The sequence below is a fragment of the Pristiophorus japonicus genome, chromosome 15, assembly GCF_044704955.1.
Source record: "Pristiophorus japonicus isolate sPriJap1 chromosome 15, sPriJap1.hap1, whole genome shotgun sequence".
NCBI classification, from domain to species: Eukaryota; Metazoa; Chordata; class Chondrichthyes; family Pristiophoridae; genus Pristiophorus; species Pristiophorus japonicus.
Genome location: NC_091991.1, coordinates 176,419,756 through 176,563,934, shown reverse-complemented (window position 1 = coordinate 176,563,934; position 144,179 = coordinate 176,419,756). Strand labels below are relative to the sequence as shown.

The following is a 144,179-nucleotide window of genomic DNA, read 5'->3' as shown; positions in this document are numbered from 1 at the left end:
TTGTACAAAGGCTCTAATACTGTGCTCAATTTGGGTCAGAAGTTATCGAAATAGTTGAGAAGACGCAGGAACGAACGCAGCTCCGTCACATTCTGGGGCCTGGCGCATTTTTGATGGCCTCTGCTTTTGCGTCTGTAGGCCTGATTCCATCTGCAGCAATATTTTGTCCAAGGAATTCGACCTCTGGTGCCATGAAAACACACTTCGAACGTTTCAGCCTGAATCCCACTTTGTCCAGACAACGCAGAACCTCTTCCAGATTGTGCAGGTGCTCGGCGGTGTCACGACCTGTGACTAGGATGTCGTCTTGAAATACCACGGTCCTGGGGACGGATTTCAATAGGCTCTCCATGTTTCTCTGAAATATGGCTGCCGCCGAACGAATGCCATAAGGGCAACTGTTGTAAATAAACAGTCCTTTGTGCATGTTGATGCACGTAAGTTTCTTTGATGATTCAACCAGTTCCTGAGTCGTGTAGGCCGACGTTAGATCCAATTTGGTGAACGATTTCCACCCCCCCCCTCCGGCTAGCGTTGCAAACAGGTCATCAGCTTTCGGTAGCGGGTACTGATCTTGTTTCGAAACTCGGTTGATCGTGACCTTGTAGTCTCCACAAATCCTGACTGTGCCATAACTCTTTAACACCGGAACAATGGGGCTGGCCCATTCATTAAAGTCGACTGGTGAGATGACCCCCTTGCGTAGTAGCCTATTCAATTCGAGCTCGACCTTTTCTCACATCATGTGCGGGACCGCCCTGGCTTTGTGATGGATGGGCCTTTTGTCTGGGCCTAGGTGAATCTGCACCTTGGCTCCCTTGAAGCTGCCAATTCCTGGTTCAAACAGTGAGGGAAATTTGCTCGGCACTTGAGCACACAAATCATCATCCACTGATGACAAAGCTTTGATATCGTACCATTTACATTTTATTTTCTCGAGCCAATTCCTGCCGAATAACGATGGGCCGTTGCCCGGGATAATCCATAATAGTAGATCATGAACCGCTCCCTCGTATGACACTCTTACTGCTGCACTACCGATCACTGGTATGAGCTCTTTGGTGTAGGTACGCAACTTCGCATTTATCAGACTCAGCTTGGGTCTCTCTTCTCTCTGCCTTGGTCTCCCACAGCTTTTCAAAAGTCCTCTGGCTCATTATCGATTGACTCGCATCCATGTCTAATTCCATGGACACCAGCACTCTGTTTAATTTTACCTCCATCATTATCGGTTGGCTCTTTGTTAGTAATTTTACCTCCATCATTATCGGTTGGCTCTTTGTTAGTAATTTTACCTCCATCATTATCGGTTGGCTCTTTGTTAGTAATTTTACCTCCATCATTATCGGTTGGCGCTTTGTTAGGAACGCACGTACGCTATACACTTCCTCCTCGGAGCTCTCAAATGCCTCGGGCTGCATCGCCTGATCCACACTGGATTGATCATCATCCATGTGGTGTGTCGCAGCTCGCTCGCTCTGCTGTGGACACGTCCGCTGAAGATGCCCCGTCTTCGCACACCCTCTGCATACATACTGCCTGAAGCGGCACTGATGGGGTCAGTGATTCCCCCCGCAACACCAACACGTTGAGCTTGGATTTGCGCCCGATGGTGAGCTTTGAGCGGCTCCCGGTCTCGCAGATGCAGTCGAGTAGGCCCTGCCATGTGCAGCTCTGCCGGCCGTTGATACAAATTTGTACACAGGACTTGCCGTGGAGTTCCTGTTTTGTCGCGATATCTGCTTCGTGCTTTTCTGCGTGGACATGCAAGCCTGGGCGATGGTGATAACCTTGCTGAGGTCCGGTGTCTCCGCAGCCAGCAGCTTACTTAGGATTGCCTTGTGGTTGACCCCGATCACGAAAAAGTCATTCAGCATGTCTTCCAACGCAGGCCCAAATTTGCAAGGCCCTGCAAGACATCTCAGCTCAGCAACAATTGCCGCTACTGTCATGTATTCAACTATCATTGTAACCCATGTATAAGCTGACCTAAGTTGTACACCTTGAGAACATTGACCACAAGGGGGTGAACTTGTGGGAGACACTCCTAACCTGGACTTTCAGGTATAAAAGGGGAAGCTCCACCCACCTTCATCACTTGAGGTCTTGGTAATAAAGGTAACTGGTCACAGAGTGACCTTCTCTCAAGTATGGGCCTCGTGTGCATTTATACTGTATAGTAAGGACATATCAGCTACGTTCTGGCCTTCTGGACGATCATGCGTATAGAAGCGATATCTGGATATGAGGATTCCTTCCATGGGTTTAAGGTGTTTCCGAACGAGAGCACACAGTTCTTTGTAATCCTTTTCTGCAGGAAGAGTGGGTGAGAGCAGATTCTTGATGAGTGCATAGATCAGGGGGCCACAGCTGGTGAGAAGAACTGCCCTGCACTTCTCTGCATCCTCGTCTTTGTTTAGGTCGTTTGCCACGAAATATTGGTCAAGACGATCCGTGAAATCTCCCCAATCCTCTCCCTCATCGAATCTCTTGAGAATTCCAACAGTATTCGATCGTGCTGTGCTCGCCATACTTTTGTGTGGGCTCCAGGTGTAAACTGCTCAGTCTTTAATGGCTTCCAGAAGTGAAGATACAACAGTGAAGTTCAGGTTATATACCGGGCCCAACACGAGTGTACCTATGACCCTAGGACCTCTAACGGTAGTGTCCCATGGTGGTGGGCAGACCTGATGTACATACGTTACAGATTAGAGGAGATTTGAGGGGAGATTTCTTCACCCAGAGGGTGGTGGGGGTCTGGAACTCACTGCCTGAAAGGGTGGTAGAGGCAGAAACCTTCACCACATTTAAAAAGTACTTGGATGTGCACCTGAAGTGCCGTAACCTACAGGGCTACGGACCTAGAGCTGGAAAGTGGAATTAGGCTGAATAGCCTCTGTTAGTCGGCGCGGACACCATGGGCGAAATGGCCTCCTTCTGATCTGTAAACTTCTGTGAATCTACGATTCTATATTGATGACCAAAGCTTGGTCAAAGAGGTAGGTTTTAAGGAACGTCTTAAACAAGGAAACAGAGGTAGAAAGGCGGAGAGGTTTAGGGAGGGAATTCCCGAGCTTAGAATCTTGGCAGCTGGAAACACGGCCACCAATGGTTGAGCGATTATAATCAGGGATGCTCAAAAGGGAAGAATTAGAGGAGCGCAGACATCTCGGAAGATTGTGGGGCTGAAGGAGATTACAGAGATAGTGAGGAATGACGCCATGGAGGGATTTGAAAACAAGGATGAGAATTTTGAAATCAAGGCATTGCTTAACCAATGTGGGTCAGTGAGGACAGGGGTCATAAGAACATAAGAACATAAGAAATAGGAGCAGGAGTAGGCCATTTGGCCCCTCGAGCCTGCTCTGCCATTTAATAAGATCATGGCTGATCTGATCATGGGCTCAGCTCCACTTCCCCACCCGCTCCCCATAACCCTATATTCCTTATCACTCAAAAATCTGTCTATCTCCACCTTAAATATATTCAATGACCCAGCCTCTACAGCTCTCTGGAGCAGAGAATTCCACAGATTTACAACCCTCAGAAGAAATTCCTCCTTATCTCAGTTTTAAATGGGAGGCCCCTTATTCTGAGACTATGTCCCCTAGTTTTAGTTTCCCCTATGAGTGGAAATATCCTCTCTGCATCCACCTTGTCGAGCCCCCTCATTATCTTATATATTTCAATAAGATCACCTCTCATTCTTCTGAACTCCAATGTGTATAGGCCCAACCGACTCAACCTATCTTCATAAGTCAACCCCCTCATCTCCGGAATCAACCTAGTGAACCTTCTCTCAACAGTCTCCAATGCAAATATATCCTTCCTTAAATACGGAGACCAAAACTGTACGCAGTAATCCAGGTGTGGCCTCACCAATAACCTGTACAGTTGTAGCTTGACTTCTCTGCTTTTATACTCTATCCCCCTTGCAATAAAGGCCAACATCCCATTTGTATTCCTGATTACTTGCTGTACCTGCATACTAACTTTTTGTGTTTAATGCACAAGGACCCCCAGATCCCTCTGTACTGCAGCACTTTGTGCAATTTTTCTCCATTTAAATTATAATTTGCTTTTCTATTTTTTCTGCCAAAGTGGATAACCTCACATTTTACCCATTATACTCCATCTGCCAAATTTTTGCCCACACACTTAGCCTGAATATATCCCTTTGCAGATTTTTTGTGTGTTCATAAGAACATAAGAAATAGGAGCAGGAGTAGGCCATATGGCCCCTCAAGCCTGCTCTGCCATTTAATACGATCATGGCTGATCCGATCATGGACTCAGGTCCACTTCCCTGCCTGCTCCCCATAACCCCTTATTCCCTTATCATTTAAGAAACTGTTTATTTCTGTCTTAAATTTATTCAATGTCCCAGCTTCCACAGCTCTCTGAGGCAGCGAATTCCACAGATTTACAACCCTCAGAGAGAAAAAATGTCTCCTCATCTCAGTTTTAAATGGGCAGCCCCTTATTCTAAGATCATGCCCTCTAGTTCTAGTCTCCCCTATCAGTGGAAACATCCTCTCTGCATCCACCTTGTCAAGCCCCCTCATAATCTTATACGTTACGATAAGATCACCTCTCATTCTTCTGAATTCCAATGAGTAGAGGCCCAACCTACTCAACCTTTCCTCATAAGTCAACCCCCTCATCTTCAGAATCAACCTAGTGAACCTTCTCTGAACTGCCTCCAAAGCAAGTATATCCTTTCATAAATATGGAAACCAAAATTGCACGCAGTATTCCAAATGTGGCCTCACCAATACCCTGTATAACTGTAGCAAGACTTCCCTGCTTTTATACTCCTCACAATTTGCTTTTCCTCTCATCTTTGTATCATCAGCAAACTTGGCTACATTACACTCAGTCTCTTCATCCATGTCATTAAAATAGATTGTAAATAGTTGAGGACCCAGCACCGATCCCTGTGGCACCCCACTAGTTACTGTTTGCCAACTGGAAAATGACCCATTTATCCTGACTCTCTGTTTTCCGATCGTTAGCCAATCCTCTATTCATGCTAATATGTTACTCCCAACCCTGTGAACTTTTATCTTGTGCAGTAACCTTTTATGTGGCATCTTATTGAATGCCTTCTGGAAATCCAAATACACCACATCCACTGGTTCCCCCTTATCCACTCTGCTCGTTACATCCTCAAAGAACTCCAGCAAATTTGTCAAACATGATTTCTTTCTCATAAAACCACGCTGACTCTGCTGGATTGAATTATGCTTTTCCAAATGTCCCGCCACTGCTTCCTTAATAATGGACTCCAGCATTTTCCCAAAGACAGATGTTAGGCTAACTGGTCTATAGTTTCCTGCTTTCTGTCTGCCTCCTTTTTTGAATAGGGGCTTTACATTTGCTGTTTTCCAATCCGCTGGGACCTCTCCAGAATCCAGGGAATTTTTGTAGATTACAACCAATGCATCCACTATCTCTGCAGCCACATCTTTTAAGACCGTAGGATTTAAGGCATTGGGTTCAGGGGACTTGTCCACCTTTAGTCCCATTATTTTACCGAGTACTACTTCATTAGTGATAGTGATTGTATTAAGTTCCTCCCCCCCTATAGCACCCTGATTATCCATTATTGGGATGTTTTTAATGTCTTCTACCGTGAAGACCGATACAAAATATTTGTTCAACGTCTCTGCCATTTCCCTGTTCTCCATTATTAATTCCCCAGTCTCATCCTCCAGGGAACCAACATTTACTTTAGTCACTCTCTTCCTTTTTATGTACCTGTAGAAACTCTTACTGGATGATGGGTGAGCAGGACTAGACTCAGACAGAGGCTAGGGAGAGGGATGGAGTTGGTGGCTAGGGAACGCAGTTTGTGTCTGGGACTAAAGATAGTGACTTTGGTCTTCCCACTATTCCGCTGGAGGAAATTTCTGCTCATCCAGTACTGGACATCGGACAAGCAGTCTGACAATTTAGAGACAGTGGGCGGACTCATAGGGCATTTGCAGAGGTCCTAACGGCATCTGGGCCACGAATGCTCAGCTTGCTGCCATGGAGGCCTGGAGTTCCAGCTTCTAGGTAAACTAGAGGTGATCCAAAACTCGGCAGCCCGTGTCCTAACTTGCACCATCCCGCTCACCCATCACCCCTGTGCTCGCTGACCCGTGTCCTGACTCACACCAAGTCCCGCTCACCCATCACCCCTGTGCTCGCTGACCCGTGTCCTGACTCACACCAAGTCCCGCTCACCCATCACCCCTGTGCTCGCTGACCCGTGTCCTGACTCACACCAAGTCCCGCTCACCCATCACCCCTGTGCTTGCTGACCCGTGTCCTGACTCACACCAAGTCCCTCCCACCCATCACCCCTGTGCTCGCTGACCCGTGTCCTGACTCACACCAAGTCCCGCTCACCCATCACCCCTGTGCTTTCTGACCTACATTGGCTCCCGGTTAAACAAAGCCTTGATTTAAAAATTCTCATCCCTGTTTACTAATCCCTCCATGGCCTCGCCCCTCCCCATCTCTGTAATCTCCTCCAGCCCCACAACCCCCCCGAGATATCTGCACTCCTCTAATTCTGCCCTCCTTAGCATCCCTGATCATAACTGCTTAACCATTGGTGGCCGTGCCTTCTGTTGTCCAAGTACTGAAACTCCCTACCTAAACCTCTCCGCCTCTCTACCTCTCTTTCCTCCTTCAAGACGCTCCTTAAAACATACCTCGTTGACCAAGCTTTTGGTCACCTGCGCTAATTTCTACTTATGTGGCTCGGTGTAAAATTTTTATCGCATAATACTCCTGTGAAGCGCCATGGGATGTTTCACTACGTTAAAGGCGCTATATAAATACAAGTTGTTGTTGTCTCTCCCAACTGCAATGGACTTGGGGATTGACTTGGGGAACCGGGGGACAAGACCTCACTGATTGGTGGCATTTGGTGGGGCTGGCAGGGAATGGCTGGATTGGGCATTGGGAATGGGTCTGGCCTTGAGGTGCAGACAGAGCCTCCCATCAGCCTGCCCCAATACACAGACAGGCCACCCACGTGCTGCAATACAGCCACCTGTTCTCGCACAACCCTGACAGACAGGGCTGCTTTGCCAAGAACTGCTTTTTGTTTGAATCAGGAATTCTATAAATGATTGAATAAAAACAGCCCTCAGCAATGCCCTGTACTGACCCTCATTCAATCACTTCATTCATTCATTCATTCATTCTGCACTTCAGCCTCAATGAAAGTTCCCCAACAGTAAAAGTGATTACTTTTCCAAAATTGTGTTTTTTGTCTCTGAAATTTGCCAGTCTATTTATTTTAGTACATCAAAGTTAGGGGAATGTTTGCGTGAATATATATATTTAATTCCTCTTTTTTTACCCTTATAATTTTATATTTTTTAATATTTCATTACATTCCAACAGTCACTACTCTTCAAAAGTACTCATTGGCTATAAAGCGCTTTGGGGCGTCCTGAGGTCGGGAAAGGTGCTAGAGAAATGCAAGGGTTAACTAGCCTCCTGATAGTTGAGTTCACAGGTGAGGGAGGGGGTGAGGGGGGTTGAGGAGGGGGTGAGGGAGGGGGTGAGGGGGGGTGAGGGAGGGGGTGAGGGGGGTGAGGGAGGGGGTGAGGAGGGGGTGAGGAGGGGGTGAGGGAGGGGATGAGGGGGGTGAGGGGGGTGAGGAGGGGGTGAGGGGGGTGGGGGGGTGAGGGGGGGGCCAGGTGAGGGAGGGGGTGAGGGTGGGGGTGAGGGGAGTGAGGGGGTGAGGAGGGGTGAGGGGGGATGAGGGTGGGGGTGAGGGAGGGGGTGCGGGAGAGGTGGAGGGGGGGTGGTGAGGGGGGGTGAGGGAGGGGGTGAGTGAGTGCCAGGTGAGGGAAGGAGTGAGGGGGGTGAGTGGGGGCCAGGTGAGTGGGGGGGTGAGGGAGGGGGGGAGGGGGGGTGAGGGAGGGGGTGAGGGAGCGCCAGGTAAGGGAGGGAGTGAGGGCAGGTGTGAGGGAGGGGGTGAGGGCGGGGTGAGGGGGAGTGAGAGGGACTGAGGGGGGGGTGAGGGGGGGTGAGGGAGGGGGTGAGGGAGCGCCAGGGGAAGGAGGGGGTGAGGGCTGGGATGAGGGAGGGGGTGAGGGGGTGAGGGAGTGAGGGGGTGAGGGGGCGTGAGGGAGGGGGTGATGGAGTGCCAGGTGAGGGAGGGGGTGAGGGAGGGGGTGAAGGGTTGAGGGAGTGAGGGAGGGGGTGAGGGAGCACCTGGTGAGGGAGGGAGTGAGGTCAGGGGTAAGGAGGGGTGAGGGGGGGGCTGAGGGGGATGAGGGAGGGGTGAGTGGGGGCTGATGGAGCTGAGGGAGGGGTTGAGAGAGGGCCAGGTGAGGGAAGGAGTGAGGGGGGTGAGTGGGGGCCAGGTGAGTGGGGGGGGTGAGGGAGGGGGGTGAGGGAGACTTGTCTGCAGGAGAGGAGGGGTGAAAGCTGCTCACCGAAAAAAAAGCTATTCACTAAGTGAAATATAAATGCCCCTCTTGCATCGTTAACCTCACGCCTCATTACATGGTGCTGAGGTCCTGAGGGTGTGAAAGGCGATATTGAAATGCAAGTGTTTCTATTATATTTGATCCACTCAGTCTGCCCCCCTCCCCCAGCCTGAGGCCTGCCACCAATGTGACTGTTATCGAACGTGTTGGGTAACTGACCAATAGGAGTGGTGCGAAGGGGTGTTCCAACTTCCAATTCCTTCATATTTTTCATCCCTGAAGGTTTTCCGGATTATTAGCACATGAGGGAGAAAGGAATAGAAGGATATGAGGGTTGATAACCAGAGGGCACAGATTTAAGGTGATTGGTGAATGAACCAGAGGTGACCTGTGGAAAACGTTTCTACGCAGCGAGTGGGTGGGATTTGGAAGACCCTGCCTGATCATCGTAGGCAGTCTCTCGAAATGAACATGACCTGCTTCCACGTCAAAAGGGGATGAGTTCACAGGTGTTTCACTAAAAGACCTAATATTCTCGGTCCTGAACTACATCCTGAAGATGCCTGTGCGTGGATTGTTTTAACATGTGGTGACCGTTGTACACCAGCCATCACACGGGCTTGACAGAGCTAGGTCTTGGTCCAGTGGCAAGGGTTAACCAGGACGACTGGAGACCAGCTCTGCTGCACGGACCTAGTGCGCTCACATATCGCAGTGTGGGCTGGCCCCTGGGCCCCTGGGCCCCTGGGCCCCTGAACTCACGCCTCTCCTGGGCCCCTGGGCCCCTGGGCCCCTGAACTCACGCCTCTCCTGGGCCCCTGGGCCCCTGGGCCCCTGAACTCACGCCTCTCCTGGGCCCCTGGGCCCCTGGGCCCCTGAACTCACGCCTCTCCTGGGCCCCTGGGCCCCTGGGCCCCTGAACTCACGCCTCTCCTGGGCCCCTGGGCCCCTGGGCCCCTGAACTCACGCCTCTCCTGGGCCCCTGGGCCCCTGGGCCCCTGAACTCACGCCTCTCCTGGGCCCCTGGGCCCCTGGGCCCCTGAACTCACGCCTCTCCTGGGCCCCTGGGCCCCTGGGCCCCTGAACTCACGCCTCTCCTGGGCCTCTGGGCCCCTGGGCCCCTGAACTCACGCCTCTCCTGGGCCCCTGGGCCCCTGGCCCCTGAACTCACGCCTCTCCTGGGCCCCGGCCACATCCTTCCACGAAACTCTCGCCGCTCCTTCGCCCCAACCTCGCCGTCCCAGCTTTCTGTCTCCACTGTCTGATAGTGCTCAATAGTAGCCTTCAAAAGGTAATTGGATAAATATTTGAAGGAGAAAAAAATTGCAGGGATCTGGGGAAAAGCGGGGGGAGGGTTGATCTTCAAAAGAGTCTGCGCAGACTCGATGGGCTGAATGGCCTCCTTCTGTGCTGTACTATTCTATGATTCTATGATTTGACGATAGGGTGAGATGAAGGAGGGGTGGGAGGAGGCTCGTGTGAAGCTTAAACACCGGCACGGACCCATTGGGCCGAATGACCTGTTTCTGTGCAGTAAATATGTATTGAAGGAGATTGGCAGAACCAACCCAAGCAAATTATTTCCCGTGGCGAGGGATTAAAACACCAACAGACACAAGTTGCTAATTGGGAAGCTGCAAGTAAGAAGGAAAGTTTGGCAGAACTTATTCACTCAATAGAGTTGTGGAATAAGTGGAGGCCACCCTTCCTAACAGGAGCATTGGACTTGAGAGGCAATTAGATGCATTTATATAGCGTCTTTCATGGCCACCAGATGTCTCAAAACGCTTTGCAGCCAATGAAGTACTTTTGGACTGTAGTCACTGTTGTAATGTGGGAAACGCAGCAGCCAATTTTCACAGCAAGCTCCCACAAACAGCAATGTGATAATGACCAGATAATCTGTTTTTTTGTTGTGTTCAATGAGGGATAAATATTGGCCCTAGGACAATGGGGATAACTCCCCTGATCTTCTTCGAAATAGAGCCATGAGATCTTTTACATCCACCTGAGAGAGCAGACGGGGCCTCGGTTTTACGTCTCATCCGAAAGACGGCACCTCCGACAGTGCAGCACTCCCACAGCACTGCACTGGGAGTGTCAGCTGAGATTTATGTGCTCAAGTCCCTGTAGTATCAGAGGCGAAAGTACTGCCCACTGAGCCACAACTGACACCAAAAGTAAAGCGATTGAGGAGTGTGACAGACGGTTGGGATGAGGTCTGTAGGACCCAGCAGAACTTTAGTCCCTTCGCCACTTTAACAGTTTCCAGTTTCCCGGCCCCACCCGTCTCCTTTTCACCATTAACGTCCAATCCCTCTACACTTCCATCCCCCACCAGGATGCCCTGAGGGCGCTCCGCTTCTTACTCGAGCAGAGACCCAACCTGTCCCCATCCCCCACCCCCCTCCTCTGCCCGGCTGAACTTGTTCTCACATTGAACAACTTCTCCTTTAACTCCACTTACTTCCTCCAAATTAAAGGTGTTGCTATGGGAACCCGCATGGGTCCGAGCTATGCCTGCCTTTTTGTGGGATATGTGGAACATTCATTTTTTCCAGCCCTACTCAGGTCCCCTCCCTCACCTCTTTTCCCGGTACATTGATGACTGTCGGTGCTATTTCCTGCTCTCACCCTGAACTAGAAAATTTCATTCACTTTGCATCCAATTTCTACCTTTTCCTCACCTTCACATGGTCCATCTCTGACTCTTCCCTTCCCTTCCTCGACTTCTCTGTCTCCATCTCTGGGGATAGGCTTTCGACTATTATCCACTATTTGCCCACTGACTCCCACAGTTACCTGGACTACATTTCCTCCCACCCCGCATCCTGTAAGGACTCCATTCCATTCTCCCAGTTTCTCCGTCTCCATCGCATCTATTCTGAAGATGCCACCTTCCACTCTAGTGCCTCTGATATGTCTTCCTTTTTCATCAACCGAGGATTCCCCTCCACCGTGGTTAACACCCTATATCCCGCACTTCTGCTCTCACCCCTTCCTCTCTCTCCGAGAACCACGACAGGGTTCCCCTCGTCCTCGCTTTTCACCACCAGCCTCCATGTTCAACAGATCCTCCTCTGCCATTTCTGCCACCTCCAGCGTGATCCCACCACCAATCACATCTTCCCCTCCCCGCCCCCATCAGCATTCCGAAGGGACCACTCCCTCCGCAGCACCCTGGTCCACTCTGCAATCACCCCCAGCACCCCCTCCCCTTCCCACGGCCCCTTCTCATGGAAGTGCAGGAGATGCAACACCTGCCCTTTTACCTCCTCCCTTCCCATTGTTCAGGGCCCCAAATACTCCTTCCAGGTGAAGCAGCGATTTACTTGTACTTCTTTCAATTTAGTAAACTGTATTCGCTGCTCACGATGTGGTTTCCTCTATATTGGGGAGACCAAGCGTAGATTGGGTGACCGCATTGCAGAGCACCTCCGTTCAGTCCGTAAGTGTGACCCTGAGCTTCCGGTCGCTTGTCACTTTAATTCTCCGCTCCACTCGCACTCTGATCTCTCCATGCTCTGTCTCCTACACTGTTCCAACAAAGCTCAACACAAGCTCCAGGAACAGCACCTCATCTTTCGTTTAGGCACTTTATAGCCTTCTGGACTCAACATCGAATTCAACAATTTCAGAGCGTGACCGCTGAGAATCGTTGGTTTCCTCCCCCCCCCTCAAGATTATGTTTTTTTTCCTCTTTGTCTCTAATGGCAGCTGGTCATTATCCCACCATTCACACCCTATCCAGATTAACCTTTTTCTAACTTATGTCATTACCATTTCAATTTGGCCCAACACCCTTTTGTCTCTCTAATCTCTCCTGCCTTCCACCCTATCACAGACCTTCCCTTCTGTTCTTTCTTCCCCCTCCCCCTTTCAGTGCTTCTTAAGAATGTGTTCTTTCCAAACACTCTGACGAAGGGTCATCAACCCAAAACATTAACTTGCTTTCTCTCTACAGATGCTGCCTGACCCGCTGAGATTTCCAGCATTTTCTGTTATTTAGTTCCTGTAACTACATATTCAACCTTCTTAAATGCCTACTATTCCCTCCTGATAAGCCTGATCAACTTGGAAGTATTTCGCCGTTCCTTCATCGTCGCTGGATCAAAATCCTTGAAACTCCCTCCCTAACAGCACTGTGGGAGTATATTAAAAACCCTGTCTATGAAGCTAAGTTTATTTTTAACACCATTGAAAATGTTTTTTTTTAATTTTGGAAAAAAATTTTTTTCTCCAAAACATTTAATTTAATGCAATTTTTATTAATTTTTAAAAGTGAAGTTTTTTAAAATGTAAGTGCGTGTTTTATTTGATTTTAGGGGTACTTTCATTGATACAAGGGGCATTCGGAGCTCAGAGCTCCCAAATACTAAGAATGCGAATACTACATTGCGATTGGCGGCCCAGGCCCACGTGATCCCAGGATACGCATACGCTCCCGGAATACGCGGGCCGGTACGTGGGACTGTGCAGCTAGGCCTCAGAGCACACATCTACGTTCCTCTGGGACCACCAGGTATTTTCGTTAAAAAAATTTTGGTTGGAGGCGTCCGCCCACAGGAAGTTTCTGACCGTGATGTTTAGGACAATGTTACGGACAGCTATATCATTGCTGGTAAAGTACCTGTTGAAATTGCACTTTGATACCACATGTGGGAATATTATAAATTTAGTCCAGTAGTTTTCCGTTTGGAACTACGGGATCTAGTGTTAGTCCAGCAGGATTGGGCTCAGTACGTTAGTACATTATACTTTTACCTCTGGGACCCCCGAACTGAATGTCCCCCTCCTTCCCCACCCAGAGAGCCTTCAGCCGTGGCTCAGTGTGTCACACCATCACCTCTCAGGCAGAAAGTTCAAGTCTCAATCCAACGACTTGAGCACGTAATCCAGGCTGACACTTCAGTGCAGTACCGAGGCACTGTCGGAGGTGCTTGACAAATCATCTGGAATTTTTTGAGGATGTAACTAGTAGAGTGGACAGGGGAGGAACAGTGGATGTGGTGTATTTAGACTTTCAAAAGGCTTTTGACAAGGCCCCACACAAGAGATTGGTGTGCAAAATCAAAGCACATGGTATTGGGGGTAATGTACTGACGTGGATAGAGAACTGGTTGGCAGACAGGAAGCAGAGAGTCGGGATAAACGGGTCCTTTTCAGAATGGCAGGCAGTGACTACTGGAGTGCCGCAGGGCTCAGTGCTGGGACCCCAGCTCTTTACAATATGTATTAATGACTTAGATGAAGGAATTGAGTGTAATATCTCTAAGTTTGCAGATGACACTAAACCGGGTGGCGGTGTGAGCTGTGAGGAGGACACTAAGAGGCTGCAGGATGATTTGGACAGGTTAGGCGAGTGGGCAAATGCATGGCAGATGCAGTATAATGTGGATAAATGTGAGGTTATCCACTTTGGGGGCAAAAACACGAAGGCAGAATATTATCTGAATGGTGGCAGATTAGGAAAAGGGGATGTGCAGCGAGACCTGGGTGTCATGGTACATCAGTCATTGAAAGTTGGCATGCAGGTACAGCAGGCGGTGAAGAAGGCAAATGGTATGTTGGCCTTCATAGCTAGGGGATTTGAGTATAGGAGCAGGGAAGTCTTACTGCAGTTGCACAGGGCCTTGGTGGAATATTGTGTTCAGTTTTGGTCTCCTAATCAGAGTAAGGACGTTCTTGCTATTGAGGGAGTGCAGCGAAGGTTCACCAGACTGATTCCTGGGATGGCAGGACTGACATATGAGGAGAGACTGGATCGACTGGGCCTGTATTCACTGGAGTTTAGAAGGATGAGAGGGGATCTCATAGAAACAAATAAAATTCTGATGGAACTGGACAGGTTAGATGCAGGAAGAATGTTCCCGATGTTGGGAAAGTCCAGAACCAGGGGACATAGTCTTAGGATAAGGGGTAGGCCATTTAGGACTGAGATGTGGAGAAACTTCTTCACTCAGAGAGTTGTTAACCTGTGGAATTCCCTACCGCAGAGAGTTGTTGATGCCAGTTCATTGGATATATTCAAGAGGGAGTTAGATATGGCCCTTGCGGCTAAAGGGATCAAGGGGTATGGAGAGAAAGCAGGAACGGGGTACTGAGGTGAATGATCAGCCATGATCTTACTGAATGGTGGTGCAGGCTCGAAGGGCCGGATGGCCTACTCCTGCACCTATTTTCTACGTTTCTATGTTTCTATGCCATCATTTGTTAAACATTGCATTGATTTCGAAGAAGAGCAGGGGAATTCAAGCCAATATTTATCTCTCAACCAACATCACAAAAAAAACCCAGATTATCCGGTCATTATCACATCACTGTTTGTGGGAGCTTGCTGTGCGCAAATTGGCTGCCGCGTTTCCTATGGTGACTACACTTCAAAAAAAATTACTTAATTGGCTGTAAAGCACTTTAGGACATCCTGACGTTGTGAGAGGCGCTATAGAAATGCAAGTCCTTTATTTTTTATATGGGAAGATAAAAAAAAGCATTGAATCTACCTTTTGCTTGTGCACTCAGAAGCTGGGGTCTGTCATAGTTGAAGATGGAGCAGCCTCTTCCCATAAGGATCATAGGAACTGCGAGTAAATGGTCCATCCAGTTCACCGTCCACCATCCTGTTGTCACCTGATACACCGCTAATGGAGTTGTTGACTGATCATTGCAATCAATCTCTATCAATTAGCCTACAACAGACCCCATCCACCACCTTAAACATTCACTCCCTCCACCACCGGCGCCCCCTGGCTGCAGTGTGTCCCATCTACAAGATGCACTGCAAACAACTCGCCAAGGCTTCTTCAGCAGCACCTCCCAAACCCGCGACCTCCACCACCTAGAAGGACAAGGGCAGCAGGCGCGTGGGAACACCACCACCTCCAAGTCACACACAATCCAAACTTGGAATTTTATCACCCTTCCTTCATCGTCGCAGGGTCGAAATCCTGGAACTCCCTCCCTAACAGCACTGTGGGAGTACCTTCACCACACGGACTGCAGCGGTTCAAGAAGGCGGCTCACCACCACCTTCTCAAGGGCAATTAGGGATGGGCAATAAATGCTGGCTTTGAAAAGAAGGAAAGAAATTGCATTTATATAGCACCTTTCACAACCTCAGAATGTCCTAAAGTGCTTTACTGCCAATGAAGTACTATTTACACTGCAGTCACTGTTGGACCGTAGGAATCGTGGCAGCCAATTTGCGCACAGCAAGCTCCCACAAACAGCAATGTGATAATGACCAGATAATCTACAGTTGGTGATGTTGGTTGAGGGATAAATATTGGTGGAGAAGTGAACCGCTCCTCTTCGAAATAGATGTCCCACCACTGAGGGCGAGTGATAGATGCTGGCCTTTCCAGCGATGCCCAACCTCCTGAGAACGAATCACAAATCAAACTCGAGGGAGCCTCCAGCCCAGATGGACCGTCGGAACATTCAAAGAACATCTCGCTCTGAAAGTTGCAGCAGGATGATGGCAGCATTAACCATTGCTAGGTGACGTTCCTATTTTTGTGTTGTGTGAGAACAAGGCACCAAGTGATGAACTGGGTGCGTGACATTGGCAGTTGGTCCCGCCGCTCTTTGATCGCTGCTCAGCGCGTTCACACCGCCAGCCCGCCCCGTGTCCCATCGCCGTGCCGTACCTGACCAGACCGGCTCAGTCTCCGAGTCTCAGCCTCGTGCAGGAAAAGCGGCTTCTCAAACAGGCGGCAACGTGACAACCCTTTCAAGGCTGGGGCTGCCAATTAGGGATATCGCCGGTCTGTCTTTGGAGGCCTCGTCTTAGACATAAGAACACAAGAAATAGGAGCAGGAGTAGGCCATACGACCCCTCGAGCCTGCTCCGCCATTCAATAAGGCCATGGCTGATCCGATCATGGACTCAGTTCCACTTCCCTGCCTGCTCCCTTATTGCTCAAAAATCTGTCGATCTCCACCTTAAATATATTCAATGACCCAGCCTCCACAGCTCTCTGGGGCAGCGAATTCCAAAGATTCACGACCCTCTGAGAGAAGAAATTCCTCATCATTTCCGTTTTCATTGGGCGGCCCCTTATTCTGAAACGATGTCCCTAGACTGGCTGCGTTCTCATCATGCGTAACCCGAGCGTTCTGTTGGAGCAGATATTGCAGCTGGAGAGATCAGACGCAGGTTTCTACGGATGAAAAGGTGGTACCTATGTCTGTCTGGCTAATCAGGGCATGACTTTGGCCACTCCAGGGGATACAGGCCGATCTCATTAGTGTATTGGTACCACTCAGCATCGCTGGCCTGCAGAATCTCTGTTCCTTTCTGGAGTCAGTTTGTAGGTGATCAGGTTCTCTCTAACCCTCTGAGAAAGATGTGCGGAAGTAATGATTGCACAGCCTCTAATCCAGCGAGTTGCTGCATGCCCAGACAAGCTTCTTCTCTCAGGTCAGATCTGTAGGAAAATCTCATCCTCGAATTCAAATCCCTCCCTGGCCTCTCCCCTCCCTATCTCTGTAACCTCCTCCAACTCTCCGAGATCTCTGCGCTCCTCCAAATCTGGCCTCTTATGCATCTCCGATTTCCGTCTCTCCACCATCGGCGGCCGTGCCTTCAGCTGCCTGGGCCCTCAGCTCTGGAATTCCCTCCCTAAACCTCACCGCCTCTCTCCTCCTTTAAGATGCTCCTTAAAACCGACCTCTTTGACCAAGCATTTGACCGGTCCTAATGTCTCCTTCTTTGGTTCGGTGTCAAATTGTGTCTGATAACGCTCCTGTGAAACGCCTTGGAATGCTGTAGTCTGCAGTGGTGCCCGTGGTTACTCAGCCTTTACAAAGCAACAGGTCTTAATGTCCTGGTCTGTGCAGAGTGAGCTGGTCTCCAATGGGGCACCAGTTAAGATGATATAATTGGTCCTGGTGACTCCAGGAAAGGGAGAGGAACAGTCAGGGTCCCTGTTCCCCATCGCAATTCCGGGATAGTGGTGCAAGAGGGAGGGATTCAAATTCCTGGGACATTGGAACCAGTTCTGGGGGAAGTGGGACCTGTACAAAAGGGGCGGTCTGCACTTGGGCAGGACTGGAACTGATGTCCTAGGAGTAACATTTGCTAATGCAGTTCGGGAGTGTTTAAACTAATATGGCAGGGGGATGGGAACCTATGCAGCGAGATAGGGCGAAGTAATATGGAGTCAGAAACAGATGGTAGAAAGGCAAAAAGCAATGGTGGAAGGCCAAGTAAACAAAGGCAAGAAACAAAAAGGGCCATACTACATCATAATTCTAAAAGGACAAAGGGTGTTAAAAAAACAAGCCTGAAGGCTTTGTGTCTTAATGCAAGGAGTATCCGTAATAAGGTGGATAACTGTGCAAATAGATGTTAACGGATATGATGTGATTGGGGTTACAGAGACGTGGCTCCAGGATGATCAGGGCTGGGAATTCAACATCCATGGGTATTCAACATTCAGGAAGGATAGAATAAAAGGAAAAGGAGGTGGGGTAGCATTGCTGGTTAAAGAGGAGATTAATGCAATAGTTAGGAAGGACATTAGCTTGGATATGTGGAATCTTTATGGGTAGAGCTGCAGAACACCAAAGGGCAAAAAACGTTAGTGGGAGTTGTGTACAGACCTCCAAACAGTAATAGTGATGTTGGGGAGGGCATCAAACAGGAAATTAGGGGTGCATGCAATAAAGGTGCAGCAGTTATCATGGGTGACTTTAATATGCAGATAAATTGGGCTAACCAAACTGGAAGCAAAACGGTGGAGGAGGATTTCCTGGAGTGCATAAGGGATGGTTTTCTAGACCAATATGTCGAGGAACCAACTAGGGGGGAGGCCATCTTAGACTGGGTGCTGTGTAATGAGAGAGGATTAATTAGTAATCTCGTTATGCGAGGCCCATTGGGGCAGGGTGACCATAATATGGTGGAATTCTACATTAGGATGGAGAATGAAACAGTTAATTCAGAGACCATGGTCTAGAACTTAAAGAAGGGTAACTTTGAAGGTATGAGGCGTGAATTGGCTAGGATAGATTGGCGAATGATACTTAAGGGGTTGACTGTGGATGGGCAGACATTTAGAGACCGCATGGATGAACTACAACAATTGTACATCCCTGTCTGGCGCAAAAATAAAAAAGGGAAGATGGCTCAACCGTGGCTATCAAGGGAAATCAGGAATAGTATTAAAGCCAAGGAAGTGGCATACAAATTGGCCAGAAATAGCAGTGAACCTGGGGACTGGGAGAAATTTAGAACTCAGCAGAGGAGGACAAAGGGTTTGATTAGGGCAGGGAAAATAGAGTACAAGAGGAAGCTTGCAGGGAACATTAAGACGGACTGCAAAAGTTTCTATAGATATGCAAAGAGAAAAAGGTTAGTAAAAACAAATGTAGGTCCCCTGCAGTCAGAATCAGGGGAAGTCATAATGGGGAACAAAGAAATGGCGGACCAATTGAACAAGTACTTTGGTTCGGTACTCACGAAGGAAGACACAAACAACCTTCCGGATATAAAAGGGGTCAGAGGGTTTAGTAAGAAGGAGGAACTGAGGGAAATCCTTATTAGTCGGGAAATTGTGTTGGGGAAATTGATGGGATTGAAGGCCGACAAATCCCCAGGGCCTGATGGACTGCATCCCAGAGTACTTAAGGAGGTGGCCTTGGAAATAGCAGATGCATTGACAGTCATTTTCCAACATTCCAAAGACTCTGGATGAGTTCCTATCGAGTGGAGGGTAGCCAATGTAACCCCACTTTTTAAAAAAGGAGGGAGAGAGAAAACAGGGAATTATAGACCGGTAAGCCTGACATCGGTAGTGGGTAAAATGATGGAATCAATTATTAAGGATGTCATAGCAGCGCATTTGGAAAGAGGTGACATGATAGGTCCAAGTCAGCATGGATTTGTGCAAGGGAAATCATGCTTGACAAATCTTCTGGAATTTTTTGAGGATGTTTCCAGTAGAGTGGATAAGGGAGAACCAGTTGATGTGGTATATTTGGACTTTCAGAAGGCTTTCGACAAGGTCCCACACAAGAGATTAATGTGCAAAGTTAAAGCACATGGGATTGGGGGTAGTGTGCTGACGTGGATTGAGAACTGGTTGGCAGACAGGAAGCAAAGAGTAGGAGTAAATGGGTACTTTTCAGAATGGCAGGCAGTGACTAGTGGGTTACCGCAAGGTTCTGTGCTAGGGCCCCAGCTGTTTACATTGTACATTAATGATTTGGACGAGGGGATTAAATGTAATGTCTCCAAATTTGCGGATGACACTAAGTTGGGTGGCAGTGTGAGCTGCGAGGAGGATGCGATGAGGCTGCAGAGTGACTTGGATAGGTTAGGTGAGTGGGCAAATGCATGGCAGATGAAGTATAATGTGGATAAATGTGAGGTTATCCACTTTGGTGGTAAAAACAGAGAGACAGACTATTATCTGAATGGTGACAGATTAGGAAAAGGGAAGGTGCAACGAGACCTGGGTGTCATGGTACATCAGTCATTGAAGGTTGGCATGCAGGTACAGCAGGCGGTTAAGAAAGCAAATGGCATGTTGGCCTTCATAGCGAGGGGATTTGAGTACAGGGGCAGGGAGGTGTTGCTACAGTTGTACAGGGTCTTGGTGAAGCCACACCTGGAGTATTGTGTACAGTTTTGGTCTCCTAACTTGAGGAAGGACATTCTTGCTATTGAGGGAGTGCAGCGAAGGTTCACCAGACTGATTCCCGGGATGGCGAGACTGACATATCAAGAAAGACTGGATCAACTGGGCTTGTATTCACTGGAGTTCAGAAGAATGAGAGGGGATCTCATAGAAACATTTAAAATTCTGACAGGTTTAGACAGGTTGGATGCAGGAAGAATGTTCCCAATGTTGGGGAAATCCAGAACCAGGGGACACAGTCTAAGGATAAGGGGTAAGCCATTTAGGACTGAGATGAAGAGAAACTTCTTCACCCAGAGAGTGGTGAACCTGTGGAATTCTCCACCACAGAAAGTTGTTGAGGCCAATTCACTAAATATATTCAAAAAGGAGTTAGATATAGTCCTTACTCCTAGGGGGATCAAGGGGTTTGGCGAGAAAGCAGGAAGGGGGTACTGAAGTTGCATGTTCAGCCATGAACTCATTGAATGGCGGTGCAGGCTCGAAGGGCCGAATGGCCTACTCCTGCACCTATTTTCTATGTTTTTATGTTTCTATAGTGCATGTGTAGGATCATTGGGAGAGCTGGGTTTCCATTCAAATTATTCCAGGGACATCACCGATTCCAGCCTTTCTCCATACTCACCTGTCAAAAATACACCTTCAAAACTCAGCTGCTAATCTTGTTCATCCTTTTGAAACGTTCTGTGTTAATCACAAAATGTCACGATAAAGAAAACGACTGAAATCCCTTGCCCGTAAAAGGGGGTAAATCAAAAACCAAATTGACCCACTTGCTCCTCTTAGAATCATAAAAATTTACAGCACGGAAGGAGGCCATTCGGCCCATTGTATCTGCTCCGGCCGACAAAAAGCTATCCAGCCTAATCCCACCTTCCAGCTCTGGGTCCGTAGCCCTGTAGGTTACAGCACTTCAGGTGCACATCCAAGTACTTTTTAAATGCGATGAGGTTTTCTGCCTCTACCATCCTTTCTGGCAGTGAGTTCCAGACCCCCACCACCCTCTGCGTGAAAAAAGGTCATCTCATCTCCCCTCTAATCTTTCTACCAACTACTTTAAATCTAAGCCTCCTGGTTATTGACCACTCTCCTCCTGTTGCTCTTCTCCCAGGCTTCACCACCAGAATGAACATTAAAGCCCCTCAGCCCCAAACCATTAACAGCACAACACCTAACCTGTTCCATCTCTGTGCTGTGTGTGTTAGCCTTAGCCACGGTTTGTGGATAGTAACAGTGGGAGCTGCTTTATATTGAGTCAGTAAGGGGCAGCATTGAGTGTAAGTGAAGATGCCAGCACGTTTTGTCACTGGAAGCTGCTCAGTTACAGATGCCGTGTAACAGAGCGCTGTCTGCTTTCTGTAAAGGATCTGCAACTGAAAGATTAACCTCCGGGGTAGATTTAACCCCTCCCGCTTGGCAGAAACCAGGCAGGTAAGCAGTTAAAATTCACCGGCCGACTTAACCTGTGATGTCGCACCCGGATCCCGCTGTCTCCAATTGCTAGCAGACCTTCTGCACAGGCAGTTAAGCTGCCCGCCTAAAGCCAGCGGGGGTCCTTCTTTAAATGTGCAAATTGGGGTTCGGTGATGTAATTGAGTCGCATCATATCATCGGGATTGGAAGATGTCATCGGGATCAGATGCTGTCACCAGGGTACGATGATGTCGTCCGTCAGATGATGTCACTCGGGTATGATGATGTCGTCTGTCCGATGATGTCACCAGGGTACAATGACGTCGCCTGTCCGATGATGTCACCAGGGTACAATGATGTCGTCTGTATGATGAGGTCATCCGGGATCTGCTCGGTCGATGATGTAATCGGGCCCTGACTGAAATTTTAATTCTGGCTTGAGCGCCGGCGGGGGTCATTTTTGCAGCTTCCCCCCGTCCCCTGCCCCCCGCCCCAAACCCCTCCCACCCCCCGCCAGGTCAGAAGAGCATCGTGGTGTGAAGAGTGAGGAAAGTGAATCGTTTGCTTTCCTTGGTGCGGCAGGAGGAGCACCTCGGGCCCCACGAGGAAGGTTTGGCCTCCCTGGCCCCTTGATCTCCTCCCCCTTCCCTCCCCGTGAGACCCCAGAGAGATTTGGGTGTCCTATTACAGCAAACACAGAAAGTTTGCATACAGTTGCGGCAAGCAATTAGGAAGGCAAATAACATGTCGGTCTTTATTACTTGGGTGTGAGAGTATAAGAGTAAGGAAGTCATGCTACAATTGTACAGGGCCTTGGTGAAACCACACCTGGAGTACAGTGCACAGTTTTGGTCTCCTTTATCCAAGGAAGGATATACTTGCCTTAGAGGCGGTTCAATGAAGGTTCACTAGACTGATCCCCCGGGATGGGAGGGAGATTAAATAGATTAGGGCTATATTCTCTAGTGTTTAGAAGAATGTAAGGTGATCTCATTAAAACATATAAGATTCTGAGGGGGATTGACAGGGTAGATGCTGTTCCCCCCGGGCTGGGGAGTCTAGAACCAGGGGGCACAGTCTCAGGATAAGGGGTCGGCCATTTAGGACTGAGATGAGGAGGAATTTCTTCACTCAGAGCGTTGTGAATCTTTGGAATTCTCTGTCCCAGAGAGCTGTGGATGCTGAATCGTTGAGTGTATTCAAGGCTGAGATAGGTTGATTTTTGGACTCTAGTGGAATCAAGGGATGGGGCGGGAAAGTGGAGTTGAGGTCGAAGATCAGCCATGATCTCATTAAATGGCGGAGCAGGCTCGAGGGGTTGAATGGCCTACTCCTGCTCCTATTTCTTATGTTCTAACGTTCTCTCCTGGAACTCCCCTTCCCCACACCTATGTCCATGTGTTGATACTTCTGGACAGGGTACAACTTTGGACCCCGCACACGGAAACGGGAAGTCCAGTGGATTCGGATTATGTGACAATCCAGTTCACTGCCCCTTTAAGAATATTTATTTTTAAATGTAGTGTTGCTGCTTCCTGGTCATATATTTTTGGCAGACACCTGGGGGGTCACTGTAAGTTGGGACCGGGACTGACCTACCTTCACTTCACAGCAACAGTTAGTGACCAAATAGCTCTCTTCAGACTGTTGGAAGATCCGATACAACAAGTATTGGATAAATAATTGAAGGGGAGAAAATTGGCAGGGCTGCGCGGGAATCACAGGGGACTGGGACTAATCGGATCGCTCTTTCAAAGAGCTGAGGCACAATGGGCCGAATGGCCTCCTTCTGTGCTGTAAGATGCCATCACCCTAACTAAAGCGGCCACCCACCAGGAAACAGCCTGCAGCAGTAGCTGGGCTGAACGTGATATCATGCTCGGTCTTTCGGGTCCTGTTTGGACAAGCTGGGTCTCGGTGGATATGTACACAGGGCTCGGAATCTGCCAATAGCTGTTGGTAGTTTCGCGACATCACTATCAAAGGCACAAAGAGCTCGTGGAGCTGAAATGTCACACTGCCATGTGTTCTGCTGAAGATAAGGCTGGAGCCAGGGATTGTTCATCCCCCCACCTCGACTCCCTTCGCTCCACCATTGGCGGCCATGCCCTTCAGCTGTCTAAGCCCCAAGCTCTGGAATTCCCGCCCGAAACCGCTCTACCTCTCTCTCTCTCTCTCTCGCTCTCTTCCTTTAAAGCTTTGCTTGACACCTCGCTCTGTGACCAAGCATTTGGTCACCTGCCCTGATGTCTCGTCCTTTGATAATGATCCTGTGAAGCATCTTGGGACATTTTACGATGTTAAAGCCGCTATATAAATGCAATTTGTTGTTGTTGCTTAATAAGGGGACGTCTGATTAGTATCTGACCCCAGGACAGTCCATCTAGGAGTGTTACATCTGCCATTAAACCCCAGTATCCCCTCCTTTGATGAATAAGAACATAAGAAATAGGAGCAGGAGTCGGCCATTTGGCCCCTCGAGCCTGCTCCGCCATTCAGTACGATCATGGCTGATCTGGTCATGGACTCAGCTCCACTTCCCCGCCCGCTCCCCATAACCCTTTATTCCCTTATCGCTCAAAAATCTGTCCATCTCCACCTTAAATATATTCAATGACCCAGCCTCCACAGCTCTCTGGGGCAGAGAATTCCACAGATTTACAACTCTCTGAGACAAGAAATTCCACCTCATCTCAGTTTTAAATGGATGGCCCCTGATTCTGAGGATGCATACATTAAGTTTTTTTAACCAGCAATTGTTATAGATTTTCTCTGCCCTCCTTAAAAAAACCAGTTCCTTCACAGAAACGACTCTGATATGCATTACTCCACGCCACATCGCTTCAATAATAGATTTCCACAGCCTTTCTCTACCTCAAGAGGACAGAATTAGTGGAGTGCAGACATCTCAGGGGGCTGTGGGGCTGGAGGAGATTACAGAGGTAGGGAGGGGCGAGGCCATGGAGTGATTTGAAAACATGAATGAGAATTTTGAAATCAAGACTTTACTTAACTGGAAGCCAATGGTAGGTCAGTGAGCACAGGGGTGATGGGTGAACAGGACTTGGTGCGAGTTAAGACACGGGGCAGCCGAGTTTTAGATCACTTCTTGTTTATGTAGGGTAGAATGTGGGAGGCCAGCCAGGAGTGCGTTGGAACAGTCAAGTCTAGAGGTAACAAAGGCATGGATGAGGGTTTCAGCAGCAGATGAGCTGAGGCAATGGCGGAGACGGGCGATCTTACGGAGGTGGAAATAGGCGGTCTTAGTTATGTTGAGGATATGTGGTCGAAAGCTCATTTCAGGGTCAAATATGACACCCAGGTTGCGAACAGTCTGGTTCAGCCTCAGACAGGAGTCGGGGAGAGGGATGGAGTCAGTGGCGAGGGAACGGAGTTTGTGGCGGGGACCAAAAACAATGGCTTCGGTCTTCCCAATATTCCATTGGAGGAAAGTTCTGCTCTTCGAGAAGGCCTCACAGTTCCCACCATCCCACTGCCCTTCATGTACACGCTTCCAGTCTCAACCCTTCTCCCCGTTGTGCCCGAGTGGGGGGGGCGGTGGGGGGGGGGGGTGCACGGTCTGATTATTGCTGTGGGTGTGAAGCTTGCCTCTCCCCCCCCCTCCCATGCAGCAGCCGGCAGAGGAGAGGCAGTCTTAGGTGGCTCTCTGAAAGTGGGGCATGAAATCAGCCTGGAAACCAGCCGACCACCTGCTGAATGCGGACTGTGACAGCGAGTTTGCATTCCCTGACAATGTCAGACAAGGAGGAACTATTTTGGTTATCCCTGCATGATCCCTGCTCCCTTGCCCCACTCTCCTGCAGGCTTACTGAGTCCGCACTTGTTGTCGCGTCACTCGCTCCGTTCCATCCTGCACAGCTGCACAGAAAGACACCATCTGGCAGCCTTGCGCCAGGAAGGGCTTTGCTGGAACAGCCACGATTAATGCTTTTTGTATGTAGCAGATGAGTTAGTAATTGCTATAATTGTCAATGACAAGTCTTGGAGAGAGCAAACCCCCCTCCACTGCAATTATTCCATCATTGTACTACGCTCCGAGGAACTGTTTACTAACCTGGCGTGTGATACGTGCACTGTGCTCCATTTGTTTTATTGTTGTTGGACGGTTGGGACTGAAGCCAGCGTCCTGCAAGGCAGTGCTAGCCTTTCCTTTCAAACCAGTGAGAGTCGTCCTTTTTACAGACTGCCTGTGAGTGTCCCTGCCTTCCTCCTCGTTGCATTCAAATCCAGACTGGCCGCATTGCCTCCCTGCCCCAACTCCTTCTTACCCCGAAGTTCAACGCGGTCCGATTGTTTGCCCTCATCGTGCGATCCACAAAACCTTAAACCCCGATCTCGGCATCACTCATGCTTGACTCCGTCCCTAAACCTCTCCGCCTCTGTAATGTATTTACCTGTGAGCACGCTCACGGGTTTGTCGAGCTGTTGAGTTGGGAGTGGCTTAGTCAGTCGCGTGATGTTCACAAGACTCAATAAAACCCCGGCCAGTTGGGTCTGGGGGATCCACGATGAGGTTGTGAGCCGGATGAACTGGTATTGTGTAGTGTGATTGTTAAATTGCTAATAAACCAACTCGTTCTTAATAGCAATGTGTTGCTATGAATTCTTAAACAAAGAACCCACAAAGCCTCGCTAGCTCTCTCACCTCCTTATAGATGCTCCTTAAAACCTACCTCTTTGACTCAGCTTTTGGTCACCTACCCTAATATGTGTTAACGTTTGCTCGGTGTCACATTTTGTGAAGCACCTTGGGATGTTTCACCACGTCAAAGGCGCTATATAAATGCACGTTGGTGTCGTTGTTCCACCTAGGATTCTCGCCAGTATAAATTCTCCCATCATTTCTTGGTTTTCCCGCTCACCCAGCACCATTCCCCATTCCTTGATTGAAAAGAAAGAAAGACAGACCTGCCTTTATATAGCACCTTTCACAATCACCGAACATCTCAAAGCGCTTTACAGCCAATGAAGTACTTTTGGAGTGTAGTCACTGTTGTAATGTAGGAAACGTGGCAGCCAATTTGTGCACAGCAAGCTCCCACAAACAGCAATGTGATAATGAATAGATAATCTGTTTTTTTATGTTAGTTGAGGGATAAATATTGGCCAGTACACCAGGGATAACTCCCCTGCTCTGCTTTGAAATAGTGCCATGGGATCTTTTACGTCCACCTGAGAGAGCAGATGGGACCTTGGTTTACCGTCTCATCCAAAAGACGGCACCTCCGACAGTGCAGCACTCCCTCAGCACTGCACTGGAGTGTCAGCCTAGATCTATGTGCTCAAGTCTCTGGAGTGGGACTTGAACCCACAACCTTCTGACTCAGAGGCGAGTGTGCTGCCCACTGAGCCACAGCTGACACTGGGTGTTCTGCACGTCACGCCCAACCACCAATCAATGGACAACCACAGCATTCCTGTCAATCACGTAAAGCCCCTCCCAGCTCTGATGGCAGATATCCAATGCTACTGGCAAAGAAAGTCTCACGACTGGTCTTGGGACTTTAAGGGGGCGAAGGGGGGTATCGGTAGAGATGAAGCTGAACTCCCTCTCTCCGCCAACACCCAATGGCCTCCTTCTGAAAGGTCTGTGTATGGATGTTGTGTGAGAAGAGGATTGAGCTGGTGTGAGGGACCTTCCCCGTCTAATGCCACCATCATCCTATCACTAGTCACCATCAGAATTCATAACAGTGGCTTGAGTGAGGTGACAGAGAGTTACGTGTGTCCATGGAAACACATCCCAGAATAACTCAGTGCATTCAAGACAGGAGCGACTGGATGACAAAACTGATAATTAAAAAATTGGGAATGCAACTAGAATTGTTCGACTTAATGAGAGCTCTGTCAAGAGATGCACGTTTAGCTCGTGGTCATCGATCTGCTTTGGGAGATGAATCCGTAACGGAAGAAGTTACACATGGTCCATCGGAAGGACTCGGTGTGTGGACGTGTCCTGGTGTTCCTAATGTGCAGCTGCTAATGATCACCTCATTGATCCGGGAGGTGTGACCATGTCAACCCAGGGTTCTCTCACCACAGGAATAAGCTCGAGGAGGAATCCAAACAGGGAATCAATGGAAAGTAAAAAGTGTAAGAAAGCAAAGGATGGACAGGACCGTGGCCTTCTAACACGGTGTGTTAGCTGGGCACTGGTGTGTGAATAGGACTAGACAGGAAGGGTGTTTCCCGCGGGCTGGGGAGTCTAGAACCAGGGGTCACAGGCTCAGAATAAGGGGTCGGCCATTTAGGACTGAGATGAGGAGAAACCTCTTCACTCAGCGCATGGTGAATCTCTGGAATTCTCTACCCCAGAGGGCTGTGGAGGCTCAGTCTTTGAGTATATTCAAGACAGAGATCGATGGATTTTTGGATATTAAAGGAATCAAGGGACATGGGGACAGTGAGGGCATTGAATGGCAGAGCAGGCTCGAGGGGCCGAATGGCCTACTCCTGCTACTATTTCTTATGTTCTTATATTATGAATGAGATTGCTTTTTCTGTGCTGTAAATTTCTATGATGCTATGAAATGATTGCAAATTATGCAAAGTTATAGCCAAAGGGGAGAGGAGGGAAAGAGAGAGAGAAAGAATTGGAGAAGAATCCAGACACCGTTGAACATTGAGGGATGAAAAGTAGAGTTGATTTCATCCCAGGACCACTTTGGGCTCAATGGGCAGCACTCTCTCTCTCGCCTTGGAGTCAGAAGGTCGTGGGTTCAAGTCCCACTCCTGGGACTTGAGCACATAAATCTAGGCTGACATTCCCAGTGCAGTGCTGAGGGAGTGCGGCACTGTCGGAGGTGCCGTCTTTCAGACGAGATGTTAAACCGAGGTCCTGTCTGCCCTCTCAGGTGGGCGTAAAAGATCCCATGGCACTATTTCGAAGAAGAGCAGGAGAGTTATCCCCGGTGTCCTGGGCCAATATTTATCCATCAATCAACTTAACAAAAACAGATGATCTGGTCATTATCACATTGCTGTTTGTGGGAGCTTGCTGTGTGCAAATTGACTGACACATTTCCTACATTACAACAGTGACTACACTCCAAAGAAAAAGTACTTCATTGGCTGTAAAGGGATTTGAGATGTCTGATGATCGTTAGTGGCTCTATATAAATGTAAGTATTTCTTTATCTGCAAACAGTGGGTTGCACAGCAGTCAGGGAGGGGCTTGGGACATGCAAAAACATCATGGGACATAAGAACATGAGAAATAGGAGCAGGAGTAGACCATATGGCCCCTCGAGCCTGTTCCGCCATTCAATAAGATCATGGCTGATCTGATCATGGACTCAGCTCCACTTCCCTTCACTCCCTTATCGCTCAAAAATCTGTCTATCTCTGTCTATATTCAATGACCCAGCCTCCACAGCTCTCTGGGACAGAGAATTCCACAGATGTACAACCCTGAGAGAAAAAATTCCTCCTCATCTCAGTTTTAAATGGGCGGCCCCTTATTCTGAGACTACGTTCCCTATTTTTAGTTTCCCCTATGAGTGGAAATATCCTCTCTGCATCCACCTTGTCGAGCCCCTCACTATCTTATATGTTTCGATATGATCACCTCTCATTCTTCTAAACTCCACTGAGTATAGGCCCAATCTACTCAACCTATCTTCATAAGTCAATCCCCTCATCTCCAGAATCAATCGAGTGAATCTTCTCTGAACAGCCTCCAATGCAAGTATATCCTTCCTTAAATACGGAGACCAAAACTGTACACAGTACTCTAGGTGTGGCCTCACCAATACCCTGTACAGTTGTAGCAGGACTTCTCTGCTTTTATACTCTATCCCCCTTGCAATAAAGGCCAACATTCAATTTTCCTTCCTGATTACTTGCTGTACCTGCATACTAACTTTTTGTGTTTCATGATCAAGGACCCCCAGATCCCTCTGTACTGCAGCACTTTGCAATTTTACTCCAATTAAATTATAATTTGTTTTTCTATTTTTTCTGCCAAAGTGGATAATCTCACATTTTCCCACATTATACTCCATCTGCCAAATCTTTGCCCACTCACTTAGCCTGTCTATATCCCTTTGCAGGTTTTTTGTGTCCTCCTCACAATTTGCTTTCCCATCCATCTTTGTATCATCAGTAAACTTGGCTACATTACACTCGGTCCCTTCATCCAAGTCATTAATATAGATTGTAAATAGTTGAGGACCCAGCACTGATCCCTGCGGCATCCCACTAGTTACTATTTGCCAACCCGAGAATGAACTATTTATCCCGACTCTCTGTTCTCTGTTAGTTAGCCAATCCTTTATCCATGCTAATATATTACACCCCACCCCGTGAACATTTATCTTGTGCAGTAACCTTTTATGTGGCACCTTATCGAATGCCTCCTGGAAATCCAAATACACCACATCCACTGGTTCCCCTTTATCCACCCTGCTCGTTACATCCTCAAAGAACTCCAGCAAATTTGTCAAACATGATTTCCCTTTCATAAAACTATGCTGACTCTGCTTGATTGAATCATGTTTTTCCAAATGTCCTGCTACTGCTTCCTTAATAATGGACTCCAGCATTTTCCTAACGACAGATGTTAGGCTACCTGGTCTATAGTTTCTTGTTTTCTGTCTGCCTCCTTTTTTAAATAGGGCTGTTACATTTGTGGTTTTCCAATCTGCTGGGACCTCTCCAGAATCCAGGGAATTTTGGTAGATTATAACCAATGCATCCACTATCTCTGCAGCCACTTCTTTTAAGACCCTAGGATTTAAGGCATCAAGTCCAGGGGATTTGTCCGCCTTTAGTCCCATTATTTTACTGAGTACTACTTCATTAGTGATAGTGATTGTATTAAGATTCTCCCTCCCTATAGCCCCTTGATTATCCACTATTGGGATGTTTTTCGTGCCTTCTGCTGTGAAGACCGATACAAAATATTTGTTCAATGTCTGCCATTTCTCTGTTCTCCATTGTTAATAACCCAGTCTCATCCTCCAGGGGACCAACATTTACTTTAGCCACTATTCTCCTTTTTATGTAACTGTAGAAACTCTTACTATCTGTTTTTATATTTTGTGCTAGTTTATTTTCATACTCTATCTTCCCTCTCTTTATCATTTTTTTAGTCTTTCTTTGCTGGCTTTTAAAAGTTACCCAATCCTCTGGCCTCCCACTAGTCTTGGCTACATCGTGTGCCCTTGTTTCCAATCCCTTATTTCCTTAGTTAGCCAGGGATGCTTATGCCTTCTTTTACAGTCCTTCCTTCTCATTGGGATATATTTTTGTTGCGAGTTATGAAATATCTTACTAAATGTCTGTCACTGCTCATCAACCATCCCATGCTTTAATCTATTTTCCCAGTCCACTTTAGCCAACTCTGCCCTCATACCTTTGTAGCCTCCTTTATTTAAGGTTGCTTTGAGATCCAACTTTCCCACTCTCCAACTGAATTTGAAATTCAACCATGTTATGGTCACTCATTCCTAGAGGATCCTTTATTAGGAGATTGTTTATTAATCCTGTCTCATTACACAGTACTAGATCTAAGATAGCCTGCTCCCTGGTTGATTCCGCAACATACTGTTCAAGGAAACTATCCCGGTTACACTCTATGAACTCTTCCTCAAGGCTACCCTGGCCAATTTGCTTTGTCCAATCAATATGAAGATTAAAATCTCCCATGATTATTGCCATTCCTTCACTACAAGCATCCATTAAATCTTGATTTATACTCTGTCCAACAGTGTAGCTACTGTTAGGGGGCCTATAGACTACGTCCACCAGCGACTTTTCCCCCTTATTATTCCTTATCTCCACCCAAACTGATTCAACATCTTGATCCTCTGAGCCAATATCGTTTCTCACTAATGCACTGATCTCATCCTTTATTAACAGTGCTACCCCGCCTCCTTTTTCTTTCTGTCTCTCCTTTCGTATTGTCAAATACCCCTGAATATTTAGTTCCCAGTCCTGGTCACGTTGCACCCACGTCTCTGTAATGGCTATCAGATCATACCCATTTGTATCTATTTGTGCCGTCAATTCATCTATTTTCTTATGAATGCTGCGTGGATTCAGATAAAGAGCTTTTAAATTTGTTTTTTCACCATTTTTTTCCTGCTTTGACCCCACTCTCTGGTTCACCTTTATGTTTATACACTCTGTCCCTTCCTGGCACGCTCTGGTTTTTATTTCCCCCAGTGCTACCCTGATCTATTGCCTTCTCCTTGTTCTTTGACTTTTTAAATTTTCACTCACCTGAATCCTCCCTCCCCCATTATTTAGTCTAAAGCCCTCTCTACAGCTCTAGTTACTGATTCCCCAGGACCCTAGTCCCAGCACGGTCTAAGTGGAGCCCGTCCTAATGGAACAGCTCCCTCTTACCCCAGTACTGGTGCCAGTGTCCCACCAACCAAAACCCATTGCTCCCACACCAGTCCTTGAGCCACGTGTTTAACTCTCTGATCTTATTTACCCTTTGCAAATTTGCTCATGGCTCAGGTAGTACTCCAGAGATTATTACCTTTGTGATTCTTCTTTTTAATTTGGCCCCTAGCTGCTCATAATCCCTCAGCAGAACCTCTTTATTTGTCCTACCTATGTCATTGGTACCCACGTGGACCACGACAACTGGATCTTCCCCCTCCCACTCCAAGTTCCTCACCAGCCCTGAGGAGATGTCCTTAACGCTGGCACCGGGCAGGCAACACAGCCTTCGGGACTCACTCTCTCGGCTGCAGAGAACAGTATCTATCCCCTGACTGATACTGTCCCCTACCACTACCATGTTTTGTTTTACTCCCCCCACTTGAATGGCCCCCTGTACCACAGTGCTGTGGTCAGTTTGCTCATCCTCCCTACAGTCTCTGCTCCCGTCCATACAGGGAGTAAGAACCTTGTACCTGTTGGACAAGAGCAAGGGCCGAGGCTCCTCCATCACTCCATCCTGAGTCCCCATACCTTCCTCATTTGTAGTCACACCCTCCTGTCCCTGACCACGGATCACATGTGAATGAATTAATCTAATTGGCACACTAGTGTCGGACGGACTGAGCATCTCCTCTGTGAGTTGATGCAGAATCTCACTTTTCTCTCTTCCGGGACCATCCTGGCCAATAGTTAGCGCTGGTTCAACTGCACCCATTCAGTATCTGATTTCAGCATTTACCTCTGAGCCGTACACTTGTCCCATTGCAGTTAGCAAAAAAAGTTACAACTACCTGGGATAAAAACGCAGACCAAGTGAAAGATCAGGTTTTTTTCTGCTTTGAATCTCCAGCTGTGGGTGTTACGTGTTCAAAATAAATACTGTGAGTGGCAAAATTATTGCCGGGCATTATACAAAGGATTCCGACGGGAACTTCTGGTTTGAAAGTCATTGAAAGCAAACATGCAGGTGCAGCAAGCAGTTAGGAAGGCAAATGGTATGTTGGCCTTCATTGCAAGAGGATTGGAGTACAGGAGCAAGGATGTCTTACTACAGTTATACATCATCATCATAGGCGGTCCCTCGTATCGAGGATGACTTGCTTCCACGCCAAAAAGGGATGAGTTCACAGGTGTTTCAATGAAGGACCTAATATTCCAGGTCTCAAGCTGCAAATTGAAGGGTGGAAGATGCCTGTGCGTGGATTTTTTTAACGTGGGGTGGCCGTTGCACACCAGCCACCACACGGGCTTGACAGAGCTAGGTCTTGGTCCAGTGGCAAGGGTTAACCAGACGACTGGAGACCAGCTCTGCTGCACAGACCTAGTGCGCACACATATCGCAGTTATACAGGGCCTTGGTGAGACCGCACCTGGAGTAGTGTGTGCAGTTTTTGTCTCCTTACCTAAGAAAGGATATACTTGCCATAGAGGGAGTGCAGTGAAGGGTCACCAGACTGATTCCTGGGATGGCAGGAGAGATTGGGTCGACTAGGCCTGTATTCACTCGAGTTTAGCAAAATTAGAGGGGATCTCATCGAAACGTATAAAATTCTGACGGGGCTGGACAGACTGGATGCGGGGAGGGTGTTTCCCCTGGGCTGGGAAGTCTAGAACAAGGGGTCACAGCCTCAGGTTATGGGGTAGGAAATCTAGGGCTGAGATGAGGGAAATGTTTTCACTCAGAGGGAGGTGAACCTGTGGAATTCTCTACCACAGAAGGCTGTGGAGGCCAAGTCACTGAATATATTTAAGAGGGAGATAGATAGATTTCTAGACACAAAAGGCATCAAGGGGTATGGGGAAAAAGCGGGAATATGGTGTTGAGATAGAGGATCAGCCATGATCATATTGAATGGCAGTGCAGACTCGAAGGGCCGAATGGCCGACTCCTGCTCCTATTTTCTATGTTTCTATGTTTAGAACTCCAAGAGGGAAGTGGAGCACTAAATCTGTTGCTCCCACATCCCTTAGAGCGCTCACCTGCACTGCGAATTCTGAGGACCATGCAGAGAGGACCTGGGGAAGAGAGAGAGGGGGTCAGTAAGAATGTGTGTGTGTGTGTGTGCTAGGCCCATGCAGCAGAACTTGGTCTCCAATCGTCTTGGATCCCCTTGCCACTGGACCAAGACCTTTCTCTGTCGAGCCCGTGTGGTAGTTGATGTGCGACGGCCACCACACGTTAAAAGAATTCACGCACCGGCATCTTCCACCCTTTAAAATGAAGTTTGGGACGTGGCCCGCATTGGTCTCATCAGTCACCTTCAAACTCATTTAGTGTGGAAGCAAGTCATCCTCGACTCCGGGGGACTGCCTGAGAAGAAGGGAGCGAGAGGGGCAGTATCGGCCAAGTGTTGCACAGGGTTCCATGCAGCACTGCTGGTTTTACAGGCCCCTTCCCTCCCACAAAGGGAAGGGCCAATGCTGCGGTCAGTGAAAGCTGGGAATGGTCACCTGCGGCACACGCGATACGCACAGAGCAGCCCCGAACACTCGAGGATGGTGCAGGGCTGATCAATCGCCGGCTGCAAAAAAAATGTTAAAAAACCACACTGGGGAGAGAATAACATTTTGGCTGAGCTGACCACCACTGCCTTTAATTAGCGCCCCCCCCCCCCCCCGAGGCAATTTCTCCCCCTTAGTGTCTGTAATAGTGATCATGAAATTGTTGTAAAAACCCACTGACGTCTTTTAGGGAAGGAAATCTGCCATTTAACCTATATGTGGTTGACCCTTAACTGCCCTCTGAAATGGCCCAGCATGCCACTCAGTTGTATGAAACCGCTACGATAAACAATAATAAGAATAAAACTGGGCGATCCAGCCGGATTCGGACATGACAAAGGCACATCCTGCAAATTCCTCCTCACTAACATCGGGGGACTTGTGGCAAAATTGGGCGAGCTGTCCCACACACTAGTCAAGCAAGAGCCAGACATAGTCATACTCATAGGATCATACCATTCCACCAGCACCCCAGACTCCTCCATCACCATCCCTGGGTATGTCCCGTCCCACCGGCAGGACAGACCCATCAGGAGTGGTGGCACGGTGGTGTACAGTCGGGAGGGAGTGGCCCTGGGAGTCCTCAACATTGACTCCAGATTCCCAGGATTTCCCTAGAATATAAAACATCTATCTGTCTCAGCCTTGAATATAGTCAATGCCTCAGCATCCACAGCCCTTTGGGGTAGAGAATTCCAAAGATTCCCAACAATCTGAGTCAAAAAATTCTTCCTCATCTCAGTCTTAAATGGCCGACCCCTTATCCTGAGACTATGCCCCCCAGTTCTGGACTCTCCAGCCAGGGGAAACAGCCTCACAGCATCTACCCTGTTAATCCCCCTCAGAATCTTGTATGTTTCAATGAGACCACCTCTCATTCTTCTAAACTCCAGAGAGTATAGGCCCATTCTACACAATCTCACATCACAGGACATCCCTCTCAACCCAGGAATGAATCTAGTGAACCTTTGTTGCATTGCCTCGAAGGCAAGTATGTCCTTTCTCAGATAACGAAAACTGTGGACAGTACTCCAGGTGTGGTCTCACCAAGGCCCTGTACTATTGCAGTAAGACTTCCTTGCAATAAAGGACAATATGCCATTTGCCTTCCTAACTGCTTACTGTACCTACATGCTAGCTTTCTGTACGAGGACACCTAAATCTCTCGGAACACCAACATTTAATAGTTTCTCACCATTTAAAAAATCTAAATGTTTCCTATTCTTCTTACCAAAGTGAATAACCTCACATTTCACCCCATCTCCATGAATATCCCCGTCCTCAATGATGGCGGGGCCCAGCACGTGAGCGCAAAAGACAAGGCTGAAGCGTTTGCAACCATCTTCAGCCAGAAGTGCCGCGCTCCGCAGGTAACGCCCCGGGCTGCTGTGCATCTGGTGATGATGTCACCGCGGTGTGCCGACCCCTTTCCGCCCTGTCAGACTGGCGCGAGCGGGTGTCAATGCCAGCTTCGCGGGTCCCGCAGCCGGCCAACTTGCGGGGCGGAGGTTAAATGGGAGGTCACCCGCGCAGCCATCTTTGATTTTTTTTTGCCGCCTCTCGGGTCGGCTCACTAACCTGTTTCTTTCGGTGTTCTGGGCCACCATCATGCAGCCCAGCACTCTGTTTGGGTGTCGTGCTGCTGGGCCAGTCCCACGCTGCCCTGGTGTTCCAGTGGAGGCCATCGGAAGCTCTACAGAGTGCGCAGTGGCCCTCCACGTTAAGCGAAGGGGAGGAGTGTTGACCCGCGTCAGCGCTATGTTACGCTGCACCCCTCACCCCAGCATCGGCCCGGGACCCGTCCCTAAAGGAAGTGGAGCGAGCCACATTGCGATCCATTTCCTTAGAGGGGCGGTAAGTCCAATTCAGCGGCGGGGGCGGGACCTCTGCTCCGTACGCAGGAAGTCCCGCCCCCAGCACGGTACCACCCCCAATCAGGGCTCAGGGCAATTTCACCCCCATAATCCCTACCACCTGGAAGGACAAGGGCAGCAGGCGCATGGGAACACCACCACCTCCACGTTCCCCTCCCAGTCACACACCATCCTGACTTGGAAATATATCGGCCATTCCTTCATCGTCGCTGGGTCACAATCCTGGAACTCCCTCCCTAACAGCACTGTGGGAGCACCTTCACCACACGGACTGCAGCGGTTCAAGAAGGCGGCTCACCACCACCTTCTTAAGGGGCAATTAGGGATGGGCAATAAATGCCGGCCTTGCCAACGACGCCCACATCCCGTGAATGAATAACAACAATTCTGTGTTGTTTCTGAGCTGAAATGGATTCAGTGTTATGTGATTTTAATTAATCTGAGTGTTCGTTATCTATGCAGTATTTAAAAGTTTAAACAAATGATTTGTTAAGTCTATGAATAATAAATGTGATGTTTTTATGAACCACACGATTGGTTGGTTTGTTCAGTGTGGGAGAGAAGGGAGCTGAGGAAAGGGTTGCATCTCGGAAGTCTTGAATGTTGGTATGTCTGTGTATGGGGACATCAAGGTGGTGGGTGAGGGAGATGAGAACGAGATAGTCCACCAGTGTGATGGACCCTTAGATCAGGCAGCTTGAAACTATCACTGTCTAGATTCAGAGCTGAAGAATGCTATGAGGCTGCAGAGTGACTTGGATAGGTTAGGTGAGTGGGCAAATGCATGGCAGATGCAGTATAATGTGGATAAATGTGAGGTTATCCACTTTGGTGGTAAAAACAGAGAAACAGACTATTATCTGAATGGTGACAGATTAGGAAAAGGGGAGGTGCAACGAGACCTGGGTGTCATGGTACATCAGTCATTGAAGGTTGGCATGCAGGTACAGCAGGCGGTTAAGAAAGCAAATGGCATGTTGGCCTTCATAGCGAGGGGATTTGAGTACAGGGGCAGGGAGGTGTTACTACAGTTATACAGGGCCTTGGTGAGGCCACACCTGGAGTATTGTGTACAGTTTTGGTCTCCTAACTTGAGGAAGGACATTCTTGCTATTGAGGGAGTGCAGCGAAGGTTCACCAGACTGATTCCTGGGATGGTGGGACTGACATATCAAGAAAGACTGGATCAACTGGGCTTGTATTCACTGGAGTTCAGAAGAATGAGAGGGGACCTCATAGAAACGTTTAAAATTCTGACGGGTTTAGACAGGTTAGATGCAGGAAGAATGTTCCCAATGTTGGGGAAGTCCAGATCCAGGGGACACAGTCTAAGGATAAGGGGTAAGCCATTTAGGACCGAGATGAGGAGAAACTTCTTCACCCAGAGAGTGGTGAACCTGTGGAATTCTCTACCACAGAAAGTTGTTGAGGCCAATTCACTAAATATATTCAAAATGGAGTTAGATATAGTCCTTACTCCTAGGGGGATCAAGGGGTTTGGCGAGAAAGCAGGAAGGGGGTACTGAAGTTGCATGTTCAGCCATGAACTCATTGAATGGCGGTGCAGGCTCGAAGGGCCGAATGGCCTACTCCTGCACCTATTTTCTATGTTTCTATGTTTCTATGATCACTTGGGGCAGCCATCAAAGCTCACAGCAATGAGAGCCATTCTTCATTGGCTGGAAAACGTTCTGGGACATCCTGAGGTCATGAAAGGGCTATAGAAATGCACGCGTCTTTTCATTTTTCGTTCCTTTGTTCCTTCTTTCCTTCCTTTCTATATCATTTTTCTTTTTCTTTCCATCTTTCTTTCTTTCTCTCCCCTTTATTTTCTTTCTCTTTTCTCTTTCTTTCTTTCTTTTTATATCTCTATCTTTCTTTCTACCTTTCTATTCTTTCCTTTCTTTCGTCCCATTGGCTGTGAAGACTTTACTCTCTCCGGGAGAACCCGTGACTTGGACCAATGAGACAGAAAGAGAGTGCGACAGAAGAAACCATTCAGCTCATTTCTTTCACCAGTCCAGTTTTATCCAATGTTCGGGGGGGGTCCAGTTGCCAGACATTCATTGGAAATCAAACAAACTGCTTTGTAAAATCCGCGGTTAAAGCCTGATACAAACAGGCGAAAAAATCCAGAAACATCATTGCAAATATAGAAATTTATCTGTACAGAACTGCGGGGGGAAGGGGAGGGGAGGGGTTTACTGATAAATATTACTGTACAATGCAAGGTGTGAGCGGTGTGTGAGCTACAGTTACACGGTACAGTCCAGTCACGGTGTACATTGTACAACGAACAATGTCCCATGTACAATACAGTGAGTCACAGTCACAGGACAGAGTCATGCGATAAATAAGATCCAAGTTTCCAAGGCGAATGGGGTTCCTTTATATATATATATATATATATATATATGTGTGTGTGTATCTATATATATTTATATATATATATAAAGAAATCCTTTATGCAGGTCTTAGGGTTCAGTTTCAAGGATGCTTGGTGCGTTCAATTCTTTCCTTTTAAGATTTGATTGGGTAAAAACAGAGTTCTAGTTTTTGTTCCAATTTAGTCTTGATAAATCAGGATTTGTGCTGGCTGGAAACACCCTTCCAGTAATCTAGAATATCATGCAAGTCCTCATCTGTTGCGAACTGGACTTTCTTCCTGAGAGCATACCCTGCAGCGAGGTACTCGTCCTTTCTGTGCCATTTCTCGTGGGGCTTGTAGCGTTCCCACACCCCCTTGGAGGGCTTGCTGGAGTACTCGGGGCTGGAGGCATAGCTAACGCTGTGGTACTGCGGGGAGAACTGAGAGTAGGCCAGGTTCCTGCGGGAGCGGGACCGCGGCAGGGGCTCGAAGACACACGGGCTGGGGCTCCTGGGCGCTTTGCGCTCTGCGCCGTGGTGCAGGCCGGCGTAGAGGTGCGAGTGGTCGCCGTAGGGTGGCATGTGGCCGGTCTCGGACCTCACCATCCGGCACGGGGTGGCAGCCAGCCTGCCGCTGGGGGTGGGCGAGCTCCTCTCGATGTACTTGGCCTCGGATTTGTAGCGGGGAGCGGCGTAGATGTCGGAGCGCACCGACCTGGGGCTGCGCACCGAGCAGTTGGACGAGATGCTGGGGCACTTGGGCGCCGTGTCCATGCTGCTGTGCCGCTTGAGCGGGTGGTAGCTGTCCCGGTACATGGGGGTCAGGAAGCCCTGTGACTCCACCGAGGCCATGGCCCCGGCGCCCGGGCCCTGGAACGAGCTGCTCTCCGTCTGCAGGGCATCGATGCAGTTGTTGATGATAAGGTTGACCTGGTCCACCTCTTTGGCAATGGTGGAGATCTCGGCAGCCGAGTCCTGGCTCTCCCCGAACATGCTCTCCAGGATGTCCCGGTGGTACGGGTGCTCTGCCGTCCTCACGTCGATGTAGTTGCCCCGGCTGTGCTTCGGGCTGTCCAGCACCTCCTGCAGGCTGTACTCCTCCAGCTCCCCCGAAGAAGGCAGGAAGGGCATCCGGGAGGGCATGAGGTCGGAGGGAGGCGCCGGCTTCTGGGCCATCTGAGTGATGGTGATGGTCTCTAGTTCCGGGGCGTACTTCAGCTCGATGATGGTCTTCTTGGCATTCCCTGGCTTCTTGCTCTTGGCCTGTTCCTCCTTCTTCTTGCGCAGGCAGTAGTAGGTCACGCCCAGGATGATGACCACCCCGAAGAGGCAGCCCAGGATGGTCATGATGTAGTGGGTGGTGCTGGAAGCGGCGGGCAGTGGTTTGGCTTTGCTCCTGGCCCTGGTGGTGAACGTGATACACGTCTGGTTGTATCTGAGCGAATTGTGAATGGAAGTCACGCAGAACGTGTAGTTGGTGTGGGGCGTTAGCTCCTCAATCTTGATGTCCTCCCTCTCGGTGACCAGGCTCCTGATGTCGATGTACATGCTGTTGTTATACTGCACCAGGATGTTGCCTTTGCTGCCGGGGGATGGGATGTGCACCGTCAGAGTGGCCGTGGTGTAGGCCACCTGCTTGAGCTCGATCACCGGCGTGTCGTCCGCCTTCACCAAGGGGGTTTGGAAGGATATCAGCGGGGTCGATTCTTCACCCGATGGGCAGTCGTCCGCTCCGCAGGGGCTCTCGGGGACGGTAGTGGTGGAGGGCCTCTGAGTGAAGATGAAGTGGGGGTCGATGGAATACAGGTCTTCATTGCACATGGAGGCCAAAGCGCTCAATGCGTCCCTGGAGCCAGCCTGGCCCTGGCCCTGGCCCTGGCCCTGGCTATGGCTCAGCAACAGGTAGCCGGCCAGATCGGCCGGGGAGGTGCACTGCGTCCGGTCGTAGCTGCGGGTGGCGTTGTTGAACTGCACCAGCCACTTGAGGAAACCCAGCAGCTCGCAGGAGCAGTAGAAGGGGTTGCCGTACAGTTCACAGGTGGAGAGCTTGGCCAGGCCCAGGAAGGTGGAGCTCTCCAGCGTCTGCAGCCGGTTCATGGACAGGTCGATGTTCATGACGTTGGGGCATTCCCAGAAGGAGTTGGGGCTCACCACCTCGATGAGGTTGGCCTGCAGGTACAGGTACTCCAGCCGGCCCAGCCCCCGCAGGATGCCCTCGGTGATGTTCCGCAGCTTGTTGAAGCCCAGCTGCAGGACGCGCAGGTTGTACTGGGCCGAGAAGGCCCCATCCTCGATGTAGGAGATCTGGTTCTTGGTCAGGTTGAGCTCGGTCAAGTTGCCGAAGCGGTTGAGGGAGGAGTACTGGACGCTCTTGATCTTGTTCTCGTTGAGCCGCAGGTCGACGATGGTGCTGTTGATGTGCTGGGGGATGGATTCGTATGGAGGCTGGTTTTGGCTGCAAATGGCCAGCCACACGAACCCTTTCTCTCCTTCAATCAGCCAGCAGTCGCCGCAAACTCCGGCAGCGTTCATCAACAAGGCGAGAGAGACCCATAAACCGAGACTGAGCAGAGCCATGCCCGTCTGCTCTCAGGGCGGGTGGCCAAAGGGCTTCCGATCGCGCCCCACTGCTAAACACGTTGTCGCTGAATTGTCCTGTGGTCCGTCAAGCTTGAGTTATTCAGCTGAACAGCCGTGATGTCACTGTCTGTGTACTTCAGGACATTTCCCCACTCCAGTCTTGGTGCTCGATTCGCTATTGATTCCTTTGTAGTTCCAGAACATTTCTTCAGATATTCTCATCAGCTTTCCTGGAAAATAAAAACAGAGAGAAATTCAGTGAAGGTTATTCTGAAAACTTTTGGCAAGCAGCTCGCCCCTCATTGCCCGTCAGACCGCTCCTCTTCTCAATCAGCTCCTCCTATTTCCCACTCCGTCAGTAGCATGTTTACCCCCCCCCCCCCACACACACAACCTCCCCCCTCCCCACACCCCCTCCCCCTCCCCCACCCCCCCACACACACACCCTGCCCTCTCCCACACCCCTCCCCCTCCCCCACCCCCCCACACACACACCCTGCCCTCTCCCACACCCCCTGCCCCTCCCCCCCCACACCCCTCCCCCACAACCCCTCCCCCTCCTCCTCCCCCTCCCCCACCCCTCGTCACATCCCCTCCCCCTCCCCCCACACCCCCTCCCCCACACCACACCTCGCATCCCCTCCCCCTCCCACACCCCCTTCCCCTCCCCCTTCCCCACCCCTCCCCACACCCCCTCCCCCACACCCCCTCCCCCACCCCCCCACTCCCCTCTCCCTGCACCTCAACCTATCGATTTCGAGGGACTGCCTATGATGAACCAGAGGACACAGATTGGCAAAAGCACAAGAGGGGAGATGACGTTTCTTTTTACGCAGCGTGTTGTGATCTGGCGCGTGCTGCCTGAACGGGTGGTGGGAGCAAACTTTCAAAAGGAAACTGGATAAATACTTAAAAATGCAACATTTGGCAGGGCTGTGGGGAAAGAGCAGGGAGGGGCACTAAGTGGATCACTCTTTTACAGAGCTGGTGCAGGCTCGATGGGCCGAATGGCCTCCTGCACTGTCTGATTCTAGTGTAACCTTATACTGTCTCGCTTTCTCGCAGATGCTGGTTGCACTTCGAGTGTGTCCTGCTGTTCCTTTGAGAGGGCAAATCTATTTGGGATTAGTTTTAAAGTCCATCGGCAACAGGAGTGATGGGGACAGGAACCTTGTAGGTTATTTTCCTTTACAAAGTGTGAAATTGCTCCCATTATTTATCTGTCCTAAAATATCCAGCCATGTGTTCTTCATTGTTGAGTCACCTTTGATGGATTCATCCCATTCCCTGTAGCAGGGCAGTGGCTCCACCTCATGGATCAGCGCAGGCAGTGGGTAAACGGGTCAGAGAATCTTACAGCGCAGGAGGAGGCCATTCGGCCCATCGAGCCTGTGCCGGCTCTGTGACAGAGCGATCCAATTAGTCCCACTCCCTGCTCCTTCCCCACAGCCCAGCAAATTTCTCAAGTATATATCCTTTTGAAAGTTACTAATGATATTCTGCTTCCTGGCAGTGCATCCCAGAACATCATAACCAAAAAACTGTCCTCACTCTCCCCCATCTTCTTGTCTTAAATCGGTGTGCCCTGGTTCCCAACCCTCCCGCCATGTGTGACAGTATATGGGCTCCCCTGATAAAGGCAACAGGTCACTTAGTCTCAAGCACCAGTTTAATCCCCGCTCTGTCACTGGGCTGGGTTGATCCCAGCTCAGGTCCCGATAAGTGTGTCAATTGGCCTCAGTACCTTTGGACCATTGAAGTGAAAGCTAGCCAGGTTACTGCCCCTGGTCACTGTGTGTGCGAGGGTGACACCCACCCCTGCCCATGGTGGAATAGCCCGCCAGCACTCGCTATCTCGAACACAGGGAGTGATTGCTGGGGTGGAGGTACTGGAGGCCAAGAGGCACTTCTGGTATCAGAACACCGCACAGATTATTACCTCAGGAGTGACCCAGGGCAGCACGGCCAGCAAACCCCCAGCTGTTTACGGGCTGGTCGGTCTCTAACCCACATTTTGTAGCAAAAATAATCTGTTTTGCACGTGTGTTCTTTATGTTAATGATCGCATTTAAGTCACTTCCCATTGCACCACCATTGGCATCCATGCCTTCAGCTGCCTGGGCCCCAGGCTCTGGAATTCCCTCCCTAAACCTCTCCGCCTCTCTCCCTCCTCCTTTAAGACGCTGCTTAAAACTGGCCTCTTTGACCCAGCTTTTGGGCACCTGTCCAAATATCTCTATGTAGCTAATGATTTTTGTCTGATTATGTTCCTGTGAAGTACGTTGGGGCGTTTATCTAAGTTAAAGGCGCTATATAAATGCAAGCAGTTATTGTTGAAGCATATCTCATCCTACACGCTCGTCCTCCCTACATCCTCATAGCAAGACTCCTTGCACATGACTCAACGCTCTCCCAGGGTCTCGTACCTCAGGGACCCCTTCCCTGCCTCGGTGTCCCCTTCCCCCCTACACTTCAACAATAACAGCTTTCATTTATATCGTGCCTTTAACTTCCTCGGGCAATCTACACTCTTTTAAAACCCAATCTCGGTGTCATCTAACTACTGCCTCCTTGATTTACCATGCTTATATATATATGTATATCTCTTAGTCTTTCCGACACCTTCTGCACTCTGTGGCTTGGCCCATCACTGTAGTTTTCAAGGGGAATTTGGATAGGTACATGAGTGAGAAAGGAATAGAAGGATATGTTGATGAGGTGAGACAGCGAGGGGCAGGAGGAGGCACTTGTGGAGCAGTTGGGCGGAATGGCCTGTATCTGTGCTGTATATTCTATGTAATTCCATGTAAGATAGCACTCAATAACAGCACGCAGTAGTGAAAGGGAATATAACTTCCCTTTAGCCATACTGCTCACTGTGACACCTGACAATGGATTGCTTGTGCACCTAAACTATTTAAATGATACATGTACAGGCCTCCAAAAATACTGCAGTGAGGAGGCACCATGGGAAAGGTGACATGCGATCGTTGAATACGGGGGATAATGAATTGGCAGCCCATTTTACATCTCTCCCGACTGTTGCTCGCTTTGAAGTCAATGGAACTATCGCTGAAAGTCAACAACAACTTGAATTAATATAGCGCCTTCAACGGCATAAAATGTCCCAAGGCACTTCAACAGGAGAAAAACTTTGACACTCAGCCACGTGAGGAGGTATTAGGAAAGATGACCAAAAACTTGGTCAAATAGGTAAGTTTTAAGTTGCATCTGAAAGGAGAAAAGAGAGGCAGAGAGGTTTAGGGAAGGAGTTCCAGAGCTCAGGGCCCAGGCAGCTGAAGGCACGGCCACCAATGATGGAGCAGCTAAAGAAAAAAATTTGTTCCAGGATGTGGGCATCGACGGCAAGGCCGGCATTTATTGCCCATCCCTAATTGCCCTTGAGAAGGTGGTGGTGAGCCGCCTTCTTGAACCGCTGCAGTCCGTGTGGTGAAGGTGCTCCCACAGTGCTGTGACGGAGGGAGTTCCAGGATTATGACCCAGCGACGATGAAGGATCGGCCGATATACTTCCAAGTCAGGATGGTGTGTGACTTGGAGGAGAAACTGGAGGTGTTTAAAATCGGGGGATGCCCAAGAGGCCAGACTTGGAGGAGCACAGAGATCTCGGGGAGTTGTGGGGTTGGAGGAGGTTACAGAGATAGGGAGGGGCGAGGCCCTGGAGAGATTTGAAAACAAGATGAGAATTTTACAATTGAAGCATTGCTCCAACCAGTGAGCACAGAGGTGATGGGTAAGTGGGACTTGGTGCGAGTTAGGACACGGGCAGCTGAGTTTTGGATGAGCTCATGTTTATGGGTGGTGGAAGATGGGAGGCTGGCCAGGGGTGCGATGGAATGGTCAAGTCTAGAGGTAATAAGGGCACAGATGGGGGTTCCCCCAGCAGATGAGCTGAGGCAGGGCGGAGACTCGCGATGTTCGAGGTGGATATAGGTGGCCATGGAAAATTACCCCCATATTGACAGGATGCAACAAAACTCAGATTTCTGGTTATTGTTAGAGCTTTGAGTTGTAGAATGTCTATTAGTCGCACGTGCCTTTAAAAACATATATATAATTAAGTCAACTTGTGTTTAAAGGCTGCTTCTCAGAAACATCCCAAAGTGCTTCAAATAGAGGGAATTATATCACACCTTGATTCCAACAGGCCAACGGGGCCAGTTTTAAGCAGCGTCGTAAAGGAGGAGAGAGGCGGAGAGGTTTAGGGAGGGAATTCCAGAGCCTGGGGGGGGAGGCGCTCACTCAGTACTGCCGCTCCCCTCAGTACTGCTCCTCCGACAGTGTGGTGCTCCCTCAGCACTGCCCCTCCGACAGTGCTGCACTCCATTAGTACTCCCCTCCAACAGTGCGGGGCTTCCTCAGTACTGCCCCTCCGACAGTGTGGCGCTCCCTCAGTACTGCCCCTCCGACAGTGCAGCACTCCATCAGTACTGTCCCTCTGACAGTGCGAGGCTCCCTCACTACTGCCCCTCCAACAGTATTCCACTCCCTCAGTACTGCCCCTCCAACAGTGTGGCACTCCTCCAGTACTGCCCCTCCGACAGTGCGGCGCTCCCTCAGTACTGCCCCTCCAACAGTGCGGCGCTCCCTCAGTACTGCCCTTCCGACAGAGGGGCGCTCCCTCAGTACTGCCCCTCCAACAGTGCAGCGTTCCCTCAGTAATGCCCCTCTGACAGTGCAGCGCTCCCTCAGTACTACCCCGCTGACAGTGCAGCGTGCCCTCAGTACTGCCCCTCCGACAGTGCGTCGCTCCCTCAGTACTGCCCCTCCAACAATGCGGCGCTCCCTCAGTACTGCCCCTCCGACAGTGCGTCGCTCCCTCAGTACTGCCCCTCCAACAATGCGGCGCTCCCTCAGTACTGTCCCTCCGACAGTGCGGCGCTCCCTCAGTACTGCCCCTCCGACAATGCGGCGTTCCCTCAGAACTGCCCCTCCGACAGTGCGGCGCTCCCTCAGCACTGCCCCTCCGACAGTGCAGCGCTCTCTCAGTACTACCCCTCAAGACAGGGCGGCGCTCCCTCAGAACTGCCTCTCCGACAGTGCAACACTCCCTCAGCACTGTCCCTCCGACAGTGCGGCACTCCCTCAGTACTGCCCCTCCGCCAGTGCGGCACTCCCTCAGTACTGCCCCTCTGACAGGGCGGCGCTCCCTCGGAACTGCCCCTCCGACAGTGCGGTGCTCCCTCAGTACTGCCCCTCCGACAGTGCGGTGCTCCCTCAGTACTGCCCCTCCGACAGTGCGGTGCTCCCTCAGTACTGCCCCTCCGACAGTGCGGCGCTCCCTCAGTACTGCCCCTCCTACAGTGCGGCGCTCCCTCAGTACTGCCCCTCCGACAGTGCGGCGCTCCCTCAGTACTGCCCCTCCGACAGTGCGGCGCTCCCTCAGTACTGCCCCTCCGACAGTGCGGCGCTCCCTCAGTACTGCCCCTCCGACAGTGCGGTGCCTCCTCAGTACTGCCTCTCCGACAGTGCGGTGCCTCCTCAGTACTGCCCCTCCGACAGTGCGGTGCCTCCTCAGTACTGCCCCTCCGACAGTGCGGTGCTCCCTCAGTACTGCCCCTCCGACAGTGCGGTGCTCCCTCAGTACTGCCCCTCCGACAGTGCGGTGCTCCCTCAGTACTGCGCTGAACTCTCAGCCGAGTTCCTGGAGTGGGACTCGAACACGTAACGTTCTGAGTGGGAGGGGGAGGAATTGCTTCAGTAGTCCTGGGTAAGGAGGAGAGGGATGGGCGGGGAGCGGGAAATCAGTCAGGAATCTCGCTGCTGATCAACACCCTGTTGGATGATGCATGTGTGGACATTTCGCGAGGGCAGAACCCCGCCTCCCCCCCCCATGGCCAAATAGCCTGCTGCCATTCATTAAATTCACACACAAAGAATAGCCACTTGGGTGAAGTTATTAGAGGCTTGCTCGCACTGCATGCCACTGCCCATAAGTCAGCACCTTGAGGAGGGAGGAGAGTAATGTGTGTGTGCGGTGAGTGCGATGAATTTGTCGAATACTGAGAGAATATGAACATTGCCTGCTAAATTGCAGATATGAACAGAGCCATGACCTTGATTTAATTTGCAATCACTGGAGCATCCATCCCTCACAGCCACTGCTCTGCAATGTGTGAATGAAGATGGTAATGAAATGTAACACTGAATCAAAGTCAGAATTGTGGAGTTGGTGCAGGAGGCTGGGAGCAGCACCAGCCCCATGAGGAACTGTTCCTCACCGGTGTCTGAGAAGCAAGATTTTCTTCCTGGCTGCCAGCATCTGAGTCCGCAGGGACTCGCGCCATCACTTCTTAAATCTTTCATACAGCGAGACATTTAAATGAAGGGCCAATGCTCCCGCAGAGAACACCCCCTGAGATTGCAAAGATCAGATGGTTGGCATTAGTTTGTGAGCTGTAAGAAAGAAAATAAGAATTTGCATTTATATTCATGTCCTCAGGATATCCCAAAGCACTTTACAGCCAATGCTGTACTTTATGAAGTGTAGTCACCATTGTATTGTAAGGAAACGCGGCAGCTAATTTGTGCACAGCAAGCTCCCACAAGCAGCAATGTGATGATGGCCAGATAATCTGTTTTGGTGATGTTGGTTGAGGGATAAATATTGGCCCCAGGACACCGGGGAGAACTCCCCCTGCCCTTCTTCGAAATAGTGCCACGGGATCTTTTATGTCCACCTGAGAGGTTTAGCATCTCATCCGAAAGACGGCACCTCTGACAGTGCAGCACCCTGCAGCACTGCACTGGGCGTGTCACCTGGATTATGTGCTGAAGTATCACCGAGTGGGACTTGAACCCACAATCTTCTGACTCAGAGGTGAGGGCGTTACCCCGCTGAGCCAAAGCAGACACTGGGGCAGCAGGGAGAGGAAAGAGTGTCTAACGGTTTGGAGATGCTGAAAAATGCTGAGTTGGAGACGGAGATGGAGCAATGTGCCTTGGTTGCTGCACAATGGGGAGTCGAGGAGGAGGTAGAGTGCGCGGAGTAGCATTTGTGGAGCTTAGGTGGAACGAAACAGGACACAGTGTCACAGCCGCCATATTTGTTGGTATCGAGAAAGGTTAAAGGTTAGAGTTGAGAGAGGTATCAGCTGACAAGCTTTTTCTTGTAACCTGTTCAAAAGCACAAGGAGTTTCAATCGAGTAAGTGAAGAGAAACAGTTTCCTCTGGTAGGAGGGTCGATGACCAGGGGGCACAGATCGAAGATAATTGATAAAAGAACTAGGGGAGTGATGAAGAGAAATGATTCTACGCAGCGAGTTGTTGTGATCTGGAACGCGCTGCCTGAAAGGGCGGTTGGAGCAGATTCAATGGTAACTTTCAAAAGCGATTTGGATAAATATATGAAGGGGAAAATTTGTCAGGGCTATGGGGAAAGAGCACGGGGGAGCGGGACTAAACTGGATAGATCTTTCAGAGAGCCGGCACAGGCATGATGGGCCAAGTGGCCTTCTTCTGTGCTGTAAGATTCTATGAATGTGAATTTAAAAAAATGCCTCTATATTATACATGTCCCAGAAATGAGACATTGTGGAGAGATCAGCATTCCCAGGGCTCCCGGGAACAACCCACGTGAGGAGGATTATCTGATAGCATTTCACGATTTCAGAAACATCCATCGGGCTGGGTCTATTAATAGCAAAAACGAGCCGTATTATTGATGTGTAAGAGTGCAGGGAACACCTTGATAAGTTAGATGGTCCTGGCCAATGTTCATTCAAAAGGATTACATTATGATTTCATAAAAAGGAGAGTGCTCTCACAAGAGTACAGGCAGCTTTAATGGAACCCATTAAGACTAGAGCCAAGCAGTGACATGACCAGAATGCCCATTCATCACTGCACAAACACTGCGATTGATTGACCCAGCGTCTGTGCTGGGGGAAGGCTCAATGGCAGCGCACGTGGACTCAAGTACAGTTTGATGAGCTGCCTGTGTATATTTAATCAGAGCATAGATGCATATTCATCAGATTGCAGAGTTATATATGCGTAGAATAAAGACTGGTAAATAGCAGCTGATTACAAGCCATTTGCTCAGATTCAGGATCAGTTACTGACTTTACTGTGTTATTCACAATATATACAGTGCTGCAGCATGTGTGTGTGTGTGTGTGTGTGTGAGACTGCGTGTGTGTCATTGTGTGTGTGTGCCTGTCACTGTGTGTGTCTGTCTGTCACTCTGTGTGTGTGTCACTCCGTGTGTGTGTGTGTGTGTGTCACTGTGTGTGTGTGTGTGACTGTGTGTGTGTCACTGTGTGTGTGTGTCACTATGTGTGTGTGTCGTGTCACTGTGTGTGTGTGTGACTGTGTGTGTGTGACTGTGTGTGTGTGTGACTGTGTGTGTGTGTGTGTCACTGTGTGTGTGTGTCACTGTGTGTGTGTGACTGTGTGTGTGTCACTGTGAGTGTGTGTCACTGTGTGTGTGTGTGTGTGTGTGTGTGTGACTGTGTGTGTGTGTGACTGTGTGTGTGTGACTGTGTGTGTGTCACTGTGTGTGTGTGTGTCACTGTGTGTGTGTGTGTGTGTGTGACTGTGTGTGTGTGTGTGTCACTGTGTGTGTGTGTGTGTGTGTGTGTGTCACTGTGTGTGTGTGTGACTGTGTGTGTGTATATATGTGTATATATGTGTATATGTGTCTTAAAAGGAGCGGAGCTGCGGGCCCTGGAGCAGTGAGGCAGCCCCGACATGCGAGGGAACATCTGTGGCAGGTCAGGGAGCAGCACGAGCCGGTCCGGGTGGGCGATGGCTGTGAAGAGGGCGACTGGGTTGGATGTTACCATAACCCAGGTCGGTGATTGGAGCGTGGGCAGGTACAGCTGGAGCGGCGAGGTCAGGGTGAAGGAGCGGCGAGAGACTAGAGGGATGTGATCGGGGCCCAGGAGAGGCGCGGGCCCAGGGGCAGCACGGGCCAGCCCACACTGCAATATGTGAGCGCACTAGGCCCGTGCAGCAGAGCTGGTCTCCAGTCGTCTTGGTTAACCCTTGCCACTGGACCAAGACCTCGCTCTGTCAAGCCCGTGTGGTGGCTGGTGTGCAATTGCCGCCACACATTAAAAAAATCCACGCACAGGCAGCTTCCACCCCCTCAATTGGAGTTCAGGACTGGCTCACCGGGTCCTTCATTGAAACATCTGTGAACTCATGTGGAAGCAAGTCATCCTCGCTCGAGGGACCGCCTATGATGATATATAGGTGTGTGTGTGTGTGTGCCTCTGTGTGTATGCGTGTGTATATATGTACATGTGCATGTGCGTGTATCTGAGGGTGTGTGTGAGGGTGTCTGTGTATATATATAGATGTGTGTGTGTATTTATGTGTGTGTCTGTGTGTTTGTGTGTCTGTATATATATGTGTGTGTGCATGTGTGTGTCTGTGGATGTGTGTGAGGGTGAGCGTGGGTGTGTGTGAGTGTGTGTGAGGGTATGTGTGTGTGTGTGTCTGAGGGTGTGTGTGTATGTGTGTGTGTGTATGTCTGAGGGTGTGTGTGTGTGTGTATGTGTGTGTCTGAGGGTGTGTGTGTGTGTGTGTGTGTTGAGTGTGTGTGTGTCTGAGGGTGTGTGTGTGTGTGTGTGTGTCTGAGGGTGTGTGTGTGAGTGTGTGTGTGTCTGAGGGTGTGTGTGTGTGTGTGTCTGAGGGTGTGTGGTCTGAGGGTGTGTGTGTCTGAGGGTGTGTGTATGAGTGTGTGTGTGTCTGAGGGTGTGTGTGTGTGTATGTGTGTGATTGTGTGTGTGTGTGTGCCTGAGGGTGTGTGTGTGTGTGTGTGTCTGAGGGTGTGTGTATGAGTGTGTGTGTGTCTGAGGGTGTGTGTGTGTGTGTGTGTGAGTGTGTGTGTGTGTGTGCCTGAGGGTGTGTGTGTGAGTGTGTGTGTGTGTGTGTGTGAGTGTGTGTGTGTCTGTCTGAGGGTGTGTGTGTGTGTCTGAGGGTGTGTGTGTGTGAGGGTGTGTGTGAGGGTGTGTGAATGTGTGTGTGTCTGAGGGTGTGTGTGTGTCTGAGGGTGTGTGTGTGAGTGTGTGTATGTCTGAGGGTGTGTGTGTGTCTGAGGGTGTGTGTGTGTGTGTCTGAGGGTGTGTGGGTCTGAGGGTGTGTGTGTGAGTGTGTGTGTGTCTGAGGGTGTGTGTGTGCGTCTGAGGGTGTGTGTGAGTGTGTGTGTGAGGGTGTGTGTGTGAGTGTATGTGAGGGTGTGTGTGTGTGTGAGGGTGTGTGTCTGAGTGTGTGTGTGTGCGTCTGAGGGTGTGTGTGAGTGTGTGTGTGTGAGTGTGTCTGAGGGAGTGTGTGTGTGAGGGTGTGTGTCTGAGTGTGTGTGTGTGTGTGTGTGAGGGTGTGTGCGTGTGTGTGCGTGTATATGTGTGAGGGTGTGTGTATATGTGTGAGGTGTGTGTATATGTGTGAGGTGTGTGTATATGTGTGAGGGTGTGTGTATATATGTGTGAGGTGTGTGTATATGTGTGAGGTTGTATGTGTGTGTGGGGGCAGGGGATGCTTTATACATTGGGGTCTAGGCAGCCCATCGCATTGTTATGGGCATTGACTCACATTGACCTACAGCTCCTGCTACAATTGCATAACGCAATGGTGACCCCCTCTCCCCTCCCCTGTCCACACACTGAGATGGCAATGACCTTTGCCAGAGTTCAACTGAGAAAGGTTGTCACAGCAGCAACTGATCGCTGAATTGTCAAATCATCTTTCATTGTCTCTGAGATGCCGTGCCTGAAATCCATAGCATCCAGCCCCAATGTAACTCCTTGAAGCTGGGGTTAGCTCAATCGCAGCATTAACATATCTTAACATTTGACACACACTCAGTTTGTATTTGCCTGAAACATAGAGGGCGAAGGGGTGATTGGATTGAGGTTTTCTGAATTTTGAAATGAATTGCTGGGGTTGTGGAGAGAAACCTTTCCCACTGATGGTGGCATCCAGGACATAGCCCTAAACTCAGAGCCAGGCCATTCAGGAGAGAAGTTAGGAGGGTGCTAGAAGAGTGGGACTCTCTCCCTCAAAAAGCAGCAGATGCCAGCTCAATTAATCATTTTAAATCTGGGATCGGTAGATTTTTGCTCGCCAGGGGTTTAAAAGTATATTGAGTCAAGGCAGGTGGTTGGAGTTAAGATACAGATCAGCCATGATCTCCTTGAACAGACTCAAGGGGCTGAATGGCCTACTCCTGTTCATAAGTTCAGCTCAATAGCAGTATTAACGTATGTTAAAAACATTTTAATTCTCATCCACGTGTTCAAATCCCTCCATGGCCCCTTGCGCTCTCCCTATCTCTGTAACCTTCTCCAGCCCCACAATCCTCCGTGATCTCTGCTCTCCTCCAATTCTGACCTCTTGTTCCTGCCCAATTTTCATCGCTCCACCATTGGCGGCCGTGTCTTCAGCTGCCTGGGCCCTAAGCTCTGGAATTCCCTCCCTAAATCTCTCTGCCTCTCTCTCCTCCTTTAAGACACTCTGTAAATCCTACCTCTTTCTTTGGTCACCTGTCCCAATATTTACTTATGTGACTCGGAGTCAAATTTTATTGGATAATTGCTCCTTTGAAGCACTTTGGGACATTTTCCTATGTTAAAGGTGCTATATAAGTGCAATTTGTTGTTGTTGGTGGTGGTAATGTCTGAAGTCCCAAAGTATGACAATTGCATTAGTCTGAGCATAGATGTGTAACTTTGACGTGATGAGATGTATTGGTGTGATATTACATTGGTCTAACTGCAGGCGATTTAGTTTGGCTCAGTGTGACATTAATTTGACTGTGTGGATGTGTTTCTGATTGTCAGGTGCATTGCACTGACTATCATTCGTGTGGTGACGTTTTGTTGGAGCTGCGTCCATCCAGGCAAGCGGAGAGTATTCCATCACACGCCTGACTTAAGCCTTGTAGGTGGTAGAGGGGCTTTGGGGAGTCAGGAGGTGAGACACTCAATGCAGAATACCCAGTCTCCATGTAATGTGCCGTTGATCACTTGTGATTGACAGAACAGACTTCCAGAGACCTACAGCTTGTATAAGACCTCTGAGATTCTCTTGCAATCTCTGGTTCTGCCAAAGGCATATTGATTGCATGGGTGAACTGGTGCTCAAGTTGCCCATGTACCATAATGCATCTTGAAGGTCTACAAAGGACATAAACCTAATGGTCCTCTTCAAAGATCTGCTGCCTGTCAGATACTGTAAGAAATGCCATTCTGAACAGAGCATGTCAATTGTGCAGTTTAGTATCTTATGCTTCTTTATACTCTTTCACTTGTAAATTAACCTGACCAAGAGGATTTAGCCTGTGCCTATTGGTGTGATAGCATGTTATATTTTGCTTTTAAAGGAATGGAAGACCGATACACTGTGACTGGGGATTCATTGTTAAACCTGGGTCCACTACTCTGTACATGGCAGTGAATACAATTCAATGGTTGTTCATTAAAAACTCTGCCTGCTTATGGGGATTGTCCTAACTTGGTCACAAACGAATGCACAAATGGTAAAGTTGGTTAAATGTCATTCAAGTCAGCACCAAGGCTGTGTAAAATTTAAATTAAAATAACCAGTCTGATGTCGACAGTACAGGATCTCAGAAAGAGGTGGACAGAGAGTTCGAGTTGTCCCAGTTAGCGGCGGAGGAACAGACAGTGCCAAGATGAAGCTGGACTACGTAGACTGGCGACCGAGGTGGGAAAGAGCGGCCAGAGGCAAGAGGTTGAAGCAGAGGAGTTTCAGCGTGAGGCTGAGGATGAGGAGGAGGCAGAGAATCATTGAGACAGAAAGAACGAAAACTTGAATTTATATCGCGCATTTCACGACCTCAGGACGTCCCAAAGCGCTTTACAGACAATTTCCTTTTTCAGAAGTGTGGTCAATGTTGTAATGTGGGAAATGCAGCAGCAAATTTGCGCACAGCAAGCTCCCACAAACAGCAATGTGATAATGACCAGATAATCTGGTTTTGGTGTTGTTTGAGGGATAAATATTGGCCCCAGGACAGTCTGAAGGCCAAAGGAAGGCATTGTGAGCCCAGACAAGATGTGGCGGTAAAAGGAGGGACAGTATCATTGAATCATACAGCACTGGAGGAAGCCATTCGGCCCATCGAGCCTGTGCTGGCTCTCTGAAAGAGCGATCCAATTAGTCCCACTCCCCCGCTCTTCCCCATAGCCCTGCAAATATTTCCTTTTTAAATATTTATCCAGTTTCCTTTTGAAAATTACTATTGAATCTGCTTCCACTGCCCTGTGCATTCCAGATCACAACAACTCGCTGCGTAAAAAAAAATACTCATCTCCCCGCTGGTTATATTGACCATTATTTAAAACCTGTGACCTTGGGTTAACCACCCTCCTGCCAGTGGAAACTCTTTCTCAAAGTTCCTCCGAATTGGCAGAGAGGGAATGAGCCCTTTCATGGTGTGAGTGAGGGTGCAGGCTATTGCGGATCGGGGCTGCCTCTGGGTCAGAAGGTTGTGGGTTCAAGCCCCACTCCAGAGGCTTGAGCACAAAATCCAGGCTGACACTCCACTGCAATACTGAGGGAGTGCTGCACTGTCGGAGGTGCCGTCTTTCGGATGAGACGTCAAAGCAAGGCTCCGTCTGCTCTCTCGGGTGGATGTAAAAGATCCCACGGCACTATTTTGAAGCAGAGCAGGGGAGTGATCTCTGGTGTCCTGGGGCCAATATTTATTCCTCATCCACCATCACTAAAACTGATTATCTGGTCATTGTCACATTGCTGTTTGTGGGAGCTTGCTGTGCGCAAATTAGCTGCCACATTTCCCACATTACAACAGTGACTGCACTCCAAAAAAGTACTTCATTGGCTGTAGAGCACTTTGCAATTTCCTGAGGTTGTGACAGTTGTTGTATAAGTGCAAGTCTTTCTTTCAAAATAACTTCATAGAATCTAACCTTATTCCAAATTTCAAGGCAGAGAATGAGAAACAGATCGATAAGATTTGGATTGACAATAAACCATCTTGGGCGGGGGAGAGGGAGGTTCAGGCTGAAAGACTGGTCCTATTATTTAGAGGCAGGGTGTTGGGTGGTGGAGTGCAGATTATGATGCGAGGAGGCTGTAGGTGTAGACTTGAAATATTGCTGAAAGCTGAGAGCTGCAGTTATTGACAGCCAGTGCTGGAAATGAAAAATGTATGGAGATTGTGGTTCGAGAGACACAATGCCATGAGTTATGATGAAGTGTGGGGAACTAATGTAGGAAGATAATTCTCTGGAAGTTTCTCCAGGTGATTTAGGGGTATGGCTGTTTGACTAAGTGACCAAAATCCTAAATCAGACACATGAGCGAGCCAAGTGGTTTTCTTCTCCAGTTTCCCAAGCGCTGGGGATCCCAGACTGGCGAGTGATTGGCCAATCGGGTGATCAGCTGACACGCTGTGACCTGTCAGCTGAACTATCCAACCAATCACAGAAGGGGGATGATTCTCGGGTCAGTAAATGCAACAAATGCGCAGGATGGGGTGGGATGTGCTATTCGGAGAATAATGATCCGGAGACATGTGTTCAAATCCCACCTTGGCAGCTGGGGAATTTAAATTCAGTTACTTAAATAAATCCGGAATAAAAAGCTAGTGTTAGTAATGGTGACCATGAAACTACCGGATTGTCATAAAAACCCATCTGGTTCACTAATGTCCTTCAGGGAAGGAAATCTGCCGTCCTTACCCGGTCTGGTCTACATGTGACTCCAGACCCACAGCAATGTGGTTGGCTCTTGACTGCCCTCTGAAAGGGCCCAGTGAGATATTCAGTTTTAACAAATTGCTACGAAAAGCAATCAGACACGGACGGCAGCGGTTCAAGAAGGCGTCTCACCATCACCTTCCCGAGGGCAATTAGGGATGGGCAACAAATGCCGGCCTTGCCAGCGACGCCCACATCCCGTGAACAAATACAAAACAAAGAGAGCGTCCCAGCCACAGCCAGAGTGAGACGTGGGATTGCCAGGAGCTGAGGTCAAAGGGAATGGTGCAGGATTTAGACTGGGTTACTGTGAGCGAGCAGCTACCAGGGGGCTTGCATGACACAAGGGCGGGGGACTTGATACATTATCTACTTCTCTAGACCAGTAATCCAGAGGCCTGGGCTACTAAGAAAAAAGAAAGACAGACTTGCATTTTTATAGCAACTGTCACCACCTCAGGACATCCCAAAGTGCCTTACCGCCAATTTGCGCACAGCAAGCTCCCACAAACAGCAATGAGATCAATCTGTTTTTTAGTGATGTTGGTTGAGGGGTAAATATTGACCAGGATACTGGGGAGAATGGCCCTTCTGTAAGTAGTGCCGTGGGATCTCTAATGTCCACATGACAGGACAGACATCGCATCTAAAAGAGGGCACCTCCAACAGTGCAGCGCTCCCTCAATGTGGAGCGCATTGATAACGGCATCAGAGGCTGCTTTCCTCACTGAAAGGGTAGGGCCAATGATGCTGCACGAGTCGATTGCCAGCAGTTCTGTGTTGCCTGGCGACCTGCGCGACTGCCATGACAGCTCCAAACACTCTCACACATCTTGCACCAGTGAAACAGACCGGTGCAACTAACAAAGGTTGTGCTAGCTTTGTTTAATTACCACTCCCCCAGCGGCCAGTCGAGTTCACCACGCCTCCTCCTGCTGGCGCTGTCGGCGCGAGGCGATACAGCCGGGTGGGTGGGTGGGGGCGAGAGTTAATTTCACATCCGGGGTGGTAACGGTGCGCTGCGCACGCTGCGACGTCACGATCTGCGAGGCGCTAGAGGCGCGGGCGGTACCGGCACTGAGGTTCGCAGGCATCGCTGCAGTCGCCGTGCACAGTTGCTAACGCCTTAGTGCCTCGCTGGTGCTCCCCCGCAGGCATTAATGGGAGGTGCTGACCTACTAAATTTCTTGCACTTTAGTCTCAAAAACTCCAGTTGACCTCCAGCATCCACAGCCTTTTGAGGGGGGGAGAGTTCCAGATTTCTAATACCGGTTGTGTGAAGAAATGCTTCTTTACTCTGTTCCTGAACATGCCAGCCGTAATTTAAAATGTTGTCCCCCTGTTCTTCATTTCCCCACCACAGGAAATAATTTCTCCGTATCTACCCCACACACAACAAGAATTATTCTTACAAGAGCAAAAGACTGCGGATGCTGGAAATCTGAAATAAAAACAGAAAATGCTGGAAATACTCAATGGGTCAGGCAGTATCTGTGGAGAGAGAGACAGAGTTAATGTTTCAGGTCAATGACCCTTTGTCAGAACTGGAAAAAGTTAGAGCTGTAACAGGTATTAGGCAAGTACAGAGGCAGGGAAAACAGGGAGGGGAGGAAAGAACAAAAGGGAAGGTCTGTAATAGGGCGGAAGGCGGGAGAGATTAAATGAGAAAATGGCTGATGGTGCAAGGCAGAAAGGGGGCGGTAATGGGACAAGTAAAGGAACAAAAGATGGGTCTAGAGGAGGTGCAAATGAGAAGAGCAGGATCATTACATCTCTAACTTCTTCCAATTCTGACGAAGGGTCATAGACCTGAAATGTTAACTCGGTTTCTCGTTCCACAGATACTGTCCGACCCGCTGAGTATTTCCTACAGTTTCTGTTTTTAATTAAGAATTTTTAATCACGGATTGTTTTGCTTGCTTTTATTTCTCTGCCAGAGGATGAATGTCAGTGGGGCTTCAAGTCTAAAGACGTGTTGAACAAGAGAGGTGCAGTGGAGAATGAAGGAAAGACGAGAGTAGAGAGCAGGGGCAGTAGGTTGGCCCTGAGTCCCTGCGCCACAGCATGGTGGGACCTGGGCTTGAGACGAGTTCTACGCTGCGATGGGCTGATGTTTTCAGCCACGCACACAGGGTGGGCGGGTTACCAACAGCGAGAAAGCTGAAAGAGAAGCAAAACTGGTGTTTCTATCTCGCGGGTGTGAAACTGGTCCTGGGCAACAGCCAATCAGCAGCCCTTTGACTTCAATGTCAAATCGGGCAAGAGGTAAAACCTGCTGCCTGGCGCCCAGGACCAATTTTAACCCCCTGTCCCCATCTGTCTCAGAAATGTCTCCACGTTCTTCCCACACAGTGAGTGTGACATAGGAAAAAACAAAGACTTGGATTTATATAGCGTCTTTCATGACCACCGGACGTCTCCAGGCGCTTTACAGCCACTGAAGTACTTTTTGGAGTGTAGTCACTGTTGTAATGTGCAAAAGTTAGTGTGCAAAATTAAAGCACATGGTATTGGGGGGAATGTTCTGACGTGGATAGAGAACTGGTTGGCAGACAGGAAGCAAAGTGGAGGAATGGCAGGCAGTGACTAGTGGGGTACCGCAGGGCTCAGTGCTGGGACCCCAGCTATTTACAATATACATCAATGATTTAGACGAAGGAATTGAGTGTAATATCACCAAGTTTGCAGATGACACTAAACTGGGTGGCGGTGTGAGCTGTGAGGAGGACGCTAAGAGGCTGCAGGGTGACTTAGACAGATTAGGTGAGTGGGCAAATACATGGCAGATGCAGTATAATGTAGATAAATGTGAGGTTATCCACTTTGGTGGCAAAAACAGGAAGGCAGAATATTATCTGAATGGTGACAGATTAGGAAAAGGGGAGGTGCAATGAGACCTGGGTGTCATGGTACATCAGTCATTGAAAGTTGGCATGCAGGTACAGCAGGCGGTGAAGAAGGCAAATGGCATGTTGGCCTTCATAGCGAAATGATTTGAGTATAGGAGCAGGGAGGTCTTACTGCAGTTGTACAGGGCCTTAGTGAGGCCACACCTTGAATACTGTGTACAGTTTTGGTCTCCTAATTTGAGGAAGGACGTTCTTGCTATTGAGGGAGTGCAGCGAAGGTTCACCAGACTGATTCCCAAGATGGCAGGACTGACATAGGAAGAAAGACTGGATCGACTAGGCTTAGATTCACTGGAATTTAGAAGAATGAGAGGGGACCTCATAGAAACATATAAAATTCTGACGGGACTGGACAGGTTAGATGCAGGAAGAATGTTCACGATGTTGGGGAACCAGGGGTCACAGTCTAAGTGTAAGGGGTAAGCCATTTTAGGACCAAGATGAGGAGAAACTTCTTCACTCAGAGAATTGTGAATCTGTGGAATTCTCTACCACAGAAAGTTGTTGAGGCCAGTTTGTTAGATATATTCAAAAGGGAGTTAGATGTAGCCCTTACGGCTAAAGGGATCAAGGGGTATAGAGAGAAAGCAGGAATGGGGTACTGAAGTTGCATGATCAGCCATGATCATATTGAATGATGGTGCAGGCTCGAAGGGCCGAATGACCTGCTCCTGCATCTATTTTCTATGTTTCTATGTAATGTGGGAAACGCAGCAGCCAATTTACGCACAACAAGCTCCCGCAAACAGCAATGTGATAATGACCAGATAATCTGTTTTTTTTTTGTTATGTTGATTGGGGGATAAATATTGGTCAGGACACCGGGGAAAACTCCCCCTGCTCTTTTTCGAAATAGTGGCCGTGGGATCTTTTACGGCCGCCTGAGGGGGAAGATGTCGGCTGAATGGTTCCCGCCGAAAGACAGCACCTCCAAAAGTGCTGCATTGGAGCAGCCAGACTCCCATCACCTGAGCCAAACGGACACCTATTTGGCTGGGTACTTGCTGGCAGCCTGGTGGAGATAGGAACATAAGAAATAGGAGCAGGAGTCGGCCATTTGGCCCCTCGAGCCTGCCCCGCCAATAAGATCATGGCTGATCTGATCTTGGCCTCAACTCCACTTCCTATAAGCCTTGACTCCTTTATTGCTCAAATATTTGTCTATCTCCACCTTAAATGACCCAGCCTCCATAGATTCACAACCATCTGAGAGAAGAAATTCCTCCTCATCTCTGTTTTAAATGGGCGACCCCTTATTCTGAAATCATGCCCCCTAGTTCTAAATTCCCCCACAAGGGGAAACATCCTCTCTGCATCCACCCTGTGGAGCCCCCTCAGGATCTTATATATTTCAATAAGATCACCTCTCCAAGGAGTATAGGCCCAACCTGCTCAACCTTTCTTCATAAGACAATCCCATCATCTCAGGAATCACTCTAGTGAACCTTCTCTGAAAAGCCTCCAATGCAAGTATATCCCTCCTTAAATACGGAGACCAAAACTGTATGCATTACTCCAGGTGTGGCCTCACTAATACCCTGTAGAGTTGTAGCAGGACTTCTCTGCTTTTATACTCGATCCCCCTTGCAATAAAGGCCAACATTCCATTGGCCTACCTGATTACTTGCTGTGATGACCTCAGCAGAAAGCAGTGAGAGCCTGTTGGACTCTGGACAGGGATGTGGCACATCGGGTGTGGAGAGAAATGTGTGTGCGTGTGTGTGTGTGTGTGGGGGGGGGGGGCGGGGGACTGAGGGATGGAGACAGGAGGAAATGAGATCCGATAGATCAGTAACAAGGACGGATAATGAGAGCGTGAGCAGGTAAGTGGCTGAGACAATGAGTCAGAGACACACAAGATAATGACAACTGTTTATACCTTGAATGAAAAGTTAGTTATTTGCTTTAATGAAATTAATTAGGTTGAGAACTCGTAGTATCCAGTTATGTTTATATAAATAATGGAACGCGAGGATTCTGATGTCATTAAGTTGAGTGTGCTATCTAAGTGCACAGTTTGATAAGGCTTATATAAAGGGTTCATTAATAAAATATACAAAGTGTATTTAGCAGCCTTTGCTAATATAGACACTCGCACGATTTATTTTACTAAAGGCCAGCTGCAGGTTTGAATATCTGAGATGAGATGGAAAGAACATTTCAGATGGTTTTGTTTGCCGGTTCCGATCTCGCCCCCTCCCTGCCCTGACAGCACACACTGCTGGTCCCCAGGAGGCTGGCTGCCCTCTGGTGCTGACACAAGGCACCAATGGTCCGATGCTCAGCTGCAGCTCAGGGGAAGGTTGTGGGCTCAAGGCCCACTCCTGAGACTCTTGAGCATCAGATCTGGGCTGATACTCCCAGTGCGGCTCTGAGAGAGTTATGTGCCGTCTTTGGGATGTGACGCTAATCTGAGGCCCCGCCTGCCCTCTCTGGAGGACATAAAAGGCTCCACGGCACTATTTCAAAGGAGTTAACCCTGGTCTCCGAGGCCAAAATTTATTCCTCAACTGACAGGACTAAAACCGATTATCTGGTCATTATCACTTTGCTGTGTGCAAATTGACTACACTTTAAAAAAGACTTTATTGGCTGTGAAGCGCTTTGGGATGGCCTGAGGGATGAAAGGTGCTATAGAAATGCCAGGTTCCTTTTTTTGTTACTTTTATACAGTGTGCAATGGCACCTTACTTGACTGAGGAAGGTATCAAAGAAACGGCCCAGTGCTGTCCTGACAACATCTACACAGACACACTTTCCAGGAGCAGTCACAGAGTTACATGGAATGTACACCACATTGGGCCCAACAAGTCCGTGTCAGTGTTTGTCCTCCCCACGAGCCTCCTCTCACCCCTCTCCATCTCACCCTATCAGCATAACCTATTCCTTTCTCCCTCATGTGTTTATCCAGCTTCCCCTTAGATGCATCGATACTATTCGCCTCAACCCACATTCTCACCACTCTCTGGGTAAAGAGGTTTCTCCTGAATTCCCGATTGGATTTATTGGCAACGATCTTATATTTATGACCACCACAAATGGACACTTTTTCTCCATGCCTACCCTATCAAACCGCTTCCCTAATTTTAAAAGACCTCCATCAGGTCACTCCTCAGCCTTCTCTTTTCTCGAGAAATGTTTCTGGATAGCAGTCAGGAGCAGGATCGCTTCCTGATTCTTCCACTATCTCGACCCAGGGCTGCCGAGTGGAATGGCAGGATCCCCACAGTGACTCAAGGTGCGATCGGTTAGCTCAACACACACCAGCGATTCAACATAAGAAATAGGAGCAGGAGTCGGCCATTCGGCCCCTCGAGCCTGCTCCGCCATTCAATAAGATCATGGCTGATCTGATCCTGGCCTCAGCTCCACCTCCCTGCCCGCTCCCCATAACCCTCGATTCTCTTTACGTTCAAAAATCTGTCTATCTCCACCTTAAATATATTCAATGACCCAGCCTCCACAGCTCTCTGGGGCAGAGAATTCCACAGATTTACAACCCTCCGAGCGAAGAAATTCCTCCTCACCTTAACCCTTGAGAATTCCCTGACCTGTGCTGGCTCAGTTTGACACTGGGCTGTGTAGATAGCGACTGAACTCCAGGCCGCCCTCGAAGCACATCTTGGTGCTTGTGTACCTGGGGCTTTGAGATGTCATAAGGAGCATCACCTTGGCCAAGGGAAATTTCAATCGCTCAGTTCTAGAAAAGCTGAGCGCCAGTTTCGCAGTGGACACCGCCCCTGCAAGCATGCAGTGAGACCCAAAGGCCACAGTGTGACCGGAATGACATGAAATCCCCTCTCTTCCTCCCATCCAGTGGATCACAAAGCACAGCACAGGCACAATCTGAGAGCTGGGTCACATTCCTCAGCCGAGATGGGACAGGGCAGTGGGGAATGGGGAAGAAAAAGGAATTCCAATATTCTGGATATTTACACCGAATGTCAGCGGTTACAGCACAAGAGGAGGACAGTGGAAGACTCCATCCTCCGATCGATCAAAGCATTCTGCACACAACGGACTTGATCTTTGCAGCGCAACAGCTGCAGGAAAAATTCAGGGAACAGCACCAGCCCTTATACATGGCCTTCTTCGACCTTACAAAAGCCTTCGACACTGTCAACCGCGAGGGTCTAAGGAGCGTCCTCCTCCATTTCGGATGCCCCCAAAAGTTCGTCACCATCCTCCGCCTGCTCCACGACGACATGCAGGCCGTGATCCATCACAGACCCAATTCTCGTCCGGACCGGGGTCAAGCAGGACTGCGTCATCGCCCCAACCCTCTTCTCAATCTTCCTCGCTGCCATGCTCCACCTCACAGTTGATAAGCTCCCCACTGGAGTGGAGCTAAACTACAGAACAAGTGGGAAACTTCAACCTTCGCCGTCACCAGGCCAGGTCCAAGACCACTCCAACCTCTGTCGTCGAGCTACAGTATGCAGACGACGTCTGCGTCTGTGCACACACACAGGCTGAACTCCAGGACATAGTCGACGTATTTACCAAGGCGTATGAAAGCATGGGCCTTACGCTAAACATTAGTAAGACAAAAGTCCTCCACCAGCCTGTCCTCGCCGCACAGCACTGCCCCCCAGTCATCAAGATCCACGGTGTGGCCCTGGACAACGTGGACCACTTCCCCTATCTCGGGAGCCTCCTATCAACAAGAGCAGGCATTGATGATGAGATCCAACACTGCCTCCAGCTCACCAATGCAGCCTTCGGCCGCCTGAGGAAAAGAGTGTTTGAAGACCAGGCCCTCAAAACTGTCACCAAGCCATGGTCTGCAGGGCTGTAGTAATACCCGCCCTCCTGTATGGCTAAGAGACGTGGACCATGTACAGTAGACACCTCAAGTCGCTGGAGAAATACCACCAGCAATGTTTCCGCAAGATCCTGCAAATCCCCCAGGAGGACAGACGCATAAACATTTGTGTCCTCGACCAGGCCAACATCCCCAGCATTGAAGCACTGACCACACTTGATCAGCTCCGCTGGGCAGGCCACATTGTTCGCATGCCAGACACGAGACTCCCAAAGCAAGCGCTCTACTCGGAACTCGTTCGCGGCAAACGAGCCAAAGGCGGGCAGAGGAAACGTTACAAGGACACCCTCAAAGCCTCCCTGATAAAGTGCAACATCCCCACTGACACCTGGGAGTCCCTGGCCATAGACCGCCCTAAGTGGAGGAAGTGCATTCGGGAGGGCGCTGAGCTCCTCGAGTATCACCACCGAGAGCATGCAGAAATCAAGTGCAGGCAGCAGAAGGAGCGTGCGGCAAACCAGGCTCCCCACCCACCCTGTCCCTCAACCACTGTCTGTCCCACCTGTGACAGAGACTGTGGTTCTCGTATTGGACCTAAGAACCCATGCTAAGAGTGGAAGCAAGTCTTCCTCGATTGCGAGGGACTGCCTAAGATGATGATGATGTGCAGCATCATTGGCCGCGCCCTTTAAGTGAGAGAAGTAGCCGCTGATGCCGTTATCAATGCGCTCGAAATTGTTCAGTGTCTGCCGCTATCGCCCCGCTCTTGGACTTTAGTGCCTGAAGATTGATTTAACGCTCCACTTCCCTCTTGGAGTGCTGAAGCGGAATATCGCTGGAGGAGAGAAGGATTCGCGCCTGGCGCTACTTTTCAAAATTTAGCGCTCTGGTTGATCCTGATGGCTTTTGTACTTTGCTCCATCCAGCTCACAGAGGACCCCTCCCCACACCACCATTTTACTCCTTCCAATGAATTGCACAGGGTTACAGTGCAAAATATCACTGGACTAAAAGCTGGAAGGTTTATTCAAAGAAAGAATTCAGCTTCCATTCCTCAAGTGGGAACATTAAAAGAAAAACTGAAGCAAGCAAGACAAGTTGCCTTCAATGTTGAAACCTCTCCATTTCTCTCCCCGCCGTGCTCTCGAGCTTGAACATTTGCAAAGTTATTTTGCTGTGCACACAAGCATTAAATTGAGTTTGCACTGTGGACCAATTTTCAGGTCTGAGCCTGCCTGTGAGCTAAGTTGCTGTACATGGGTAATTTCTGCACTTCAGCAAGTGCATTAATTAGCGAATGTAAACAGCCACTTTGTCCATTACATGCAATTATCCAGCTCAAGTGCAGCGGCAGAGTGTGAATCCTGCGTAGACCCAGTCCGGAACTGTGGCCAATTCAGGCACAGGATTCGGGAGAATGCTGGGTGTTTATTGCCACAGGGGGCGAGGCAAGGTCGGGAAAGTAGATTGATCAGAGTTACATCGAATCTACAGCACTGAAACAGGCCATTCAGACCAATCAAGTTGTATTGAAAAACAAATGAATGTGTGTTTGGAAAGATACAGGATGGGTTTAAATGTGATTAGCGACGTCCCTCAGTGGCAGTTTCATTTGATATTCTGGTGATAATTCTCTGCTGACTCTGGGCTGGGACAAATAATGTGAATCTTCCATGCCACTCGCAAGGTCTTTCTGTTGCAATATCATCAGGCAGACCTGGTTAACTACAGAACTGCCAGAAGATAGACATTACATAAAATTATAACAGGGTGAAAACAAACACGTATTTAAAGAAAGACTTGCATTTATATAGCACCTTTCACGACCACCAGATGTCTCAAAGTGCTTTATAGCCAATGAAGTACTTTTGGAGTGTAGTCACTGTTGTAATGTGGGAAACGCAGCAGCCAATTTGCGCACAGCAAGCTCCCACACACAGCAATGTGATAATGACCAGATCATCTGTTTTTGTGTTACATCGAATGTACAGCGCAGAAACAGGCCATTTGGCCCAACAGGTCCGTGCTGGTGTTTATGCTCCACACGAGCCTCCTCCCACCCCTCTTCATCTGACCCTATCAGCATCTCCTTCAAATCCTTCCTCCCTCATGTCTTTATCCGGCTTCCCTTTAAATGCATCTCCACTATTTGCCTCAACCACTCCCTGTGGCAGCGAGTTCCACATTCTCACCACTCTCTGGGTAAAGTTTCTCCTGAATTCCCCACTGGATTTATTTGTGACTATCTTATATTGATGGCCCCTAGTTTTGGACTCCCCCACAAGTGGAAACATCTTCTCTACATCTACCATATCAAACCCTTTCATAATCTTAAAGACGCAGGAGGAATAGATTGTGGGTAGTGATGAGTAAGCAGGAGCTGGGTGATTTCCCATCTTCCCAGCCGAGGCTAATTATAGCACTCTCAACCCCTCCTTGGTTATGGTCATCAGTCTCCGCACAGGCTAGGGGATGAACCTGGGACCTTCCCATTTCACTTTGGTTTAGTTCAACAGCCACTTTACCCAACTGAGCCATTGCCTAAATCCTTGGACCTTAAACATCTTTTACACCATGGAGTTGTTACAGTTAATCAACGTAGGCAGTCCCTCAGGGTCCAGGGTGACTTGCTTCCACACTAAAAATTAGTTCTCAGGTGACTGATGGTGGAAGATGCCTGTGCATGAATTCTTTTAACGTGTGGTGGCCGTTTGCACACCAGCCACCACACGGGCTTGACAGAGCTAGGTCTTGGTCCAGTGGCAAGGAGATCCAAGACAACTGGAGACCAGCTCTGCTGTTAATGACACAGTTAATGACGGTGCAATGGCAGACATATTGACTATTATTTTGCCCCAGTATTTACCGGTGAAACTAACTTGCTGGACATGACATTGGAAGAAGAGTTCAAAAAAGAGATTTGAGATAGATAGGAGGAGATAATTGATAAAGTAATCAAAATTAGAAAGGATAAAACCCCTGGATCAGATGGATTGCATCACGCGCATTATCAGAAAGGCCGAGACTGCTGCAAACACAGCAAAAGTCGTTGCACTTGCGAAGTTCCAGTGTGTTTTTTAAAAGACGGAGACATTGAGCATTCTGCTCTGCTTGGATGACGGGAAAGATTGTTAAAAAAAAACCACAGAAACAAATTGAACTTGAGATAAAGTGGAGCCGGGATTGCTAATGGCAAAATGATGCGCGTTTTAAATTTTATTTGCATTTCTTGATTATAAAATTATTTCCAAACAAGGGGAAAAAAAAGCTCTAAGACACCTTTAAATAACGAGGATGTTTATTAAGCCAATCCAGCGGGAATGTTTTAATACTCGTTTCTCTGTATTTCTGGCCTGTGTTTATTCTCAAATCGGAATCGCTACAGAAGCACAGATCTTCATTGTAAAGATGGAAAATATCACAAATAATAAATGGATTTTGATCATCAAAAGCAAATAAGAGTCAGCATTTACGCAGACCTCCGTCTGTTGTGAACGTTATTTTTTAATTTGGGACCTTCCGGTTGCTTCCACTAGCTTCCGGTTTGTGGCAGGAGTCACTCCGTAAAAGAAATTATGGAAGAGATAGCAGAGGTACTATTATACATATATACATAACAATTCATCAGAAAAGGGAATAGTGCCAGAGAACTGGCGGACAGCTTCTGTAATTCCTATATTTATATAGCGAGATGGAACAAGTCCGGGGAACTATAAGAACATAAGAAATAGGAGCAGGAGTCGGCCATTTGGCCCCTCGAGTCTGCTCCACCATTCAATAAGATCATGGCTGATCTGATCCTGACCTCAGCTCCACTTCCCCGCCCGCTCCCCATAACCCTTGACTCCCTTATCGTTCAAAAATCTGTCTTATCTCCGCCTTAAATATATTCAATGACCCAGCCTCCACAGCTCTCTGGGGTAGAGAATTCCAAAGATTCATGGCCCTCTGAGAGAAGAAATTCCTCTCCATCTCAGTTTTAAATGGGCGGCCCCTTATTCTGAGACTATGCCCCCTAGTTCTAAATTCCCCCACAAGGAGAAACATCCTCTCTGCATCTACCCTGTTGAGCCCCCTCAGAACCTTTTCTGTTTCAATAAGATCACCTCTCATTCTTCTAAACTCCAATGAGTATAGGCCCAACCGATTAGATTAATGTCAGTGGTGGGAAAGATAATGGAATCCTTACTCAAAGATGTAATAGAAACACATCTAGAAATTGAAAGTATAATAAGGAGCAGTCAGCACAGATTTCAAAAGGGAAGGCCAACCTTATTAGATTCTTTGAAGAAGTACCAGAAAGGGTAGACAAGGGTAACGTAGTAGATGTAATATATTTGGATTTTCAAAAGGCCTTCGATAAGGCACGACATAGCAGACTCATGACTAAGGTCAGAACATGTAGAGTCAGGGGACAAGTAGCAGAATGGATAACAAGCTGGCTATAGAACAGAAAACAGAGAGTAGTGGAAGATAGTTACTCAAACTGGCAAAAACTGGGAAGCGGTGTTCCACAAGGATCGGTGCCAGGACCACTGTTGTTCACCATTTACCAAAGCAATTTGGACTCGGGGATTGAAAGTACAATTTCAAAATTTGCAGATGATACCAAATTGTGGGGTGCAGTTAATATCGAGGACGAACGCGATAAAATGAAGGTAGATGTTAATAAACTTGCAGAATGGGTGTGTAATTGGCAAATGAACATCAACTTAGATAAGTGCAGGGTGGTTTATTTTGGTAGGAAGAATAAGGAAACCACACACTCCTTGGGAAATAAGAATGTACAGGGGGCAGAGGAGCAGAGGGAGCTGAGATCACAAATACACAAATCACTGAAAGTAGTGACGCAGGTTAATAAGACCATTAAAAAAGGGAACAAAGCACTGGGGTTCATTTCTAGCGGGTTGCAATTGAAGAGCAGAGAGGTTATGTTAAACTTGTACAGGACCTTGGTTAGACCACAGTCAGAGCACTGTGAACAGTTCTGGACTCCCTATTATAAAAATGATATAGAGGCACTGGAGAAAGTGCAATAAAGATTTACAAGGATGCTACCAGAGCTGAGAGGCTATACAAATCAGGAAAGATTGAACAGGCTGGGGCTCTTTTCTCTAGAAAAGAGAGGATTGAGAGGTGACCTAATAGAACAACAATGACAACTTGCATTTATATAGCACCTTTAATGTAGTAAAACATCCCAAGGTGCTTCACAGGAGCGTAATCAAACAAAATTTTGACACCGATATTAGGACAGATGCCCAAAAGCTTGGTCAAAGAGGTAGGTTTTAAGGAGTGTCTTAAAGGAGAAGAGAGAGAGGTAGAGAGGCGGAGAGGTTTAGGGAAGGAGTTCCAGAGCTTGGGGCCTAGGCGGCTGAAGGCACGGCCACCAATGGTGGAGCAAAATTAAAATCGGGGCTGGTCAAGATACCAGAATTGGAGGAGCGCAGACATCTCGGAGGGTTGTAGGGCTACTGGTGATAGGGAACGGCGAGGCCAAGGAGGGGTTTGTAAACAAGGATGAGAATTTTTAAATTGAGGCGTTGCCAGACCATAGAGATCATTATGATCATGAAAGGGACTGATAGGGTAGACATAGAAAAGATGGTTCCACTTGCGAGTAAGACCAGAACTAAGGGCCATAATTATAAGATAGTTAATAAATCCAGTAGGGAATTCAGGAGAAACATTCTTTACCCAGAGAGTGGTGCGAATGTGGAACGCGCTGCCACATGGAGTGGTTGAAGTGAATAGTTTCGATGCATTTCATGGGAAGCGGGATAAACGCGAGGGAGATGGGAATAGATGATGGGGTGAGATGAAGAGGGGTGGGAGGAGGCTCGTGTGGAGCATAAACACCGGCACAGACCCGTTGGACTGGATGGCCTGTTTCCGCACTGTAAATATTATGTAACTATGAAATGCTATGTAATATGATTGTACTGCACAGAAACAGGCCTTTCAGCCCAACAGGTCTATGTGCCGTTGCCCCATTATCAGCTCACACCTCCAGCTGATGGATGGAGAAGAAAGTCTAACAGGGCTCGCTGAGAGATTACATAGAATAATATTACAGAGAATCCACAGCACAGAACCAGGCCATTTGACCCAACTGCTTCATGCCGGTGTTTATGCCTCTGTGCTGTTTGCCTCAAGCACTCCCTGTGGTAGCACATTCCACATTCTAACCACTCTCTGGCTAAAGGCATACTCCACCAACATCTGGCCTCATATTTGCATTGCAAAAACCTGGATGAAGGGCCAAGGGACATAATGCAAACCACAAAGGTTGACGTGTTAGAGCACTCACGATGTATCAAGAGGTAGTGGTTAGGCAATGATTCATATCTCGGTGATGCAATGCTCACGCTTCAAGGTATACTGTCTTTAGGAGAAATGGAAGACTGAGGGAGGCTGAGGGTTTTCCTATCATTGGAAAGAATTAGTTAGAAAGAAGCGTCATGATTCCAATACAGTAAAGATGGATGGAGGGAGAAGAGAGGGTATGGGATTTTGGTAGAAAGAATAAGAAGAAGAAATATGAACGAACAGGTACAATCCTAAAAGGGGTGCATGAACAGAGAGACCTGGGGGTATATGTGCACAAATCGTTGAAGGTGTCAGGGCAGGTTGAGGAAGCGGTTAAAAAAGCTTACGGGATCCTGGGCTTCATGAATCGAGGCATAGAGTACAGAAGTGTAGAAGTTATGATGAACCTGTATAAAACACTGGTTCGGCCTCAACTGGAGTATTGTGTCCAATTCTGGGCACTGCACTTTAGGAAGGATGTGGAGGCCTTAGAGAGGGTGCAGAAAAGATTTACGAGAATGGTTCCAGGGATGAGGGACTTCAGTTACATGGAGAGACCGGAGAAGCTGGGGTTGTTCTCCTTGGAGCAGAGAAGGTTGAGAGGAGATTTGATCGAGGTGTTCAAAATCATGAGGGGTCTAGTCAGAGTAGATAGAGAGAAACTGTTCCCATTGGAGGACGGGTCGAGAACCAGAGGGCACAGATTTAAGGCAATTGGCAGAAGAATCGAAGGCGACGCAAAAAAATACTTTTTTACGCAGCCTTCCGCTAGTGGCACTTCAGTTAGTCCCACTCCCCCACCCTTCCCGAAAGAACATTGGTGAACCAGATGGGTTTTTACGACAATCCGTAAGTTTCATAGTCACCATTACTGACAATACCTTTTTATTGCAGATTTAGTTGTTAATTGAATTTTTATTTCCATTGAAGTCACCTGTTTTATAATAACACACCAAGTCAAGATCTACGCACAGTGAGATCCCATCGCCACCGACGTGACAAATGACCAGTCAATCTGTTTTTACGGTGTTGCTAGAGAGAGGAACATCGGCAGAACTCCCTGTCCTTCCATAAACATGTCCATTGGACCTTTGAAATCCAGCTGTCTCAGAAGGATGAGATCTTGGTTGAACATCTCGTCCAGACCAAGGCCTGAACCCCAGTACTCCATCTTGCAGCCACGCCGTGGAGAGGGGTTTGTAGCCACAACCTTCTGACTCAGAAGGCCGAGCCATTGAATGTTGCACAACACGCTGTTCAGACAAAACAGTCCGGACTGTCCCTGTAACATGCAGCATTCACCCTCATTCATCCCTAAACCGAGGCCCCGTCTGCTCTCCCAGCTGGACGTAAAAGATCCCACGGCACTATTTCGAAGAAGAGCAGGGGAGTTATCCCCGATGTCCTGGGACCAATATTTATCCCTCAATCAACATCACTAAAACAGATTATCTGGTTATTATCACATTGCTATTTGTCGCTGAAAGCATGCAGAAAACAAGCGCAGGCAGTGGAAGGAGTGTGCGGCAAACCAGGCTCCCCACCTACCCCTTCCTCCAACCACTGCCTGTCCCACCTGTGACAGAGACTGTAATTCCTGTATTGGACTGTACAGCCACCTGAGAACTCACTTTGGGAGTGGAAGCAGGTCTTCCTCGATTTTGAGGGACTGCCTATGATGATGATGTTTGTGGGAGCTTGCTGTGTGCAAATTGGCTGTCATGTTTCCTACATTACAACAGTGACTACACTCCAATAATACTTAGCGCTTTGGGACATTCTGAGGTGGTGAAAGGCACCATATAAATGTAATTCTTTAATTCTTCTTTCACATGGACTCAGTGACAGGAAGAAGTTAAAAAAATTTTGGTATCTTGGGCTTTGCCCAATGTATACACACTTAGTGACTGTACAGTCGGGGGGAGAATGATGGCAAATATAACCTTGGTGGGGGTGAAAGACAATACTTCAACAGAAAGCAAAATTGGGTGAGGTGTATTACATAATATTGTAGGATATTTACAGCCCAGAAACAGGCCATTTGGCCCAACAGATCCGTGCGCTGTTTATGCTCCACACAAGCCTCCTCTCACCCCTCCTTCATCTCACTCCATCAACATATCCTTCCATTCCTTTCTCCCTCGTGTGTTTATTTAGTTTTCCCTTAAATCCATCGATGCTATTCAACTCAACCACTCCCTGTGGTAGTGTGTTCCATGTTCTAACCACTCTCTGGGTAAAGAATTTTCTCCATATTTATGACCACTAGTTTTGGCCTCCCCCACAACATTTCCGCTCTGTCTACCCTGTCAAACCTCTTGCATCATTTTAAAGACCGCTATCAGACCACCCCTCGGCCTTCTCTTTTGGAGAGAAAAGAGCCCCCAGCCGGTTCTACCTTTGCTAATAAGTATCTTGCTCCAATACTGGTATCATCCTTGTAAATCTTTTTCTGTGCCTTCTCCAGCGCCTCTGTATCCTTTTGATAATATGGACACCAGGACTGTGCACAGAACTCCAAGTATGTCACCTGGGCTTCTCAGTTTGGTGAAACTTTACGATGCGCTATATCTGTCTCCTACAGTACCAGACCACTCCCCCCCCACCCCCCGTAAGGGTGGTGAGCTCTCTGCGTCCCATTGGATGTGAAGACTTTACTCTCTCCGGGAGAACCCGTGACTTGGACCAATGAGACAGAAAGAGAGTGCGACAGAAGAAACCATTCAGCTCATTTCTTTCACCAGTCCAGTTTTATCCAATGTTCGGGTGGGGTGGGGTGGGGGGGGGGGGGGTCCAGTTGCCAGACATTCATTGGAAATCAAAAAAACTGCTTTGTAAAATCTGTGGTTAAAGCCTGATACAAACAGGCGAAAAAATCCAGAAACATCATTGCAAATATAGAAATTTATCTGTACAGAACTGCGGGGGGAAGGGGAGGGGAGGGGTTTACTGATAAATATTACTGTACAATGCAAGGTGTGAGCGGTGTGTGAGCTACAGTTACACGGTACAGTCCAGTCACGGTGTACATTGTACAACGAACAATGTCCCATGTACAATACAGTGAGTCACAGTCACAGGACAGAGTCATGCGATAAATAAGATCCAAGTTTCCAAGGCTTCCAGGTGTCCTGTTTATATATATATATATATATATATGTATAATTAAAAAAAAACAGAAATCCTTTGTACAGTTTTGGAGTTCAGTTTGGAGGGTTTTGGTGCACAGGCTTGTGAGAGAGGACAACGTTTGTAAGAACAGTAGAGTTGGTCAGGTTAAAAAGAGCAGCTGTAAAGTTTTTTTCTTTTTGGTCCAATTTTAGTCTCTGAACATGTGGAGGGCTCAGGATTTATGCTGGTTGGAGACGCCCTTCCAGTAGTCGAGGATGTCGTGCAGGTCCTCGTCCTTGGCGAACTGCACCTTCTTCCTCAGGGCGTGCCCCGCTGCCATATACTCCTCCTCCCCCTCTTTGTGCCTCTTCTTGTGCAGCCTGAAGCGCTCCCAGATGCCGGGGGTAGGCTTCCGGTGGTACTGGGGGCTGGAGGTGTAGCTGAGGTTGTGGTACTGTGGCGAGAGCTGGGAGTAGGCCACATCACGGCGGGGCCGGCTCAGTGGCTCCAGGATGGAGGGCTTGCTGCGGCCGCCCAGCCCCTCCGCGGGCGGCTGGTCGGCCGGGCGACGGCCTGGGTAAGAGTGGCGGTGCTCGCCGCGCGGCTGGGCCCGCGGCACGGCGCCGGGGCAGCTGCCGCCGCCGGCCGCCACTGGGGACGCCTTCTCGATATACTGGGCTTCGGAGCGGCAGGTGTGCCCGGGGGCCGAGGGCTCGGAGTGGAAGGACCGGGGGCTGCGGGCCGAGCCGCTGGAGGAGGTGCTGGGGCGCTTGGGGGCCGCCTCGGTGCTGCCGTGCCTCCGCAGCGGGTGGTAGCTCTCCTTGGACACGGGGGACAGCAAGCCAGGCTGGCCCTGGGGTTGCTCGGTGACCATCGGCACCTGGGGCTCCGCCGAGGCCACGGCGCCGGCCTTGCCGCCTTGCAAGGGGCCGGTCTCCGACTTCAGGGCGTCGATGCAGTTGTTGATGATCTGGTTGACCTTGTCCACCTCCTTGGCGATGGTGGAGATCTCGGCGGCTGGGTTGCGGCCCTGCCCGCCCCCCTCTGGCTCCCGGCGGTCGTCGGGCTCGCCCGTCCGCACCTCGATGTAGTTGCCCTTGGCGGTCTTGGGCGTGCCGCCCGGCTCCTGGGGCTTGCGGGGCTCCGGCTCCCCCGCCGAGGGCAGGCAGGGCTTCCTGGGCGGGGCCTCGCAGGGCGGGGCGGGCTTCGGGGCCAGCTGGGAGATGGTGCTGGCCTCCGCCTCCGCCCCGTACTTCAGCTCCATGATAGTCCTGGTGGTGCCGCCGGGCCTCTTGTGTTTCTCCTCCTGTTGCCGCCGCTTGCGCAGGCAGTAGTACACCAGCCCCAGCACGATGACCATGCCGAAGAGGCAGCCCAGGATGGTCATGATGTAGTGGGTGGCGGTGGAGGGCGGGGGCACGGTGCCCCGCGTCTTGTCGCTCCCCGTCGAGAAAGTGACGCAGGTCTGATTGTACCGTAGGGCGTTCCGGATTGATGCCACGCAGTAGGTGTAGGCAGTGTGGGGCTGCAGCCGATCCAGCTGGATGACCTCGTGGTCGGTTTGCAGCTTCTTGATGTCGGCGTAGAAGCTGTTGTTGTACTGCACCAGGATGTACATCTTGCTGAAGGGCCGAGGGATCTGCACCAACAGGGTGGCGCTCGTGTAGGTCACCTGCTCCACCTTTATTGCCGGCACCCGTGTCTCGTGGGTGGGGGAGTGCAAGGCCACAGCGGGGGTGGGGTCGTCGCCCGAGGGGCAGTCCTCCGCTCCGCACGGGCTGTCCGAGGTGGCGGTGGTGGGCGGCGCCCGGGTGGCCAGGAACTTGGGGTCCAGGGCATGGGTGTGGCCGCAGCTGGAGACCAGCAGGCTGTAGGCACTCTGGGTCTGGCTCTGGCTCAGCAGGGCGTGGCCCGCGTAGCGCGACGGCGACTCGCACTGCATCCGGTCGTAGCTGCGGGTGGCGTTGTTGAACTGCACCAGCCACTTGAGGAAACCCAGCAGCTCGCAGGAGCAGTAGAAGGGGTTGCCGTACAGTTCACAGGTGGAGAGCTTGGCCAGGCCCAGGAAGGTGGAGCTCTCCAGCGTCTGCAGCCGGTTCATGGACAGGTCGATGTTCATGACGTTGGGGCATTCCCAGAAGGAGTTGGGGCTCACCACCTCGATGAGGTTGGCCTGCAGGTACAGGTACTCCAGCCGGCCCAGCCCCCGCAGGATGCCCTCGGTGATGTTCCGCAGCTTGTTGAAGCCCAGCTGCAGGACGCGCAGGTTGTACTGGGCCGAGAAGGCCCCATCCTCGATGTAGGAGATATCGTTCTTGGTCAGGTTGAGCTCGGTCAAGTTGCCGAAGCGGTTGAGGGAGGAGTACTGGACGCTCTTGATCTTGTTCTCGTTGAGCCGCAGGTCGACGATGGTGCTGTTGATGTGCTGGGGGATGGATTCGTATGGAGGCTGGTTTTGGCTGCAAATGGCCAGCCACACGAACCCTTTCTCTCCTTCAATCAGCCAGCAGTCGCCGCAAACTCCGGCAGCGTTCATCAACGAGGCGAGAGAGACCCATAAACCGAGACTGAGCAGAGCCATGCCCGTCTGCTCTCAGGGCGGGTGGCCAAAGGGCTTCCGATCGCGCCCCACTGCTAAACACGTTGAGATATTCTGCAGGCCTCAAAGTATACTCATTTTTTTTTTTGAAAGGCTAATTATTAAACTTCAGTTATGTCTCTGAAGGTGCAAGGACATTTTCCTTGTCCGGTTTTTTTCTACACACAGTTCTCTTTCAATTCTTTTGTGTACTGTGTCCCAATGCGCAGGCATTCCTTGGGATAGTTTTTCAACAGCTTGTCCTGGTTGTCCTAGTGGGGGGGGAAGAAAAGACAATATAATAAGGCTGATTTGAGATCGTTCTTGACCATAATTACTTTCCAATTTTAGTTTGGTCCCCAAAGTTAATCAGGCCTTTTTCACTGAAATATCACAGGATTAATCTTTTGTTTTTTTGTTTGATCTTCTCTGTGGCTTTAAATACCTTGAACTTGTGGAATTCTGACGAGGTTCTTATTCCAGCAAGATTTCCACAACTCTGCAGCACTTGAAGAGCAGCAGGTGTTGGTGGGGACAGTTGCTATCCTACAGGAGCCTTGCAATTTTTCCAAGAGAACTCACCATTGGAAGGGTATTGTCCTTTGGAACCAGATGTAAAGTTCTCCTCTCTCTGATGAAGGAGTCAAATTTCATCTCGCAGGTGGTATCGAAGGACTCGCTATTATTTATCGGCCTTCAAACACCCAGCCCTGAGCTCCCCCGATAACTCAATGGATAAATGCACTGAGATGCGACCAGAATGCCCCAGGTTCAATTCCTAATCTGTACCAAGTTAGCAGATCTTAATCAGGGCACCTGATATAGTACGGTTTTTTGAAAGTTAAGGAAATCAAGGGCTATGGGGAGAGGGCAGGTAAGTGGAGTTGAGGCCAGGATCGGATCAGCCATGATCTTATTGAATGGCGGAGCAGGCTCGGGGGGCTAAATGGCCAACTCCTGCTCCTATTTCTTATGTGCCTGATTAAACTCATCTCCACAATCTTACGCTAGAGAGAAGATAATCAATTAGCCACACTCCTACTGACTATCCCCTCCTGGAAAGTACACATGGTGGATGGAAGGACCTGGCTTAGTTGTGACATCTTCTGTAGTCGAATTGCCCGCTGAGACTCAAATAACGGACACTTGGGTGAACATTCACGAGGGTATGCTGACACTAGTGCAACTATATTCCAGCACGATCTCGCACCTTCGGGAGAGAAAGGGGGAAAGAAAGTACCTAGTCAGGGGCTGTACCCATTGAATGGTCAGTTGTGGCTCAGTGGGTCGCACTCTCCCCCTGAAGGTTGTGGGTTCAAGTCCCACTCCAGAGACTCGAGCACATAAGCTAAACTGACACTCCCAGTGCAGTGCTGAGGGAGTGCTGCACTGTCGGGGGTGCCGTCTTTCGGATGAGACGTTAAACCGAGACCCCGTCTGCCCTCTCAGGTGGATGTAAAAGATCCCATGGCACTATTTTGAAGAAGAGCAAGGGAGTTCTCTCCAGTGTCCTGGGGCCAATATGTATCCCTTAACCAACACTTAAAAACAGATTATCTGGTCATTATCACATTGCTGCTTGTGGGAGCTTGCTGTGCGCAAATTGGCTGCTGTGTTTCCCACATTACAACAGTGACTACACTCCAAAGGTACTTCTCTGCAGGGTTGTGGGGCGGGAGGAGGTTACAGAGATAGGGAGGGAGCGATGCCAAGGGGGGAATTGAAAACAAGGATGAGAATTTTAAAATCGAGGTGTTGCTGGACCGGGAGCTGATGTTGGGGAGATGGGTGAGCGGGACTTGGTGCGGGTTAAGATAGGGGCTGCCGCGTTACTTTATCAGAAGTGAAGCCGGAATCTATTGACAGATCCCTTCTCATTTCTTTTTTTTTGAAGAATGAATTTTGGCGAGAAATGGATGAGTATTTCAACTACTCAATGAATCCAAAGTATTGAGTGAGTCCGAGTGCTGCCTGCTAATTTGCCGGGTGCGCTATTGAGATTGGTTTATAATTTAGTGGAATGATTGAAACCATCTTCTCCTGAGCTGCCTTCAATTTACAATCATTATAGCACGCATCTCTCACATTCTCTGCCTCGCACTGTGTGAATGAAGAATGCGGGTTTAGTAAGATGAAACGTTGACTCAATCGTCACTGTTTTTATTCAGTCCTTCAAGCGTAAGATTGGGTACTGTTTCTGGCTGGGGCTGAGATCATCTCGTACAGAAGGTATGACCATTCATAGGGGCCGAGGGATCTCCTGGAGGAGTTTCCATCCCCTAAGGAGCTGGAGAGGGATTTCCCAGATTTTTATTTTTCCCAAATTGTCTGCGTTTTTTTTCATGTTTTTTTTTTTGTCTCTCCCAGGATAACAGGTGTTTTTTCTTGGGTGGGGTGGAGAGTGTCTATATTGTGAGGCGCCAAGGGATCAGATGTTGTGTGGGACAGGCTGGATGGGTCAGAGGGTCTTTTCCTGTCCGTCATTGTTCTTATAGTTCGTATAGTCGGGCCGGGCCATCAGAGGTGACCAGTCCCCTGCTACAGTCTGTTTCCAAAGGCATCACTGGTGCCTGTGCAGCAAACTGTTACAACAGCTACAACTGTACAGGTTATTGGTGAGGCCACACCTGCAGTACTGCGTACAGTTTTGGTCTCCGTATTTAAGGAAGGATATACTTGCATTGGAGGCAGTTCAGAGAAGGTTCACGAGGTTGATTCTGGAGATGAAGGGGTTGACTTATGAAGAAAGGTTGAGCAGCTTGGGCCTGTACTCATTGGAGTTTAGAAGAATGAGAGGTGATCTTATTGAAATGTATACGATTCTGAGGGGGCTCGACAGGGTAGATGCAGAGAGGATGTTTCCCCTCGTGGGGGAATCTAGAACTAGGGAGCATAGTTTCAGAATAAGGGGTCGCCCATTTAAAATGGAAATGAGGAGGAATTTCTTTTCTCAGAGGGTCGTGAATCTTTGGAATTCTCTATGTCAGAGAGCTGTGGAGGCTGGGTCATTGAATATATTTAAGGCGGAGATAGACAGCTTTTTGAGAGATCAGGGAGTCACGGGTTATGGGGAGCGGGCAGGGAAGTGGAGCTGGGTCCATGATCAGATCAGCCATGATCTTATTAAATGGTGGAGCAGGCTCGAGGGGCCGTATGGCCTACTCCTGTTCCTATTTCTCATGTTCTTATGTTAGAAGTCTGTAGCTGGGGACCAGAGGCTGAGTGAGCAGGGACAGAGGGTCATACACTATCTCTTTTTATTAGGCGCATCTATTTTTATGTATTCATCACGGGATGTGGCGTCGCTGGCAAGGCCAGCATTTATTGCCCATCCCTAGTTGCCCTGTTAGAAGGTGGTGGTGAGCCACCTTCTTGAACCACTGCAGTCCGTGTGGTGAAGGTGCTTCCATAGTGCTCCCACAGTGCCAGGATTTTTTGACCCAGCGACACTGAGGGAACAGCCGATATATTTCCAAGTCGGGATGGTGTGTGATTTGGAGGTGAACTTGGGGGTGGTGGTGTTCCCATGCGCCTGCTGCCCTTGTCCTTCTAGGTGGTAGAGGTCGTGGGTATGGGAGGTGCTGCCGAAGAAGCCTTGGCGAGTTGCTGCAGTGCGTCTTGTAGATGGTACACACTGCAGCCAGGGGGCGCCGGTGGTGGAGGGAAGGAGTGTCAGCTGTGGCTCAGTGGGTAGCACACATGCCTTCAACTCCAAAGGTTGTGGGTTCAAGTCACACTGCAGCCAATTGAACACAAAATCTAGGCTGACACTCCCTCAGTGTTGCACTGTCAGAGGTACCATCTTTTTGGATGAGACATTAAACCCAGGCCCAGTCTGCTCTCTCAGGTGGATATGAAAGATCGCATGGCACTATTTCAAAGAAGAGCAGGGGAGTTATCCCGGTGTCCTGGGCTAATATTTATCCCTCAATCAACATAACAAAAACAGATTATCTGGTCATTATCATATTGCTGTTTGTGGGAGCTTGCTGTGCGCAAATTGGCTTTTTCTTTCATTACAACAGTGACTACACTCCCAAAGTACTTCATTGGCTGTAAAGCGCTTTGTGACGTCCGGTGGTCATGAAAAGCGCTATATAAATGCAAGTCTTTCTTTCTTAAGCACACTGATCTGGTGGACAGAATATTCTTATATTTGAGAGTTGGGGTGCCCTCAGGTTAGATGCAGGATGGGTCAAGTCAAAGGCTGAACTCTCATCCACTGCCTTGGGCAACCTGCTGTCGGCAATGTAATTCATTGGCCAACCAACAGGAGGCACTCGAGTGCCACGTCCTCCTCCTGAGATGAGGAGATGAGTAGAGCAAGGATGGGATTTGCTGGCACTTAATGGCCCGATACTGGGGACAGTAATCTAGGCTTACCTTGGTGCTGTATTCCAGCTGCCTTTTATAAATCTTCCTGCACTTTCCTTCCTCAAGCAATAGTTGCTGTGTTTACTCTGCTCACCATATGGAGCCTGCAGCAAACAGGGGCAACATGAATCGCAGCGATTGTGTGTTGCTAACAGTGCACAGTAGTGCTAACACTTTAGCCCAGCTGAATGAGGTAGCACTCCACACAGTTAGTATAACTGAGACAGTGATTAATGCTTAACCTATTAAATCAGCGCCGTGTGGACAATGTACAATTCCTGTTGATTCAGCACAGTAAGGGTGAGCGCATCAATCACAGCACTGGCATTAACCATGTGGAGTTCCCATTTATTCAGCATAATAAGGGTTACTGCGTTGTGCCTTGCACGCAATGATTCGTGATGTTCGTCACAGCAAAGCAGGACAGGAATATCCCTCAACAAAGCACCTTTGAGTCTCCTAAACTTGTTCCGACACACCAGAGCCGTACTGAGACAACAAAGCTCCTGGTTCGCCCACTGCTCCGTTAGCTGATCTGACCCGGGCCAGAGGTATGGCAGTTACAATTAGCCTGGCTGGGCCTGGACCAGGCGAGTGGCAGCGTACCACGGCAAGGTACAGCGCGAGCTCGTACAGGAGGGTGGCGGCAGCGAAGAGTGACGTCACCAAGGTCCAGGTCGGTGATTGGAGCGTGGGCAGGTACAGCAGGAGCGGCGAGGTCGGGGCGCAGGAGTGGCGAGAGATTGTAGAGGAACGTGATCGGGGCCCAGGAGAGGCGCGAGTTCGGGGCCCAGAAGAGCCGAGGGCCCAGGGGCAGCACGGGCCAGCCCACACTGCGATATGTGAGCGCACTAGGTCTGTGCAGCAGAGCTGGTCTCCAGTCATCCTGGTTAATCCTTGCCACTGGACCAAGACCTAGCTTTGTCAAGCCCGTGTGGTGGCTGGTGTGCAACGGCCACCCCACGTTAAAAAAATCCACACACAGGCATCTTCCACCCTTCAATATGCAGTTCAGGACCTGGAATATCAGGTCCATCATTAAAACACCTGTGAACTCATTGAACATATCCCTTTTTGGCATGGAAGCAAGTCATCCTCGATTTGAGGGACCGCCTATGATGATGATGATGGAGCAGGGAGTGAGAAATACACACATGAATCAGGCAGGGTTTGTGCCCCCAACCCTGACTCAGCGAATTGTGCTGGAGATTGTTCCTGCTCGGGTTTGGGAGAGGATCGGATCAGTTGTGGCTGTCACAACGAGGCGCACCACGGTCAGACAGCCAGTGGATGCTCACGGTCACCCACGAGGAATGAGCATTTGGATAGGTGGAGGAGGGTCCAGCCGTCCGCTAGGCTGGTCCGCAGCCTCGACGCCCCCCCCTCCTCCGTATGACCACTCGCGGGGGTGTGGCAATCCTGGCCCTCCGCTTGCCCCAGGTAGTCAGTGCCAACTCTGGGGTCAGGCCCCTTTAAGTGCTTTCCACAAAAATCTGTCTATCTCCGCCTTGAATATATTCTAGGCGGAGATTTTTGAACGATAGGGAGTCAAGGGTTATGGGGTGCGGGCAGGAAAGTGGAGTTAAGGCCAAGATCTCATTGAATGGCGGAGCAGGCTCGAGGGGCCGAATGGCCTAATCCTGCTCCTATTTCTTATGTTCTTGTGACCCACTCATCCGCCGCAGAAGCGGAAATAACCCCTGCTACTCACGGAGGGGGCTCACCATCTCGCGAATAGGATTACCGTCTCTAGGAACTAAAGATTCACCTCTCGGACACTGCTGCCTGCAACCCAAGGAGTTAAAACGTCGCAGAGGATTTAGCAACTTGTATTTATATAGCGCCTTTAATGCAGCAAAATATCCCAAGGCGCTTCACAGGAGCGTAATCAGACAAAATTGACACCGAGCCGCATAAGGCAATATTAGGACCGGTGAAAGAGGCAGGTCTTAAGGAGCATCTTAAAGGGGGAGGGAGAGGTAGAGAGGCGGAGAGGTTTAGGGAGAGAATTCCAGAGGCTAGGGTCAAGGCAGCTGAAGGCACACCCACCGATGGTGCAGCGATTAAAATCGGTGTGCGCAAGAGGCCAGAATTGGCGGGGTACTGAAATCTCGGAGGGTTGTGGGGCTGGAGGGATTTGCAGAGACAGGGAGTGGTGAGGCCTTGGAGCATTTAAAAAAAAAGTATGTTTTTTTAAACTTCTTTGAAAAAAAAATCTATTTTTACTTATAAAAAATATTAGAGATATTAGCAAAGGCTGTGTGACTAACAGCTGAGAATTCGCCATATCTCAGTTTGTAGCTCACTCGCCTCCGGGTTTGAAGGTCGTGGGTTCAAGTCCCACTCCAGGGCTGACACTCCCAGTGCAGTGCTGAGGGAGCGCTGCACTGTTGGAGGTGCCGTTTTTTGGATGAGACGTTAAACCGAGACCCCATCTGTCCTCTCAGGTGGATGGTAAAAAACTCACAGCACTATGTTGAAGAAGCGCAGGGGAGTTCTCCCCAGTGTCCTCACCAATATTTATCCCTCAACCAACATCACCAAAAACCAGATTAACTGGTCATTATCACATGGCTGTTTGTGGGAGCTTGCTGTGCGCAAATTGGCTGCCGCGGTTCCAACATTACAACAGTGACTACACTCCAAAAAGTACTTCACGGGCTGTAAAGCGCTTTGGGACGTCCCGAGGTCGTGAAAGGCGCTACAGAAATGCAAATTATTTCTAATAATGGAAGATCGATTGGGGAGGGATCAGCGGAGAGGGGGCCCCGATATCCCACCCTCCCCACTTCCCAGTAAATGGGTGCAAACAAAGAGGGAAAGACCAGGCTCGGGATCATCCAGAGTGGATGTAAATTGGAAAAAAATAATTGTTTATCCAAACAAAATAATCTGGCACGTTTCAAAACAGGAAGTTGCAAACTCCAATCCAAAGCTGAAGCAAAGAAACTTTGTATATTATTTTGCGTAATTACATTATGGAAATGGAGAAATACTGGTGTCTTCAAGGGTATTGCATACTCTTGAGGCTGTGAAGACATTGCTAATCTACTTGAGCTGACTGGTAATACTTGAAGCCATCTGGTGCCATCTCTGGATCACACCCTCAGTCCTGCGAGAGCTGCAGTAAATTTTTTTTAAAATTAAAAAAGATTAAAAGATTATAATGAGCTGGTTTGTGCAGAGAAGGTGGCGTATAGGGGCTACACTCGAGGCTCGCTGACACTGTGCAAAGAATAAACGATTTGTACCAGATTGTGGAAATCATCAGGTCTCTGATGCAACTTGCAATATTTCAAATTATAACCAAACATGTCAGAGCCAAAGCCGGGTGGTTATGCCAGTAGCAAGGTAGAAGGAAATGGGTGGTGTTTCTTCGATAGCACCTCCCAAACCCGCGACCTCGACCACCTAGAAGGACAAGGGCAGCAGGCGCATGGGAACACCACCACCTCCACGTTCCCCTCCCAGTCACACACCATCCTGACTTGTAAATATATCGGCCGTTCCTTCATCGTCGCTGGGTCACAATCCTGGAACTCCCTCCCTAACAGCACTGTGGGAGCACCTTCACCACACGGACTGTAGCGGTTCAAGAAGGCGGCTCACCACCACCTTCTCAAGGGCAATTTAATTCTCTGCCCCAGAGGGCTGTGGATGCTGAGTCTCTGAATATATTCAAGGCTGAGATAGATAGATTTTTGGAGTCGAGGGGAATCAAGGGATATGGGGATCGGGCGGGAAAGTGGAGTTGAGGTCGATGATCAGCCATGACATTATCGAATGGCGGAGCAGGCTCGAGGGGCCGAATGACCTACTCATGCTCCTATTTCTTATGTTCTTATGTTCTTAATTAGGGATGGGCAATAAATGCTGGCTTTCCTCAGATCCCGAGATTGCATTAAAAAAAAAGCACATTGGCCTTTGACCTCTGGGGTCAGAGGCCAAACCCAGCCCGGACTGAGAGTCTCCTTGTTCCGATGTGCCTCCTGCTCGAGTCCCAATGCGATGGGATGCTATCTAGGTGCAAGCCTCTTGTTTTAATTGGTGAGGTGGAAGTGAAACAAAATGTCCCACTAGCTCGCGATTCAGCCGGTTCTCGGAGAGCGTGGGAGCCAACCTGTGGTGGTTCCGAGTGAGGAAACTTAGATGTTGGACTATGAGCGAATAATTCAAACATCGGAAAAATAAGCGGCATGATCTGTCTCGTTAGTTTGTAAACAACCTGTAAGAAAGAGCTGCATTTCTATAGCGCCTTTCACGACTTCAGGATGTCCCAAAGCGCTTTCAGCCAAAGAAGTACTTTTTGTAGTCGCTGTTGTAATGTATGAAACACCAATTTGCTCACAGCCACAGCAATGTGATAATGACCAGATAATCTGTTTTTAGTGGTGTTGGTTGAGGGATAAATATTGGCCCCAGGTCACTGGGGAGAACTCCCCGACTCTTCTTCCTGTGAAGCACCTTGGGATGTTTCACTACATTAAAAGCACAATATAAACACGAGCTGTTGTTGTGCCAAGAGATCTTTTACTCATTGAATGGTGGTGCAGGCTCAAAGGGCCAGATGGCCTACTCCTGCACCTATTTTCTAGGTTTACATCCACTTGAGGGGGTTCAACATCTCATTTGAAAGATGATCCCTCCGGCAGTGCAGCAGTCCCTCAACATTGCACTGGGAGATGCAATCTCAGGATCTGAGGAAAGCTAGCATTTATTGCACATTCCCAATTAAGATTTTTGTACTCATGTCTCTGGAGTGGGACTTGAACTCACAACCGTCTGGACACAGAGACAAGCGTTCTGTCCACCGAGCCACAGATAACACAGCTGTAGAGTGAGTCGAGAGTGAGGGTTGCTGAGCTCACACTCAGAATCCTTACTGAACACCAATTATATGAAAGAAATGTCAGGAGATAAGCTGTACGATATGAAGCTTCATTTTTGGATTCCAGTATTGTGTTTTATTATTGATAATTAAACTTTTGCCTATCAGGAAAAGGCTAAGGCTAGGGCTCTCTCCTCTGGAAAAGAGAAGGCTGAGAGGTGACCTGATGGAAGTCTTTAAAATTATCAACGGGTTTAATAGGATAGACATTGTGAAGATGTTGCCACTTGTGGGGAGTCCAAAGTTAGTGACAATCAACATTCGATAGTCACTAATAAATCCAGTGGGGAATTCAGGAAAATCTTTACCCAGAGAGTGGTGAGAATGTGGAACTCGCTGCCACAGGGAGTGGTTGAAGCGAATAGTATCGATTGAGGTGGATAGCACAGATGCAGTTAAGGGGAAGCTAGATAAACACAGGAGGGAGAAGGGAATAGGAGGACATGAATATAGGGTTAGATAAAGAGGGTTGTGACTAGGCTCATGGAGTATAAACACTGGTGTGGACCAGCTGAGCCAAATGGCCAGATTTTGTGCTGTACATTCTATGTAAAAATAAATAAGATGTTTCTAAATGTTATTCACTCGGGCAGATGAAGACCTCTCTCATGTTGGTGGGATTGTTAAGTTCTGTGGCATTCTTGTCCTCAAAGGATGGAGCAAAACACTGATCTCTGCAGAATAGCCACAAACCTCTACTTATGCCTCCAAGGAGGTTTTGAGCTTTCCATTGATCAGCCAAGAACAACTCCCATTAACCCAGCCACTCATCCCCTCTCACTCCTGCCCAGCATGACCCTCTGAATCTCCTACATTACAACAGTGACCACACTTCAAAAAGTACTTCATTGACTGTATAGCACTTTGGGACGTCCTGAGATCGGGAAAGGTGCTATATGAATGGAAGTCTTTCTTTTGAGTGCCTCCACGGAAAGACTAACCCATCTCAGGATCATCTACCTCCCTCCTGCTTGCTCCTTCTTCGAAGGACCAGCTGGCCAGCTCTGGTCCTATCGGGATGTGGCAGGAATCATGATACCGTCTTCCTTTGGGAGAATCCTGTAGCCCCCCCTCCCCCGCTCCGCTAATGTAATCAGGTGAATACTGCCAAGGGCCATCACAGTCACTGCAAACAGCACTCAGGCAGATTTGCCAACATGGCTTTCAGGAAATAGATGGCTCCAATAAAATCAAAATAATGATAATGAAATAATCATACAAGGGTTTGAGGCCAAATTTCTTTCCGGATGCATCTCTTGTGTATGAGGAACAAACTGAGAAGGAAATATCGAGGTTTTAGTAACCGTGACATTCCACCACTGCTGGATTAGAAGGGACACTGGCTGCCAATTAACAGACGAACCATTCCTTCCGACTGATCAACGCTCTGTGGAGAATCGCCTTGGGATGGGAGGGCGGGAAATACAATTGTTTGGTTTACAAGAATAGAAGAGTTTGCCCCAGTGTCCCTCCAGTTTCTTTAAATAGAATGACATAAAACGTCCAGCACAGAAACCGCTCCGTGCTGGTGATTACGTTCCAGTCCAGCCTCCTCCCCTCCCCCTCTTTACCACACCCCATCTCCATGTCTGTCTGTTCCTCTCTCCCTCGTGTGCTTATCCAGTTTCCCTTTAAATGTATCGATACTACTCGCCTCAACCACTCCCTGTGGCAGCGAGTTCCACATTCTCACCACTGTCTGGGTAAAGAAGTTTCTCCTGAATTCCCCATTGGATTTATTAGTGACTATCTTATATTTATGGACGCTAGGTTTCGACTCCCTCACAAGTGGAAACATCTTCTCTACGTCTACCCAATTGAACCCCTTCATAATCTTAAAGATCTCTCTCAGGTCACCCCCTCAGACTTCTCTTTTCTAGAGAACAAAGCCCCAGCCTGTCAGTCTTTCCTGATAGTTATAACCTCTCAGTTTTTGGAACCACGTGAAATGATTTCGGAGCGAACCTTCCCCGGCTGGAGGTTGTATTTTATGCCTGGTCGAGGAGCTTTTTTTCCCCTCTGTGCTGAATCACATGATCTGATCCACTTTGTCACGTTGGGTGAAAGATGGTTCACACAGGCCAGGCTGAGCCAATGCTGGAGGATTAAGGTGATAAATTAAAATCATAAATTTGTAATCAGGCCTCGGCTAAAAGGCAGCATACGTTAAAATGAATAAGTGCTTGAGTTTTTAATCTAAAATAATTGAATCCCGTTTTCTGCCCATGAAACATTTATCGAGTGTGTTTAACTCTTTGTGAGCGAACACACTCTCTTTAAGGCTGGCGTCAATCAATAAGACATTTGATCGGGTTGGAGAGCGGGTGTGCATTACACAGGAACAGGATCCTGATTAATGGGGGCTATCACTTGCACTAAATGACCCTAAGAACACTGAAATAATTTCCGTTGTTAAAGAGCAACAGTCACAAAACCAAGGGCAGCCAAAATTAATGCTTTGAAAAAATAATTACAATATCAAGGAATGCCAGTGAAAAGCCTTCAGGCCAAAGCACCAGCCAGTTCGAAAGGAATGAGAGAATAGATGAGGTAAAGGAGGAATTAAAGATTGGGAGCCTGCAGACTGTAAGAAGACTGAGGGGAGGTGAGGAATCCTATAGCTTTCAGGTCCTGGGAAAGAATGGACTCGAGTGCGATGAATCTTGATTTCATAGAATCCTAGAACTTTATAGCACGGAAAGAGGCCATTTCGGCCCATCGTGTCCTCGCCGGCCGACAAAGCGCTATCCAGCCCCAATCCCACTTTCCAGCTCTTGGTCCGTAGCCCTGCAGGTTACGGCACTTCAGGTGCACATCCAAGTATCTTTTAAATGTGGTGAGGATTTCTGCCTCTACCACCCTTTCAGGCAGTGAGTTCCAGACCCCCACCACCCTCTGGGTGAAAGAATTTCCCCTCAAATCCCCTCTAATCCTTCTACCAATTACTTTAAATTTCCACTCAGGGAGTACACAGGGAAAGGAAGATTGATGATCAGGAAAATAAAGATAGAACTTGTATTTATATAGCATCTTTCACGACTTCAGGATGTCTCAGAGCGCTTTACAGCCACTGAAGTACTGTTGAAAATGTAGGAAATGCAACAGCCAATTTGCACACAGCAAGGTCCCACAGACAATAATGTGATAATGACCAACTCATCTGCTTTTAGTTGTTTGGATGAGGGACAAATATTGGCCAGAACACCGGGGATAACTCCCCTGTTCTTCTCCAAAATAGGATCTTCTTGTGTCCACTTGAGAGAGCAGACGGGGGTCTCCGTCTAATGTCTCATCAAAAAAAATGGCACCTCTGACAGCGCGGCACTCCCTCAGCACTGCACTGCAGTGTCAGCTTGCATTTTTGCGCTCAAGTCTCTGGAGCAGGACTCGAACCCATCTGAGCCAGAGACTAGGATGCTACCCACTGAGCCACAGATGCCAACTAAGATACGAATCTGAATAGCGGGCCTTTGAGAAGTGCCTGTCGATCCCAAGCGAATTTTAACCTTCTTCGCTGTTTCATGTCAATAGCACTGGCTGTGAACAGGCCGAATCAAATCAAAAAAGAATCGGAAATAAAAAGCTGGCACCAGTGAAAGTGACTACGAAGCTGCCGGATTGTTGTACAGACCCAACTGGTTCACTGAAGGCCTTCGATGAGGCAACATGTGGTAGACTCATGGCACAGGTTGGGCCATGTGGAGTCAGGGGGCAAAACGCTGAATGGATAGCACGTTGGCTAAAATATCGTAAGCAGAGAGTAGAGGTGAAGGGTCGTTCTTCAGAGTGGAGGAAGGTAGAAAGCAGTGCCCCATAGGATCAGTGCTGGGACCACTGTTATTCATCATTTACATTGTTTATTTGGACTTAGGAACACTTAACTTAATATCAACATTTGCAGATGATACCAAACTGGGGGGAGAGCTAACTCCGAGGAAGAACGCAACATAATACAAGACATTAGAAAACTTGTGGACTGGGCAGTTAAGTGTTCACACAGATAAACATGAGGTGGTATGAAAACTAGAAACATCACCGACACCTTAAAAAATCAGAAAGTGAATGGGGTAGAAGAGCAAAGGGATTAAGGGATACAGGTGAACAAACCATTAGAAACAGCAGGACCAGTCAGCAAAGCAGTAAGAAATGTTAACAAAGCACTGGGATTTATGTCGAGGGGTATAGAATTCAAAGGTAGTGAAGGGGAAGCTATGTTAAACTGTACAGGACCCTGGTCAGGACACTGGAGCACTGAGAACGGCTCCGTACTACAACAAGGACATAGATTCACTGGAGAAAGGGAAAAAATGATTCACAAGGATGGTACCAGAACTGAGAGATTGCAACAATCGGGAAAGATTGAACTGGTTGGGGTTTTTTCTTTTGAAAAGGGAAGACTTTGACATGACCTGATAGAGGTCTTTAAAACGATGAGCGGGTTGGACAGGGTAGTTGTGGAGAGAATGATTCCACTTGTGGGAGAATCCTAAACGCAGGGCCATCAATACAAGATAGTTACTAATAAATCCACCGGGGAAATAAGGAGAAATGCCTACACTCAGTGGTTAGAATGTGGAAATTGCTGCCAGAAGAAGTGGTTGAGGTGAATAACTTCGATGCTTTCAAAAGGAAACTAGACGAGTCCATGAAGGAAAAGGGAACAGAAAGATGCGCTGAGAGGCTGAGATGAGGTCGATGGAATGGGAGACCAGTACAGACTAGTTGGGCCGAATGGTCTGTCTCTGTGCTGTACATTGATAGTACTGGTAGGTGCTGATAGTAGGGGAGCCTCTTATCAGCAAGGGCAGACATTGACGACGAGGTCCAACACTGCCTCCAGTGCGCCAGCGTAGCCTTCGGCCGCCTGAGGAAGAGAGTGTTTGAAGACCAGGACCTCAAATCTGGCACCAAGCTTATGGTCTACAGGGCTGTAGTGATACCCGCCCTCCTGCATGGCTCAGAGACATGGACCATATACAGTAGACACCTCAAATCGTTGGGGAAATATCACCAGCGCTGCCTCCGCAAGATCCTGCAAATCCCCTGTGAGGATAGACACACCAACGTCAGTGTTCTCGATCAGGCCAACATCCCCAGCATCGAAGCACTGACCACACTCGACCAGCTCTATTGGGCAGGCCACATCGTCTGCATGCCCAACACGAGACTCCCAAAGCAAGCGCTCTATTCGGAACTCCTACATGGCAAGCGAGCCCCAGGTGGGCAGAGGAAACGTTTCAAGAACACCATCAAAGCCTCCTTGATCAAGTGCAACACCCTCACCGACACCTGGGAGTCCAAGACCGCCCTAAGTGGAGGAAGAGCATCCGGGAGGGCGCCGAGCACCTCGAGTCTCGTCGCCGAGAGCATGCGGAAAACAAGCGCAGGCAGCGGAAGGAGCATGCAGCAAACCTGTCCCACCCACCCTTTCCTTCAACAACTGTCTGTCCCACCTGTGACAGAGACTGTAATTCCTGTATTGGACTGTTCAGTCACCTGAGAACTCACTTTTAGAGTGGAAGCAAGTCTTCCTCGATTTCGAGGGACTGCCTACGATGATGAGTCTATGCAATTCTGTGTAATGTCCTTTAGGGAAGGAAATCTGCCGCCCTTACCCAGTCTGGCCTATATGTGACTCCAGTCCCACACCAATGTGGTTGATCAATCACTGCCCTCTGATGTGGCCGAGTGAGCCACTCAGTTGTATCAAAACCGCTACAAAGATTTCTTTCAGGGACCGGCAATAAATGCCAGACTTGCCAGCGACGCTCCATCCCGAGAATGAGTAGATCCATTGTGTTATTTTTATTTTCACTCTCACTATATATACACGTCCTGGTTCAAGGTGAAGGAATCCTTACTGAGCCCTGACTGAATGTTTGGCGCCTTACTCATTCGTCCAAGAATTTTATTTAAGGTCATTGCCAGTTCAAAGCCTAGCAAGGGATGGACGCGGAGAAGTCCTGTGTGGGACCAGGGCTCGTAGTTTGACCCTGGGTTTTGCAGCTGATGAAAAATCTTAATAACTGGACAGTGGCACCTGTCCCACCCAAGGTCACACAGCCTGCTGCCACTCACTGGCTGGGTTCATGCACAAAGGAAGTCATGTCTTTCTTTTCAAGATGTTAAACCGAGGCCCCGTCTGCCCTCTCAGGTGGATGGAAAAGATCCCAGGACACTATTTTGAAGAAGAGCATGGGAGTTATCTCTGGTGTCGTGGCCAATATTTATCCCTCGATGAACATGACTGAAAAAACAGTGATGTTGATTGAGGGATAAATATTGGCCATGAAAAAACAGATTATCTGGTCATTATCACATCGTTGTCTGTGAGAGCTTGCTGTGCGCAAATTATCTGCCGTGTTTCCTACATTACAACAGTGACTACACTCCAAAAAGTATTTGATTGGCTGTAAAGCACTTTAGGATGTCTTGAGGTTGCGAGGTTGGGGTGAGGGGAGCTGGGGTTGGAGGCGGACGGCGGGGGGTGAGGTTGGGGGGAGCGGAGGTCTGCTGTAAACGGGCGGGCGATTCATGCAAGTTCTTTTTTTCTTTTCACCTCTTATTGGGTGATAAACTAGGGGCATGAATCATCCGCCCGTTTACAGCAGACTTCCGGCCCCAACCTCACCCTCCACCAACCCCCAACCTCACCCTCCACCAACCCCCAACCTCACCCTCCACCAACCCCCAACCTCACCCTCCACCAACCCCCAACCTCACCCTATACCTACCCCCAACCTCACCCTCCACCTACCCCCAACCTCACCCTCCACCAACCCCCAACCTCACTCTCCACCAACCCCCAACCTCACCCTCCACCAACCTCACCCTCCACCAACCCCCAACCTCACCCTCCACCAACCCCCAACCTCACCCTCCACCTACCCCCAACCTCACCCTCCACCAACCTCACCCTCCACCAACCCCCAACCTCACCCTCCACCAACCCCCAACCTCACCCTCCACCAACCCCCAACCTCACCCTCCACCAACCCCCAACCTCACCCTCCACCAACCTCACCCTCCACCAACCCCCAACCTCACCCTCCACCAACCCCCAACCTCACCCTCCACCAACCTCACCCTCCACCAACCCCCAACCTCACCCTCCACCAACCCCCAACCTCACCCTCCACCAACCCCCAACCTCACCCTCCACCAACCTCACCCTCCACCAACCTCACCCTCCACCAACCCCCAACCTCACCCTCCACCAACCCCCAACCTCACCCTCCACCAACCCCCAACCTCACCCTCCACCAACCTCACCCTCCACCAACCCCCAACCTCACCCTATACCTACCCCCAACCTCACCCTCCACCAACCCCCAACCTCACCCTCCACCAACCCCCAACCTCACCCTCCACCAAACCCCAACCTCACCCTCCACCAACCCCCAACCTCACCCTCCACCAACCCCCAACCTCACCCTCCACCTACCCCCACTCCAATATTCACTACCATTAAGCTATCTCTCTCCCCTTCTTTAAGAGGCTCCTTAAAACCTACCTCTCTGACCAAGCTTTTGGTCACCTGCGCTAATTTCTACTTATGCGGCTCAGTGTCAAATTTTTAAATCTCGTAATACTCCTGTGAAGCGCCTTGGAACATCTCACTACTTTAAAGGTGCTATATAAATTTAAGTTGTTGCTGTCGTCCAATGTGTGGACTTTTCACTCTGCAAGGTCACCACCCAATCCGGGAAAAGTACTCCCCAAGAATGGCCACTGTCATATCAAAGCATGGAAAGGCTGCCCAGAGCTTTGGATCCAAACCAGAGCAAGACCGAGATCCATTGACCGGGGGCAGGACAAGAACAAGGTGGGGAGGGCAGTGAATTCAGCTCAGAGCCACATGTTGCTACCTTGGTCTTAGTATAGGACTCTGCATTTTAAAATTCTCATCCTTGTTTTCAAATCCCTCCAAGGCCTCGCCCCTTCCTATCTCTGTAATCTCTTCCAGCCCCCTCACCCCACCGAGATCTCTGTGCTCCTCCAATTCTGGCCTTGCTCGCATCCCCCATTTTCATCGCTCCACAATTGGTGGCCGTGCCTTCAGCTGCCTGGGTCCCAAGCTCTGGAACTCCCTCGCTAAACCTCTCTGGTTCTCTACTGCTCTCTCCTCCTTTAAGACACTTCTTAAAACCGACCTCCATCTGTCCTAAGATCTCTTTAAGTGGCTTGGTGTCAAAGCGTGTCTGATAACGCTGCTGTTTTACCACATGGACAGCGTGGTATAAATATAAGTTGTTGTTATTGTTGTGTAGTTTGCACTGATCTGGGTAGTATTCCAGGCACACTTTGTTTACCGTCTCACAGATTGATTGCAGACACAATTATGAAGCACGCACGCGCGCCCCACAATCTGAACCATTGCAGCCAGTAATTCCTAAGCACTCTGGTTAATTTAACACTGAGAGCTTTTGCTAAACAGATGAATGCAGTGAAATAATTTAAAAAATAAAATAAAAAGATTTAAAAGGAGAAAGCAGTGAATGGAAAAGTAATCAAACAGACGGCGGGATTGCCAAATTAACCCAGGAACTGTGAGAGGCAGCGGACAGAGATAAATGACTTGTGCAGGTTATGTGATTTCAATGCGAGTGAAAATAAATAGCATTTTATTGTCTTATGTCCCTGCTTAGTAGCAAAATGCAGTGAAAGCAACTGCTCTTGTAGGGACGGCAGTGCGTTATATACACTGAGTGTGCATTGGCTAAACCTGACACCCAATAAATATCTCCACAAGTCACTGACCAGTTAAGACAGGAGTGATAATACCACATGTGCATCGTATTTGTGACACTGCCGGAGGTTGTGACTGGGGAGTTTGAGAATCCAGAAAGTAATAGCACCAGGACTGAGGGACTTCAGTTACGTGGATAGACTCCAGAAGTTGGGATTGTTCTCCTTGGAGCAGAGAGGCTCGAGGGGAGATTTAATCGAGGTGTTCAAAACCACGAATGGTTCTGCTGGAATAAATGAGGAGAGTCGGTAACCAAAGGACACAGATTAAGGGAATTGGCAAAAGAACCATTGGAGAATGTTATTTTTATGCAGCGAGTTGCTGTGATCTGGAGTGCACTGCCTGAAAGGGTGGTGGGAGCAGAATCAATAGTAAACTTGACGGGCTAAATGGCCTCGTTCTTGAATTTCATCATTCAAGTCCTGCTGCGTCCCTGTGATAATATCAAATGTTATTTATTTTGCTCTATGTGTTGCCTGCGTTAGTAAATACGGTGGCCCCCAGTGGTTTGGTGAGTGATCTTACTCGCCGAGGGTGGAACTCGCGACCACATGATGAGAATTTTCACATCCGTGGAATCTGATGGTCACCGCCCACGTTTTCTCTGCCGAGGGTGCCGACTGGGCCGGGGGGGTTAGGTGCCCATGGGTGCTTCCAGCGCCTTTCCCCGGATGAACCTGATGGGCCATGGGGGGTGTCGCCGCTGAGCCCCAATTCTGCGTTCCCTCAGCGCCTACGCTCCCAGTCGCTGAGGTTACAGACTGGGCATCGGGACTGGGAGCCTTCCTGGGCCGTGTGGCTCAGGTACAGGGAAGGGCATCGAGCGTACAGCACAGAAACAGCCCATTCCTGGGCCAACTGCTCCGTGCCGGTGTTTATGCTCCACACCAGCCTCCTCCCGCCCCTCTTCATCTCACCCCATCACCATATCCTTCTATACCTTCCTCCCTCATGTGTTTATCCAGCTTCCCCTTAAATGCATGTGTACTATTCGCCTCAACCACTCCCTGTGGTAGCGAGTTCCACACTAAGGTCACTCACCAAACCACTGAGGCCACCGTATTCACTAACACAGGCAACACATAGAGCAAAATAAATTAACATTTCATGTTATAATTATTCCCTTCCCTCACATGGACGCAGCAGGACTTGAATGATGAAATTCAGAAGGAGGCCATTCAACCCGTGCCGGCTCTCCACAGAGAGCACTTCAGCCAGTCCCACACCCCGCCCTTTCCCCAAAAATCTGCAAATCTTTTTCCTTCAGGTACTTATCCAATTCCTTTTTGAAAGTCACGATTGAGTCTGCCTCCACCACCCCTTCAGGCCGTGCATTCCAGATCCTAACCACTCGCTGCTTAAAATTTTTTTCCCTGATGTTGCCTTTGGTTCTTCTGCCAATCACCTTAAATCTGTGTCCTCTGGTTCTCGACCCTTCTGTCAATTGGAACAGTTTCTCTCTATCTACTCTGTCCAGACCCCTCATGGTTTTGAACATCTCTATCAAATCTCTTCTCAACCTTCTCTGCTCTAAGGAGAAAAGCCCCAGCTTCTCCAGTCTATCCACGTCACTGAAGTCCCTCATCCCTGGAACCATTCTTGTAAATCTTTTCTGCACCCTCTCCAAGGCCTTCTCATCCTTCCTAAAGTGCAGTGCCCAGAATTGGACACAATACTCCAGTTGAGGCCGAACCAGTGTTTTATACAGGTTCATCATAACTTCCTTGCTTTTATACTCTATGCCTCTATTTATGAAGCCCAGGATCCCATAAGCCTTTTTAACCGCTTTCTCAACCTGCCTGCCACCTTCAACGATTTGTGGACATATACCCCCAGGTCTCTCTGTTCATGCTCCCCCTTTAGGATTGTACCCTTTAGTTTATATTGCCTCTCCTCATTCTTCCTACCAAAATGTATCACTTAGCACTCTTCTGCGTTAAACTTCATCTGCCACGTGTCCGCCCATCCCACCAGCCTGTCTATGTCCTCTTGATGTCTATCACTATCCTCCTCACTGTTCGCTATATTTTATGTCACTGAGCTACAGAACATCACAAATTAAACTGGCTGTCCTTGTATGTCATTTATTTTCGTTTCGGCTACTGGATGAATATCGCAGTCATCTAGACCTTGGTAGGTTTGCCATTGACACTGTCTGACATAGAGTGCCACAATTAGTATTGATTGTGGGCTGGCTTCAGCCCGAGACATGTGGGAACGGGCGCAGGCCATTCAGCCCCTCGAGCCTGCTCCGCCATTCAATTAGATCTCGGCCCATCTGCATCTCAACTCCCCATACCTGTCTTTGCTGCCCAACAAAAATCTGTCGATCTCAGTCTTGAAAATGTTGGTTGTCCCCCAGAAGCCACAGCCTTTCAGTTGATAGTCGAGCCTGTGCCTCTGGAGAGAGCAAATCCATAGGCGCTTATCAGAAAGCAGTTGCCACTGCTTGTAACTTTCAGGCTCCATTGGGCTGCTCCTCAAATTCTGGTTGCACTTCAGTCCCACACTCCTGATCTTTGGACACCCTGTGCGGAGGGGAGTGGGCAGGTCGGAAGGCCTCCTCGTGGGACTGCTCCTGGGCACGGCCAAGGGGGCCATCTCCCGGTTCAGGCAGCGGGCAGTCGAGGGGGTCGTTCAGCCCGACCGCCTGCCTCTCTTCCACGGTTACATCCGAGCCAGGGTGTCCCTGGAGATGGAGCACGCGGTGTCCACCGGTACGCTCGCGGCCTTCCGCGAGAGGTGGGCGCCGGAGGGACTGGAGTGTATCATCACCCCCGGCAACCAAATTTTAATTTGATTTAAGTTGTTGGTCAAAAGTTAATTTGGTTATTAGTTGGGTTTTAGTGCCCCCTTTAATAAAGAGGCATTTGATTGATGGTTTCAACTAAAATAGTTGTAGACCTGTTGATTGTGCCCTTAAAAAAGGGGGACTCGATTTAAAAGTTTTCCAGGTCAATGGATTTTATTTTAAAATTGTTGTGGTGTCTGGTCTGGAGAGCGGTGGAAATATGCAAGAAATTTCCTTATCGACTAATGAATTTCCTGTCTCCAGGGGGCGGATTGACCTCAGCTGGAGGGGTCTGCAGCTCCAGGCCCACCCAAAGAACAGAGGCCCTCCAAATAAAGAGGTCATTCCAGCTATCACAGTCATAACCAGCCCCAGACACATCACACGATGAAGAAAGGCCGGAGTGGATGGGAAAAGCAGAAAGCAAGAAAGGAAGATTCGGAAAAAAGGCAGCAAGGTGTAGCTACGTCGGGAAAATTGACTGAGTTTTCAGAATCAGAATCATATACGTGATGTGATGAGCATGAACAAAGATAACTATCGGCCCGTTTGGATCAGTCTGCCCCAGACCCATCTGGCCCTTAATCCGGCCCTGCCTGTCTCTTTGGTCACGTTAAGCGAGGCGATAAAGACGTGAGGGCCAGAGTGTGTAAAAGCTGTGCTCTTTGAGCCCACAAAGCCGAAAACAGCATAAGAACATAAGAAATAGGAGCAGGAGAAGGCCATACGGCCCCTCGAGCCTGCTCCGCCATTTAATACGATCATGGCTGATCCGATCATGGACTCAGGTCCACTTCCCTGTCCGCTCCCCATAACCCCTTAATCCCTTATCGGCAAAGAAACTGTCTATCACGGTCTTAAATTTATTCAATGTCCCAGCCTCCACAGCTCTCTGAGGCAGAGAATTCCAAGATTTACAACCCTCTGAGAGAAGAAATTCTTCTCCTCATCTCAGTTTTAAATAGGCGGCCCATTATTCTAAGATTAAGTAAACACAGTGTGAGATTCATCGCTGTGCAACGCTCATTGCTATTGAGGTTGGGGGAAGGTCAGAAGGTGGGAGGTTGCAGATATTGTGGCTCTGGTGCTTTCTGCTGCTCCTTGCTCCTTGATACTTCTCTCCCGGTCAGCTATTGATCTCTGCCTCCCGCTGATCCGATTGGCATTACAGCATAGGTAGAAATAATTTGCATTTATATAGCGCCTTTCACACCTCAGGGTATACCAACACACTTTGCAGCCAATGAAGTCGTTTTGAAGTATAGTCACTGTTGTTATGTAGGAAATGCTGCAGCCAGTTTGCGCACAGCAAGCTCCCACAAACACAAAGGAGAACTCCCCAGCTTCTTCTGAACAGTGTCACGCAATAATTTACGTTCACTTGAGCAGGCAAACAGGGCCTTGTTTTTAAACATCTCATCCGAAAGACGGCACCTCCGACAGTGCAGCGCTCCCTCAGCACTGCACTGGAGTGTCAGCCTGGATTACGAGGCCCAAGTCTCCAGGAGCGGGACTTGAACCCACAACCTTCAAAGACGAGAGTGCTGCCCACTGAGCCACAGCTGACACCTTGTTCCTCCTGCTCAAAGCTTTTGGGGCCTTTGAAGATTTTAAACATTTTTGATAGTGTTTTTTAGATTTTAAAAGAAGATATGTACCTTTATCTGAAAGAGTTTCCTTCCTCTGTCATCTCCTGAAGGCGCTGAGTCCCACAGGTTAGAACTCTGGCACCCTCACTACACTGCTCAGTTGGCCACTTTGTGAGCTTGGACGCCCAACAGGGTGAATTTCCTCAGACACACCTGATTGGGGTTTGTGATGAAGTTACAGCAGAGAGAGGGAGAGAGAGGGGGCCTGATTATGTAGCGAGGGCTCCACCTATTTTGGTTGCGGGCCTGGTCTGGATTGATGGCGAGGGCTTGGCCTGGTTCGGTAGAGAGGGCCTGGTCTGATTCAATGGTAGAGTCTGGCCTGGTTTGGTAGAGGGGGCCTGGGCTGGTTTGGTAGAGGGGGCCTGGCCTGGTTTGGTAGAGGGGGCCTGGCCTGGTTTGGTAGAGGGGGCCTGGGCTGGTTTGGTAGAGGGGGCCTGGCCTGGTTTGGTAGAGGGGGTCTGGCCTGGTTTGGTAGAGGGGGTCTGGCCTGGTTTGGTAGAGGGGGCCTGGCCTGGTTCGGTAACGAGGGCCTGGTCTGGTTCGGTAGAGGGGGCCTGGTCTGGTTCGATAGAGGGATCTGGTCTGGTTTGGTGGTAGAATCTGGCCTGGTTCGATAGGGAGGGGCTTGGCCTGGTTCGATAGGGAGGGGCTTGGCCTGGTTCGATAGGGAGGGGCTTGGCCTGGTTCGATAGGGAGGGGCTTGGCCTGGTTCGATAGGGAGGGGCTTGGTCTGGTTCGATAGGGAGGGGCTTGGCCTGGTTCGATAGGGAGGGGCTTGGCCTGGTTCGATAGGGAGGGGTTTGGCCTGGTTCGATAGGGAGGGGCTTGGCCTGGTTCGATAGGGAGGGGCTTGGTCTGGTTCGATAGGGAGGGGCTTGGCCTGGTTCGATAGGGAGGGGCTTGGCCTGGTTCGATAGGGAGGGGCCTGGTCTGGTTCGGCATAGTTTTCCCCCCTGAAGAGCTGAAATTTTTTCCCTCTTTTTTAAAATGTCACCAATTCTATCAAGGTTTTTTTTATGATTGAACTTTATTTGTTTTCTGCACACTTCACTCACAGATTATTCGAACTGCAAAATGGTATTGATTTTACAGTGATGGATAACAACTACAAATTACAGGTTCGCACCAGACAGAACCAATTCTCGTGAAGACCAACCACAGCTTTCTGGTGATGGAAGTGTTGTTATAGAGTGGGGGAAAGGGAAGAGTCATATTTATAATAATAATGCCTGTAATTTCATGGCGCATGCTGAAGTGACTCGACACACACAGTTCCATCTACACATATAAGTGGGGGTGCGGGGGAGGGGGGGGGCAGAGGCAATGGGATACAGAATGAGAGGGAAAAGCATTGGCCCTTTCCTAAAGCGTTGTAGTTGAATCATAGAATTATAGAAATTTACAGCACAGAAGGAGGCCATTTCGACCCATCATGTCCGCACAAAGAGCTACCCAGCCTAATCCCACTTCCCAGCTCTTGGTCCGTAGCCCTGCAGGTTACGGCACTTCAGGTGCACATCCAAGCACTTTTTAAACATGGTGAGGGTTTCTGCCTCTACCACCCTTTCAGGCAGTGAGTTCCAGACCCCCACCACTGGGTGAAGAAATTTGCCCTCAAATCCCCTCTAAACCTCCTACCAATTATTTTAAATCTATTCCCCCTGGTTGTTGACCCCTCAGGTAAGGGAAGTAGGTCCTTCCTATCCACTCTATCTAGGCCCCTCAATAAGGTCTCCCCCTCAGCCTCCTCTGTTCCAAAGAAACTTTTGGAAAACTTTGAGTGGAAGAAGTGCAGCAATCTTTTTGTTGACATTTACTGAGGTGAAGCCAACATTGGAACTAGTATCAGGACCTTCCATTGCCCGGTTAGATTCAGCATAGGTTAGACCCAGAGAGAAACACCCTCTGCTCCACTGACGTGCCGTAACTGCTGAACTAGTGCCCCCGACTGCACGAGTTTGCCATTTCCCACACCAGCCGCCTCAAGCTCCCTGAGTGGAAAAGCCATTGGTGCCAATTACTGAAGCCCTTTTAGGGGGAGAAATTGGGTGTATTTGCGCCTCCCGTTAGTGGCCGCGGGGCGCAAGTGCCTTTACGACCGTGCGCGGCACTGACATCGACTCCCGCCATATTGGGCGGGGGTTTAGCGGCAGCGCAGCGGCGTTGCGTCCTGATCTCCTGCACCCGGGGACCGTGACATCATCACCGCGCGCACCGCCCCGTTAGCGCCACAGACCCGAAATTCACTTCTGTCCCCGGCAGCAGCGCCGGGCGAAAACACCGGCAGCTGCAGGAGGCGCGGATCGCACGACCGGCCGTTACCGGGGCGATGATTAAAGGTGAGGCGGTCTGATAAAAAAACCTAGCTTTGTTGATGTCATTTTCTTTGCGGCTTCCCGCCCACGATCGTTCAGCCCGCCGGTGCTTGAGTGCGGGGCTGATCGCGTGGGATCGCCGAGGCCTTGGCGTTCCGGGTAGGTCCGGTTTAAATTGCAGAGCCTGCAGCGATGGGCCTTCCCTTGAAGGTAGGGAAGGGCCCTTTGTACGCGGCAGCACTGCATGGCCCTGAGGTCTCTGACCCGCCCGCATCCTTTAGCGCTCCAAGAAGGAAGTGGAGCATTTCATTTAGTGCTCCACTTCCTTCCTGGAACGGTTAAGACAATTTGTTTCAGGGCTGTGACGAATTGGCGCCTAGTGCTAAGTGTCATGTATCCAGACATGTTTACTGCTTGTACTATTACATATGATGTGCCACCAGAGGGCACTGCTGTGGGAAACTTGTACACCAGCCGAATGGTCACTAAGGTGTGCCACCAGAGGGCACAGCAGTGGGAGACTTGTCGGTTACCTGTACAGGTGGGCCTGGCCTAGTATAAAAGGCAGGCCACCAGGTGTGATCCTCACTCTGGAGTTATATTAAATGGACTAAGGTCACTACAGTTCAAGTGCAATACATTGCCTCGTGGAGTCATTATGAGAGCATCTAAAGGCATAACACTAAGTTTCCTGCCTTTCAAAGGTTAACATCCCCAAACGGGATGATTATGAATGTCACCCCTAATTCCTTCTCTCAGGGGAGATGGATTACAAAGGAGAGGAAGTTATGGTACAGGTGTATAAAGCTCGAGGCAGAACCTATCAGGAGTGCCACGATTCAGTAATGGGGAATCGCACCCCAGGAAGGATAAATTGGCCTTGGGAGAGTACAGTGCAGATTCACCAGAATGATACTGGGACTTAGAGGATTGAACTATGAGGGCAGGTTCCTTAAACTTGGGTTGTATTCTCCTGAGTATAGAAGATTGAGAGGTGATCTATTTAAAATGACATAAGGATTCGACAGGGTAGCTACAGAAAAATAATTTCCTCTGGGGCGGGAAATCACGAACGATGGGACATAATTGTGAAATTAGAGCGAGGCCATTTGGGAGGGAAATTAGGAAGTACCTTTTCACACAAAGGGCAGTAGAACTCTGCAACTGTCTCCCCAAAAAGGCTGTGGAGGCTGGGGGACAATTGTTGGGTAAGGGTATCAAGGGGCTATGGAGCCAAGGTGGGAAAGTGCAGTTGGGGTACAGGTCAGCCATGCTCTAACTGAATAGTGGGCAGGCGCGAGTGGCTGAACAGCTCCCTCCTGTTCCACACGGCCCCTCGAGCCTGCTCCGCCATTCAATGAGATCGTGGCTGACCTTCGACCTCAACTCTACTTCCCCGCCCAATCTCCAAAGCCCTTCATTCCCCTCGACTCCAAAAATCTATCGATCTCAGTCTTGAATATACTCAATGCTTCAGCCTCCGCGGCCCTGTGGGGCAATGAATTGCAAAGATTCACCACCTCCTGAGTGAAGAAATTCCTCCTCATCTCAGTCCTAAATGGCCGACCCCTTATCCTGAGATGGTGCCCCCTGGAACCATACAGCACAGAGAAGAAAGAGGGGAGGCGACAATCAGAGTTTCGCGGGTGTGTCAAGACAAGTGACAATGCAATAAAAGATGTCAGCTCATGGAATTATAGAGCGCAGAAGGAGGCCATTTGGCCCATTGTGCTCTGCTGGCTCTTCGAAAGAGTGATCTAATTAAACCCAGCAAATGGTTCCCCTTCAAAAATTCAATTCCCTTTTGAAAGTTACTATTACATCTGCTTCCACCGCCCTTTCAGACAGTGCATTCCTGATTCGAACAACTCGCTGAGTAAAAATAAATTCTCCCCATCTCCCCTCTGGTTCCGTTGCCAATTATCTGACATAATGTCCTCTGGTTACCGACCCTCCTGTCAGTGGAAACAGTTTCCCCTTATTTATTCTATCAAAATCCCTCACAGGACACACACACACACCAGCGTCGGGGGGGGCGGGAGGGGAGGTCCTTTCCAGGTTGTTAGTCACCCCCCCTGTGTTTATCAAAGCAAACCAACAAAAAACATTTACCAGCGCTTAGTGTAATGAAAGTCGGGTAGGTTTGGGTTGCCTCGGTTCAGTGTTAACATTCACCTTTAGCAGTGCACTTGTCGTGTGAGTGCCTCTTGCTCTATTGAATTCCTCTTGGACTTTACATTCCGTACATTAGTGGGTGTAAAGTAAAGGTCAGCACAACACAGTGCAATGTTCCTTTGTTTTGTTGGAAAACAAAATCAAAGGGAAAAAAAGTAGAGATAAATAAATAACTTGCATTTATATAGCGCCTTTCACAACCTCAGAAAGTCCCAAAGCGCTTTACATCCAATGAAGTGCTTTTGGAGTGTGGTCACTGTTGTAATGTGGGAAACGCGGCAGCCAATTTGCGCACAGCAAGCTCCCACAAACAGCACTGTGATAATGGCCAGATAATCTGTTGGTTGAGGGATAAATATTGGCCAGGACTCTGAGTGGGGAGGACTCCCCTGCTCTTCTTTGAAATAGTGCCATGGGATCTTTTACATCCACCTGAGAGGCAGACAGGGCCTCGGTTTAATGTCTCATCCGAAAGACGGCCCCTCGGACTGTGCAGTGCTCCCTCAGTACTGCACTGGGAGTGTCAGCCTAGATCTATGTGCTCAAGTCTCTGGAGTGGGACTTGAACCCACAACCTTCTGACTCAGAAGTGAGTGTGCTGCCCACTGTTGCCTTAAGAGTAAAAATGGACTCTGGGATGACTGACTGAATGAAGCTCCTCTATTAAACGTGCTTAAACGCTCAAACATGTTTTCCCTCAAGTTTGGCAGTGGCATATTATGGTCTGTCCATGAGTTGAACGATGTTAGAACATGCTGAAAGCAGTGCGGGAGAGGGGACAGATGGTGACGGGGTGGTATTGTTGGGCTCGAATGGAACCAATGTTCGAGAGATCAAGGAACTTCACACACTCTGCTGGTTGAATGGTCCTAATACACCAACCAGCACTAAACCAGTCAACGCTGCACAGATAAGCTGTGCCTCACACGGAAATGGAACTGTCACGCCAGTAGAGATGGGGTTGCTTTTCTAAAGTTGAGGTTCAGTCACCTTGGGGCTGACCAGATGTTTCACTCTGCATCAAATCACACGGCACATGACCCCGGGGGTGTTTGTTGCTGATACACCACACTCCAGGGCTGAAAAAAACTCTAGACCCTGATATCTCTCACCTTGCCAGGCACAAAGTCACCAAAATAACATCAGCTCAACTAGCAACAACGTAAGTGTGATTATCTCGAAAGATATCGCCACGCTCCCTGCCACCTCCCCCCCTATTATTTGAACTAGGGTGCAAAACATCATAGGTTGTGGCAAGGGGAGGATTCCAGCTCCCTGTACACTTGTTGGCGAATGTAATGTATGCACCTGTGAGTATGCTCATAGGTCAGTCGAGCTGTTGAGTTGTGAGTGGCTTAGCCAGTCACGTCATGTTCACAAGACTCAATAAAACCCCAGCCAGTTGGGTTCGGGGAATCCACAATGAGGTATGCAGTTGTGAGCCTGGTGGATGAACTGGCAATGAGTTAGTGTGATTGTTAAACCTTTGCTAATAAACCAACTAGTGCTTAACAGTAATATGTTGGTTGAGGGATAAATATTGGCCAGGACTCTGGGTGGGAGTGCAAATACATTACAGCAAAGGTGATGCCAAGCATTCAATTTTACAGGTTTCAGTAAAATTATTATTGCAGTACTAATATGGGTTAAAGGATTTGGGAACATAGGAACAGGAGTCTTTGGGCCTGTTCCGCCATTCAATGAGATCATGGCTGATCTGTATCTTAACTCCATCTACCCGCCTTGGCTCCTTAACCATTAATATCATTGCCCAATAAAAATTTATCAATCTCAGTTTTGAAATTTTCAACTGACTCCCAGCCTCAGCAGCTTCTTTGCGAGATGAAAGTTGCAGATTTCCACGACCTGCTATGTGAAGACACAATCTAGACTGACAGTGCAGTGCAGTGCTGAGGGAGTGCAGCATGGTCACAGACACCTTGCCTCAGGAACTGTTGAGCCTGTCGGTTCAGGGTGGATGTAAAAGATGCCACGGCGCTGTTTGAAGAGGAACACGGGGATTCTCCCAATGTCCTGCTCAATATTCCTTCCTGAAACTGACCCTACCAAAAAGCAAATGAGGCGGTCACGGCCATTTGTGGGATCTTGCTGTGTAGAAAACGGCCACCAGCTTTGCCCATGTAACTCAAGAATGAATTCATTGCATGTGAGGTGCCACGGGGTTCCTGCATCGGACGATAAAGGAACTAATTAAATGCTGGGGTCTTTCTTTCCAGGATTTTGTTGCCAGGCTATTAAATAGGAAAGTGTGTAAGAGAGAGTGGCCCTCAGCCCATTGGTCCAATGCCCTCCAATGCACCAAGTATAGTTCGCAATGTCGGTGTTGCCAATTTGCCATAACTCATTTAGATTTCCTGAGAGAGGTGAATGGACACACAGAGTACAGATAATTTTGGTATGTCCTGAATATTGCTCCATAAACTATCTAATCATCGAAGACTAAATTTATCCATATAACCTTCAGTTCCACTTCTAGCCAGGTACACATCCGACTCCTTTTTAAAGGAGTTCATTGATTTAACACGAACTTACTTCAGTGCCCGTCTGTTCCACACAGCAATCACTCAGATTTTTTTTAATGAATCTCTCGCCTTGATTGGTACTCGATTATTTTGTGTTTTTGGCCTCCAGCCTCACACGAAGAACTGAAATAAAACAACTACTCTCGTCGATATTATCCATTCCTGTCACCATTGTAAAGAGCTGGCTCCCATTGCCTCATCATTGATGAGCATCTCTGGGTGGATAACAAGGTTACCTGAGGAGAACACGGTCATCAATCACTATATGACTACCTACTAATAGGGATACGATAGCATAGTGGTTGTGTTACTGGACTCGTTATCAGGAAGCCTGGACTAATGATCCAGAGACATGAATTCAAATCCCACCAGGGCAGCTGGGGAATTTAAATTCAGTTAATTAAATAAATCTGGAATATAATCTGGTGACCATGAAACTACCGGATTGTCATAAAAACCCATCTGGTTCACTAATGCCCTTTCGGGAAGGAAATCTGCCGTCCTTACCCGGTCTGGCCGATAGGTGATTCCAGACCCACAGCAATGTGGTTGACTCTTAACTGCCCTCTCAGTTGTACCAAACCACTACGACAAAGTCAACACTGTGGGAGCACCTTCACTACACAGGCTGCAGAGGTTCAATAAGGCAGCTCACCACCACTTTCTCAAAGGCAATTAGGAATGGACGATAAATGGCCTTGCCAGTGACGCCCACACCCCGTGAATGAATAATTAAATACATGACTGAATAAATCAGACCTCTCCAGTCAGGGGTCCGGCCTGGGGTATTCACCCAGGCCCACAAACAGTTACCATGTGCATGTTTAATAAGGAAATTTCAAATCCATGCCCAGGTTATGCGAAATAAATAAAGGACTAGCATTTATATCATGTCTTTCACAATCTAGAGATGTCACAAAGTGCTTTACAGCCACAGTTGTAATGTGGGAAACGCAGCAGCCAACTTGCGCACAGCAAGCTCCCACAAATAGCAATGTGATATCGATCATCTGTTTTTTTTAATTATGTTGGTTGAGGGATAAATATGGGCCCAGGACACTCCGGAGGAGGACGCCATTGTTTTACTTCGAACGGTGCTCAGAATGGGATCTTTTACGTTCGCCTGAGTGGACAGTTTAACGTCTCACCTGAAAGCGGGCACCTCTGACAGTGCAGCACTCCCTCAGTACTGGTGGGCTCAGGTCCTGGGAGTGGGATGTTTAGGCACTGAATCCGGACAGGATTGGGCTGGTCGGGGAGCACTCCCACAGCCGGCCCGCTTGCCAACATTTCGGCTGGCACATGTAAAACGGTGAACTAAGTGAGGTGCAGTAGTACTGATGGAACAGCACACAGGTCTGAGACAGAACCTAAAGGAGAAAATTGTCTGCACTTTATAAAAAATTCATTCACAGAATGTGAGTGTGGGTGTCACTGGCAAGGCCAGCATTTATTGCCCATCGAGAAGTTGGAACATAAGAACATAAGAATTAGGAGCAGGAGTAGGCCATTCGGCCCCTCGAGCCTGCTCCGCCACTCAATATGATCATGGCTGATCTTCCACCGCAACTCCACTTTCCTGCCCAATCCCCATATCCCTTGATTCCCTTAATATCCAAAAATCTATCAATCTTTATCTTGAATATACTCAAAGACTGAGCCTCCACAGCTCTCTGGGGCAGAGAATTCCAGAGATTCACCACCCTCTGAGTGAAGAGGTTTCTCCTCATCTCAGTCCTAAATGGCCAACCCCTTATTCTGAGTCTATGACCCCTGGTTCTAGACTCCCCAGCCCCGGGGGAAACATCCTCCCTGCATCTCCCACCCTCTCTGTTGGAGGTGAGCCACCTTTTGAAGACCGCTGAGTGTCTCGCTAGGCCATTTCAGAGGGCCAATAAGAGCCAACCACATTGCTGTGGGTCTGGAGTCACATATAGGCCAGACCGGGTCAGGGTGGCAGATTCCCTTCCCGAAAGGACATTAGTGAACCAGACGGGTTTTTAACGACAATCCGGTAATTTCACGGTCACCATTTTTATGCCAGATTTATTTAACTGAATTTAAATTCCCCCAGCTGCCAGTGCTGAGGATTTGAACATGTGTCTCTGGATCATTAGTGCAGGCCTAAGGATTACTGGTCCAGTAATATAACCACTCTGTACCGTTCCCACCACCTGTGAGGGGACAAGGGAAATACATGCAATGGCACAAGCTGAGATTGCAGTGGTAACTGATGCTGGAACCTACCCTGATTCACAGGGACACGAGCGAGATAAAATCAACCGAGCACACCACACCACAAGTACAAACACACCAGTTCCCGGCAACCCACAACACTCGGTGCAATAACATGCCAGACCAATCACATTGTATTGAAAAACAAATGAATGTGTGTTTGGAAAGATACAGGATGGGTTTAAATGTGATTAGCGACGTCCCTCAGTGGCAGTTTCATTTGATATTCTGGTGATAATTCTCTGCTGACTCTGGGCTGGGACAATAATGTAAATCTTCCATGCCACTCGCAAGGTCTTTCTATTGCAATATCATCAGGCAGACCTGGTTAACTACAGAACTGCCAGAGGATAGACATTACATAAAATTATAACAGGGTGAAAACAAACACGGAATCTACAGCACAGAAACAGGCCATTCGGCCCCAACTGGTCCATGCTCTACACAAGACTCCTCCCACCTTCTTCATCTCAGCCTATCAGCATATCCTTCTATCCTCTCTCCTTCATGTCTTTATCCAGCTTCCCCTTAAATGCATCTATTCTATTCGCCTCAACCACTCCCTGTGGGAGCGAGTTCCACATTCTCACCACTGCCTGGATAAAGAAGTTCCTCCTGAATTCCTCACTGGATTTATTAGTCACTATCTTATATTTATGGCCTTAGTTTTGGACTCTCCCACAAGTGGAAACATCTTCTACAGGTCGACTCTTTCAAACCCCTTCATCATTTTAAAGACCTCTATTAGATCACCCCTCAGTCTATTAAGAACATAGAACATAAGAATTTGGAGCAGGAGTTGGCCATTAGGCCTCTCGAGCCTGCTCCGCCATTTATTAAGATCATGGCTGATCTAATCATGGGCTCAGCTCCACTTCCCTGCCCACTCCCCATAACTCTTCACTCCCCTATCGATCTTCTGTCTATCTCTACCTTAAATATATTCAATGACCCAGCCTCCACAGCTCTCTAGGGTAAAGAATTCCACAGATTTACTTTGAGAGAAGAAATATCTCCTCAACTCAGTTCTAAATGGGTGGCCCTTTATTCTTAAACTATGTCCCTAATTCTAGATTCCCCCTAGAGGGGAAACATCCTCTCTGCATCCACCTTGTCGAGCCCCCTCAGTATCTTATATGTTTCAATAAGATCACCTCTCATTCTTCTAAACTCCAATGAGTATAGGCCCAACCTACTCAACCTATCTTCATAAGTCAACCCTCTCATCTCTGGAATCAACCTAGTGAACCTTCTCTGAACAGCCTCCAATGAAGGTATATCCTTCCTTCAATACGGAGACCAAAACTGTATGCAGTACTCCAGGTGTGGCCTCACCAATACCCTGTATAGTTGTTGCAGGACTTCCCTGCTTTTATACTCTATCCCCCTTGCAGTAAAGGCCAACATTCCATTAGCCTTCCTGATTACTTGCTGTACCTGCATGCTAACTTTTTGTGTTTCATGCACAAGGACCCCCCAGGTCCCTCTGAACTGCAGCAGTTTGTAGTTTCTCTCCATTTAAATAAAAAATTGCTTTTATATTTTTCCTGCCAAAATGAATAACCTCACATTTTCCCACATTACACTCCATCTGCCAAATTTTTGCCCACTCACTTAGCCTGTCTATATCCCTTTGCAGATATTTTGTGTCCTCCTCACAATTTGCTTTCCCACGCATCTTTGTATCATCAGCAAACTTGGCTACATTACACTCGGTCCCTTCATCCAAGTCATTAATAGAGATTGTAAATAGTTGAGACCCAGCACTGATCCCTGTGTCACACCACTAATTACTGTTTGCCAACCGGAAAATGACCCATTTATCCCGACTCTCTTTTCTGTTAGTTAGCCAATCCTCTATCCATGCTAATATATTATCCCCCACCCCATGAACTTTTATCTTGTGCAGTAACCTTTTATGCGGCACCTTATCAAATGCCTTTTGGAAATCCAAATACACCACATCCACTGGTTCCCCCTTATCCACCCTGCTCGTTACATTCTCAAAGAACTCCAGTAAATTTATCAAACATGATTTCCCTTTCATAAAACCACGCTGACTCTGCTTGACTGAGTTATGCTTTTTCAAATGTCCTGCTACTGCTTCCTTAATAATGGACTCCAGCATTTTCCTAACGACAGATGTTAGGCTAACTGGTCTATAGTTTCCTGCTTTCTGTCTGCCTTCTTTTTTCAATAAGGGCGTTACATTTGCGGTTTTCCTATTTGCTGGGACCTCTCCAGAATCCAATGCATCCACTATCCCTGCAGGTACTTCTTTTAAGACCCTAGGATGCAGGCCATCAGGTCCAGGGGACTTGTTCACCTTTAGTCCCATTATTTTACCGAGTACATTTTCTTTAGTGATAGTGATTGTTTTAAGTTCCTCTCTCCCCATAGCCCTTGATTATCAATTATTGGGATGTTTTTAGTGTCTTCTACCATTAAGACGATACAAAATATTTGTTCAAAGTCTCTGCCATTTCCCTGTTTCCCATTATTAATTCCCCAGTTTCATCTTCTAAGGGACCAATGTTTACTTTAACTACTCTCTTCCTTTTTAGAAGTTCTTACTGTTTTTATATTTCTTGCTAGTTTACTCTCATACTGTATCTCCCCTCTATAATTATTTTAGTCGTTCTTTGCTGGTTTCTAAAAATTTCCCAATCCTCTGGCCTTCCACTGTTCTTCACAACATTGTATGCCTTTGTTTTCAATTTGACACCATCCTTTACTCCCTTAGTTAGCCACGGATGGTTCATCCTTCTCTTGGAGTCTTTTTTCTCACTGGAATAAATCTTTACTGAGAGTTATGAAATATTTCCTTAAATGTCTGCCACTGCTTTTCTACAGTCTTTAATATATTTCCCCAGTCCACTTTAACCAACGATGCCTTCATACCTTTGTAATTACCTTCATTTAAGTTCAGGACACTAGTTTGAGACCTGGCTTTCTCACCCTCAAGCTGAATTTGAAATTCTACCATGCAATGATCACTCTTCCAAAGAGGATCCTTCACTACAAGATCATTAATTAATCCAGACTCGTTACACATTAGATAAAATAAAATAGCCTGCTCCCTGGTTGGTTTCACAATGCACTGTTCAAGGAAACCATCTCGGATACACTCTATGGACTCTTCCTCAAGGCTACCCTGGCCAATTTAATTTATCCAATCAATATGAAGGTTAAAATCGCCCATGATTATTGCCGTTCCTTTCTTACAAGCCTCTATTATTTCTTTATTTATACTCCATCCAAAAGTGTAGCTACTGTTAGGGGGCCTATGGACTACGTCCACCAGCGACTTCTTCCCCTTATTTTTTCTTATCTCCACCCAAACTGATTCTACATCTTGATCTTCTGAGTCAAGATCATTCCTCACTAATGCACTGATCTCATCCTTTAATAACAGTGCTACCTCACCTCCTTTTCCTTTCTGTCTATCCTTCCGAATTGTCAAATACCCCTGAATATTCAGTTCCCAGCCTTGGTCACCTTGCAACCACGTCTCTGTAATGGTTATCAGATCATACCCATTTGTATCAATTTGTGTTGTCAGCTCATCTATCTTGTTATGAATGCTGTGTGTATTCAGATAAAGAGCATTCAATTTTTTCTTTTTACCCGTTTCCCCCACTTTGATCCCACTTTCTGATACACCTTTATGTTTGTACACTCTGACCTTTCCTGTCACACTCTGGTTTTTATTTCCCCCAGTGCTACCCTGATCTATTGCCATCTCCTTGCTCTTTGACTTTTTAAATTTTCACTCACCTGAATCCTCCCCCCGACTATTTAGTTTCAAGCCCTCTCTACAGCTCTAGTTACTGATTCCCCAGGACCCTAGTCCCAGCACGGTCTAAGTGGAGCCCGTCCCAACGGAACAGCTCCCTCTTAGCCCAGTACTGGTGCCAGTGTCCCACCAACCAAAACCCATTGCTCCCACACCAGTCCTTGAGCCACGTGTTCATTCTGGAGTAAAGAGCCCCGGCCTATCAGTCGGGCTGCATCATCGCGGCACGGACCCAGCCATTTCAGGAGGGCACGGACGCCACTGCTAAGTCAGTCATTTATCGAAATGTCGGCGCGCACCGCGCCCAGCAAGCGGACTGAGGCCTGGCTCAGGACCCGCTACCGAATAGTCGCTCCGGGGACGAAAACGGGTTTCTGCGCATGGTGGTGACATTCTCATCGCTGGCGCTGCTGCGGCCCGGAGCGCTACCGGTTAGCATCTCCGCTAACTCCGGCGGGATTTTGCGGGAGTCAGTAATGGCCCCGCACCCTGGGCGAGAAGCTGTTTGCGCCCCATCAGCACTCCCCGCGGGGGTGGGGGGAGGCTAACGGCAGGGCGCAAAGGACGCGAATTTCACACCCTAAATGTCTCAAAATGTTGAATGGGTTGACTTGGGTCTTGTTGTCATTGACTTGAAGGAAGTTATTGCTCACCTCGGACTTAACGTGGGCACAGAGGTGACCGAGGGTGGTGGCAGATCGAGCATCAGCATGCGTGGATAAGCTGAAGCCGTGCCCACAAATAATGCAACCAAGGGGAAGGTGTAGATAGGAGAAAGGAGGGGACATGTCGGAGGGGACTGTCTGGGATGGGGAGGAAGGGCAGCTCCACACAAAATGGCTGCCTCCAACCAACAGTTTTAAAGCCAAAAATAACTGTGCTTCAAAAAGTAATTCATTGGCTGTGACTCACTTTGCGACGTCCTGAGGAACACAAGCTCTTTCTATCTTTCAATGTTATGACACTAAGGGAGGACTGAGACAGCAGTATGTGTACAGGTGCCTTCATACAACTGGACTGTGACAATTAGGTGAACCCACGTTCCTTCCAACTGGATCTCTTAGGCGGTCCCTCGTGTCGAGGATGACTTGCTTCCACCCCAAAAAGGGAGGAGTTCACAGGTGTCTGAATGAAGGACCTGATATTCCAGTCCCCTTTGTGCAGAGACTCCTGGTTTAAAGGCTCAACTCTCATCCTGACCTGACCCTTTTCATCCGGCACAATACATTTCAGCACCAAGGACAGAGGCAAGGGACCTGACACAGGGGAACTGTCTGCACATTAATGCACAAACTAAACCTGCAGGCCTGCTCCAAACCAGACTGAAACTGTCCCACTGACAGAGAGACTGCGAGAGAGACCCACAGACACACAGATTTAGAGAGCGAGAGAGAGAGAGAGAGGGAGAAGGGACTGGGAGACCTAGATACAGAGACAGAGACACACACAAGGCATACGGAATGCTTTCCTTTATTAGCCGAGGCATAGAATACAAGAGCAGGGGGGTTATGCTTGAACTGTATAAAACTCTGGTTAGGCCACAGCTGGAGTACTGCGTGCAGTTCTGGTCACCACATTACAGGAAAGATGTGATCACACTGGAGAGGGTACAGAGGAGATTTATGAGGATGTTGCCTGGACTGGAGAACTTTAGCTATGAGGAAAGATTGGATAGGCTGGGGTTGTTTTCTTTGGAACAGAGCAGGCTGAGGGGAGATTTAATTGAGGTGTATAAAATTATGCGGGGCCTGGATAGAGTGGATAGGAAGGACCTGTTTCCCTTAGCAGAGGGGTCAACACCAGGGGGCATAGATTTAAAGTAATTGGTAGAAGGATTAGAGAGGATTTGAGGGGAAATTTCTTCACCCAGAGGGTGGTGGGGGTCTGGAACTCACTGCCTGAAAGGGTGGTAGAGGCAGAAACCCTCACCACATTTAAAAAGTACCTGGATGTGCACCTGAAGTGCCGTAACCGGCAGGGCTACTGACCTAGTGCTGGAAAGTGAGATTAGGCTGGTGCGGACACGATGGGCCGAATGGCCTCCTTCTGTGTCGGAACTTTCTATGACAACACACATGTGTAAAGAGAGAGAAACACACAGACACACAGCAAGAGAGAAAGACATTATGCAGAAAATGACAGAGACACACACAAAAAGGAAAAGATAAACAGGGAGAGAGGTACGTAGATTGCGAGATACAAAGAGAATTTAGGAGAGAGAAGACCCACGCATGAACACACACACACGTGTATTCGCTACCTACTCTATCAAAATCCCATAACGTTTGGAATACCTCTATTAAATCTCCCCTTAACCTTCTTTGCTCTAAAGAAAATAATCCCAGTGAAGTCCCTCATCCTTGAAAACATTGCAGTGAATCTCCTCTGCACCTTCTCCCAGACCTTGACATCCTTCCTAAAGTATGGTGCCCAGAATTGGACACATTGGGCTGGATATTCGGTTGTCTAACTCCCATTAGCGCCCAGAGGGGGCGGTAATGCGAGCGTTCGAGCTTAGCGACTGGGCGCACAGTTTTTAGCGCCCCGATGGAAAATTCATTCGCGGCTGACCGGGGGTGCAAACCGCTGGCGCCCGGCTGCTGCCAATCGCTCCGATCCTGATGCCAGTCCCGGTACAACGCCCACGCTTGCGCCCCGGTCGATAAATTCGGTGCGGCCGCCTCATTGAGCGCCAGCCAGTGACAACGTCTGGACAAACAGTGGGCCCAGGCTTGCAGAGTCGCTAACTGGCGGCTACTTAAAGGGACGAGGTAGCGCTTCCCTCGGAGGTCACAGTCAGCGCAACGTTTACACAGAGTGCGATGCATGAGCCTCCCAGTGTGCAGCGGCAGACAGACATAACAGTGCAGGTTGGAAACAAGTGATGCTGGAAACTTTAACGGGTGCATTACTAAGCCGTGCCTTTAAGACTCGGCTTCTCCCGGGATCGCAATTGGAGATGGGCGCATGCGCAATGGCTCGGTTAAATTTAGCGCCAGTATTTCCGTTAGCGCCCCCCGCCCCCCCAGGGCGTGTGTAACGACTGAGTTTTACGCCACCTTCAGCTCTTCGCCTAATTCCGACGGATTTCTGGGCGGAGAACGCAAACCTTTTCAAGGCGCTAAAATTACTGCTCCACCTGGGTTACCGCCCCAACTGAGGCCCGGCCGAATTTCTCCCCCAATACTCTGGCTGGGGGCCTAACCAGTGCTTCATAAGGGTTTAGCATAACCTCCTTGCTTATGTCCTCTGTGCCTCTATTTATAAAGCCGATGCATTTTTAGCAGCTTTATCAGCTATGTCCTGCCACCTTCAAAGATTTGTGCACCTAAATCCTCAGGCTTCTCTGTTCCTGCACCTTCTTTACAGTTGTACCATTTAGCTTATAATGCCTCACCTCGCTCTTCCTTCCAAAATGCATCACTTGTAATGTAAAATCTTGACAAACTGCTTCACACAGTGAGCTACTTTTGGAAGTGTAATTGGTTGTTGTCTGGGGTGAACTCAGAAACGAATTCTGGAGCAACACTGTCCCACACACAGCAGTCAGCCTGCCTGTAGGTGGCGGTAGCTGAGGACAGAAGGTTGGCTGGGATACTGGACAAACACCTTCTGCGAATAAGGTCACAGGATCTGAACGGGCAGGCGGGGCCTCTGTGTAATGTCACCCTGTCGATGAGACAGGAGGTCTCCCTCGATGTCCCTGCCGACAAAATTTACCCTCAACCAACACCATCAAAAGCAGATTATCTGGCCATTAACACATTGTTGTTTGTGGGAGCTTGCTGTGCGCAAATTGGCTGCCGCGTTTCCTACATTACAACAGTGACCACGCTTCAAAAGTACACCATTAGCTGTGAGCGCTTTGGGATATCCAGTGGTCGTGAAAGGCGCTATATAAATGCAAGTCTTTCTTTCAACCAACACCATCGAGCACAGATTATCCGCCCATTTACCTCCCTGTTGTGTGTGGGATCTTGCTGTGTCACGTTTGCCAACATAACAACGGCGGCTGCACTTCAAACGTAATAAAGTGGCTGTGAAGTGCTTTGGTATGTCCTGAGGTGATGAAAGTGCACTGTTCAATGACACAAACTGATATAACGTGGAATGGCTGAGGCGTAGAGCATAGACGCATCTGAGGGGATAAATACATGAGGGAGAAGGGAACAGACGGCTGGGCCCTAAGCTCTGGAATTGTCTCCCTAAACCTCTCCGTCTCTCTCTGCTCCTTTAAGAAACTCCATAAAACCTACCTCGAACTCCTTATGTGGTTCGGTGTCATTTGTTTTTCTGATAATACTCCTGTGAAGCACCTTAGAATGATTCACTACGCTCAAGGCGCTATATAAATGCAGGTTGTTGTTGTTACACTTAGCTGATGTAGGGTGGGAGGGGGCTGGTGTGGAACATAAACACCGGCACAGAGCTGCTGGGCTGAATGGCCTGTTTGTGTGCTGTAAAATTCCATGTTATGCCACGTAATATTGAAATCCAACTTCTCCCTTCCTTCCTTATTCTATGACCATGCCCTCTAGTTCTAGTCTCCCCCATCAGTGGAAACATCCTCTCTGCATCCACCTTGTCAAGCCCCCTCATAATCTTATACATTTCGATAAGATCACCTCTCATTCTTCTGAATTCCAATGAGTAGAAGCCCAACCTACTCAACCTTTCCTCATCAGTCAACCCCCTCATCCCCGGAATCAACCTAGTGAACCTTCTCTGAACTGCCTCCAAAGCAAGTATATCCTTTTGTAAATATGGAAACCAAAACTGCACGCAGTATTCTAGGTGTGGCCTCACCAATACCTTGTATAACTGTAGCAAGACTTTCCTGCTTTTATACTCCATCCCCTTTGCAATAAAAGCCAAGATACCATTGGCCTTCCTGATCACTTGCTATACCTGCATGCTATCCTTTTGTGTTTCATGCACAAGTACCCCCAGGTCCCGCTGTACTGCGACACTTTGCAATCTTTCTCCATTTAAATAATAACTTGCTCTTTGAATTGCCTTCTCTGAACTACCTCCATAGCAAGTATATCCTTTTGTAAATATGGAAACCAAAACTGTACGTGGTATTCCAGGTGTGGCCATATACGATAATAAACTCTCAAATACCCGTGCTAAGCGGAGGCTGGTGAGTGAGCTTGGGAAGGTGATAAGGAGAATCTGGGGCCACAATAACCGCACTCAGAGCGCAGAGGTGTGCGGGGTTGGAGGGCGGGGGGACAGCTGGTGAGGTGGGTCACTGGGCCGCTGGCAAACTGGCACTACCTTCACCCATCGATGTCGGCTCTTCCTATCATTGTGAAGCAGAATTCACCAAGCGTTGGATTGTTCACTTTGATTAAAACTTCCTTCTGTCTTCTCCATTGGAAACGACAATATTCTTGCTTGATGTTCTGAAATATCACATCATCCGGTTTAATTAGAGGGGCGGGGGAGGCGGGGTTTGTTGGAAAAACGAGCAAGACAACCTCTCTCCGGGATGCTGGTCAGTGAGGATCAATCAATGGGAATGTTTCCCCCTCAAGCTTTCTCCTCTCCTCTCCTGAAGGCATCGACTAGGGGCCGGGGTACATTTCGAGCCGCACAGGCCCCAGTCCGGCCCCTCGGCCTAGCCCGCGGCGAGGGTTGGTGCGATCGCTGCTCAGCTGGAACCTGTTTTCGCTCAATAGCAGCACGCCTACACACCAGCGGCAGTCAGGAGCAGGATCCCTGGCTGAATGTTCCTCCCCTCAGCCCAGGACTGGTGGAATCGACTACAGCACTCGGACCTTCCATTCTGCCGGAGATCGAAGCAGATCAGGAACCCAATCTGGACCTTAGAATAATAGAACGGTTTCAGCACGGAAGGAGGCCATTCGGCCCTTCGAGCCCGTGCCGACTCTCTGCAAGAGCACCTCAGCCAGTCCCACTCCCCCATCCTTTCCTCGTAACCCTGCAAATCTTTTTCTTTCAGATACTTATTATCCAACACCCTTTTGAAAGCCACGATTGAGTCTGCCTCCACCACCCCTTCAGGCAGCGCATTCCAGATCCTAACCACTCACTGCATAAACACGTTTTTCCCCTTTGGTCGCCTTTGGTTCTTTTGCCAATCACCTTAAATCTGTCTCCTCTGGTTCTCGATCCTTCCGCCAATGGGAACAGTTTCTCTCTATCTGCTCTGTCCAGACCCCTCATGGTTTTGAACACCTCGATCAAATCTCCTCTCAACCTTCTCTGCTCTAAGGAGAACAACCCCAGCTTCTCCAGTCTATCCAAGTAACTGAAGTCCCTCATCCCTGGAACCATTCTCGTAAATCTTTTCTGCACCGTCTGTAAGGCCTTCACATCCTTCCTAAAGTGCAGTGCCCAGAATTGGACACAATACTCCAGTTGGGGCTGAACCAGTGTTTTATACAGGTTCGTCATAACTTCCTTGCTCTTGTACTCTATGCCTCTATATATGAAGCCCAGGATCCGGTAAGCTTTTTTAATCGCTTTCTCCACCTGCCCTGCCACCTTCAACGATTTGTTCACACATACTCCCAGGTCTCTCTGTTCACGGTCTGTGTGGGGGTAATTCGGACTTTGGGCCGAAGAGTTAAACATCGCTATCAGATCAGCCGCCCGTTATACGTCTCTGCACATTTTCTTTCACAGTGACATCAGTGGGACGGAAAATTGGGAGAGATGTTTATGGGGCGGCCGATCGATGTTGCCCTTTTTACAGGATCGCACAGAGCCAGAATAGAAACATAGAAACATAGAAACATAGAAAATAGGTGCAGGAGTAGGCCATTCGGCCCTTCTAGCCTGCACCGCCATTCAATGAGTTCATGGCTGAACATTCAACTTCAGTACCCCATTCCTGCTTTCTCGCCATACCCCTTGATCCCCCTAGCAGTAAGGACCTCATCTAACTCCTTTTTGAATATATTTAGTGAATTGGCCTCAACAACTTTCTGTGGTAGAGAATTCCACAGGTTCACCACTCTCTGGGTGAAGAAGTTCCTCCGCATCTCGGTCCTAAATGGCTTACCCCTTATCCTTAGACTGTGACCCCTGGTTCTGGACTTCCCCAACATTGGGAACATTCTTCCTGCATCTAACCTGTCTAACCCCGTCAGAATTTTATATGTTTCTATGAGGTCCCCTCTCATTCTTCTGAACTCCAGTGAATACAAGCCCAGTTGATCCAGTCTTTCTTGATAGGTCAGTCCCGCCATCCCGGGAATCAGTCTGGTGAACCTTCGCTGCACTCCCTCAATAGCAAGAATGTCCTTCCTCAGGTTAGGAGACCAAAACTGTACACAATACTCCAGGTGTGGCCTCACCAATGCCCTGTACAACTGTAGCAACACCTCCCTGCCCCTGTACTCAAATCCCCTTGCTATGAAGGCCAACATGCCATTTGCTTTCTTAACCGCCTGCTGCACCTGCATGCCAACCTTCAATGACTGATGTACCATGACACCCAGGTCTCTTTGCACCTCCCCTTTTCCTAATCTGTCACCATTCAGATAATAGTCTGTCTCTCTGTTTTTACCACCAAAGTGGATAACCTCACATTTATCCACATTATACTTCATCTGCCATGCATTTGCCCACTCACCTAACCTATCCAAGTCGCTCTGCAGCCTCACAGCATCCTCCTCGCAGCTCACACTGCCACCCAACTTAGTGTCATCCGCAAACTTGGAGATACTACACTCAATCCCCTCATCTAAATCATTAATGTACAGTGTAAACAGCTGGGGCCCCAGCACAGAACCCTGCGGTACCCCACTAGTCACTGCCTGCCATTCTGAAAAGTACCCATTTACTCCTACTCTTTGCTTCCTGTCTGACAACCAGTTCTCAATCCATGTCAGTACACTACCCCCAATCCCATGTGCTCTAACTTTGCACATCAATCTCTTGTGTGGGACCTTGTCGAACGCCTTCTGAAAGTCCAAATATACCACATCAACTGGTTCTCCCTTATCCACTCTACTGGAAACATCCTCAAAAAATTCCAGAAGATTTGTCAAGCATGATTTCCCTTTCACAAATCCATGCTGACTTGGACCTATCATGTCACCTCTTTCCAAATGCACTGCTATGACATCCTTAATAATTGATTCCATCATTTTACCCACTACCGATGTCAGGCTGACCGGTCTATAATTCCCTGTTTTCTCTCTCCCTCCTTTTTTAAAAAGTGGGGTTACATTGGCTACCCTCCACTCCATAGGAACTGATCCAGAGTCAATGGAATGTTGGAAAATGACTGTCAACGCATCCACTATTTCCAAGGCCACCTCCTTAAGTACTCTGGGATGCAGTCCATCAGGCCCTGGGGATTTATCGGCCTTCAATCCCATCAATTTCCCCAACACAATTTCCCGGCTAATAAGGATTTCCCTCAGTTCCTCCTCCTTACTAGACCCCCCGACCCCTTTTATAACCGGAAGGTTGTTCGTGTCCTCCTTCGTGAATACCGAACCAAAGTACTTGTTCAATTGGTCCGCCATTTCTTTGTTCCCCGTTATGACTTCCCCTGATTCTGACTGCAGGGGACCTACGTTTGTCTTTACTAACCTTTTTCTCTTTACATATCTATAGAAACTTTTGCAATCCGTCTTAATGTTCCCTGCAAGCTTCTTCTCATACTCCATTTTCCCTGCCCTAATCAAACCCTTTGTCCTCCTCTGCTGAGTTCTAAATTTCTCCCAGTCCCCAGGTTCGCTGCTATTTCTGGCCAATTTGTATGCCACTTCCTTGGCTTTAATACTATCCCTGATTTCCCTTGATAGCCACGGTTGAGCCACCTTCCCTTTTTTATTTCTATGCCAGACAGGAATGTACAATTGTTGTAGTTCATCCATGCGGTCTCTAAATGTCTGCCATTGCCCATCCACAGTCAACCCCTTAAGTATCATTCGCCAATCCATCTCAGCCAATTCACGCCTCATACCTTCAAAGTTAGCCTTCTTTAAGTTCTGGACCATGGTCTCTGAATTAACTGTTTCATTCTCCATCCTAATGCAGAATTCCACCATATTATGGTCACTCTTCCCCAAGGGGCCTCGCACAACGAGATTGCTAATTAATCCTTTCTCATTACATAACACCCAGTCTAAGATGGCCTCCCCCCTAGTTGGTTCCTCGACATATTGGTCTAAAAAACCATCCCTTATGCACTCCAGAAAATCCTCCTCCACCGTATTGCTTCCAGTTTGGTTAGCCCAATCTATGTGCATATTAAAGTCACCCATTATAACTGCTGCACCTTTATTGCACGCACCCCTAATTTCCTGTTTGATGCCCTCCCCAACATCACTACTACTGTTTGGAGGTCTGTACACAACTCCCACTAACGTTTTTTGCCCTTTGGTGTTCTGCAGCTCTACCCATATAGATTCCACATCATCCAAGCTAATGTCCTTCCTAACTATTGCCTTAATCTCCTCCTTAACCAGCAATGCTACCCCACCTCCTTTTCCTTTTATTCTATCCTTCCTGAATGTTGAATACCCCTGGATGTTGAGTTCCCAGCCCTGCTCATCCTGGAGCCACGTCTCCGTAATCCCAATCACATCATATTTGTTAACATCTATTTGCACAGTTAATTCATCCACCTTATTGCGGATACTCCTTGCATTAAGACACAAAGCCTTTAGGCTTGTTTTTTTAACACCCTCTGTCCTTTTAGAATTTTGCTGTACAATGGCCCTTTTTGTTCTTTGCCTTGGGTTTCTCTGCCCTCCACTTTTCCTCATCTCCTTTCTGTCTTTTGTTTTTGCCTCCTTTTTGTTTCCCTCTATCTCCCTGCATTGGTTCCCATCCCCCTGCCATATTAGTTTAACTCCTCCCCAACAGCACTAGCAAACACTCCCCCGAGGACATTGGTTCCGATTCTGCCCAGGTGCAGACCGTCCGGATTGTACTGGTCCCACCTCCCCCAGAACCGGTTCCAATGCCCCAGGAATTTGAATCCCTCCCTGCTGCACCATTGCTCAAGCCACGTATTCATCTGAGCTATCCTGCGATTCCTACTCTGACTAGCACGTGGCACTGGTAGCAATCCCGAGATTACTACTTTTGAGGTCCTACTTTTTAATTTAGCTCCTAGCTCCTTAAATTCATTTCGTAGGAACTCATCCCTTTTTTTACCTATGTCATTGGTACCAACGTGCACCACGACAACTGGCTGTTCTCCCTCCCTTTTTAGAATGTCCTCCACCCGCTCCGAGACATCCTTGACCCTTGCACCAGGGAGGCAACATACCATCCTGGAGTCTCGGTTGCGGCCGCAGAAACGCCTATCTATTCCCCTTACAATTGAATCCCCTATCACTATCGCTCTTCCACTCTTTTTCCTGCCCTCCTGTGCAACAGAGCCAGCCACGGTGCCATGAACTTGGCTGCTGCTGCCCTCCCTTGATGAGTCATCCCCCTCAACAGTACTCAAAGCGGTGTATCTGTTTTGCAGGGGGATGACCACAGGGGACCCCTGCACTACCTTCCTTGCACTACTCTTCCTGCTGGTCTTCCATTCCCTCGCTGGCTGTGGACCCTTCTCCTGCAGTAAGACCAACTCGCTACACGTGATACTCACGTCATTCTCAGCATCGTGGATGCTCCAGAGTGAATCCACCTTCAGCTCCAACTCCGCAACGCGGACCGTCAGTAGCCGGAGGTGGACACACTTCCCGCACATGTAGTCGTCAGGGACACTGGTGTTGTCCCCGTGTTCCCACATGGTACAGGAGGAGCATATCACGTGACCGAGCTGTCCTGCCATGACTTAACCCTTAGATACACTTAAATTGCCGACAACAATGTTAAAAGTTACTGACTAATAAAGAAAAAGAAAAACTACTCACCAATCAGCAGCCAATCACTTACCACGTTGGCTGTGACGTCACCTTTTGATTTCCTTCTACTTCTTTTTTGCCTTCTCTCCCAGCTGGAGCTGCACCGCTACGCCTCTCTCGACTCCCGCCTCTCTCGGCGCTCCCCGGACTGCTGAGCCTTTTATAGGCCGCTGCCTCTCTCGACTCCCGCCTCTCTCGGCGCTCCCCGGACTGCTGAGCCTTTTATAGGCCGCTGCCTCTCTCGACTCCCGCCTCTCTCGGCGCTCCCCGGACTGCTGAGCCTTTTATCGGCCGCTGCCTCTCTGGACTCCCGCCTCTCTCGACGCTCCCCGGACTGCTGAGCCTTTTACAGGCCGCTGCCTCTCTGGACTCCCGCCTCTCTCGACGCTCCCCGGACTGCTGAGCCTTTTATAGGCCGCTGCCTCTCTGGACTCCCGCCTCTCTCGACGCTCCCCGGACTGCTGAGCCTTTTACAGGCCGCTGCCTCTCTGGACTCCCGCCTCCTCGGGCCCAGAGATTGCTCTGTGTTTAGCCGCCGGTTGTACCAAGGCCCCAAAGCGGCGGGCAGGAAGTATGCGCACATTTCCGTCTGGGTGTTCCCCGCCTGTCATATTGGGTAAGGACAAACAACAGGTGGCCTTACCTCCCCCCCGCCAACCACACCTCACCACCCCGTCTGAAGTGGGTGGTGGCACCTTTTTATATGCAAATAAGGGGCCTAGCACTTACTCGAGCCCCTTTAACATAAGAAATAGGAGCAGGAGTAGGGCATTTGGCCCCTCGAGCCTGCTCCGCCATTCAATAAGATCATGGCTGATCTGATCATGGGCTCAGCTCCACTTCCCACCCCGCTCCCCATAACCCTTCACTCCCTTATCACTCAAAATCTGTCTACCTCCGCCTTAAATATATTCAATGACCCAGCCTCTACAGCTCTCTGGGGCAGAGAATTCCACAGATTTACAACCCTCTGAGAGAAGAAATTCCTCCTCATCTCAGTTTTAAATGGGCGGCCCCTTATTCTGAAACTATGTCCCCTAGTTCTAGATTCCCCTATGAGTGGAATCCACATCCACCTTGTCGAGCCCCCTCAGAATCTTATATGTTTCGATAACATCACATCTCATTCTTCTAAACTCCAATGGGCACTGGCCCAACCTGCTCAACCTTTCTTCATAAGACAACCTTCTGTAAGATTGGTTTGCCCTGAGGCAGCTGGCACCAACTCAGGCAAACCGGGCCTAGGGATTGCCTGCAACCAAGGTAAATAACGTAAATTCTCATCCTTGTTTTCAAGTCCCTCCATGGCCTCGACCCTCTCCATCTCTGTAATCTCCTCCAGCCCCACAACCCCCCGAGATCTCTGCCTCCTCTAATTCTGCCCTCTTGAGCATCCCTGATTATAATCGCTCAACCATCGGTGGCCGTGCCTTCTGTTGCCTGGGCCCCAAGCTCTGGAACTCCCTCCCTAAACCTCTCCACCTCTCTACCTCCCTTTCTTCCTCCAAGACTCTCCTGAAAACCTACCTCATCTGCCCTCATTTCTTTTTACGTGGCTCGGTGTTAAGTTTATTTATTTTGTCTTACAACACTGCTGTGGAGCACCATGGGACATTTTACTACGTTAAAGGCGCTACATAAATACCAGTTGTTGTTGTTGTTGTCCCTGACTCTGGAACCGGGAGAAGCAGGAGTGAAGTCAATGGAAATAAAAATGGGCTGCCCTCTCGCTAACAGCTGTTTTACAGTGTCGCACGAGGAATACCCCACTGGGCTTTCACTCACTGCCCCCTTTTCGAATGAATCAAGCCACTCCGGAAACATTTTTAATCATTCACAACAAAAATTGCAGCGTCAAACACTGCCACCTGCTGGTAGAAATAATACAAACATTCCTGGTATTGAGCCCGCAAATAGTATTTGCCTCAGTGTTGCCCCCATAAAGACAAATAAAATTCAAGTCTTTATAGGGCAGAGAAATCTCGCAAAGTGCCAACAGTGCTCACTGGGCAAGATGGTTCAAGTCAAAGAAAAGCCATTGAATTCTCTGCTCTCCCCTTCCTCCACATGGCGGGTGGCCAGGATGTGGGTTGAAGACAAGGCAGTTTGATTCATTGGACAAGTTCTCCTCCGAGGTGTAACCCTGGACTCGTTACTTTTGTGTGAATTGTCACAAATCAATGGCGATGGATTGTTACTCTTGTCCCTACTCTCCAGCACCACCCCGGCAGACTAACACACAGGAACACCATCATTCCCCTCCCAGTCACACACAATCCTGACTTGGAAATATATCGGTCATTCCTTCATGGTCGCTGGGTCACAATCCTGGAACTCCCTCCCTAACAGCACTGTGGGAGCACCTTCACCACACGGACTGCAGCGGTTCAAGAAGGCGGCTCACCACCACCTTCTCAAGGGCAATTGGGGATGAGCAATAAATGCCGGCCTTGTCTGCGATGTCCACAGCTTAGCAATGAATTTTTCAAAGCATTTCTTGATGTGAGCGATGCCAGACATTGGCCAATTTTGCCAAAATGGCTGTTCGAGGGTTCGGGAAACTGCTCCTTCCTCACTAACCCAGGTTGGCTCCTCCTTTCCCTCAGTGACCCATTCACAACTGACAAGTCCCCTCTGCTGCCCATGTCCTAACTCGCAGGCAGTCCTACTCACCCATCAGCCCTGTGCTCATTCACCGACATTGGCTTCCAGCCCAGCAACGCCTCCATTTTAAAATTCTCATTCTCGGTTTCAAATCTTTCCATGGCCTCGGCCCCTCCCAATCTCTGTAACCTCTTCCCCAGCTCCCTGTGTTACTGACTGTATCTCTACTGATGTTAATCCAGCCCCCTCACACTGTCACTCAGTAACCCCTCTCCCCCAGCTCCCTGTGTTACCTACTGTATCTCTACTGATGTTAATCCAGCTCCCTCACACTGTCACTCAGTAACCCCTCTCCCCCAGCTCCCTGTGTTACTGACTGTATCTCTACTGATGTTAATCCAGCCCCCTCACACTGTCACTCAGTAACTTCACCCCCAGCTCCCTGTGTTACTGACTGTATCTCTACTGATGTTAATCCAGCTCCCTCACACTGTCACTCAGTAACCCCTCTCCCCCAGCACCCTGTGTCACTGACTGTATCTCTACTGATGTTAATCCAGCTCCCTCACACTGTCACTCAGTAACCCCTCTTCCCCAGCTCCCTGTGTTACCTATTGTATCTCTACTGATGTTAATCCAGCCCCCTCACACTGTCACTCAGTAACTTCTCCCCCAGCTCCCTGTGTTACTGACTGTATCTCTACTGGTGTTAATCCTGCCCCCTCACACTGTCACTCAGTAACCCCTCTTCCCCAGCACCCTGTGTTACTGACTGTATCTCTACTGGTGTTAATCCAGCCCCCTCACACTGTCACTCAGTAACTTCTCCCCCAGCTCCCTGTGTTACTGACTGTATCTCTACTGGTGTTAATCCTGCCCCCTCACACTGTCACTCAGTAACCCCTCTTCCCCAGCTCCCTGTGTTACTGACTGTATCTCTACTGATGTTAATCCAGCTCCCTCACACTGTCACTCAGTAACCTCTTCCCCAGCTCCCTGTGTTACCTACTGTATCTCTACTGATGTTAATCCTGCCCCCTCACTCTGTCACTCAGTAACTTCTCCCCCAGCGCCCAGTGTTACTGACTGTATCTCTACTGATGTTAATCCAGCCCCCTCACACTGTCACTCAGTATCCCCTCTCCACCAGTGCCCTGTGTTACTGACTGTATCTCTACTGATGTTAATCCAGCTCCCTCACACTGTCACTCAGTAACCCCTCTCCCCCAGCGCCCTGTGTCACTGACTGTATCTCTCCTGATGTTAATTCAGCTCCCTCACACTGTCACTCAGTAACCCCTCTCCCCCAGCGCCCAGTGTTACTGACTTTATCTCTACTGATGTTAATCCAGCTCCCTCACACTGTCACTCAGTAACCCCTCTCCCCCAGCGCCCAGTGTTACTGACTGTATCTCTACTGATGTTAATCCAGCTCCCTCACACTGTCACTCAGTGACCCCTCTCCCCCAGCGCCCTGTGTCACTGACTGTATCTCTACTGATGTTAATCCAGCTCCCTCATACTGTCACTCAGTAACCCCTCTCCCCCAGCGTCCTGTGTTACTGACTGTATCTCTACTGATGTTAATCCAGCTCCTTCACACTGTCACTCAGTAACCCCTCTCCCCCAGCGCACAGTGTTACTGACTGTATCTCTACTGATGTTAATCCAGCCCCCTCGCACTGTCACTCAGTAACTTCTCCCCCAGCGCCCAGTGTTACTGACTGTATCTCTACTGATGTTAATCCAGCACGCTCACACTGTCACTCAGTACCCCCTCTCCCCCAGCGCCCTGTGTTACTGACTGTATCTCTACTGATGTTAATGCAGCTTCCTCACACTGTCACTCAGTAACCCCTCTCCCCCAGCTCCCAGTGTTACTGACTGTATCTCTACTGATGTTAATCCAGCTCCCTCATACTATCACTCAGTAACCCCTCTCCCCCAGCACTCTGTGTCACTGACTGTATCTCTACTAAAGATAATCCCTCACACTCAGATAGTCACTCAGTAATTCATCCCCCAGTTGCCTGCCACGTTTCCTACATTACAACAGTGACAACACTCCAAAAGTACTTCATTGGCTTTGAGACGTCCGGTGATTGTGCAAGGCGCTATATAAATGCAAGTCTTTCTTTCTTTCTTTCAAGGGTTACGGAACCAAGGCGGTTAGATGGAGTTAAGATGCAGATCAGATCTAATTGAATGGCAGAACAGGCGCGAGGGGCTGAACAGCCCACTCCTGTTCCTATGTAATTGGCTGGAAAGTGCTTTGAGATATCCTGAGGTTGTGAAAGGCGATATATAAATTCAAGTTCTCAGTGTTGTACCCTACTGCATGCGGCATTGTATTACAGGGTGTGAATATTGATGAGGAAGAGAGAGTGTCTTCACCTTCCTTCTATTGAAGACGCTGCCTCCAGCCGGGATATAGTCAGCCCCCCTCCACTGCCTCGCTTAAAGGGGCCACGCCTGTGTGAGCCGACACCCATTGCTGCCCACTGACCCTGCAGCAACACCAGTGAATCGCTGACTTTCACTCAGTAAACCCTCCCGCAGCTCCCGCTGGTACCGACTGGAACTTTACTGGTGACACCTGTGCTCATCCCACCCGCCAGCACCAATACTGACCAATGAAATGCGAGGATTTAGACCAGGTACCACAGGATGGTGTGCGCCTGTGAAACGGTCCCCCGGTCAACAGCTTTAGAAGGTGTCATGTATGTACTTTTGGGATCACTAGCCACTAGATGGCGTCACTGTTGGAGGCCATTAAGCTGCACGCACGTGTGTGCAGCCCAAGTATAAAAGGCCAGCTGTTTTGTATATTAGTCACTTTGGGCCTTAATAAAGCAGAGCCAAGATTATACCTCTTGGAGTTAAACAGTACTCGGTCTAACAGTTATTGCATACATAACATTTGGCGACGAGGCAACAAGAACCTTTGCATGCAAAAATAAGCACAATTGGATTGTTGGAGCGATTTGTGGAAGGAGAAGATTGAGCCGTTTGAGCCAGTTCTTCATGGCCAACAAAATGGAGGAGGTCGGCGACGCAGATTGGCGCTGGGCTTGGCAGCGGTTTGCGGTCCAAACATTTATGGTCTGATAAAGAATCTACTCCTGCCTGTGAGTCCAACAGAGAAGAAGTATGAAGAATTGTGTACACTGGTACAGGACCACCTTAAGCCAGACGAAGGCATCATCATCTCGAGATACAGATTTTATACGCACGTCCGCTCAGAGGGCCAGAATGCGGCAGAATTCGTTGCCGACCTGAGACGTCTAGCAGGACCGTGTAAGCTCGGGGCTGTGCTGGCAGACATGCTGCGGGACTTCTTTGTAATTGGCATCAACCACGAGGTGATCCTGCGTAAACTACTGGCGGTGGAGACGTTGAATCTGAACAGGGCCATCACAATCGCTCAGCCATGCATGACGACGGATAGAAGTCTAAAGCAGATATCAGTGAAAAATCAAAACTCGGCAAGTACTGTAAATATGATTAATTCGGCGTTCGGCACATGGCAAGGCCTACCCAACTGCGTACGCGAAACCTGTGGCCGCCCAAAGTCCGCCAGCGGGAATGCATCTGATTTCTCCGTCTTTGCGTTGTGGGGGAAATCACCGGCACCAGCAGTGCTGATTTAAACAATATAGTTGCAACGGCTGTCTGAGAGTGGGGCATCTTCAGCGCAAGTGTTCGCAGATGAGCAAGCGTGCTGCGACACACCACGTGGAGAATGATGATCACACTAGTGCGGATCAGGATACACAATCCGAGATACCAGAGGAGGAAGTGTATGGATTGTATTCGTTCCTAACTAAGAGCAAACCAATAATGATCAATGTGAAATTTAATGGGGTGCCGGTATCGATGGAACTGGACACGGGGGCGAGTCAATCGATAATGAGCCAGAGGGCATTCGACAAGCTGTGGGATACTAAGGCTGTGAGGCCCAGGCTGAGTCCAGTCAATGCCAAGCTGAGCACGTACACCAAAGAACTCATAACGGTGATTGGCAGGGCCTAACCGACTGCATACGCGAAACCTGTGGCCGCCCAAAGTCCGCCAGCGGGAATGCATCTGATTTATCCGTCTTTGCGTTGTGGGGGAAATCACCGGCACCAGCAGTGCTGATTTAAACAATATAGTTGCAACGGCTGTCTGAGAGTGGGGCATCTTCAGCTCAAGTGTTAGCAGATGAGCAAGCGTGCTGCGACACACCACGTGGAGGATGATGGTCAGACTAGTGCGGATCCGGATACACAATCCGAGATACCAGACGATGGGGCAGTTCATGAATTACCGCTATGGATTGTCCCAGGCAATTGTTCAACGCTGTACGGCAGGAACTGGCTTGCAAAAATCAGATGCGACTGGAATGACATCAAGGCGTTGTCGTTGGAGAAAGATACATGTGTCCAAGTACTGAGCAAGTTCCCCTCGCTGTTTGAACCGGGTATCGGCAACTTCACGGGAGCCAAGGTGCAGATCCACGTGGACTCAGATGCAAGACCTGTCCATCATAAAGCTCGGGCAGTTCCGTATATGATGAGGGAGAAGGTCGAAATCGAACTGGACAGACTCCAGCGTGACGGGATCACATCACCGGTTGAATTTAATGAATGAGCCAGCCCCATTGTTTCTGTGCTGAAAAGTGATGGCACAGTCAGAATCTGTGGAGACTGCAAGGCTACGATCAACAGGGTTTTGAAACAGGATCAGTACCAGTTACCGAAGGTTGATGGCTTGTTTGCAACACTAGTCGGGGGCAAGTCATTCACCAAACTGGACTTGACGTCAGCCTACATGACACAGGAGCTGGTCGAGATGTCGAAGAGACTTACGTGCATTAACACGCATAAAGGACTGTTTATTTATCACAGGCGCCCTTTTGGAATTCCCTCGGCTGCAGCAATATTTCTGAGGAACATGGAGAGTCTACTGAAGTCCATTCCCAGAACCGTCGCGTTCCAAGATGACATCCTGATCACAGGTTGTGACTCCGAGGAACATCTGAACAACCTGGAAGAGGTTCTACATCATCTGGACTCAGACTGAAATGCTCAACGTGCATCTTCATGGCACCAGGGGTTGAATTCCTGGGGAGGAAAATTGCTGCTGACGGCATCAGGCCCACGGACGCGAAAACCAAGGCCATCAAGAATGCACCCAAGCCGCAGAATGTGATGGAGCTGCGTTCATTCCTGGGTTTACTTCCTACCTAAATTGAACACCTTTTTAGAATCATGGCACATGCTGCTAAGAAAAGGCAACAACTGGGTGTGGGGTGTGTCTCAAGACAAAGCTTTTGAGAAAGCCACTAATCTGCTTTGCTCTAACAAGCTACTGTTACATTATGACCCATGTAAACATTTAGTATTGACCTGTGATGCTTCGTCATATGGAATTGGTTGCGTACTCCAACAAGCTAATGAGTCGGGTAAACTTCAACCAGTCGTGTATGCTTCACAAAATTTGTCTAAAGCGGAAAGAGCCTACAGGATGGTAGAGAAAGAAGCACTAGCCTGTGTGTATGGGGTTAAAAAGATGCATCAGTATCTGTTTGGTCTTCGGTTTGAACTGGAGACAGATCACAAGCCGCTCATTTCACTGTTCTCTGAAAACAAAGGTATCAATACCAATGCTTCATCCCGTATCCAGAGGTGGGCGCTGACATTATCTGCTTATAATTATGTCATTCGCCATCGACCTGGCACCGAGAATTGTGCCGATGCTTTGAGCCGTCTGCCGTTGCCCACACCGGAGGTGGAAACGCCACAACCAGCGGACCTATTGTTAGTTATGGATGCTTTTGAGAGTGAAGGAACCCCTGTCACGGCTCAACAAGTTAACATAGAAACATAGAAAATAAGTGCAGGAGTAGGCCATTCAGCCCTTCGAGCCTGCACCACCATTCAATAAGATCATGGCTGATCATTCACCTCAGTACCCCTTTCCTGCTTTCTCTCCATACCTCTTGATCCCTTTAGCCATAAGGGCCATATCTAACTCCCTCTTGCATATATCCAACGAACTGGCATCAACAACTCTCTGCGGCAGGGAATTCCACAGGTTAACAACTCTCTGAGTGAAGAAGTTTCTCCTCATCTCAGTCCTAAATGGCTTACCCCTTATCCTTAGACTGTGTCCTCTGCTTTTGGACTTCCCCAACATCGGGAACATTCTTCCTGAATCTAACCTGTCCAGTCCCGCCAGAATGTTATATGTTTCTGGACCAGCCAGGACCCGAATCTATCGGTGGTGAAGAGTTGCATCCTCAAAGGTGATTGATCTGCCATACCCAAGCAAATGTGTGAGGAGACCAAACCTTACATTCGTCACAAAGACAAACTGTTTATTCAGTCGGATTGTATACTGTGGGGCAATCGTGTTATTATGCCCAAGAAAGGGAGAGAGAAATTTGTATGTGAGCTACATAGCACACATCCCGGCATTGTAATGATGAAAACCATTGCCAGGTCTCATGTATGGTGGCCGGGAATTGACTCTGAGCTGGAATCATGTGTGCATCAGCTCAGCAAATCACCAGCGGAATCGCTGCTGAGTCTGTGGTCGTGGCCATCCAAACCATGGTCCAGGATCTACATAGACTTTGCAGGTCCCTTCCTGGGGAAGATGTTTTTCGTTGTGGTGGATGCATATTTGAAGTGGATAGAGTGTATAATCATGTCATCCAGCACATCCACAGCTACCATTGAGAATCTCAGTGTCATGTTCACGACACATGGTCTGCCTGACATCGTTGTTAGCGACAACGGATCGTGCTTCACCAGTCAGGAGTTTCAAGAGTTCATGAAACTCAATGGTATCAAACATGTAAGGTCAGCACCGTTCAAACCTGCATCCAATGGGCAAGCAGAACGTGATGTCCAAATCATAAAGCAGAGTATGAAGCGAGTAACCCAAGGGTCACTGCAGACCCGCCTGTCATGCATACTGCTGAGTTACAGACAAGACCACACACGCTTACCGGGGTCTCGCCTGCTGAACTAATGATGAAGAGAGATCTTAAGACCAAGCTATCTCTTGTACACCCTGACTTGAATAATCATGTTGCATATAGAAGACAAAGTCAGCAAGGGTATCACGATCGTGCAACTGTGTCACGTGATATTTCTGTAAATGATCCTGTACATGTTCTGAATTATGGTCAGGGTCCCAAGTGGATCGCTGGTACTGTCAAGGAGGACAACAGAGTATTTATTGTCAAGCTCAAAAATGGGCAAGCATGCAGGAAACATATGGATCAGACAAAGCTGCGGCACACAGATGAACCGGAACAGTCGGAGGAAGAGACAATTGACGACCAACCAACCTACCCCCAGTCATCAGAGGACTCAGTGGTCATCAGTGAATCGGGACTTTTAATCACTGACATGTTCAATGAAAATGGACTTTCAATCCCTGACATGGCCATTGCCATTCCCACCAGGTCAGCCACCCAGCCACCAGTCACAACAGACTCTGAACACTCACCCAAGGCTGGAGTTGAACTGAGGCGGTCAACCCGGGAGTGTAAAACACCGGAGCGTCTCAATTTGTAAAAGATTGTGTTAATATCTCAGAGGGGGGTATTGTCATGTATGTACTTTTGGGATCACTAGCCACTAGATGGCATCACTGTTGGAGGCCATTGGGCTGCACGCACGTGTGTGCAGCCCAAGTATAAAAGGCCAGCCATTTTGTATATTAGTCACTTTGGGCCTTAATAAAGCAGAGCCAAGGTCATACCTCTTGGAGTTAAACAGTACTCAGTCTAACAGTTATTGCATACACAACAGAAGGGAAGGAAAAAAATGCAAGGTAGTGAATTTCTATAGCGCCTTTCACGTTCTCAGGACATCCCAAAGCGCTTTACAGGCAATGAAGTACTTTTTAAGTGTAGTCACTGTATACACAAGAAGCTCCCACAAACAGCAATGTGATAATGATCAGATCATCTGTTTTTTAGTGGTGTTGGTTGAGGAATAAATATTGACCCAGGATAGTGGGAAGAACTCCCCTGCTCTTCTTCAAATCATGCGATCTTTTATGTCCACCCGAGTGAGTAGACAGGGCATCGGGTTAAAAATCTCATCTGAAAGACGGCACCTCCGACAGTGCGGCGCTCCCTCAGTACTGCCCCTCCAACAGTGCAGCGCTCCCTCAGTACTGCCCCTCCGATAGTGTGGCGCTCCCTCAGTACTGCCCTTCCGACAGTGCGGCACTCCCTCAGTACTGCCCCTCTGACAGTGCGGCACTCCCTCAGTACTGCCCCTCCGACAGTGTGGCGCTCCCTCAGTACTGCCCTTCCGACAGTGCGGCACTCCCTCAGTACTGCCCCTCTGACAGTGCAGCACTCCCTCAGTACTGCCCCATGACAGTGCAGGACTCCCTCAGTACTGCCCCTCCGACAGTGCGGGACTCCCTCAGTATTGCCCCTCCGACAGTGCGACACTCCCTCAGTACTGACCCTCCGACAGTGCGGGACTCCCTCAGTACTGCCCCTCCGACAGTACGGGGCTCCCTCAGTTCTGCCCCTCCAACAGTGCGGCGCTCCCTCAGTACTGCCCCTCCGACAGTGCGGGGCTCCCTCAGTACTGCCCCTCCGACAGTGCAGGTCTCCCTCAGTACTGCCCCTCCGACAGTGTGGGACTCCCTCAGTACTGCCCCTCCGACTTTGCGGTGCTCCCTCAGTACTGCCCCTCCGACAGTGCGGCGCTCCCTCAGTACTGCCCCTCCGACAGTGCGGCGCTCCCTCAGTACTGCCCCTCTGACAGTGCGGGACTCCCTCTGTACTGCCCCTCCGACAGTGTGGCACTCCCTCAGTGTTGCCCCTCCGACAGTGCGGCGCTCCCTCAGTACCGCTCTGGGTGTGACAGCCTAGATTGTTTGCTCAAGATAACGGGCTGGGGAGGAAAGAAATTCCCTCTAATACATCCTCCCTGATGGGCTCTTTATAAGAACGTTGCTCCTTGCATAATTAAGACAGAATGTGGGGTGAAAGGCTGCAGTACATTATGCAAATCACAGCTTTGAATCATTGCCGAGGAGAAAATGGATCCATCAGGATACAATACTGAGAGAAACAGACTCCTCCCTGCATTCAAAGCAACACTGTGAAATATCTTAATTAAAAGATCGGGCGAAGATGACTGGGAGAGACACAGAGAGAGAGCCAGACAACATGCTGAGGAGAATTGGGAGAGATCCGCACAGTTAGCAGTTGATGCTAATCAGGCCCCAGTTACAGGAGGCTTCCTGTGTGCAGCCCACACAGAGCGGAGAGAGGGCCCTCATCAGGAACAGGATGTATTCCCGGGGAAATGCTTCTGGAGGCAGTCATCATTTGCAGTTTGCCAAATGGGTCAGAAAGAGGAGGCGCAAAAGGAAAGGAGATCGAGAAGGAGGAGGGGACGGAGGAGGTTCAGGAAGAGGAGGAGAAGGAAGGGAGCGAGAGGAGGAGAGGAGGAGGCGGAGGGGGAAGAGGAGAGGAGAAGGGGAAGGAGGTGGAGGAGAAGGGGAGGAGGAGGACGGGGAGGAGGAGGAGGAGGAGGAAGGAAGGGAGGGGGGGAAGAGGGGAGGAGGAAGGGGTGGGAGGGGGGAGGAGGAGGGGGAAGGAGGGAGGGAGGGGGAGAAGGTGGGGAGGGGGTAGGAGGTGGGTAGGAGGAGGGGGAGGAGGAGGGGGAGGGAGGGGGAGAAGTTGGGGAGGGGGTAGGAGGAGGGTAGGAGGAGGGGGAGGGAGGGGGGAGGAGGGTGAGGAAGGGGAGGGAGGGGAGGGAGGGGGAGAGGAGGGGGAGGGCGGGGGGAGGAGGAGAGGGAAGGAGAGGAGGGAGGGGGAGGAGGGGGAGGGAGGAGGAAGGTGAGGGAGGGGGAGGAGGAGGGGGAGGGAGGGGAGAGGAGGGTGAGGAGGGAGAGGGGGAGGGAAGGGGACGGGGATGAAGGCAGCATGACTCTCACAATCTGACACAGTCTCGGCTCCCTGTGGGAGACAGTTCACTATAATTAGCTGTTCGAATATGACCTGTTTTTCATCTTGAAATTGGATGGAAATCAACTGTGTGCAAAGGAAAATAAAGGAGAAATATCGTTTTGCAAATCACCCTGATCAGCTGCCGAGCTCCGTCTTGAACGCCCTTTATGTCGAGCGATTTCTCCCTGTGGAGAGCGCGTTGCAAGGTTGTGAGGGAGCAGTAGCCATGCCCTCCGCAGGGGCCTGAGCCAGACAATTTAACCAGAGAACCAGGGACAGATCTGGGCCCAGTGGGCGGCAGCTCCCGCAGGGCCAGCCTGCCGGAGATGAAGCTCGTTAAATTCCTCCGCCACTGAGCTCGTTTAAAAATGGATGAAACCTTTTTAAACGCCGCTGCGAGTTCCGTGCAATTCACTTGACAACCCGCAGAAAGGCGGCAACCAGTAACAGAAGAGTGGAAGGCAGAACTTGCATTTGTATAGTGCCTTTCTTCACCTGGGGACATCCCAAAGCACTTTACAGCCAAACAAAGTTCTGCTTGAAGCGCAGTCACTGTTGGCAATGTCGGAAAAACGGCAGCAAATGTGTGTACAGCAAGATCCCACAAAGAACAATGACCGGATAATCAGTTCTTTTCCTCACTGCAAAAATGACGTTTGTAAGGATGGGAGGTGGCGGGGGTGGGGTGGGTGCGGGGGGGGGGGGCACTGTGTTAGCTCACAAACACAAAAGCCAATGTGGTACCATGATAGGACCGCTCGCTCTGGGCCCCGAGGTTTGGGTCCTGTCCAGACTCATGGGATGGCCGCTGTGTGAGAAGGTTTGTTGGCGGTCCCAGGGCAGTTTCTGGGTCCACAGCGGGAAAAATAAAACACCTCGGTGCAGAGGGGGGGCGTTTGGGCTGCGACACATTGGCCCAGAAATGGCGGCCCGTGGGGGCGGGTACGGGGTGCACATGCACCCAAGGGGGCCCCGCACGCGCCAGGTTTAGGCACGTGATGCCCATGGCATTGGCAGATCGCACACTTCCGAAGGTAAAGCGTCTCCGCGGGCAGGGAGTCGGGCTGTCTGCCCAACTCCTTCCCACTGAATGCCTTAGAAATTCTTACAGGTGTAAGTAAAGGACAGAAAAATATTTTTTTTCCAATAATTTGAATATTTAAAAATCCTATTAAATAAGATACGTTTATTTTTAGATCCTTTAAATTATGTAAATTTATTTCTTAAAAAATTTAATTTTTGTTTTATTTAATTAATTCAATTCCATTTTGATTCATTTTAAATATGTGATGTTTAAAAATTTTTATATATTTTAAGTGCTTGGGGGTTTTGGGAATGATTCCCATTCACACTTATTGGGAGTTCTTTATGTACAGAGTCACCATAAGTATGAATGGGGATCCCCTTGCTTTGATTGGTTGGGCCGGCCCACGTGATCCCAGGAACACGTACGAAGCGATTATGTGTCTGGGATACAAGGGCCTTTACGCAGGCCTTCGCGTTGGGGCTCAGGACCAGGTAAATTGGTAGAAATTTTTCGGGTTGGAGGCATCCGTCTGCGGGAAACCTCCGACAGCAACTTCTGGGCCAATGTTTATCAATAGAGATTAACTGTGCTGTGCCTGACCTGGGAGTACTTGATGCTGGGTGTATTTATTCCCCAGCGTATTATCAGACTGACACGGACATTGCTGAGGGAGTGTCGCTTTATCAGAGGTGCTTGAGACGTTAAGTCTATCTAGGGAAATGTAAAAGATCCCATGGCACCAGTCAAGGAAAAGCAGGATATCTTAGCCAACATTCCACTCCCAACCAATGCCAGTAAGACCATACCCATCAGCCATACACCCTGTTTACTGTAGCCCAGTGGTTCCGGCACAGGACTAGCAAACCAGAGATCAAGAGTTCAAATCCAATACAACTTGGACCAGAAAAATGACCATAAAGGCTGCCAGATTGTCCCTATGGGTTCACGACCTGTTCTACATGTGACCGCAATGACAACAACAACAACAACCTGTATTTATATAGCGCCTTTAACGTAATGAAACATCCCAAGGCACTTCACAGGAGTATTATGCGATAAAAATTTGACACCGAGCCGCATATAGTGAAATTAGGGCAGGTGCTTGGTCAAAGAGGTAAGTTTTAAGGAGCATCTTGAAGGAGGAGAGAGAGTTAGAGAGGCGGAGAGGTTTAGGGTGGGAGTTCCAGAGCTTGGGGCCTAAGCAACAGAAGGCACGGCCACCGATAGTGGAGCAATTATAATCAGGGATGCTCAAGAGGGCAGAATTAGAGGAGCGCAGACATTCTCGGGGGGTTGTGGTGCTGGAGGTGATTACAGAGATGGGAGTTACGGAGAGTCCCAAAATAAGCAGTTGACTCTTAACGGACTGGAAAGCCAGTTATGAAACAATTCCTACGGAATGGTAAAGAGAGTGAGCACCATCAGCACGTGCACTGCAGCGGTTCAAGGAGAAGGTCCCGGCGACCTTTTAGGCGATGGACAATAAATGAGCGGCCTTGCCAGTGTCCCTCACTGTAATATATGCCCCTGTGAGTACGCTCACGGGTTTGCAGAGCTGTTGCATTGTGAGTGGCTTAGCCAGTCATGTGATGTTCACAAGACTCAATAAAACCCCAGCCAGTTGTGTTCGGGGGTTCCACGATGAGGCAGGTGGTTGTGAGCCTGGTGGATGAACTGGTAATGTGTAGTGTGATTGTTAAACCTTTGCTCATAAACCAACTAGTTCTTAACGGCAATGAATTCTTAAGCCAAGAACCCAGGAAGCAAATACATTATAACCACATTCCAAGAAGAAATTAAAATAATTAATTTATTGTGAAGTGCTTTGGGCATCCTGAGGACATCATGAGATGCTTTATAAATGCAAGTTCTTTCTTGCTCTACAATCCTTCATCTGGAAAACACACACTGTAAGGAGCTGTACGGGCTTTAAGCTGAGTTATGTCACTGGCTCGATTCCAGTATCACACGGCAAATAAGGAGAATGGGGAATATAGAACCAGGATCCACGAGGGCACATCACTAAATCTTTACAATCCTTGGCTATCCTGGGCATAACATAAAAGTACGTCAATGCTTCAGATACATAATCCTCCTCCCCACCTGTCCCACCGAGCCCTGCTCCATGCTGGGAGCAGTCATGTTTGGTTGGTCATTAAAGAATCCTACAGCACAGAAGGAGGTCATTCAACCCATTGTGTCTGTGCCAGCTCTTTGAGAGAGTTATCCAATTAGTCCCCCCCCCCCCCCCCCTCCCCTCACCACCCCCTCCCACCGCTCTGGGAGGGACAGCGATGGGTCGAGTGGAAAATGGCAAGGGAGCTGTGAGCTCGTCCAATGTGGACTCAAGCCTGGAACAATGGCAGCAGGACAGGTAGGCCTTGGCGTAGAAAAAAGTGGCATAGCTGGCTGACAGGAAGAGGGAGAGGGAGAGAGAGAGGAGAGGGAGAGGGAGAGGGAGAAGGAGAGGGAGAGGAAGAGGAGAGGGAGATAGAGGAAGGAGAGATAGAGGAAGAGGAGAGGAAGAAGGAGGTGAAGAGAGAGAAGGAGAGATAGAGGAAGAGGGAGAGGGAGAGGTGAAGGGAGAGGGGGAAGGAGAGCGAGAGGAAGAGGAGAGGAAGAGGAAGGCCAGGCTTAAGAATTGCTGAAGAGGAAACTAGTCGTATGCTCCGTGATGGACGGTGTAGCAAGGGGAATGGACTCAGGTAACCCGGGTTTGACGATTGGAGCAGACACTGCTGGGTGAGAGGAGGTGCCAGGTCCCAGGAGCTGTCAGAAGCTGAGATGAGGAGAGATTTCTTCACTCAGAATCTTTGGCATTCTCTCCACAGAGGGCTGTGGATGCTCAGTCATTGAGTATATTCAAGACAGAGATCGATAGATTTTTGAATATTAAGGGATATGGGGATCGGGCGGGAAAGTGGAGTTGAGGTAGATGATCAACCATGATCGTATTGAATGGCAGAGCAGGCTCGAGGGGCCGAATGGCCTACTCCTGTTCCTAATTCTTATGTTCTGTTGGAGGAACAGAGCATTGGCCAGGACACTAGCGGAGGATTACACGGGATATACAGCACAGAAACAGGCCATTCGGCCCAACCAGTCTATACTAGTACTAATGCTCCACTCGAGTCTTCTCCCGTCTTTCCTCATCTAAATCTATCAGCATTACCCTCTATTGCCTTCTCCTCATATGCTTGTGTAGTCTCCCCTTAAATGCATCTATACTATTTGCTTCAACCACTTCCTGTGGTAGCGAGTTCCACATTCGCAACACTCTCTGGGTAAAGAGGTTTCTCCAAAATTCCCCATTGGATTTCTTGGTGACTATCTTATAGTGATGGCCTCTAGTTATGCTCTTCCCCACAAGTATTCACTCTATCAAAACCTTTCCTGATTTAAAAAACCTCTATTAGGTCACCCCTGAGCCTTCTTTTATGAAGAGAAAAGAGACCCAACCTGTTCATCCTTTCTTGATATGTATACTCTCGCATTTCTGGTATCATCCTTGTAAATCTCTGTCTATCCTTTTAATGGCTCTACTCCCAGTCCAACCGTCCTTATTTATTGATGTGCCTGTAAAATATTTTACTATTTTGTTTTATGTTCCTTGATAATTTAATTTCATAGTTCCACTTTGCCTTCCTAATGCCTTATCATGCCCTCCCCTGCCGTCTTTGTACTTAATGTATGCCTCTTCCCTTACCCTTATTCATCCATGGAGTCTCATTAGTGTTTAGTTTGTTCTTTCCTTTTAGAGGAATATATTATTCCTGCACTCTGTTGAACCCCATTTTAAATGTTTGTCTTTGCTGTTTTACATTGTTGTTTGCAATATTGTTGCCCAATTTATTTTTCTAAGTTCTGTTCTCAGCTCCTCAAAATCCACTTTTCTCCTTGGTTTTCATCATACTTATGTCCTTCTCAATTATAATCTTAAAGCATATTATATTATGGTCACTATTGCCTCGATGCTCCCCTACTCCTACTTCTCTGATCAGCTCTGGTTCATTCCCCATTACTAGATCCAATAGCGGATGCTCTCTTGTTGGGCTTTTTATATATTGGGTTAGAAAGGAATCCTGTACACATTGTAGGAACTGCATTCCCTCATCCCCTTCACCTACCTCTTCTGTCCGATTAATATTGGGATAGTTGAAATCCCCCATGATTATTATTCTATGTTTCTTCCCTAATTTGTCTGCATATTTCTTCCTCCACCTCCCTTCCACTCTTAGGTGGTCTGTCGACCACAGTTATTAGTGTGATTGATCCTTTATTATCTTTTATCTCTATCCATATGGATTTTATTTCTGACTTGCTGATAGCTGCGTCACTTTTTTCTACTGCCATTATGTTATCTCTAATAAATACAGCTGCTCCATCTCCCATTTTCCCTCTCTTCCCAGAGGAGAAATGGAGGTGGGTACAGACAAACAGTGCAGGAGCAGAAGAACACAATACAGCAGAGGAGCCCCGCTCGGGGCCATCATTATATAGAAAAACATCGAATTTACAGCCAAGAAACAGGCCATTCGGCCGAACTGGTCCAAGCCGGTGTTCATGCTCCACACGAGCCTCCTCCCACCCCTCTTCATCCTATCAGCATAATCTTCTATTCCTTTCTCCTTTATGAACTTATACGGCGTCCCCATAAATCTATACTACTCGCCTCAACCACTCCCTGTGGCAGCGAGTTCCACATTATCACCACTCTCTGGGTAAAGAGGTTTCTCCTGAATTCCCGATTGGATTTATTAGTGAATGGCTTATATTTATGGCTCCTAGTTCTGGTCTCCCCCACAAGTGGAAACATCTTTGCTACGTCTACCCCATTTTAATATATATAGCTCCACCCAATGGACTACCGCGGCATTGCAGCCATTGCGTTTACGAGAATAAATAGGGCAGGTCACCTGACAAGGCTTGCTGAAGTTATCAGCCAGCAGCCTGTGTGTGTTTGTGAGGTCGTACTGAAAACATAACACCTATCGAACCGCTTCATAATCTTAAAGCCCCTCAGCCTTCCCTTTTCTAGAGACAAGAGCCCCAGCCTGTTTGATCATTCCTGAAAGGTGTAGCCTCTGGTATCATCCTTGTAAATCTTTTCTTGCACCCTCTCTATCCTTTTTATAACATGGAGACCACAGGAGTGTGTGCAGTGCTCAGAGTGTGATCAGTATCTGAGAATGTATCAGTGAGGTGTGGTTAGAAGGAGCCTGCACTCCCCAGGCACTGAAGGTGGAGTTTGCTTTTAGCACAAGTTAACTAGTTGAATGCTGTGGTGTATAATGGTGTTAAAAACCTTGCGAAAAGTGATTCTCTTTTTCTTTCAACCTTGAATTACAGTAAGTTGCTGATAGAAACGTACTGTGCAGCACGGAATGATATAAGAACATAAGGAGTAGGCCACATGGCCCCTTGAGCCTGCACTGCCATTCAATAAGATCATAAAGAGAGAGAGGGAGCTGATCTTCGATCTCAACACTTTCCCACCCAATCCCCATATTTCTAGATTCACCTAGAGTCCAAATATCTATATCTATCTTGAATATACTCAACAACTCAGCATCACAGTTCTCTAAGAATTCCAAAGATTCACAACCCTCTCAATGAAGACGTTTCTCCTCATCTCTGTCTTAAATGACCGACCCCTTATGCTGAGACTGTGCCTACTAGTTCTCGACACTTCAGCCAGGGGGAAACAACCTCTCAGCATCTACCCTGTCAATCCCCCTCAGAATCGCAGTATGTTTCAATGAGATCACCTCTCAGTCTTATAAAGTCCAGAGAATATAGGCCTTATCTGCTCAATCTCTCCTCCTCTCATCCCAGGAAACAGTCTGGTGAACCTTCATTGCACCACTTCTAAGGCAAGTATATCCTTCCTTAGGTATGGAGACTAAAACTGTGCACAGTACTCCAGGTGTGGTCTCACCAAGGCCGTGTACAATTGCAGCAAGACTTCCTTGCTCTTATATTCCAACCGCCTTGCAATAAAGGCTGACATACCATTGCCTTCCTAGTTGCTTGCTGTACGTGCACGTTACGTTGCTGTGTTTGGGAAGGTGACTGAGAATGCATCCCGTCAACAAGTTTTAAGAGCTCTAGGACTTCAGGCGTTGCCAACCCGTCAGGGTTGTCCAGGGGAGAGAAAAAGAGAGTTTTTTTCTTCAGCGAATTGTCATGACCTGGATTGTCCCGGAGTCTCCAGGAATTAAAGATTCATCTCCTGGAAACTGCTGTGAGCAACACTCGGGAGACAAATCACAGGGGCATTTAAAATAATGGTGTATTTTGTTTCATTTACTTTGAACACTTCCGTTTATTCGTTATAAAAATATTGGAGCTGGGGAAAGAAGGCTGTTTGAGTGACAGTCGAGAATCATCCAATCGGGGAGCAAAGAGTCTGTTCGCTTTCCCATTGGCTGTGGGAAGGCGGGGTGCCGCGAGGTTGGACCAATGGCGGGAGTGTAGTGGTGGAGAAAAAGGGGCCGCCCAGTTAAAACAGAGATGAGGAGGAATTTCTTCTCTCAATGGTTGTAAATCTGTGGAATTCGCTGCCTCAGAGAGCTGTGGAAGCTGGGACATTGAATAAATTTAAGACAGAGATAGACAGTTTCTTAACCGATAAGGGGTTATGGGGAGCGGGCAGGGAAGTGGACCTGAGTCCATGACCGGATCAACCATGATCTTATTAAATGGCAGAGCAGGCTCGAGGGGCCACATGGCCTACTCCTGCTCCTATTTCTTATGTTCTTATGTAAGAGAGAAAAATAACAATCGAGTTCTTTATGTGAACCGAGATGAGGAGACCCCAGAGCATGTGACGGGGGCAGGGGGGGAGGGGGAAGATGTGGGATGGCTGACACACATACAGCGGCAGATTTGTATCCTGCACGAGCTACCGAGCGAGATCTCAGTCAAGGACTTCATTCAATAATCCAGTAACTGAAAATCCATTGCAGGTCAGAGAGAGAGACACAGAAAGACAGAGAGTGACAGAGCGTGACAGAGAGAGAGAGAGACAGAGAGTGACAGAGCGATGGATAAAGAAACTGATACCGTGACAGAGAGGAACGGCACAGCATCAGACAGAGACAGATACAATGACAGGCAGACAGTTGGGGATAGCGAGGAACCCTTTTGAACCTCACTAAGTGTATTTTTGTCAAGTGGATCAAAGTGATCCAGTTCGATGACTTAAGGCAGGTTGTCAACGGGATTATCAGCAAAATGTCACTGCCTGACACCTTCAAGTGGGAGCGGAAAGCTAAAGAGACAGAGAAAAAGAGAGGGAGACAGAGAAAGAGAGATAGAGATAAAGAGGGAGAGAGAGACAGACAGAGAGAGAGAGAGAGAGAAAGAATGAGACAAGAGAGAGTGGGAAAAAGGCAGAGAGACAAAGAGAGTGAGACAGAGATAGTGCGGGAGTGTGAGAAAGAGAAAGAAGAGAGAGTGAGAAAGAGAGAATGAGACAGAGAGTAAGGAAGAGAGTGAGACAGAGAGTGAGGAAGAGAGTGAGACAGAGAGTGAGAAAGAGAGAATGAAACAGAGAATGAGACAGAGTGAGAAAGAAAGTGAGAGAGTGAGAAATGCATATAATATAAATTTCAGGCCAGACTGAGATGAGCAACATTATGATCAGCCACGTGTCTCCATTATCAGCTGGTGCCAGACTGCCTCCCTCTGTGAATTGCCATTTTTACCCCATACACACTGAGCCAGCGGGGCGGCCGAGTGTGCTCACAGTGAGCTTGGAATGAGGCCGTCGGGGGGGTGTTTCAGCGCTGGGGTTTGAGGTGTGTGAGCTGCTAAAGCTCGGCAGCTTCGAGGTGGACTGCTAACGTACCAGGGGGCCTCACAAAACCTTCAGGTTGTCCCCGGCGCACTTCGTAGAGAGTCCGGCACGTTCACACATCGAGGTGCATGCGCCCAGGCGCCAAACCAGTCATTGCCGCAGTGCGGGGGTGGGGCAGTGTGCCACACGGCAGTGCGGGGGTGGGGCAGTGTGCCACACGGCAGTGCGGGGGTGGGGCAGTGTGCCACAGGGCAGTGCGGGGGTGGGGCAGTGTGCCACACGGCAGTGCGGGAGTGGGGCAGTGTGCCACACGGCAGTGCGGGGGTGGGGCAGTGTGCCACAGGGCAGTGCGGGGGTGGGGCAGTGTGCCACAGGGCAGTGCGGGGGCGGGGCAGTGTGCCACAGGGCAGTGCGGGGGCGGGGCAGTGTGCCACAGGGCAGTGCGGGGGTGGGGCAGTGTGCCACAGGGCAGTGCGGGGGTGGGGCAGTGTGCCACAGGGCAGTGCGGGGGTGGGGCAGTGTGCCACACGGCAGTGCGGGGGTGGGGCAGTGTGCCACACGGCAGTGCGGGGGTGGGGCAGTGTGCCACAGGGCAGTGCAGGGGTGGGGCAGTGTGCCACAGGGCAGTGCGGGGGCGTGGGTCTGGAAGGGGACAGGCTGGTGGCCCACAGGCATGTAACAGCAATAATAAACACAGCAAAGGAAGTATCCACGTGTGAATAGCATTACTGCAAGGAATTGGAAGTACGGCACGCACTAAAGCTCACTATTAA

The 144,179-nt window shown here is 49.0% G+C and overlaps 1 protein-coding gene across 1 annotated transcript; it reads right to left on the bottom strand.

Moving 5' to 3' along the window:
• Positions 1-38,871: 38,871 nt before the first annotated feature.
• elfn1a (extracellular leucine-rich repeat and fibronectin type III domain containing 1a) lies at positions 38,872-75,627 on the bottom strand. The gene is made up of 3 exons (XM_070856647.1): positions 73,292-75,627; positions 42,379-42,408; positions 38,872-41,215 (listed from the first exon to the last, which is right to left on the bottom strand). Exons 1-3 carry the CDS (start codon positions 75,625-75,627, stop codon positions 38,872-38,874), a joined length of 4,710 nt encoding a protein of 1,569 aa, XP_070712748.1.
• Positions 75,628-144,179: the final 68,552 nt, after the last annotated feature.

Excerpts from the sequence above, each read along its gene's own strand:
- elfn1a (XM_070856647.1), bottom strand. The coding sequence starts at position 75,627 with ATGGCTCTGCTCAGTCTCGGTTTATGGGTCTCTCTCGCCTCGTTGATG. Across the intron at positions 42,409-73,291 it reads TGGAAGGGCGTCTCCAACCA|GTTCCTGTCCCCATCACTCC; the intron begins GCATAAATCCTG and ends ATAACCTACAAG. Across the intron at positions 41,216-42,378 it reads CCATCACTCCTGTTGCCGAT|TTTATGGGTCTCTCTCGCCT; the intron begins GGACTTTAAAAC and ends GCTCAGTCTCGG.